Raw genomic sequence first — 112,406 nt, 5'->3', positions numbered from 1 at the left:
GGCGCAGACAGACAGGCAGACAGACAGACAGGCGCCAATCTAAACACTGTCAGATCATCAAAGTCTATCTGACAATGAGGACAATTTTATTTTCATGCGGCGGTGTGTGTGTGTGTGTGTGTGTGTGTGTGTGTGTGTGTGTGTGTGTGTGTGTGTGTGTCTACAATTAAGTCATTATCTTTTAATAACTGCATACAACAAAAGATTGGCTTAAAAAAACAACAACAAAAGCGTGGATGCGAATTGCCTCCAAAAATGTGCCAGACCCTTTCTGTCCGCTTACTCCACCTCTGTCAACACCCACCCATCCCACACACACGTACATCAAAACAAACACACCCCAGGTCATTTATCCACGCGAGTAACTCATGGCCTCTGTTTTTCCGTTGTCAGCAGGTGCTTCTGACACTCGCGCCGTGACTCATGAACAGAAAGGGGCGTCGCTGTTTTCATACTGAGTCACATCCTCTTTGTTTTCATCCGTCTTCGAGTGGCCCGGTTGAGAAAACATGAATTCCATCTATTCCTGCTTATTCTACATCAGTTAGTTTTTTTCGCGTTCTCTCCCTTAACGAGCCGCCATTTGCCCTCGCATGGGCCCCTCCAGGCCGCCTGGGAAACGATATGCTCATCCTTGACAGTGAGAGCGTTTGTCGTGTTCGGCACTGTTCCTTGATTGTGTCTAAATAAAGGTTGAGATCAGTCGACGCCAGTGGAGAAGAAAAAAAAAACAAGCTTGTACCCGCGGCCTTGGCTCCACGATGTAAAAAAAACAACAAACAAGTGACTGTTGAAGCACCTGTGTGGACGCGCAGTTTGACCTCCAATATCAGTGTCGCACCTGACGATAATACCCACTTCCTTTTCAGCAGCGCGCTTCATTGTTGAACAAATGGAAACGAGGTGGAAAGAAATCCCCATTGACAACTGCTTTCCAGTTCCCTTCCCGCTATATTTACAGTCACTTCCTCATTTTTGGACGGCTGCTGATAAACCCGTGTCACCACAACGCCTTCCCTGATGTGACGCACTTGGAACCATAAGTCTCTGTTTTGCTAATGGAATCTATTAGCAAAACAAAATACTTTCATGTAATGTGTGCGTGTGTGTGTGTGCGTGTGTGTGTGTGCGTGTGTGTGTGTAGGAACACACAGTGACACTTGATTGAAAACAACTACGAGTGTCATTGCAGGCGCCTGCATAGCTAGGTGTGTTATAAATATATAATGTGTGTACTTTTCACCCTGTCTCTCAGAAACTATCTACTCCCTCCCAAGTGACAAACAACCCTTAATATTTATTTGTCTCAGCTCCTCTGGCGCCTCCGAGGCACCGACATTCAAACGAATGCCATTAAAGTAATTGTTGTATAGCATCATCATTAATGGATACGTTGCACAAGTGACCTGATTCCCAAGTGGTTAAACGGGCTCAGCAGGGCTCCTGCAGCAGATCAGCGTGGAGGCATTGTGGTGTTAACTGTCCGTGGTCCTCCATTGTTGCGAAATGTCCGCAGTGACAATAGGCCGCATTCCAGTCACGCTGGGCCCCTGCAGCCCGACCAGCTACCGTATCTGCCAAGTCAGATGCGGAATGTGCACGCCCCCGAGCGTGCACGTGCAGGGTATAGGTACGGGTTTGCCTGTGCGTGGCCCCCCCCGCGCTGTCACTGGAGTGGCCTCGTCAGAGGTTCACGCGGGCAAACTCGATGACACCGTAACGGCTCGGTGCTGGGGAGCCCCTTCATCCGCCGCCATGCCGGTTGGCCTCCATCCAACGGCCACATTGAGAGGAGGGGACCGGCTACAGGAAACAAAACCATCCATCCATGTGGCTGCAGGGAAAAGGGAAAGTGTATTTCACAAACACACACCTCAGCTACATTGTATTATTCCACCAAAGAATACCAAGTCACGTAATTTGTATTTAATATAAAAAAGTGTGTTGTACTGGTTTAACGAACCTGCAAACGTATATCACATGGCAACAGTTCTATTATTCTGAAAAGTGAGCTCTTTAAAAAACATTCGGTCTATATCCTCATATCTTCTCTAAACAGGAAGCACATTTGCCTGTATGTGGTTGCTTATAATAAAACAATTACATGTTGCTGTCATTGCTGTCCTTGGGTAGCTGCCGCACTAGAGATGAGATGTTATGCTTTGCTCATTTACGGTTTCTTTGTGAACTTCACAATAGTGATGCAGAACAAAAATGTTTGTAGATAGGCATTATCTACAATAAAAGCGTGCCTCGTGCAGTAGCAGCATTGTAATGCAGAACTCCAACTGCACAACAGTTGCTAGTATAGACAACAAGGTCGGCAACGCCTGTAATCCGTGACCCACGTTGAATTAACTGGTTCCTTCCAAACTAAAACGCCAAACGTCGTTTTAAACGTGGCAAAAGTCACAAGGACACGTATTAGCGTGGGTGGAGCCTGAAAATGTAGTCTCTTTGCCCTGGGACCCTGGGATGCTCATTAAAACACATCACCATGAGGGGATCCCTCAGTAATAGGCCCCGCAACCTATTTAGAGTCCTGACCCACAGGAGGCCATCTGGAGGGAATCCTCCCCGGAGAAAAGCTTATTTTTCCACAAAGACAAACCCCCGCCCTCGTTTACTTTTTGTGATCTTCTATTGATCCCCCGAAGGGGGGAAACGTTCCCGTTCGCTCACCCGTCTTCACAGGGAGGTCAGAGGTCAGGGTATAGCGGCGGAGATAGAAGGCCTTCAGTATCTAGTGAAGGACACTTGGGCAGGTGCTCGCTGCCTCGGGGGCCTTGAAACCAGACAGACTGGGTGAAGGACGGGCGTCCTACGCACTCCTTTACTCCTGCACGTCCGCACCGAGGCTGCGACACGTGTTTTAGTGTCCTCACAGATTCATTACTCCAGAGGGGCACACAGATTCACAGGAGGAAAAAAACTTTTTTCTTTTCTTTTTTTTGGTGTTTTTGCAGCGAAGGTGGCGAAACATCGCCATGAATCCGTCCTGGAAGATCCTCCAACAACAATTCCCTCTATCAGCAGAACCGGACCGCCCAGGCCCCGCAGGCCGCACGCCGGCACAGAAATGCGTTCCCCTGTTTTACAACCGCCGAGTTCACTTCATTCAAACTATAATTATGGGCAAACAAATCGACGGCCTCAACGTGTTCCGCATTTTGTTTGCGCTACGATTATCGTAGGTAACCCATTTTATCATTCATTATTTTAAATGCATATCAAATTGGAGGCATGTACAGAATCTTTATTTACAGGATATTTTCATGTTCATTATATGGTAGGAAAAAAAAATTGTTTTTACCTTAAAAAAATATATATATATTACGGAAAAAGGATATTAGTGCTGCTAGGGTTGGATTTAAATAAAGAAATCCAGTCTTAATTTACCTTGTCAAGCCTCACACGCAAGGACAAAATCCACGTGTGCAGCCAGGCGGTTGTAGATCTCACCTGAAGCACATTCACCTCCTCTCTCTACCATCACACGGGCTTACTGGTGTGTACTTCTGCTTTTGTGGCTATTACTGTACATCAAATCAGACATTTTAATTGTACACACACTTTAGCTTGCGTTTGCATTACCTTGTATGCAACCTGTATAATATCAGGATTAAACCAGTAGCACTGACCTCGCCCTTCAGGTCACACAGACCCTCACACACGAGGCTGGATGTGAACTAGGCAAACATATTCTCAATAATATGAATAATAATAAGATTGACTCCTGTATTAAATCCAATACTCCTAAATACCTGTCTGGAACACTTTGCCCATTAGCAAGGAACTGTGTGTCTCTATTCCATTATCCCCACATGGACACGCTGTCCTGTAAGCTGTGTGAAGATGTTATGAGGAACAACTTGTTTCAGGAGGGAGTCTCCAGCAAGGTCAATGAAAGATGATCATGTTATATATATTATATCAAAATAAAGCGGGATTCATGCAGCCACCTGTCTGTGTAACTTTATGTAGAATCGGTTGCATATGTGTGAATATGAGGGGGAAACCCAAATGTTTTAGCGGAAAATGCAGGTTTGAATATGCAAATGAGGACATTCCCTTATGTGCTCATTTGCATACTAGAGTCGGTATTTGAAGACGGGGTCAAAATTCTTCTTTCATTATGTTGACGTATTCGCGTTCAATTCTTTTTACAAATGGAATTTCATATTTCTCTTTTTATCACAGAAAAAAGCCTTCTATTTTCTCCTTTTTAGTGATAACATGTTGCATAAATCAGGTTATGAATAATATATGAACAAACCCCTCGGTAACAACCTTCAGAATATAGAGAGGAATTAAACTGTAAAGTTTGTTGGATGTAAATGCTGCTGAAGAGGAGATTGTGAGGAAAGAAACGTAGTTAGAGAAAAATGCCTTTTATTGTAAAATTACATACATTTTTGAAAGACACGACAGATGACACACTCCCCCCCATGTTCTGGAAACTTTAATAGAAAGTAGTAAAATAAAGACCTCAATGTGTGTTTGGATGTTTTCTTTTCACTCGTCCGGAAGAAGACATGTTATGAAAACTAAACAGAGCAAATTCTCCAAATTGATCAGTGCTTCCCTTGTGTTTTGAATATCATATCAATGTCTCTACTGAGCCGAACGCAGCCCAGCAGAATGATTGGACCTTGGGATTGTTCCATGCGTCCGCTGCTCGGCCCGCGGCAGGAAGCTGTCGCACACACAGATCTTCCACTTCAACAGACAACTGGAGTTGCGTAACCGCGCAGGTGATCCGCTCCGAGGCCCGACGTTGTGAGCTCCAGCTCTCTTCCAACACACCTGCCTGCACAGGATTCCTCGTCCTTTTTCTTTCTCCACAGCATGACATGACATTGCGTGACTTGCGGCGCCAGGAACGGCGTGTACGGAATCTGAAGCTGATTGCACTGAGAAGCGGAGGGTTTGGGTGCGGCTCGTGGCTCGTGGCGCGTCCGCTCCAGTGCTCGCCGCCTTGTCGGAGTCGCAGGTGAGGCGGCGAGCGAAGGTGAGAACCGGGAGCTCCCACTCCCCTCGCTCCGCTGAGCCCTGGCCTCCCTGTCATTTATGTGTAGGGCAAAGGCATCAAAGTGTTGCATGTTTAAAATGGGCCTGCATTAGACAGGAGAATATGACGGAGATACAGAGCACACAGGCCAGAAGAAGGAACCCAAGGTGTGTGTGTGACCAATTTTCGAGATGGAAATCTCTCGTGGCAGCGCTTGACGTCTGCCGGCGTCTCGGGTTACGCGCTCTACGTGGCCTGACCGGGCCGCTCCGCTCCGGTGGCCTGTATTTGTTTAGCATGGCTCCTGCCCTCCATTGTCTCTACCTCCCTTTTTTTTCCTTTTCTCTTCATTTCTCCGCGCGTACGTACTTCTCTTTCCTCCGCCTATCGGCTTATCCCGCGCCGCCGCCCCCACGCGGCCTTTTGTGTTTCCCTCCTGTTTGCTAAAGATGCGGCGGAGTGACGCAGTCACCCTCCCAGGTAGGCAAACAGGACTCCCCCAACGGTCGGCGCTGACGTCAGGGCATGTAAACGGAACGGGCCGGGACTCCCGCGTTCCCCCTTTCGCATCGACGGCCGGTGTTTGCAGAGGGCTCGCGGCGTCGCTGGAGCGCGGGGAGGAAAGGTACACATCCGCGTATTGAATGTGATCATTGGACTCACCTGGGAACGAGAACGGACGTTTGGTAACCGCGGTTGCGTCTCGCCGTCTTTCGGAGGCGGCTAACCTAAACCTGAGAGGAAAAATAAAACTCCCAAAACTACGTTGGTCGCATTTCTTTTTCTCTACCCGTTTAGACGAGACAAGGGTATCTTTGATCCTCAATACCGTGTAACATTTAAGTTGTAATTAAACATATTAAATGTCATCTCTTGGTTCGAGCACTTGGCGAGTAAATGTTTGTAACGGACACAAAACGGCATCGATGTCCACTCCCCAAAAATTGGTTTGGCAGTCAATATGAAAGACTAAACGAAGTGGAAGTGAGGAGGAAGAGTGGGGTGTGGGGCCCGGATTTGAGTTGGGCCCTTGGGGTGGGCCCGGATTTGAGTTGGGCCCTCTTCTCACCCCAAGGTTTCTTTTCCTTGTTTGCGGCACACATCCACTCCCCTCACTACCCACTTTGCACATTCCTCCCATTCAGTCGTTTCTTATTTCAACTTAATTATTTTCTGAACAAATTTCTATATTTGCTCAGTGTACCCGTGTGTGTCCCCTCCGTTTTTCACACAGTTTTAGCTTAAACTCCCCAACAGTATTTAATGTAGTTTGCATACTATTAGCTACAAGAAATGAATATTTCTCCCATAATATATTACGATAATATATACCTCACCAATCCAGCAAAAAATGGGTGTCTTTAAATTGTTTCCAATTGCTTCCTTTCATTTCTTTCTCCTTAATCTCGGCTTTCCATTATGTAAACTATTATACGGTGGTTACGCGGGTTAGGATTTTTTAAACAACACTACGTTGCCACTTCCCTTATCGCTTTTATTTTGGCTGCACGATGAAAATAAAAGTGCAAAGCGGCAGCCGCCACTATCATCATCCCGCCAGCCAGCTGCTGTACACTCACTGGATTGCACCGGCAATGTGTGGCTCACCACGTGCTCCCTCTATCATGTCGGTAAAGCTCGTCCGCTGTGCACTCGGTGTCCTCCACGACGCCGTTACTTCAGAGATGAGAGCCTTCTTTTAAGAATCTTCACTTCCTCACTTTGTATACAGAATACCGGATGCTGTGATCTTTGAACATTTGCTGCACGGAGAGAGAAACAAAAAGAAGACAGGACGACATGTCCTTCGAGCCCGGGCACTCATTAGCCGGAGATGTTTATTTACAAGAGTGAAGTGGGTGGTATTTTCATTCATTTTTAACGCGGAGAGAACGGAAGGTATGCGCTATCTAGTGATGGCATGGAGACTGGGGGAGGGGGTGTAATCAGTGGACAGATAAGAGAAGGAAGGGGAGAAGAAAGGAATGGGACAAGGAGGTGAGGAGGAAAGGAATTTTTGCTCCGCATTCCTGCACCGTCCCTCCGGGGACAGCGCGAGCCAGACGATTCCTCCTGAAAGGCCACTTCTGCTCACACACACACACACACACACACACACACACACACACACACACAGACACACACACGCACACAGAGTGCAAAAGTCAGCAGAGAAAGGAGGCCATGGTGGGTGTTGCTGTGCATTCACATGTTAATGCACTCATCAGGGAACTCTAAAGGGAAACCGTAGGTACACGGCCTTAGCCTCTTTAATGTGAATGGGACTCCACACAATAGATTCATGATCTACTTTTTTTTTAAATACAATGCAATTGGAGGAGGGACACTGAATATTTAACATTCCTAACACGACTAATCATGAACACTGATAAGGTATTTGTTGGGGTTGAGTATCGGTGAGGTTTTTACTCTAAACTGCTAATCTCTAAGGAAGATAGTGAAAAGAAAATGTATTCACACATTTATTTCAACTCAAGGTCCACTTCCTGTGTTTTTTCTTCGAAAATCAAAACAAATGGTGGACTTATTTGGTCAAACTTGTACTCGCCAAAACAAAATCTATTTGTTTCGTTCTGCTGTTAGATGAGATCAGAGTTTTAGAGATGCTGGGAGGCGGAGTTTGTTAGCCGTTTCGAATCTTTATGCTAAGCTAGACGATATCTTCATACTTATTGTACAGACATGAGGGTAATATAAATCTACTCTTTCCCTGTCTCATTTCCAATCCATGAACATGTGTAGTGGTCTTTGGTTTTGGGTCTTTGCCGTTGCTTTCCTCTTAAAACGGGACCTTGGGCGTGAGGCTGTTTCTAAAACTCCACTTCCTCACTGCTAATTACTGCAAAACTGTATGCAGAAAAGTGCAAACATGGAATTCGCAAATATTCCATGCAGGTGCTCCATCCTCGTTGCAACACATTCTCACTCCCAGATTGTCAATATTGACGCTTAGTCAGTGACGGTACGCTTCAAACTATAGGCTCCAGGAAACCCCTCAAGTTTCAGGGACGGCGTGGGAGTTTCTGCTCGTTACACAAACACCGTCTTTCCTAAACAAACTTCCAATGTAGGTTTTCTTTATATTTGTTTACGTCAAATAACTGCATTTGTTTTGTAACTGCTGTTAGTAAAGTAGGGAAGTTACATAAATGAACTACGGTCTCCTGGGTGAAAGTCCCAACGGCCCCACTGGGACGTGGGCGGGTTTATACTGGAGGGACGTAACCGAGGGACATGGACCGAGCAAGTTGCCTTATTATAGTATTTGTTCAATACGATTGTTCAGCAAAAAAGAAAAAGAGATCCGTTTACTGTAAATAAAAAGGAATGAGAAGAGCAGATGAGTAGCTGAGCCCCGACTGTTTGGGTTCAGCAGGTTCAGGCTCAGTGTCTGGGAACCAAATCAGAAAACTCTCAGTCTCTTGCAAACTGCTCTGCTATAACAATCAAGGAGGGGGGGGGGGGAAACAAAAAAACAGTCTGAACTTCCTGATATGGGGTTTCCCAGGGAAGCAGCTTTGAGTAGTTTCTGGGCCATGACATCACCGGCAGCAACGCAGAGGTGTTTTGATTAGGCGGGGGTGGGGGGGGAGCTGCTGGGAAAACCCCTCCGCCACCACGACGACAACAATAACCGTCTACCCGGCTCTCTGGGCCACAATGCAAATGAACTGTAAAGACTGGGAGGGAGGGGGAGGGAGGGGCTGGGGGTCACGGGGAGCTAGTCATGGGGATTTTTGACATTTTTTTAAACGTTCCACAACTTAACCGAGGAGACGTATTGATTAGGAACAGGGCTATTTATAGGTGACATCGGCGTAGCCAGTTAGTCATCAATGGTCCCATTCACGCTGCCTCAGAAGGGAAACAGACCAGCTGATTGCCAAACGTAAAGAAAGGGTAAAAGGGGGAAAAGCACAACCTCTTCTGTTTCTGTGGGAAGTTTGAAGTAACCGCACCGCCAACATTCCTGCGTGACTGGCAACAGTGCGACCGGGCTGTTTGTGTGACAACACGGTTTCATGTGTCACTACTGTCTGTTTCCCACGTGGATAAATGCATGCAACCCCTTCCCCCGCTAAACAAACCCCCACCACCCCCCTCTCTCCTCTTAACCTCCGTGGGAAGGGGGACACCGGCGGCCTTCTTCCTGGTTCAGCACATTCCTCCACATCTCACGCTTTTACGCATTCCAGAGGCACATCCAGCTCAGAGAGCTCGTGATTAAGACTGCGCGTGTCAGACCTCATGTGAAACCTATTTAGCTGTTCTGCCAATTTAGTGGCCGAACACGACCAAGCGTCTCTATTTATTCCGCATTGCATCCAAAGAGTTGATCGATGTTCCGGGCGTCACACGCGTTGCCGTTTGACACTGCAGCGTCCGCTCGGTTCTTTTCTATTTAAAGCCAGCAAGACGGACTTTCATTTGGTTTTGCTTTTGGCGGTCCCTGTGGACGAACACGGTAGTGTTCTTTTTCGAACACCAGACTCCCTTTTAGAAAACCTTTCGTATTACCGCAGCGGGGGGTCTGACATTCGGCCCCGCACAGTCCTGGTTCTGGTTCTCCCGAGCCTCCCTTCTCTCCACAGTCCCCTTCACAGTCGGCCGGTCGACTGAAACTAAATTGAACTGCATCATGATCAGAGGTGCTTATAAGCTCTAGTGGTGGTCTCGTCCCAAAGGTCCAGCCCCTTTCCACGTCTAGTAAGACAGGTGACGCCCTGAAGGAAAGGTATGGACTCATCGCTATAACAAAGATTAAAATCCATCATGATAAAGTTACTTGTGCTCTGCACAGGCTCTAATGATGACGAAAGTCCACGTGGTGGAAAATGGACGACAAATGGTGAGAAAGCCATGATAAATAATTTATAGCTATACCTAAAAAAACAACTTTCGATTTCGAGATCGGAGTTGGACTCCACGTCTCAGTGAGGACAGATGCAGGCATTCCTCTACCAGGGTTTCCAGCTGACTTTGTAATGTTTCCGACTGACTCGTTTTAAAATGGGATTCCTGTGAAAGGGTCTCAAACACGCACCTGATACATGCTAAGAGGCCACAAGCTACACCTCCTCTAGCCCTTGTGTTGTAGTGCAGCATCTTTAGACACAACAAGAACATCCAGATGTTACATTGTTTGTGTTATTAAGTATGTTTCACGTTGACACGCGTAACGCTATCTAACGTGACCCGTTTGGTTTGGTGGCTTGAGTAAAAAAGTTCCCCATACTTCCTTCGTAATCCGGACACAGTCGCTGTCCTATTTTCTAAGTCCTGATTGGACCGCGGCTGTTTGGGGGAGGGATCTAGAGAGCACTCAACTGATATATCCAACGACATTCCAGACCTCGCCCGTGGTCAGTGTCATTATCTCCAGACATAATCACCGGGTTCACTGACTTATAGGATATCACGTTAATCACTCCTGTCAACGGTGTCATTCTCAACGGGATGAACTAGAAAGTGATATTTCCTGTGGTCTCAACCCCCCATATGGACAGGTCTAAAGCAGACAACGGGCCTATTATTGTAACCGTGGGCAACATTACAGGCATGCAGCCCTTTCTACACACAGATTAAACCCTCCTCCGAAAACAACTACAGCCATAAACAAACCTCACATGAACCCCTAATTGAGACAAGTGGGGATAATTTCCTGGAAGGGACGTCTGTGTGGCGCTGGACAGGTATGCCGGTAACCCCTGACCTCTGGGCCGAGCCTTTGCTGACATGAAGGTTGACCCGCCGTGACCTTTAGAGCACTCTGCGCGCCCACTGTGCGGCATTCCCACACAGGCCTGTCTTTGATGTCCACTGAAGCCTTTTCCCATGGCCCCGCCAGTCAAGACCCCCTCAGGACCCAAGTGCCGGAATGGGGGGGAGCGGCTACCTGAGGAGAGGTCAGACCACACTGGAGGTTACCCACCATGCAGCCATTCCTCCTTTAAGAAGATGCCTCTAAAAATAATTCAAGTCCCCCCCCCCCTCTCCACGCACACACTTTCCCACATGCTAATGCTTTCCTTCTTTGGGGAGGCTTTTGCCGGTTTATTTGTGTGTGTGTTTTTAAGAGTGTATTGGTGTGTGAGGGGTCAGCTGAGCCACTTCCAGGTCCCTTGTTCTGAGAGTGGGCAGCTGTCAAGCATAACTCTCTCCACGGACATTGGTACGCAGTAAGGTCAGCTCTGGATGAGGTAACAATCGGCGACCAGGGTGACCCCCTGGGGTCGTTTGAAAAGCGACACCTTTCTTTATAAGCCGCCGCTGATCAATGAATCCCATGAACATCGGGACTAAAGTCATTAAAGTGAGAAGAGGGGACCAGCCCTCAGGGGCCTCGCGGCCTAGCGGCCCAATCAACCGAACTTCTGTTTGTTTGTCCTTCCTGCTGAGCTGCAGGCCGGTCTTAAGACCTTAATATTTGTCAATCACAAGCACACGCAGCACCGCGAGGCTCCGGGCTTCACTCTGCTTCCTGCAGGCCGCTGAGCTCATCACACAGCCCGAGATGATGCCTCTCAGGGCGCTTCAGAAGACGTTTATTTACGTTTATTTACAGGCGTAAATATAAAAAACGGCAATCATCCTTCCGTTGGGAATATTTGCACAGCGGCAGAACTGAGTTGTATTTCCTTGTATGCGTTTCATTCGCTGCCGGAAACCGCGTCTTTCACAAAAGGCCCGTGTGCTTTTTTAATGAAGCTAAAGCAGTTGTTGACGAGTCTCATTTATGTCCAGATGGTCATCTCGTGATGCCAGGATGCTGCGTGAATATCTGTGTCTGTACATGACGTGTGACCACGGAGGCCATCTCCTATCCGTCGGGGGGGGGGGGGGGGGGGGGGGGGGGGGGGGGGGGGGCTCAGACACCCGCGCGGCAAGCCCACACTCGTCTCGTCCACCTCCATGATTACTTTTCCTCGCCACTTACACGGAGCGGCAGCTGGAGAGGTGATTGGCCGGCCGTCGTGATGGATGGACGGGCAAGTGTGGACACGTGCGGCGCGAGCCTTTTCCCACATCCAGGAAGACAGACAAGTGTGAAGGAGAACGGCGGTGTGAGTCTGAGGGGGTGGGGGGAGAGTCATCTCCTGAGAACACACCGTGTGCTTAAGGTGGTTAATGTGTTACACAGGAAGTGTTATAGGTTTGTGATGAAGGGTGGAGGTGGAGGGCCCATTCAAGAGTGTACCGAAGGGTCAGGTAGATAACCGAGTTTATGGGAAGCTTCCTTTTGCGACACCAATAAAAACACTATGTTGCACAAAATGGACATAGAGCAACACGGTGGGCAATGTGTTGCACAGTCCCCGTTGATTTAACTGTCAAATGTGTGTTCATTAAAATGAGCACAGACAGATGACTTGAGATTGTGCGACTTGCAGAACGACCCGGTGACACCTCTGGATTACGGTCTGATTCTACATGGAATATCATTTGGTGTTGTGAAAGCGTTCTGCGGGCAGAGTTTCTATTTATCTAGAAAGAGGAAGCAATTCATAGATGTATTACGTAAGAGCAATCTTCAGCCTTTTTGCGGCCTCCTGAAGTTCCGCTGTGCAGTGCCAGACCGACTGAAACTCACCAACAAAAGCCTGCACCCTGAATCTTTTTGGAGATCACTGATGTAAAAAAAAAATCTAAAAAACACACTGCGCTTTGCAGTAATGTTTCCCTTTTTGAAAAACGGAGACTTCCAAGAGATTGGACTGAGCAGCTGGCCCCCAAAGCAAGCGGTGCAGCGACTAATCTGTCCCCGTGACAGCCGGGTCGGATGGCTGTCACACGAGCCCTGCTGATCATGCACGCCGGGCTATCTGCAGCCCCCCAACAGAAGATGCGCTCACTGGAGGCGTTGGCATGAGCCACACTCTCTCCATTTTCCCACCCCTCTCCTGGAGCATGAACTCACTGCTCTCCGGACCTCTTCAGGACACGACACACTTGAAGCACTATTACTATCGCGTTACTACTGCGGCCAAAACGACAGCCTGGATGCCTCACTTATTGAGCAGCGAGCGAGCGCTATAAATAGACTAAATGGCCCCGCTCAACCTTTTCACACACAAGTGGTTAGTAATTAAGAAACTACACGGGCGGTGCTCTGGTTTTGGCGTGCAAGCCATACCATCGCTAACGTGTTCAAACGAGATGATTGGTTGACACCCGGGAGTTCCGCGGTTCAGCGGCTGATTTGCATGTTTGCTTCAAACATTCGGAGAGACATTACAGGAATTTGCCCCGCAGCAAATTGAGAAACGCTCCCATGCTATTGTTGTCATTCTCGGGCTGACCGGAAAAACAGATTATGAAACTTTTTGTTTTGTTTTTACTAAGCAGGATACTTTATGTCCGAGATGCCTTTATTGTTTGTTTGTTTGTTTGCTTAATGTGCTCACGTAGGCCCATGCGACACAGTTGCTGCTGCTTCTACATGCGTGGTTGATTTTTTATTTTTTATTTGATGAAATAATGCAATTCATCTTTATTATTATTTTTTTTTAAAGTGGAATTGCCAGAGGTCCATCAAACATGAATTAATGATGATTAACACACATATTGTTCTTTATGAATCTCTGTTTTCCTCCAGTGTGGCGGAGAGACATCGTCCCATTAAGACTCTGTGACGCGCGATATATATATATATATATATATATATATATATATATATATATATATATATCAGCATTATGAGGGTTCACTGTGAAATCTCAAAGGACTTAATTACAGGGGGAGGGGAGAGGGGGGGAGGGGGGGGGGGCTGGATGCCATTCAACTATAACATGGGCGGGAAAAAGGAGGGCGGAGAGAGAGAGAGAGAGAGAGAGAGAGAGAGAGAGAGAGAGAGAGAGAGAGAGAGAGGGGGGGGGGGGGGGTGAATGTGAGTCTTTTTATCTCTAGTTTCCCACATCCTGTGAGCGCCTGCAAACGCAGCCACCCAATTTGAAAGAATGAGAGGAATGCGCCCATTCTCCACGCCGCGCTTTGATGCGAGGCATTGTGGGTAACTCAAGACTTATAGATGGCGGACCTCACGTGGGCCAGTAAACCTCCGCGTTTAATGTGGAAATAATCAGGTAAATGACGGAGGGGGGGGTAGCCATTGATGAACTGCACTCGCATGTGGGTGCAAAAGAAACACAAGTCTGCATTAAGCCGCGTGGATGCCAACCAAAAGCAAAAAAAAAACTCAAATGCAGACACAACAAGTGAGCATTAAAAACAAAAATATAATAAATTACTTTAATATAGAATATGTCGAATAAGCATGTGGTGCAATAAAGAAGCCTAATAACACTAGCTGGTCTTCGGAGCCGGAGGGGGTCGCTTGGCTCCAACTTGAATACAGAATTAACTTTAGTCTCTTTTTGTTCTTTTTCTTTTTTCTTTTTAGCGCGTTTTTGATTCCCGCCACGTCTGTGTCTGGCCCAGCCGGTTCACGAGGCGGGCTTTATTTTTCATTCCGTGATTGACGTGCGCGTTGCGCGGTCCTATTGGTGCAGGGGAGCGGAAGGGGGCGGGGAAACGGGCCGCCCGGTGACGCCCTCTTACTACTGCCTTATAATCTTCCTACCCCCCTCCTTCTCGCCGTTTCCAAGAGCCGGTTTTCTGACGGAGGCATCAGCTCACGCGCCGCCCTCTCTGTTTAACTGTTTACAAAACACTGCGTACACCAGCCGTGGCTTCGCGTAAGCTTTTCTTTTGCGCTTAAGTCCGATATCCGTTCGCCGGGACCACGTTTTTGGGGCTATATTTCCCCCCCCCGGAGCGGCATCTGCTTTTTATCCGGATGAGAGGATCCTTACCGCAGTTCTGTTCCTGCAACGTGGACCTTAAGCTGCACGCGGGAGACGGGAGAGTCGGACTATCGGAATAAACCCACCGTTACGCGTCCAGAAAGAAGAAGAACTCGCCCGCAGTGGATACCCTTCAAGGAATGCTGCTGTCCAAGCTCAATTCTCTGGCCCACATCTCCCCCGGAGACATGCCGGTGAAAATCCAGCTCCAAGTTCATCAAGGTTAGACGCCCTTCTTTTCCCCTCTCTCTCTCTCTCTCTCTCTCTCTCTCTCTCTCCCTCCGCCGTGTTGTGGTGGAGGACGGGGCCGCAGCTATGGCTGGCAGCCCCGCTGTGCGTGGCTCCGTCCACACATGCCATTTTCAAGGACGGCAGTTCGTTTTGTGTGTGCGTTATTTTATTATTATTTGTGTTCTGGTATCGCTGCTCTGCTGAGTGAAGCAGCGCGCGGAGGAGGAGGAGGAGGAGGGGGGGTTCGCTTGGTTTCTCCCCCGGTGTTCACCGGCGGTGTGTTTGTGTTCTCAGGGAAGGAGAGAGAGCCCTTCGAGAAGCTCTACCAGGTCGGCGCGGTGCTGGGAAGCGGCGGCTTCGGCACCGTCTACTCCGGTACGAGGACAACCGACGGAGCTCCGGTTAGTACGCCTTATTATTAGTGTTTCTTATGTCATATTTCATGAATGTTTCGTAGCTGCTTTCGTAGGCTTGTTGTCTGACGCGGTGTCTTCTTGCCCCGTTAGGTCGCTGTCAAACATGTGGCCAAGGACAGAGTCTCCGAGTGGGGCGAGCTGGTAAGAACCCATTCGCATCCACGCGACAAGAATATGACACTGCGTTCAGAAAGGACATTAAAGGGAAATGTCAAACATATTCGGCCCGTGCTAATGTGTCCTCGTTTCGTCTCTCCAGCCCAATGGCTCCCGGGTCCCGATGGAGATCGTGCTGCTGAAGAAAGTCAGCACGGGCTTCCGCGGCGTCATCAAGATGCTGGACTGGTTCGAGCGGCCGGACAGCTTCATCATCGTGATGGAGCGGCCCGACAACGTCAAGGACCTGTTCGACTTCATCACGGAGAAGGGCGCCCTGCCGGAGGAGCTGGCGCGCAGCTTCTTCCGCCAGGTGCTGGAGGCCGTGCGCCACTGCCACAGCTGCGGCGTGGTGCACCGAGACATCAAGGACGAGAACATCCTCATCGACCTGCGCACCGGCGAGATGAAGCTCATCGACTTCGGGTCCGGCGCCCTGCTGAAGGACACCATCTACACGGACTTTGACGGTGAGTCGCCTGCTGCGCAACTTAGAAGGGGCAGACTTTTTGTTTAATTTTTTTAATTTTTAATTTATGTATTTGTGTATATATATATATATATAACGTCGTAGGTCATTTCAGTAGCCATGTTTAGTTTTGATGGTTTGCACTCTGGCAGGAATGTCCGAGGTTGTGTCATCTGAGACATCCTCTCTCTCCTCCACTAGAGACGGTTCATATTGGCTCAGCAGCGTAGCCTTTGCTTTGGCGCCCCCTATCGAGGGGAAGCTGTATTTTTTACAACTCAAAGTTTGTAAACAAAGTCACATGTCCACCCATCTACCCTGCCCCTCCCATACACAGGCATACTGCCAGTCACGCTCCCTGGCACCTGAGCCCAGATAATAAGACCCAGGAGCAGCTCAGCGTATAATTCTGCTCTTTGTTAATCTTTTAAACCTTTTTTTCGTTTTTATATTTTGACTCCATTTTTTTTTTTTCATGTTCGAAGATGTTGTGCATTACTAAAATATTTATATTTTTAAATTTCCTCCCACCTGACAGGCACAAGAGTGTACAGCCCACCAGAGTGGATCAAATATCACCGCTATCACGGCCGCTCCGCCACGGTTTGGTCCCTAGGCGTCCTGCTGTATGACATGGTGTGCGGAGACATTCCATTCGAGCACGACGAGGAGATCACAAGAGGGCAGGTCCTCTTCCGGAGGAGAGTCTCCACAGGTACATTGGCACAGCAGTGCACCGCCTAACTCTCCGGTGACAACCACGTGATATTTCACACTTTTTATTTTTAGTGCTCCAGACTTATTGGTTCTCCTCTTCCTCCTCCTCCAGAATGCCAGCAGCTAATCATGTGGTGTCTGTCCCTGCGGCCGGCCGACCGCCCGTCCTTCGAGGACATCGTCAACCACTCGTGGATGCAGAGCACGTCCTCCTCCGCGGTCCCATCCCCACTGCAGATAGAGAAGACGACCGCAGAGATCCGGCTGCACAGCATCGGCATCGAGACCACCGCCCCCCTGGCCGTGGCCCGGTGAGGGAGGCCGAATCGTGTCCGATTCTGAAACTGGACTCTCCACGACGCCAGAAGAGACCATTACAAAAAGAGACTTATGTAACGGACTCGAAGCAGAGAGGGAGGAGGGGCGCACAGGCCCACGGTACCCGGCACCGCGAGGTGTAACCGAGAAGAAACCGAGGTTGTGACATCACCGCTCGTTTTCACCCTGGCAGGCCCCAGGCCCTCTCACCGCCCCGACTACTTGATTTCCCCCCCGAGTCGCTCGGGTGGTCATCAGCCTGTAGCGGGGCGCGCTCCGCATCGCACAGACGCCTGCGTTGAGCAAAGACAAATGCGCGAGCTCGCCGCTGTGCCCGATCGGCAAGCGAGCAGCGTGCCCCCCACGACCTTTCAAGTGCCTTCTGTGACATTGTTGTGGGGGGGGGGGGGGGGGGGAAGACCCTGAAAATACTTGAATTTGTGAGAGCAGAACAGCTCCTCACTGTACAAGGCTTTATATTGTTTGTTGTCGTTTTGTTTCTTGGTTTCTCTCATGGGCCTAGATCAGTGAAGCCCATGTCCTTTACAACCACTGCTATCACTACTTTCATACTCCAATGTCATTAGCAACCAGGCGACCTCATAGCTCCTGTGCAAACAAGTCATAAAAGAAAACAAGGAAACACTGGACTTACCTCACTCTTTTTTTACTACACCGTGTGCAACCTCATGTTGTACTGTACACAACTAAGAGGGAGTGAGGCAACCGCCCGCTCACACCCTGAATGCACTTCACGATGCAATCCACACCGAAATACAACATCCTCTGCTCCCCTTTCCTTTGTTTGTGTTTAAACAGTGCCTCACACAGGTCTTAAAGTTCGGTGGGGACGAGAATTGTGAATACAGATATTTATTATTGCCGTGGCTTTTTCCTCAACACATCGACAAACGCAGAATATATTTATTTATTTATGAGATAATTTTTTCGGCTGCTTGTGCGCATCTCATTCCACAGTCACTGAAGGGTCCAACAAATTATTTAAAAATATTTTTTTTTTTTTTACCCCCTCCGACCATATTTATTTATGCCCGGAGACTTTATTCATATTTTTTTAAAGAGCAGATGCGTTTGTGTATGTCATGTAAATAGTCCCTAAAAGCACTTCCACTGCAATGTGTCAAAGCATTGAGCGTCTACTGACGGTAACTGGTTTCGTTACTGTTGTCTGCTGTGGGAGCGAGTGTTCTGAAGAGTGAGAGAGTGAGAGAGTGAGAGAGAGAGAGAGTGAGAGAGTGAGTGAGAGAGTGAGAGAGAGCTGAATGAGAAAACTCCTCTGGTTTCAAGATTGAAGATTGGATTGTTTTTTTTGTTTTTTTTCATCCATTCAAATTAGAATTGTAAATTATGTTTAGAAACTATTTTTATACGATTTCAATAAATATTTTTTTTAAACTATGACATGTGCCTCCTTTGTAGTGCTTCGCCTGACGTGGTGGGTAAGTTGTGACCTCAACATAGTCGTGTTAAAAATGACGCAACACACTTCAGATCAAGGTGCTACCAAATGTAAAAAAAAATGTTTCCAGGATAACTTTTTTTTTGATAAGCTAAAGATAAACAAAATCGGTACATACTTTTCTGTATTGCGACACATAAATAGAATTTACTAGTGTAGGTAGTTTTTCTCGCCGGGTTTCCTGTTCGACATCTTTTGTGTCAGACAGGAAACGGAGAACAGATGAAAAGATAGAAAAGGCAGATGGCAACAAGAACCTTCCCAGATCCCCGGTTCTACTAACCGAAGTACTCAAGGACGGCTCCGACTTTCATTGATGAGAAATGATCCATTCAAACTGAACGTAGATACTTGAATATTCACATAGGATGCTAATTTCTCCAAAAAACATTCATCCTCTACAACCAAACTATATGAGAAGTGGACGCAGTCATCGGGAAGTCCCTCGTTGGTTTGTGGACTGCTGCTTGGATGCCTCGAGGTCGGCGCCATCTTGGATTACGGCCGTCACCATGTTGTTTTTACCATATATACCATGGAAGGAGGTGGAGTGACGTAGAGATGCCGCATAGGTCTCCGGTAGCGGCAGCGACCTGTCAATCAAAGGTAGCCCCGCCTTAAAGCACACTCTGCTTTATGGTCTATTTGACTGAATGGACCATAATTTACTAAATGATCATCACGCTGTATTGAAGAAGACTTCAAACTACAGATTGAGACCATAAACTCATGTTTACAATGTTTACTGACGGAATAAATCAAGATAGAAGTAGAGTCATTTATATAGACTTCTATACAACCAGAGGAGTCGCCCCCTGGTGGACATTAGAGAGAATGACACTTTTAAGACACTTCCGCATCGGCTTCTCTCGGCAGAACCGGAGGTTGCCGCCTGGTTTAGCTCCACTTATAAGCCGCGGCTGCTCCAAACATTTGATTGGCTCTATCGCCCAGCAGGCAGCAGCCTATCACGGGTCTGCTCTCTTGGATACAGAAGAGTGGCAGCTTTAATCCATTGTGATGCCCCTGTGGGACTCCCTGACCGGCCCGCCTCAGGGATTTACACAACAGCAAATTACAATGGAGGATGGCTGCCGCTCCCATCAGCTCCTGTTAGTGGCTGTCAGGTGAACACTGTGTGTATAGCGGCCGTAATTTGATTGGAAAAGGCTGTGGGACCGAAGTAAAGGGACGTTTTGAGCCATAAATATACTCGCTGTGTGTATTTTTGTATCAGATAATAATAGACAGAGGAAAGGAAATGACAGTCTTCATCTTCAGCATGAATTCAAAGTGACGTGTCAGTCATCACTAATCCCTCTGATCTGATGCTGGCTTTCTTCTGCAGGTACTCAGACAACATGCAATTTCCCTGAAGAGATTACAGCGCCGCGGAGACCACAGGTAGTTTCCACGAATGACACCGCTGTTCATTTCCCTTCTCATTCTGAGAACCGCATGCCACATCAGACTCTGCACGTCCGCCGGTGTCGTCGTGAACGTCCCTAAAAGCCCCGAATTTCTGCAGTTCCTCAGTTTACAGGTACTTTAGCTAGAAAGGAGATAGAATACTTTTTTTTTTTAAATGGCTGTTAATCATAATTTAAAAAAATGTTTTAAACAAACGACCTATCCACATAGAAAACGTTAACTACACAATAAATTAACTAATCCAACAAAGGGGAGTTATGGGTCTTATAAATGTTCATTTGATTTGAAAATGTTTGTTTATTAACTGCCTAACAGAGAAAGAGCAAGTTGAGTATACCGGATTCAGCGTCGCCCAAATACATTATGGTGGCGCTCTAACTGCTGGATCTTTAACATATGTAACTGTAACTGGTCAAAAGAAAAGTTATTTAAAGCTATAAAGAAACGGTTTGACCGCAGCCAGTTAGTTTAGTTGAGCATAAAGACTGGAGAGGGGGGGGCAGCATGCAAAGGGAGCAAACATCTGCCTTTTAGCAACTGAAAGGCTCACTATCATCTTATTTGTTAATCTGTGGTGAAAGTGTAATAACAACAGTTTTTATGGGGAGGTTATGCGCCACACTAATTATTGATCTGTGCTTGTTGCCTGTCAACCTAAAGGTGGTCAATAAAAAAGACTCGTCGTAAAGCGAGCCAGGTTAGCTTTCTCTTTATCCTTTTATCAAGTCTTTATGCAAAGCTATGCTATCCGATTGGTCATATTCGTCTGGACACACAGCGAGTTAGGGATCCATCTTCTCGTCCAACTCTCGCTAAGATAGTGAACAAGCCTGTTTCCACAAAATGTCAAACCACTCCTTTTAATCGTAACAGTGATCTGTGTGGTCCTATGGTTCATACTGCCTTCATTTGTTTTCCCTTTGCACATGTGGAGGAACTTATCATGCAAGCTGTCTTCAGAGTCAAATACAGCCCCCCCCCCCCCCCCCCCCCCCAGAGTTCATTTGACTGTGATGACTCAGCGTTGAACTCAGACAGAGAGGACACAGATGCTGTCTTGTGTTGAGCTCTCACATTGACAACTCATTTGGGTCTCTTGAGAGGGCCCGATGTGCGATAATGAGTCACTGAGTGTCACTGGGCTTTTCTTTTCAATCACATGCTCCCTTCACTCACCGCAGGCCGTTATTGACCTGAGACGCATCGCCGCCCCGCCGCTGAGAGCTGATTGGCCAGCCTTCGTCTCGGTTCCCGTAAGTGGAGTGCCGCACCTTCTTATGAGAAAGAAGAAGAAAGCTTAGCTGTTGCGTAATACCCCCTCCTCCCTGTTCCAACTGCTACGCACTTACTCGGAGCTGTTGGGTAATGTTGTAAGGAAACACTGCCCCCCCCCTCCTCTCTACTCTCTACTCTCTCTTTCTTTCTTTCTCTCTCTCTCTCTCTCTCTCTCTCTCTCACACTCTCACTCTCTCTCACACTCTCACTCTCACTCACACTCTCACTCTCACTCTCTGTATGCCTGAGAAATACACAACATTCATAGAGGCAGGTGAATGGTTGAGTCTGTAGATGATAATGTTGAGATACACAAACACACCTGTGCACCAGTTGTGATGACCCAGATTTATTCCACGATACTTATGAGGGTCTTTAATTGACCTGCATTGCTCATTGCTGCAACCCTCAACTCCAATTCACATTACTCCCTGAGGTGGACTGTGTACTGTACTGATGTGCATTTGTTTGGCGCTACTTGTACTTCACTTGAGTATTTCTTCTTCTTCTTCTCTATTTTGTATAGCCCAATATCACAAATTACAAATTTGCCTCAGAGGGCTTTACAATCTGTACACATACGACATCCCTGACCTTTGACCTCACATCGGATCAGGAAAAACTCCCCAAAAATAACCTTTCACAGGGAAAAAAGGGAAGAAACCTTCAGGAGAGCAACAGAGGAGGATCCCTCTCCCTGGATGGACAGAAGCAATAGATGTCATGTGTACAGAATGAACAGCATTTACAAAGTTACATAAACACATTACATGAATATTTCCATCAGTACTTCTGTTTTGTCCCATCTCAAATGGAAAATGTTATAATTATTTTTAATAATGCATACAACCTTTAGGATATTTTGTTTGTTTCCGGTCACAGATACACATATTACACCTTTAAAACGTACGATATTGGTCTTAAAATGTGTAGCCTGTGTGACATCAGCGCTGCAGGGATGACGGTAAATTAGCATCGCACCGGTTCCCTCGACCAACAGCTGCTGGGGATTTGGGGATTACAGCAGAAAATAATCCCTGTCTCTGATACGTAAACATTTCAATCGGCAAGATAATCTCCACAAATGAACACCACTTTTATGATTCACGAGTGCAAACGGGAGAAGTAAAAAACGAACTACACCAGACGGACCAGCCGCAGTGACGATGTTTTGAGGTCTCGTTCTGACACTTTTTAGCACCTTCGCTTTTTAAGACATGACAGACAGCTTCAAAAGGAGGAGTAATTAGTGACTTGACTGAACATTAAAATCTCTGCAGCTTGTGTTGACTACAGACTTCATTTCTGGTGTCAAATCCAATAAAAACACGTTCAAGACGAGGGAACAAGAAGTGCGAAAACGCGGACTCATTTCCGGGTGTTAGCACTCATTCCTGCAGCACTGTGATACATGAACTGCATGCGCTCAATGGAATAGCACACACTAATGCAATTATATCTGTATTATTTTAGAAAAGGACTTCTATAGTATTACACGTGGACATGTTTTGCCGCCCCCGTCCTAGCAACTATAAATGTAGCCGTGCGACTGATTACCCTGAAACAGGCTGTGTGCCCAAACGTTGATCTTTACGAATGGATCTTTCATTAATTTAACACATTTAACTACCCAAAGTGCTCAGCCATTAATATATTTTTCTCATATATATACATATATATTTCTCATAATATATCTCTTCCTTTTTGATACCGTTAGTACATTCTTCTGGTAGCAACTTTTAGCAACGTAATAGTTCGGAGTGCAGAACCTATACCTACCTTTACTACAATCACTTTATGTTGGTAAGGAGAGAAACGTACTTTCAGATCTTCTGTATGTTTGCACAAATGGAAGAAGTGACAATAAAGCTAACTTTGAACTTTGAACTTTGAACCTTTCTAAAGGATCTAGATACTCATTTAAAGGGGTATTCCAGCATTTTTATGTTGCTGTTGCAAAAGGTTGAGGGACCAGAGAGACAGATCAAAGAGAGAACAGTCACACTAAAGCAGCGAGGGGCGATCCCCCAACTTTTCAAGCTCCAGAAAACCCTGGATCAAACACTAATTTAACTCAATACGGGTCTTTCATTGGATTCTTCTGCACTGACCCTTTTAACTTCACAATTTAAAAGCTAAACCGAATCTCAGTATCGCAGCTTCAGAAGATGTCCTCATGTTGGAGAAATTCCTTCATCTAGTCTGTCTTGAGGTCACGACAACCTTGTGAACACACACACACACACACACACAACGTGAGTAATGGCTGGTGGCCAGCCGGCGTCTGTGTCACTTCTTCCAGCCAAACTGAGGGTGCGATGCTCCAGCAGAAGGTCGAGCTGAACTATCTCTTCACGTGTGTGTGTGTGTGCGTGTGTGTGTGTGTGTGTGTGTGTGTGTGTGTGTGTGTGTGTGTGTGTGTGTGTGGTGGAAGACCAGACTGGCTGCTATGCTCAGTTACATTTAGCTTCTGTGGAGTTTTTTTTCTGTTGCCAGGTTGAAAAAGAGATTTTCCAGACATCGGCTCACAGTTTCCATCACTTCACAGTGGAATGAGTCACACGGTGATGTCGTGGTAAAAAGGTGGGCACATCTATGGCCACCAGCTGCCGATCATCACAGGCCACCAAGAACCTCAATATTCTCCTTTATTTGTTCGATCTGTAGGACATGGATTGTATCTTGGCATTTTATAATAATATATTTGCCTCTTTTCCAGACATAGTATGTCTGAGAATCATTTAAAAAAGGACAAAGCCAGAACCAGCTGGGTGTGCGTGCGTCCCACTCCTGCACTGCACAACGTTTATGCTGCTGTAATGCCGTTCCCCTAAACCACTGTGGCGCTATTGCTGTCGTTACCACTGTCCGCACTGCTATCACCGTTAGCTGCTAGCTGCTAGCCATCTCCGTGTTCAGAGCGTGTGCAGGCAGCTAAGTCTGGCTGCATGGGTCGTAGCCAGGCGGCAACCTTCGACTCTGAAGAGTGAAGCCGATGCCGAAGTGTCAAAATCTTGCAGTCTCTCTACTGACCAGCAGGGGGGCGACTCTTCTGGTTGCATAGAAGTGGGAGAAGTTATGCTCCCATTTAGAATAAACCATAAAGCGCTACGCGTTAGGGCGGGGCTACCTTGTGATTGACAGGCCGCGGTGATCGTAAAGCTTTGTAATACCAGATTACCACAGTTTAACATTATAGGCATGCGGCCAATAAATAAATTGCATTAGTAAGCTCTGAAAAAGTGGGTCAAGAAAATGCAGAGAACTAATGTTGATGTAAACAAATTATTTTCTTCAAAGAAATGCAAACAATCCCATCAGTTTGTCTCTCAACGGCAGGGTGTGAATAACAGCCTCTTCCAGATGTCACAACACAAAGAGAACAACACAATAATGGACTGAATTACAATGCAGTGTCAGTTAGCCCCACCCATCTCGTTTTTCAAGCACGATAGAACAAACGCACACAAAAAGAAACCAGTATGAGAACTAAAAGACAGTCAGTACTATCTATTGGAGGTATGTCCACCCTGTCATACTTTACTATATGTTTTTGTAATGAATATTGCATTATCCCTACGGTCTTCATTTACAATGTTCGCTTTTGCTGACGTCATCCTAACTAGAGCACAGAGCAATAAAGTATAAAGTAAGAAATTAATAAAGAGTGTCATTCTATCCATTAACTGAGGTTCCCATGGCGGTGTTGTCTATTGCTTCATTAGGGAGGAATGTGGTCCTCTGTATCTGCGTAAATTCCTCCCGTTCACCTTAATCTGCATGAGACGACACGCAGTCACTCTTGGTTCTCAACCTGTAGCCACATGAAGGCAGTTTCGCTGTTGACTTTGTTTGCACATTTTCATGAATGACTCAGACTTCATAATAAGAGAGGAGGAGAGCCGAGAGGGCGGACAGCTCTCTGTGCCCCACCTCAGCACCGCCTCAATATCTACGCTCCCACGGTCCCCGAGACACCTCCACGCATAACGAGCCTGGACACGCAGGGGCCGAGGAGGTCTGGGCTGAAGGTATGAGGAGGTTGGCCCCCGGGTAGGCTCCATACGCACACAGGTACCATCATATTGTGCAAGTGCTACTGTTGCAACCTTTTTTCATGTTCCCACCCACATCGTCCGTTGACATTTCTGGGGGAAAGCAAAAAAGGCCCAGAGAGCATGCGTTGATATTGACGTGAGGGAAACTGCAAGACAAAAGGTAGTTTTATCTGTTTCACATGAACACTACATTATTTTATTTCAGATAATAGTCTTGCTCCAGATGAGACACAGTTGGGTTTCAATATAAACATTTGCAAACCAGCACATCACTTGACTTAAAGGACACGTCTGGCCTATTACAACTTACTTTTTCTTCGGTTATGATAACATGGTGCTCATAACTTAAATCTTCCGTTCACATACTTCTCATTCCAGTCAACCGTCATCATTTGTGAAAAAAGTTGCCGCGTTTGATTGATGTGGTTTTTGAAAAGGAGTTGACGTGCGAAAGGGATTAGGGAAACGCCCTTGGCCGAATATGTTATGACGTAGCAAACACTTCACTCACGTGACCAATCAGATGCTTCTGCTTGAAATCAAACAAAACTAGCTGACATGAAAGAACAACTCAATCATGCATGAAATTGCAATCCAATTCCTGAAGCGCCATAGCGCCAACTTCTGACCCAACGACACTGGAGTCAAGTTTATCCCTCCAACCATTGTGCATCTAATTTGCACGTCTACTTTTGCGACAATTCAAAACATTAGCTTGAAATTAGCTTGACAATATAATGGAAACATCGCTACAGCAAAAAAAAACCCTGGGGCAAGAAACACGGACTGCAGTACGATCAGACACATTTCTTACATGTTCATATTGTAAGTGTGTCGTAAAACAAAAACAATATGTTTAAAGATGCTTTAAAGCTACAGAGGAAAGGTGCTATTACACCTGTAGTTTGTCTCATTTGGTTCAGACCAAGGGAAGAAAGTGTTGCATTTGAGCTCTGGTCTGGTTCCCGTTCACACTAACCTTTTCCAAACAAACCAAGAAGAGTAAACATGACATTTTACAGTAGAGAAAGGGAAGACCTTGGTCTCACTTCAGGCTTACATGCACCAAGACAATAGAGTATTTAAATGCCTTCATTAGTTTATTGCATATCAAAGCCGACCGGTATCGATCCACAGTGAGTGTGGGGAGTCGACCTGGGTGGAATGATGTTATACACACTAACAGGTAACTTATTGGTGATTGTCAACCTGCATCATCAGCGCCATATTAGCTTTGTAAACAGTGCTAGGTGAGACATTGATTTGGATCAGGGCCAAAAGAGTAAAAGACAATTATTTCAAGCATCAAGAGATGAGCTACACGTCTCCCCTCTGTCTACAAGCACAGAGGCAATTCAAGCTGAGGAAGAAATCCTGAGCTGAGACTAGTTAAAGCTTCTCACCGGACAGCCTGTTCTCCTTTATTTGCCTTAGTTTAAAATTCAGTGGGTATTTTTTTCCCAGGACTGACTGGAAACTGTGGGAGTCAAGGAACTCACTGTGGTAGTTCAGTGGCTCTGTGTTTGTCTCCAGGATGCCTGTTGGGTTTCCAGGGTAGTGGGAGTCTGAGCCAGGGGTGACCCTGACTTTCTCTTTAGCTAATTCCCTGAGCAGCTGATAGGCTGTGGGAGGGGGAGGCACCAGAGCCTTGAATCTGAAAGGTCATGGGAAGGGGAGGTTGCGGAAGCTCGGATGGAAGAATGAACTTGGGACAAAACCACAGAGAAGAAAGCTCCGCTCTGCATTCACGACGGTGTGTGTTCCAGCTCCTGCCATGACCTGCGGCGTGCCGTCCTCTTTCTTGTCCCAATAAATATCCACTGAGTGCTCACTGTCACCACCAAGAAATGTCATGAAACGCATTACATTTTGCACATCATACACCCCAGGGTCCAACACCTCTTCCTAACATACAGCGAGCAAACTAATGGAGTGCGAAAAGTTGTCTTGATATACACTATTGATTATAGCTATTGATTAACTGTAAGTTATTGTCAGCGTTTTGAAAAAAGGTTGGAGGTGGAGCAAGCGGCACGTTGCTTGGCATGCGGCAGGTTAGGACAACTTCATTGGGAAAAAACAAGAACTATCGGCTCACGTCTGTGCTGTTAGCTTAGCTTAGCACAAAGACTGGGAGCAGGAGGGGCAGGGTTAGCCTGGCCTCTCCAAAAATACATCAACCAGTACAATTAACAAATTGTTGTTTCGGAAATGTCTCCACAAACAACCAGCAGGGACCCAGGAAGTCACTGCGCCCTGCCGCTAGCTCGCCAGGAAGTGGTTACAACTCTCTTTAAAAGACATGTCACGTCTGTGCTGTTAGCTTAGCTGTTAGCTTATCTTAGCATAAGGACTGGGAGCAGGGTAAGAGGTCTAGCTTGGCCGTTCTGAAGACCCGCCGCTGCTTGCCGAGAACTGGTTCCATCACACAACTCCCTTTAAAACCACAACTTGTCATTTGTGCTTCTACAGACTAAACAAACACAGCTTATTGGTGAGCTTTAGATGTGATGGTTGGGAGACTTTTGAGTGAGTAATGCTAGCTGCTCCCAGTCTTTATTGTAAGTCAAGCTGATCGCGTTCTAGCCCTATACCAGTACCCACATGAGGGTGGTGTGGATCGTCTTATCTAACTCTTGGCAAGAAGGTGCATTAAAGTGTATTTACATAAACGTCCAATTATTATTTTAAGCAATACATAAATAAAAGCAGTACAACTTAGCAGCATGTGTGGCATCACTCGTACATTGTGCAGAACTGATTGCTTAAATAATCAGGACCGGATCTCTTCATTTGAGCTCCACTGAGTTTCAGCAGCATCATCAGAGCGGTTTTCCTCAACAGGAGTAAAAGTCTCGATTGGGAGTATTTAATTCCCAGCTTGCAGAATGAGGTTTGACCTGATGTTAAGGGAGTGGAATTGGCTGAGGGGGCCAAACAAGCAGGTCTTCGGCAAGCTCAACCAGGTCCATCAGGTTCAAATTTCTCGTCCGTTCGGGAGAATGTCGACAGGGCTAATGACAGTGATTATGTTAAGTGCCTGATGAGCATAGAGAAAGTAGACTGTGTTCATTCAAAAGAGTAGAGTATACAGAGTGTTTGCCAAAGGGGCCTCTTGGTATTGGCTGACTGCTAATCTTCTAAAAAGGAGCATTTTTCACCCCCCAAAAAAAGAAGCCATTTATAAGAAAGATTTTACAAGGTGAGACTAAATCAGATACGTATGAATTAGCAGCAACAGTTAGAAAGGGAAACTCTCTGTAAAAAAAATGCGTGAGGTTTAGATTAGATTTTAATGTATTCATCCCCAGGGGGAAATTACATGAAGCAGCAGCAAACATGTTTACAAATATACAATACAATACAATAAAGGCATAGCAGGGCATATTACATTTAATAATAATAAAGGAAATGAAAATGTAAAAAATAAAAATAAAAATGAAAGTGTATACAGTGTTATGCCGTGGGGGTGGAGTGCCGCATTCCTATTGGCCGACTCACCGGCTTGCACATGTTGCCGGCTGCTGCCACGTCCTTTCAGGGAAAAGGTAGGCCTGCTCTCCCTCTCTGTCAGCGAGTAATAAAACAGACACGGCAACGCCAGATATGGGCCCTAAAGATAACAATCACACACACACACACACACACACACACACACACACACAATCACACACAATCACACACACACACTGCAATGAAACGCTGGCTTCCTCCCATGTTACAGTAAACGCACACGCTGTTATCACGTGCACGTCACTGACCTGTGACCACACTCTGTATTATGTTTCTACACAGCTTACCGACTTGTTCACGCCCTTGTGAAAGGGAACACGGATGCAATAAATGAGCTCCTTCAATAATACGTCAGTTTGCCAAATCAGACTCTGGAGGGAAATTTCCTTTCACAACCGTCAGGTGTACCAAGAGGTTGCAAGTAGTAACAGAGCAGCAATGCTCATTCAGAGGCTGTGTGAGGACAACGAGTGAGGTGAGAAATGTGATTACCCAGCCTCAGAATGTAATTAAAGTGTTCCACCTTTGCACTTTGCCTTTCTTCTCATCCCTTCCTGTCTGTCTCAACACATATTTGTCATAACCTCCCTGCCCATATGTATTCCTATTAGCCCCTCCCTCCCACACTCGTTGCCTTCCCGTAAAGACGTTGCCTCACACACTTCCTCATTCCGGAAAAGCCAATAATGAACACGGATGGGGCAACGATCAAGCTCCGGCCTGCCGGTGCTACCTTTAATTTCAATTCAATTCAGTTTATTTTGTATAGCCCAATATCACAAATTACAAATTTGCCTCAGAGGGCTTTACAATCTGTACACATACAACATCTCTGTCCCAGGACCTCACATCGGATCAGGAAAAACTCCCCAAAAATAACCTTTGACAGGGAAAAAGGGGAAGAAACCTTCAGGACTTTAGGGGCTTTGACCCCCTACGGTGAGCGAGCGAGGACGAGACGCTGCATTTGTTGTCCGTCACTCGCTCTGCTTGAGATTCTGTGTTGTAAACAATGCAACAAGTGTGGAAGTGACACGGGAGGTTTAAGTGTCATAGTTCCTGTTTGGCCAAGTGGTGGAGGAAAAGGTCCAAAGAGGCCAGAGCATAATCTTCAGTTTGCTCTTTTCAACCAGACACAAACAATACAGTTCAAGTAGTTTTGGTGTGGTTGTGAAAACACAATGTGCAAGAAATAGTGTAACATATAAATGTATAAGAAAGAAATGCATTAGCACGACTGCAGGTGAAAATAATAAATACATAAAAAATAGCAAAAATGATTCTATTGTGAGCGAGTTAGCATGTGAAATATAATGTGCTTTTTAGAGAGCTAAAGTAAACGGGATGTCATGTGACATCAACAGCAGGAAGATAGCTTTTCTTTTGTTCAACAGCAGAAGTAGAACCACCTAATTTAAATAAGTGACTAATTACTAAGTCACAAAGCCAGGGGACTTTTTCCCTGCCTTTCCCATCATATTTGGTTCATTTGAAAATCTCGTATGTATATATTCAATATTATACTCATACACTGATGGCAGAGCGCTGTGTATTACATCTTTTTTTCAAACAAAAATGCTTTGTGCTGGTCAGGAAGTACATTGAAAAAAATTGAAAAAAAGGTTGAGAACCACTGGGTTAACACACTGGCCATTACCCTTCAACACAACCCTCTGCACACGGTCATACCCCCTAAACACATTCATAATCCTCAAATTTGAACAAATAATTTGCCGTGGTTTTTGGTTTTACCGGCTTCGTGTTTGTTACACTGACTCGACATATTGTACGCGCTCAACTATTTAATGAGCACTCCCGGTGATCGAGCTGCTTCATTGGCTCGTTTTCCAGCAACGAATAAAAGAACACAGTGAATTTCCCACTTTGGTCAGTGCCGGCGTCCCGGCTCCAGCCAGGCTGATAGTAACTGCTGAGTAGGGAGAGCCTGTCGGGAGCCGCTGACCATCAATTACATAAAGCTCCCCTGACTGCACTCCCTGAACTTTCCATTGGGCTGTTTGCTAATCAAGTCATTAATAGCGCAGGAAACTTGGGATTATTATTATTATGTCGTCTGCAGTTTATAGTAATGAAGAACTTCGAAAAGGTACAACAACAGGAACTGACCTTGGCTCTTCCTGCTGGCTGTTTGTGTTCTGCTTCCTCTGAGCCGAGTCAGGTGGACAACGCTGTGTGTGTGTGTGTGTGTGTGTGTGTGTGTGTGTGTGTGTGTGTGTGTGTGTGTGTGTTGGAATGTACATGGGAGTTTGTATGTGTCTCTGTCTTGACCGTTACTGGCTCCATTCACAGCAGCAGACAGGATGTTTTTATCACACGGCGGTGACAGAGCAGAAGCGGGTGATCATTAACTTAAAACCGTGCAAATAGGCTCAAATTAATTTCTACAAATATGAATGTCAAACACCAGTAACAGTGAGCAAAGACACACATGCAGCTCGTGCGGGGATAATGAGTCGGATTTCAAAGTGGTGTACTCAGACCGTTATCCTGATGGGAGGTTGAGCTGAACAGTATAACCAGCACTCAGTAGAGTCTGCTGGCACGCCGCTATCTAATCCGGCGGAGCACAAGCAGATTACGAAGGAAAAGCACTTGTTTTTCAGTGAATCAAACTCTTCCGTAATTATTTGCAAAAGCTTTCCACGCATCAGGGTCAAAGGCGAAAACCAGATAATGAACCAACAACCAGCATTTTGCAATGTGCTAACTAACACTTTGTATGTTTTCTTCCCTAAAACATGAACCAGAACTGACACGTGAGGTCGTCATCTTTTGCTTCACAGCCCACACAGAATGTGACCTAAGGTCAAGGTTTGAGAGAGAGTGTGTGTGTGTGTGTGTGTGTGTGTGCGTGAATAATGGTCCTTACAGGTCGACCACCATGCTAGCAACATGACGGCAATGCTAACGTGCTAATAATTAGCATGTCATTCTTGACCATATTCACCATCTTAGTTTGAGGTTGCTGATTTTTGACTATTAAATAAACACAAAGTGCAGCTGGGGCTGATGGGAATGTTCGTTTATGAGATGTATGGGGGCGCTAAGTCAAGGACAACTGGACTTATTTTAGGTTCTTGAATGTGTTTGGTCATAAACCAAAGTATTTTGGCCCCGATGGTGGTGAAAGCTGAAAAGTTCTGGCCTTTATCAAAGTTATTATCTGTACCAAATTCCATGGCAATCCATCCAACACTTTATCGAGGTATTTCACTATAAAAAACTAAACAAAAGGAAAGAAAAGTTGGAGGATCGACACAGTTGGTATCGGATTCATCCTCTGGAGATCATGACTGTCTGCACAATGGCAAACAATCCAGCGGGGGCTGAGATATTTCTGTCCGTACCAAAGTGGACTGAAGCGGCGGCCTCCCTGCAGCCACGCCCGCATGTCTGAAAACAAGTTTATTTCCGTGTCGGATTTCCTTTGTCGCATTCGTAATTTTGCCGTAAGATCCCTTTGTTTAGCGTTAGCTTTGAGACGGAGTCATCCTGCATGTTCCTGGACGGAAGCTAATAAAGATACGCTGATGTCTTTTGGAGCATTCGGGGAAGGAAAACCAACACCGATACCACAACAGGAAATTGACTGTTGTGGTCTCAGTGGAGGATGTTAAAAGCAGAGGCACAATGAGAGCCAAGGGGAACGTGTTTTTCGGCCACTGACAGTGGTGCTTTTACTTCCAGCTATTCTTGTTTATGGGATGTAGCGTATGTGGTGGGGAAAAACAATCTCTTGCATGTCCTTGTAAATCCAGAGGATACGTACACATACACACATCACAAGAAGCTGCTCTTGATGAACTTACACACCAATACACACACACATATCCAAATGTCTCCGTCGTCACTGCTCCCCAACCCTCGTCTCTGCGGAGCCGGAGCCGAGGGAGTGCAGGGTGACTCTGACCCATTTCCATCCTGCCGTAGCCCACTTCCTGACTCTCTTCCCGCGTCCTCTGCCTCTAATCCACACACTCTCACTCTCTACTTAGATTCACAAGAGAGAGAGAGAGAGAGAGAGGGAGAGAGAGAGAGGTCACTGGGTAAGTGCGTCAACGTCTTGCGTAACTGGCTTATTACACTGCCAATGTTTGACCTGGAGCTGGATTGTGAGCAGTTGGATTTGAAGAGAAAACACATGAGGGATTTGCTGCTTCCAGAGAATTGCTGCTGAACTGCCCGACACTGACCATGCAAATGTATTGAGATGTAAATTAAGGAGGAACTTAGTTCAGTTAGTTTTCACCACCACTATCCACACTGGCTGATGATTTGTATAATGCAAACTCATGGAGTCATGCAAACATATCAGTGTATTTTTACGAAGGGCCCCAGTGCACGCTATTATGATGGACCCTAGTAAACAGCTAGCAGTTGTGAAGCACACACACGCACACATTGCCTCGTCACTTGATCACATAGACTTGACATTGTATTATATCAAAATATATGTATATATGTAGTGAGTGAGGAGTCAGCAGGCGGTCAAAGGCCGTGTAAAACAGGCAATGAAATGGTATTTCGAGGAAGTCTGAGAGCTCCTTGAGCGCGTAGCCATAAATGGGCACCCAAAATATGATGCGGTTTGATTAGTTGTGGACAGACACAGAGATGCACAATCACTCACTGACGCACACACGACCGATCGGATGATCCTGCTGGCAAAGATGAAAATGTATTGGGAAAGATGTGCTGGGAACTCTACAATGGAATAAAGCTCATTTGGGTATTAAAAAGATATATATATATATATATATATATATATATATATATATATATATATATATATATATATATATATATATTTCCCCACATTTTGTGGGCCCGGAAAATATCCCATTCATTATTCTACACAAGTTTGAGACTTTTTTTGGTCATGTTCGCAAACATTGATTGAACCTTCCACGGCCATGGATATTACATATTGTCAGTCTTGATTTAGGTTAAAATGTGATGAGAGACACTCGAGCGGTTATTGGTTTGAACCCCGCATGATAAGCATGTGACTTCCCAAAGGAAAAAGATCGTATTTGACAAATGTAAACTAGGCTAATTGCCAAACTTCACATCCGTAACCTCACAGTCACCCTCTCCACGGGACGACAGCTTCAGGGAACAAAACACAGAGGTATTTGTCTTTGGCTGTTCTGGCAGAGTGTTTCCTGTGGGAGATGCTCTGGTGGCCGTCGCTGACAATGACCCCGGTCTCTGTTTGATGACCCGGGGGCCACTTACTGGATCCGACGTGTCAACTCTTGCAAGTCAGCACCAAAGATTTCTAATCGCGAAGGAGGAACAAAAACAGGAGGTGAACCCAAATAAGAGGAATGCTTTATTTCACATTGAATGGTGTCGTTTGATTGTGGATTGTACAGTATTAGACGTTATGTGACAGAGGTGTAAATGCCATGGGTGATCCCGATTGGCTAAAGGGCGTGGATTAAGTTTGAGTAACATGCAGCAAAAATAACGAAAGACTTTTATTGTGAACAATTTCCCGTAAAATGTGTTTATCGCCAAATTAGCAACGCTTTGTTCGCAACTATTCTTCAATAAAACCAGTTGACTAATACTGCAGGGGGAAAAGAGTGAGCAGCAAAACAACATAACGGGGACTTTTATTGTGAGCAATTTACAGAAAACTAAATGTTTTACAGCCGGTGCTTTGATCATAAAATATAATGCATATGTCATCAGTATCTGATCATGTAGGTCGCATTGAAGTGTAAAGTTACACATAGAAGGAATTTGGTGGTTCATACCAATAAACAGTGTAAAAATAATAAAATATGGTAAACAAACAAACAACGGTACATGGAAACAAGTATAATATTGAAGTGTCACGTGTATATTAATAGAGAAAATATGTGCAAGGCTGTGTGACAGTAAGAACGTGACCTGAGGTTGTGTAGGTCAGTAGGTCAGTGGGTCAGTTCGTGAGGTTTAAGGGGAACGAGGGCTCCGTGCCTTCTTCTCGCACTGTTGAATCTTACAATCTTGCCTTGGTTACCTTGGATGAACTCTGCAGAGCTGTGTTTTTAACTGTATGTGGGGGGGGGAAACATGCCTTTGGTTGTACTGCCACCCACTGCTTGGATTATGGAACTGCAAGCTGCTTCATTTTTGGATTAGAAAAAAAAAAGTGTAACTTGTACATGTGTCACATAAGTTACCTGTACATTACTTGAGTTATTATTATGTTATACATCTTTTCCACCACATTGAATAGCTATTCAAATATTGTATGCTTTACTCCACCCCAAATCTATTATCTTTATTCATTAAGTTGTTTATTATCTGACTGCTAGTTAGTGTTCGGATTCAGATTTGACATCAAACACAATGCATTGTCGAGGTTAAACCAGTGATTCTCATCCTTCGTAGCTTGTGAGCCTTCACAATAAAGCGGTGTCTACTCGGGGCCGCTGAAATCATGTTTCAGATGTCTGTGAGTTGTTAGCAGCTCCTATAAAGAGTCATTTCCTCTTAAGACTTCTCAGAAGGTTTTGTTTAAATATCTGTCTGAGGCTTAAAGGGGTCAAACTATTTCACCAAAAAGCAAAAAGTCCCAGAAATAAATACATTTGTGTTGCAGAATGTTGGATGTTTGGGTTTCTTCATTGGAAAGCACTGGATTAAACTACCTAACAGCATACTGTATAACGTAGTTAAAAGTAAGTACAACATTTAGATTGAGGAATTTATTACGGAAACGCTTGACATTAACACTATTTGCAAATTGTCTGCGGAACAATGCCGTTAAAGTCATAGAAACATCTTAAGGAAAGGTTGAACATCTTACTGCGTCGCTGATGTGTTAGTATGGGGAACTAAAAGTGTGTACACGAACACACGCTCACACGCACTGTAGCCTTGTTGACCTTTTATGAACTCTGGTGTGAGGCTCTGCTGCTGCGTTTACTGTATGTGGGAAAAAAGGCCTTTGGCTTTACTGCCACCCAGTGTTCGGCCAGTGGAACATTTTTTATTTAAATGAATGCAGCTTTAAAGTAACTCAAGACTATTGAACTCGTACCTGTCTGGTGTCGTGATGAGGCATATAGGCATATAGGCATATAGGCATATAGGCATAGCGGTAGCGTCCAGGTGGCCTGACTCGGACTGCGTGAGCTGCTACTGGCCATTTACGATTGACACTTTGCGGTCTTTTTGCTGGCATTTTCTTCAGCAATCGCCTTCAAATACTATAAATACTCTTGGAAAAGTGACTTTGATGAGGGAAAGCAGTAAAAACAGTCGGACAACGATCTTTACTTTGAAAGTATCTCTATATTTTCATCGTATCGTACTAATATGAGGAAGAGGTTCCCTCTATAACAGGAAAATCCCTGCTCAGAGAGAGAGCTTTGTCGTCTTCATAGCATCCATCCATCCATCCATCCATCCATCCATCCATCCATCCATCCATTATCAGCCCCTTTTTCGGGGTCGGGTCGCGGTGGCAGCAGGTTCAGCAGGCCGAAGCCAGCGTGCTGCCACTGTCCCGCTGACCGCTGGGATGAACCTCCAGGTGGTCCTCCGCCAGAGTGATGGTGGTCTCCAGCAACCTAGGGCGGTGACAGCGGACCCACGTCGACGTTATGGCCGGCAGCCAGCCCCCCCTAACTGCTCCAGGTTCTCAAGGTTTTTTATTTACTGTCTCCGACCACCTTACAGACGGTGACTCCAGTCTTGTCCCCGCCTTCGTCCATCCTGCCGCTTATATCAGGGAGACTCAATTATTTCCAGCTGAGGCCAATAAGGCCCCGCCACCACAGTCACATTGGGCTTTAATGGTAAACTTTTCGTATTAATAATTTTATTATTTTCACATGATTTTTTTGTTTACATTTGTTTTTAAATGCTTTAAATTGAAATATATTAGCTACATATTGAATAAGCTAAATTAACTGAGCAGATCATAATTATGTTTCTTGTGCATATGTCACATTTAGGTTTCTTGTCTTTTTAGGTTAACGTCCTGATGGGACGTATCTGTCACAACGATATTTATCTGATTTGTTTTATATCAGTTTGTTCAAGAAATGTGTTCACAGCAGGTTCAATATAATAAAGGAGATGTTATGTAACCATTATAATTCTTAAATGTGTGAATTTTATCTTGAGCAATGAAAAACAAGCTTTTTAAATGTAGCTACTTGTGTCAGATCTCTCACAACCGGGAGCAGACATCTTGGAAATGTTCTTATGGGAACACAACATCACATGACCTGTCACATGACCCACCAGGATGTTCATTAGGTGTCACTTAGGGACTTCATGAGTTAAAATAAAGCTAGGATAAAGCTGTATAAGGAACTTTCCAGAATATTTAAAGGACGTGTGTCACCGTGGGTCCTTTATGAGTTAAAATCGCCTACAATAATAAATTATCAGTTTTAAGGACTAAACTTGATCAAAACTCTGAAAATTCAGATAGAAATTCAGAATATACACCTGGTGCTGGTTCTAGAGGAACGTATGTAAAACATATATGTTTTTGTTGCCTTGAAGTAAAGCTTGAAACATCTACCGTTGTCACTGGAATTTATTCACACCCGGTGCACTATAACAAATGTAATTGGCTGTATTGTTTTCCAGGTTGGATGTGAAAGACTAAGAACAAGGCTTTCAAATGAGTTGTAGTTTAATTTAGTTTGGGGTTTATTAATAGGCTTGAGTCAAAGATGGCTGCTATATTTGCATGTCCCTTCTCTGAACTTCTAAACTGGGATTTTTGTTGGCTATCAACTGTAGAAATGTAAAGTCTTACAGGAATTTGCCAGAAATTGTGTTCTCAGAGCTGAACTGGCTCTCAGATTACTGAAACCGACAAAATACTTGAATATAGTAAATAATTATTTTGACCCTATTCAGCATTTTAAAAATGGCTACTCAACGCTCCTGGATTAGAAGCATTAATAATAACAATAATAATATAACATCACTACTGATGATGTGTTTCACATTTCTTTAATTTTGAAATTAGATTGAAATGTGGACAGGATGAACGTGGGGATCGAACCAACAACCCTGCGATTAGGGATTTTGCCCCTGGAGTCAGTGCAAGCCACTAAGTCTCCGTGCCGCTGTGAAGGAAATCATAGATGGGAATGTGTGAAGGTTTGTTGAAGTCGGCCGGGACTTGAGTCTACATTCTACTACTTCTTGGTCCAATTGGACTTTTTCTTTGGGCTTTGGATGGAAGCAGCCGGGGACTGATCTTTGTTCCCCAACACTGGAACTCACAGGGGAAGGGAGAGAGTGGGGAGAGCTCAAGAGTTGGGTCGAGGAGGGAGATTTGGGTGGGGCTGGGCGCCGACTGCAACGCGGGGCGAGCTTGAGGTGTGGACGGAGCTGGGCTCAGACTGGTTTGGATTCCTCGACACAGGAGCCTACTGGAGATGGTAGGGAGGGGGGCGACCTTGAACATCTCCTCGGGCTGAATGTTGGATTTCTTGAACAGCGGGAAGCGAGCGGGCCTCGCTCTGTACCCATTTTCAACCCTGAACTCCGGTGTGTCCTCAGAGGTGGATAACGGGGGCAAGGTGTTCCGCATTGATTGAAAATGCTTCAACATGAGCTTCCTGCATTTCTTTCTCTGCCGCTCGGCCTCCTCCTCCTCCTCCTCCTTCTCCTTCTCGTACTCCGCCTTTTCAGCCACGAGGATTTTCTGTGACGCCTTCAACTTCTCCTCTTGCGCTTTGTACTCCTCCAGCAATGCTTTGTGGCGCTGCAGCTCCTTCTCCAACTCCTCCGTCTCCGCCGCCATCTCCGCCATCTTCTTCTCGCCCAGCGCCCGCTCATCATCAGCGGAGGTCAAGCAGACATCCAAGGCCTTCCGGCTTTCCGCCAGCTGACACTTCACGCTCTTCAGCCGGTTACTCGCCACGCGATGCTGCTCCTTAACCGCGACCAGGTCGTCCATCATCACATTGGTCTCGCCAGCCTTTTGCCGGATTTTATTCTGCAGATCTTCAATCATTTTGCCCTCCAGATCCACTTTGGTCTCAGCGGTCTGCCAGTTTTGATGGTAGAGCTCTCTGTTAGCGACGGCTTCGGTGTTCTCTTCCTCCAACTCTGCGATCAGATTCTTGAGATTGATTATCTCCTGATCTTTGGAGTTATTAATATTCGTCAACTCGCTCTCCTTCTGTTCCAGTTTAGTTTTGACTTCACTGACATGAAGGAGGTCATTTTTCAGCAAGTTAATGATGTTTTGCTGACAACATGCCTGGTTTTTGTGACTGATTTGTTCCTCCACTATAACTTCCTCTAAGTTGTTTACCACGCCTTCTTGTTGCTGATGGACCTTTGAATACTCTTTATTGGTGTTTTTCAACGCGTTCACCTCCTTTTTCATGTCGCACACGGCTTTCCTGTGAATTTCACCGTCTTTTTTTTGTTTTTGAAGTTCAATCGTGAGTCTGTTCTTTTCAATCATCTGCTTTTCCATTTGTTGCTTGTAATTGCTGGCAACCTTTCTTTCCTTCTTCAACTCGCACTTGTGTGTCTTGCCGTGAAGCCCCATCTGTTTGTTTTTAAATTCTGCTTCTGCGATGGCAAAAGCCTTATACTCGCTCAGATCATGCACCTCCTTCTTCAAAGTCTTCACTCGCTCCTTCAGGTGTCTCTGCTCCTCGTTAGACTTTTCCACTTCCTTCTCTCCGTGTTCTCGCAACTCGTCCGCTTTGGCGCAGTTGACCTCCCACCTCCCGTTCTCCTTTCTTTGGAACCGAATTGCCTGTTCGAACGCCTTCTCGTTTCTGATCATCTGCTGCTCGAGCTGCTCTATCTTCCTGTTGGCGTTCCGAAGGTGTCGTTGAAGCCTGATGGCCAGTTTGTTTGTATTTTTCTCCTCTTTAACCAACATATAACGCCCATTGTCCATGGTCGTTCTTCTGACCAAATACATGAAAGACAGCTTTTGGGCCATCTCGTTGTTTTTGTCCGTCAGCAATTGTTCACGCTTCAGCAGGTGGTGCACCTGGGCCTTTAGTTCCACGCATCTGGCTCTGAAGTCGGGACTTTTCTGTGGCTTCATCATGACAAAAGTACAGAAACGTCAATGCCCAAGTCTGCTGCTTCCGAACTAACTACTAACTAGTGTGCAAAGTAAAAAAAAACACCCGTGTGTCTGAAATGGAATTGTGTCGCTAGGCAACAGCTCAGATCCATGTTGTACTTCCTGTCAGCTGACTCGCATACAGCCTTTATATTGTAACGTTGTGACATACAGATATTCCCAAGGGCTCGTTTAAAAAAGGCACAGTTTCTGAATACGGGCTTGTGTGTGTGTAGTTCTACATGGATTGAGCGTTTAAACAATTATTGTAGTTTTAAACCTTAAAACACAACACATTGGTGGATTAGAAAGTATTTATTGACACATTTTAACTGAGCCAGTCAAACAATTATTCCAGTCTAATCGCTGTCATTTCATCAGAAGGGAAGAGTCTTCGACAGCGGAACGCACCGGCAAACATGAAGACTGACATTTCCGTAGAGGTGTGAAAGGAGGAAAGAGGCACACATTGCCTTTTGTTTGTATTTTGGAGAGGAGACATTATTCCCCATTATATTATAAATCTACAATCTACAAAAGTTATTACTAGTCATTTGTTATTTAAGATATCCATAATGTAATTATGGTTATTACTATTAAAAAAATGGCACTTCAGATATTCACAATTGGCATTATGACTATTAAAAATGCATCTTCAGATATCTCCAATAAATTTTATTTCAAAAAGGTTCACTTAGTTTTGATATCTGAAATGGGAGTTTTGTTCCTAGTAAGACTATCATGAATGTAATTATTGAGATCTTAAAATATAAAGCCCAAAACACATAAATGGCAAAAGTTAGGTATTTTTATCAGCTTTTTATCGCTGCCTCTCCATCGATGTCCATCAGCAGCATATTTGTCTGAAGCTTTTGTGAATATATTCTGCTGCGATTGCAGTCTACCTTTTTAATTCTTGGACAATGTTATGTTTTTCTTGGAGGCTAAATTTAGCGCACTTGGCTCTGTGTTTGGTGTCAAAACGGCGACGTTGTGTTCTTCATCACCGACACTGCCTCACAACACAGAAGACTTACCGGTTTGTCTCCTTGAAGCACAAACATGTATCACTTTCCCATCTTTCCCATCTTCTTTAAATGGCCTTCCCTCTGCATCAATCTCTCTCTTCTTGGACAATTTGAGATTATTTGTCGATCTTGTTCAACTTAATCACTTGTCTTTAGTTAAACGCCGATGTAGAAACGCTGATAGTTTGGTAGGAAGCCGTTCATTCGCGGGTCACAAAATCGACAGGCATTGTGGGAGATGTAGTCGATACAGCAAGACAAGAAAAATAGCTCAAAAAATTTATTTCTCAGTCATAAATGTGGAGAGGAAATTAATTTACAGTAGAAAAAGAGAATAATTTGGCTAAATAGCAAAAATGTCGCAGAATTTGTATGCATGGTACAAATCTTTTACTGGTGTCTCGTCAAAAAGCACTCTGCTTGTTTTTTTTTTTACATCAAGTGATATAAACTATATAATAATAAAGGCAATCGGTTGATGGGGAACAGCAGAAAGTAAATCTCCCATTCACCCTCGTCTTCACCCTTCTACTTTTTGGTCAAGATCTGTGCATACAATATAAATGTAAGGGCAAACCTGATCAAAGTGAAGCAAATAAACTATTTACTTAACAATAAAAGAAAGATCCCATTTCCCTATTACATACAGTCAGAAATGTAACAGTATGTCGGGCTGCTGTCAATGCAAACTCTAAATAAAACAGTACATGAAAGAAAAGTCACCACGTCCCAAAAAGAATGACAGTGAGGATTAAAATTTAAAAATAATTTATATATATAATATCGTAAAACTGTCGTAAAAACCTTTTGGAACCACTGACCACACACACACACACACTTAGACGAGGAGAGGGTTGTCGAGCACGGCCACGCCCGCTGCCACGCCTCCGTCCGAGTGCTCAGAACTCTTGGTCCTCAGCAGATGGCCGGCGCACTCGTTCATCACCACGTCTTTACCGTGCCTGAGAGGAAACAACGAGAGGTGGCCCATCAGAAAGGGTTTTGAGTCGACTCTGCAGGATTGAAAGTGTACACTCTTGGGGTTGGTTATAAAAAAACTGCAACAGACGATTTCTTTTGGCCACTAGGGGGCAGCAGAAGGGAGCTTCAGTTTGACATAACAGAGACTAATTGCCCTTTATCTATGGTCTACAGTAAGAACGGAAGGACTGGATCTGAAAACTCCCATCTCATATTAATGGACTACTTTATTGCCTTTGTACAAGCCCTGTAAAAACACAAGGTAAGAATTACAATATATTAGAAAGGTTGAATATCCTGTAAACTATTTGATTTAGATATTTACTCAAATGAAAATATCTGAAGAAACCCTGTTTCTGAAGCACCTAGAAAACTAATTAGCCTTCTTTGTAGAATCAACATGTAAATAGTGCTTTTATCAGTCGACTATTTGTGACATTCACGTGATTGCACGCCACGCGTGACACAGAGGTGAACGACCAAGCGCCGCCACCACATGCGGACCCTCGGCGCACAACGGACTGGCCGTGATTGAGTCATGTCATGGCTCCAGAGCCTCCCTGCAGTTGTACACCAGAGTGTACGTTTGGAAAAATGTGCGTTTGGGGTGCAAAAAGGAAAACAATTAGGTCTTTTTTTTTGGCTGTGTGGTATCCGTGCTTTGTTTTAAAGTGCTAAAGGACAACAACAAAAAAACATAAATATATATATTGACTTGCAAATTAATTGCAAGAATACAAAAAGTACCAAAAAAAGTTTGCGATCCCATCTTTCCCAGGACACAAAAAGTGTCCCGTGTCAATGAAGTGGTGATCACACACACACACCTGACATATGTTCCAAACACTCCCAGCTCACTGAGACAGTTGCTGATTTTGAGAGGGCTGTCTCGTCTCAGCAGGTAGTTCTGTACTGCGGCGGGACGGATCTTGTCCATCAGAATGTAGGCCGCCCTGTCCGTGTTCCCGTTCGCTCCCTGCAGGACCCGGCAGATCTCCGATCCATAGATGTTGTTCCCTGGAAAGACGAGGGCGGGTGAGAAGCTGTTCGCATGCTGCCAACACAGCGGTGTCATTTCAAACTCCCCCGGTTCAAGTAATGGGGACCGATCTTTTTTTTTTTTTACACCGTACCTCCCCCTTCTCGCTGGGGCTTCAGGACGAACCGGTCCGGTGCTGCCAAAGCCATTGCTACCGTTTTGTCACCCTCTGGTCCCTAAAGACAACAACGACGAATGAAGTCATTCTCCCTCATGACAGAAAAGAAGCCAACAACATCCCGCCTCCCTGAACATGCGTGAATGAGTTCATTTTCTCACCACGTCTAGCGTGTAGAGGCCGGTGAACGTCGCTCTGATCTGCTCCACTACTCGAGGCTGGTCGGGGAAGAACCGCTCCAGGACTCCGGGTCTGGCGAGCACCTGCTGGACCTTCTTTGTTCCAGCCAGGTGAGTGCTGATATCTGGACACTTCACGGCCAGAGAGCGCTCCATCAGGAGACGAGCGTCCCAAGTCTACAATTAAAAAAAAACCCGAAATGTTTTACTCTCCTTACTGATCCACGCCGTGCACTTTGAGTGTACCACTGGACCTGCGATAGGAGGCCAGGTTCTACAACTCATTTCATTTCTACCTCACACACACACACACAACGTCCTTTTTGGAATCCAACGTATGTTGGTGCCATCGCAGGTAGAGGAGAGGGCTCCAGCAAAAATTAAGTCAGGGTCAAAAAAGTTTTACTTCAAAGTGACATCGTGCTGCCTCGGGCAATTCAGTATGTGCAAGTGCACATCGCTGTAAATCTTGTGATTGTTATGAGAAATGTGACCGCTGAACCAGCCGTCACAGCAACAGGCCCAAGGGAAGTTATCCGGCAGCAAAGACTGAGCTGCTGCAGCACCCCCCCCCCCCTAAATAGACTGGTCTGGGGAAGCGGACTCTACCATGTACCCCACAGCCAGAGGGGTGTCCACCTATACACTAAGGACAGAGGACTTGTCTCCCCTTCAATTAACTATGGACTTACCCACCCCTTTTATATCCTGCATTGTGAAGATGGATCGGGAGTGGCTCTTGACCCATAGAGCCCTCACCATGTTGTATGTCGTAATTTAAGTTCTAGCCAAATACATTTTTGTCGACTATAGCGCAATTATGTGGAACTTATTTATTTATTCTTATTTTGCACTTTGTCCTGATTTTATTCCCCATCTTAAATAAATAAATTTAAAATATAAATATATATATATATATCTATCTCACCAGGATGGGTGAATAAAATCCACATTTGTTCTACCTTTACCTGCTCTCCCAGTTCTATGTGTACCCTGCTCCTTCAATGCAATTATTGGCCCAAAGTGTGGCTACTTAAACAAAACTGGACACACACACACACACACACACACAGTACAACATGAAGCCACCACACTTGTCTGGATGCCTTAAGTGTGTTTGCTGTGTCTTGGTCAACATGTCCTGACTAATCAGAGCAGAGCATGGAGTAGTGTTCCTTCTGTAACTGGGGGGTGGAAGGAACATGTGACAAGGAAGTAGAGCATGAACACACAGTCACACTATAAGATTATGAAAGCTGCTATAAACACAAGGAAAAATACAAAAACAACACTTCAAGCAGTAGTTAACTACACTAAAGCATTGTATGTTATATTCAACTTCTGCCAATGTATCCCCGTAAAGAGTAAGTCAAACTAGTAATAAAGATTTAAAAGGGAGGACCTGTTCGGAGATGTAGTTCTGAGGCATGTAGCCATTCCTGAAGTACACCACTGCGACCTCGTGTCCATCACTGAAAAGAGAGTGATATGAATGCACAGTACAGTCCTAATTATATACAATAATGTATGAATAACACATCGTTTACTATTTATTCATTTAAACGGAACTGACAGAAACAGACTTACACGAATAGCTTCTTGTCCTGATCGAGGGACCCTGTTCTACTAACGTCGTCGAAGCGCTTTCTTATCGTGGGAATGTTCCTGAAACACGTTGACAAGAGCGTGCCGGTTACTGAAAAAGCACCGTGGAGCTACCTGAATCCACGTAGCCTGGAGCTGTCGGGGAACGGGTTCCTGCTTCGCGCTCACTCACACGTACCTCTTCCACAGCTCGCTCTCGACGCAGCGCTGATCAAAGATGTTCCTTTGGCTCTCCTCCACCAGGAACATGACGGCTGCTCTGTAATGACAAACGATTGTCCTCACTGCTTCCTGTACACATTGTTCTGGACATTTGGTTAGCCCCGAGTAGTCCACGAATCTCACTGGCATTTGTTTACTTTCTACCAATAGTGAACAGTACTGAATTTATAAATATATTGCCGTCTTAAATCAACTCAGAATCGATCCGATACCAGTGCGTTAAAAACAAAAGTTGATCAGGTGACAATTACCTCTGTAATATCTATTTCACAATGCTGTGAAAACTTCTCCTTCAAAGTTTCTCAGCAGAAACTACAGTTTACAAGATCACATTTTAACATATCGTGATAGTTGACCTTTGCCGATACGGTTTGGAGCTTGAACGCACCATCATGTAACTCAATGCAACCTCTGTCACTGTTAGCCGTTAGCTCCGGTATTTAGCCAATCAGGGCTGTGCTGCCAGCGAACGGTAAGTAGCTGGAGGATGCATCAGAGGCGTTCCTGATACTGGTATTGGAACAACTCTTGCACAGTGAGAGTAAAGTCAGGACATCCACACTGCAAGGACATGAAGTTTCCTAAGAGAGTCCAGTGTCTGGACTTCCTCTACCTCTCTGATCCATACAGCTCCCAGGCTTTGGCAACAGCCCGGGCCAGACCTTCGGCAGGGTTGTTGTCTAGGATCCGCTGGCTCTCCTCCAGCTTCCCAGCCACCTTAAGCACCTGTCTGTCGGGCAAGAGGAAGAATACTTATGGTAATGTAAATCACAGCTATTCCTTTCTTTATTTAACTGTCTGTCGGCTATTCCGTCATCTTATCTAAAGCATAGAACGTACAAAAAGCACATCCGGATTGAGCAGCACATCAATGGCAGCATGCAACACCAGTTTTGGCCTCTGGTTTATTTTACGTATCAGAATTTGAAGTGTAGTTAGCGTCTTTTGTTTGTTTATGCTGTTTGCTAGCTTGTTACTGGTGAGGGATGTCGTATGTGTACAGAGTGTAAAGCCCTCTGAGGCAAATGTGTCATTTGTGATTCTGGGCTAAACTAAATGAACTGAACCTCTCCCCCTTCAGTAGAGGAATGTGAACACGTTTTTTTCCACCACCAGCTATAAAGAAATATCTTATTGTCTTAATCACACTTAAAACTCACTCAATAAACAAAAGCACAGTCTATGTGAGATATGGTAATGACCGTCTTACCGGTGAACATCTGGCGTGCGTGATGCCAGACCTCCGAAACTGGCAGCGATGGTGTTGATTTCTATCTGCTTCAGAGACGACGACCCGTCCTCCTCCTGGTCCAGCATGTAGTCGGACCGATTGAGACCCAACGTGATGGACTGGAAGGAAGGCAAAGAGTCCCTGCTCAAACTACACAAACCACTAAAAGGCAACGACGAAGGCCCACTGGTGAACATTCAGCGCAGACTGCTCTGTGCGGGCTTACAACTTGAGCCATTTGGCCCGTCACAGTGTGCTCTCCGCCAGGGATTGACACAGGCCCGTTTTCTAAATGGCCGACATACCTGAGCCCTTCCTTCTTTCAGGATTTGTTGGTGGATCCTGAACAACCTCGCGGTGAAATCGTCAACTTCAATGGTGCTAAAAATAAAGAATGTATGTCACCCAAAAACCCACTTCACCAGAAACAGAAACAGAAACAGAAACAGAAACACACGCACACGCACACGCACACGCACACGCACACGCACACGCACGTCGCTACCTAGCCAGAGCCTCTTGCAGGAAGTCTGGATCCTGGCTGATCTTGTCCACCAGCGTGTTGTAGTGCGTTTGCACCGCCAGAGACTGGAGGAACACAGCCTTGGGCACAGGCGTGGGGAAGAGCGTGAACGGTGCGTACGTCACCAGCTGAAAATAGAAGACAAAAACAGAAGTTGTGAAGTGTGAGCGAAGAATACGGACACCAAATACCACTCATCAATGGACACAAGCAATGGAAGCAGCGTTGGCGTTTTAGAAATGAAAACAAGCACGTGGCCTAAAGATCCTTTTGGCCGCGATAAAGATCTGCCACAAATCCCGAGGGCCTGAGCCGGAGAAATTCCTGACATAACTTCCCATTGAACACGCCCGTTGTAACAGCAACGGCTTAACAGCCCGCTGGCTTGGAAGCATCAAGTGGCCCTGGAAATGCATGTTCATATATACTGGTTCTAGAAATAGATTTTTACTTTTTTAATTCAAGGTCTTACAAAGCCGACAGAAGTTTTTTAATGAGCAATGACCTCATACATAACTGCTCCAGTTGTGTATTTAAGAGTGCTATAAATTATTTGGCTGCATTATCAGCTAACTGGACAGTGCGTCTAACGCCCCTTGCTGGATATTGATAAAATAATCCATGCCAACGGCATGCTAGAAGTCATGTGAACAGAGTGGCGCTCTGATAACTATTGTGGTTGTACAAGTGAGTTTTTTTCCCTCCCATAAAAACCTATTATCGACGTATCTGATATCTGAATAACCGCTGCCAGTGGAATGCAGCTTCTTCACGATGGTTCTATTGGCTAATCTAATAGTTAGGCGTTAACAAATGATATCTACGGTGGCTGTGAATGATTTTCTAACCCTGACACAGGTCAGCTGCTCTCTGATTCACCTTCAGTGGGGGTTGAAAAGTAATCTGTGTTTTCAGATGAGGGACAAACCAATTAAAGATCATGTATATGCTCGTATCAGTGAACTTCTGTTTTTTTTTAACTCATATTACATGAAAGGTTTTTGCAAATGCACCGTAGACCCCAAGCTCTCAAACAAACAAGCAAAGTAAACGAGACACACCTCCACATGATTCAGGTGATTAGTTATAATTCTCTACTTCACTTATGGCAATCCACTGCCATCCAATTAAATTATGCAGATAAACTGGCAGATGCCAATGCCGGGCGCTGCTATTTTTTTATAACATTATGTTTAATATCACCATATTCTGTACAGGTCAACTCAAGAAAGGTCTCAATTTTTTACTCTTCCTACCTCCGACAAGTTGGAGGACTCTTGGGTCCTCATGAGGACGCCTTGCAGAAGGGCTGCATCTTTCGCCACATCCGCCAAGTCCTCGATCAGCACACCATCCATCATGATCTCGTCTGGTATCCCCTGGGCCATTCTGATTGGTGGACATGACATCGCAGCACATTAGGGACATACTTAGAAGTGCTGCTTGGCATGAGTCGGCGGATTTCAACACTCGCCACTCAGGGTGGGCATCGCACCAGGGTCCAACTCTGTGTTTGGAGTGTTGCTTGCGAGCTTACCCTTTTGTTTTAGATTACAGAATCTGTCAGTAAATTAACCTGTATACTACTATAGTTTAATATACGTGTTCAAAACTATATCGGCAATAGTACAACTACAACTGTAACTACAATAATAACAATATGCATATATATACATACACACACATATATATATATATGTATATATACACACATAGCTCAAAGAGCTTGAGTCTTTGTAGCAACACGCAGCTATATATATATATATATATATATATATATATATATATATATATATATATATATATATATATATATATACATACATACATACATATATACATATATACACACACACACATATATACACACACACACACACACATATATACACACACACACACACATATATATATATATATATATATATATACATATATATATATATATATACATATATATACATACACACATATATATACACACACACATATATATATATATACACATACATAAATACATATATATATATATATACATATATATATACACATACACATATATATATATATATATATACACACATATATATATACACATACACATATATATATATACATATATATACACATATACATACACATATACATATATATACATATGTAACGGAGTTAGAAATACACTCTGTTATTTCTTATTTTTAATGTATTATATCTTATTTTTGTTTATTATTCAACGATCCTGTTGAAGTGTGTGTTTGTGTGAATTTTATTTTGAAGAGTTAAATCTGTTTCCTGTGGAAATTGCGTTTCACCTCTTCTTTGCCTCCTAGGCTTCCGTAGTCCTGTCTTTCCTTCACAAAAGTTTTAATACTATTCGTGGTAAGTTGTGGAGGAAATGATGTCGCACTATTTTGTTATATTCTTTTAAAAATGTAACCGTTTGCTACACGCGGTAATGGTCGTTAGTACGATCATGGTGTTCAGCTGTTGTGTCATTATTTTAGACGGTAGAAGTTTATGTTTCATTTGTCGCCGTTTGTATGAGCTACATCCGGTCGCTCTGATGTATACTTTACCTTTTATAAATCCTGTTTTACGTGTCTAGGAAGCTGATGTGCAGCAAGACAGACCAGAAGGCAATGTGTGTGTTTTTATTGTCTTCTGCAGGTATGTGTTTTCTTTAGTTTAATGTAGTCCCGTCTTTCCTTCACAAAAGTTTTAATACTATTCGTGGAAGCTGATGTGCAGCAAGACAGACCAGAAGGCAATGTGTGTGTTTTTATTGTCTTCTGCAGAAATAAATACAAGAAAGATCAACTTCTGAGTCGACTTCTTCCATGCCCTGTTCACGTCCGTTACACATACATACATACATATATATACACACATACATACATATATACACATACATACATACATATATACATACACATACATATATACATATATACATACACATATACATACACACATATATATATATACATACATATATACACATATACATATATACACATACACATATATACATACACATATATACATATATACACATAAATATATAGCTGCGTGTTGCTACAAAGACTCGAGCTCCACGAGCCAGGAAGCGGAGTTACGGTCCAACACCCGGCACGCGGGCCGACACAGTCAACCATTTATCAGGTGTAGTCCTCGGCTAACGGTATCTACCTTCACGCGAGCAGCTGTCTCCAGTCCGTGTGTTCCGCTCGAAGGGTCTCGCGAGCTCAACGTGCACACGGTCCGTGTCCACCAGATAAAATCACCTTTCAAAGTGCACTGAGAAACTTAGCCACCTGTAATGTTGACCCAAATCTGTACCATCACCCCCGCTACGTATTTGTCAGGAAGCGAGCCTCCTATTGGCCAGTCGGACTTTGCTCAGCCAATCCGTGCGCATAACGTCACAGAACAAACCAACATGGTAGACGTCCGGTCCGCCCCCTGAAACTGAAAGTGGTGGGCTCAAAATGATGAATGAGGAAGCATTATTTTGGACTCACGTTCACCTGCGAAGAGACAAGGAAGCCGACAAGAGCCGTTTAAGTGTCAGGTAACGTGCTGAGGTGGTAAAGATAAATAATATAACATCGGGGTTGTTCTAAACTGTAGACATCGTAAACAAAAACACAGAAATACCCGTGAAAAATGATATGAGTAAATATATATGCTACCTGTCAAATGTTTACAAGAACTGTACACGCTCCAAACGAGTGTAGAATATATACGTACATATATGAACATGTATGAAGTAAATACATAAATTATTGTAAAAAGATTGATGCAATAGGCTAATATACTGCAAAAACAAGGAAAAGAGTTCCGTCCGGGGCAGGGATTCCCTCAGTTGTCAGCCACGCCAGCAGAGGGAGCTGTGGCTTTATTAAAGTCATGCTTCAGCCTTCCATAAGCTGTTATGCACACAGGCCCACAGTCAGGTCTGTTAACTCAGCATATGAGGGGGGGAATAAACAAAGAGATGAAGTGTCTCTAACCGGATGTCACATGAGCAGCACATGACACAGGGGGGCAGAGTGATCAGCAGGCACTGAACTTTGACTGTGGAACTTTGCACTGTTGTGTGTCCGCGTGCTCGTAGATGGCGAGCGGACAGCTGTCGAGGGCCGAGGCGTTGGCGTGCCCGGGCTGCAGGCACGCGTGCCATGTGATGCTCTACTGTGACACGGAAACTCAGCTGTTTGGGATCCACCCCATCCGGCATATCATACTGGTGAGGAAGAGTCTGTGGCCCAGTGCGAATGTCCCCCCTGAACCCTCATGTGTGTGTATGTATGTATGTATGTATGTATGTATATATATATATATATATATATATATATATATATATATATATATATATATATATATATATATATTTATATATATATATATATATATATATATACACACATCACAGATTTATTCATCAAACATTTTGTTTTGTTTTTTAAACTGTTTTGATCAAAACGAGTAAATAGATTATTTGAAATGACGTCTCATCTTGTGAGGAAAGAGCCTGGAAGACGTTCAAATCAGGGAATAAAAAGTATAAAATAAGTACCCACAATTGTACACAATATTTATTTATGTTGACGTTGTCTTGTGTACACTAATTATAGCCCTCACGGCCTCTCACACTCAACCATTTATCAGGTGACGTCAGTAAGACCCTAAGGGTTCAGGGTTTGAGAGCTTAGGGGGGACATTGGGATTGTGTGTGTCGTGTACGTGTGCTTGTCGTGTGTACTGTATGTGTGTGTGTGTGTGTGTGTGTGTGTGTAACAGCCTCTGTCACTTCCCACAGATGCAGATGCGCTTTGACGGTCTGCTGGGTTTCCCTGGAGGGTGAGTCTTTCCCGCTGTCGCTTTTTACATTTTTTTAAAATGATTTTGTTCTTTTTATGAGCACAGTTACAATTCAAGCGGGTTTCTTAGTCTCTTCCTTTCTTCTCAGATGAGCCCCGTCAAAAAGATCTAAACCTGCGCAGCGCAGATCAAACATTCACCCATTGCACTCGAACAACAAGGGGGAAGTGAACGTATGAGAAAATACGCTCGACAGGTTCTTCTGTAAGATGCCTTTATCGTGCTATTAAAGAATACACTCAAAAATAACCGTAACCAGACACGTACTGCTTTATTAGTATGCAGCTCCATATGAATCACTTGTGTCTTTTGTGTCTGCGATTTACAGTAGTCGCTGCCAGAAATTTGCCAACGCGGGAAAATTATGTAATGTGGCGAGAAGAGAAACAACGTCTGAAAAAAAACATGACATATGCAAAAAGAATAGTCAGAAGCAGCACACTGGTTCCCCTCCAGGATCAAAGCCATCACATTTTATATACTCACATTCCCATCAGCCTCAGCTGCACTGTGGTAACAGAGCAACACAGGGATGGGGTACCCATGATGTTCATTTAGTAAATGGATTACAGACTTCGCCATCTTGTTCTTTTGCAACTAATGAACGAAAGTTACCACATTTGGAAAGCGGAGGAGTGACATAGAGACGCCGTATACGTTGGCAGCAACCTGTCAATCACAGTAGCCCCACCCTAAAGCATACCCTGCTTTATGGTCTGTTTGACTCTAAATGGACCATAATGTACTAAACTAGAGATTGAGTCCATAAACTCATGTTTACAATGTTTACTGAGGGAATAAATCATGAGAGAAGTTGATGCACACCTCAGCCTACTCGTCGTGGGTTTTCAAATTGAAGGAGCTTTTGAATCAGCTTGAGGAGTCTCTGATTGTTTGTCAACTCTCATCTCTGGACCTGACCTTTGACCCCTGGACTCCCACGCCTCAGGTTCGTCGACCCGTCGGAGGAGTCCCTGGAGGCGGGGCTCAGCAGGGAACTGTCGGAGGAGCTGGGTGTGGCCCTTCCTATACTGGAGGAAGATCACTTGGACTCCTGCTACGGCCCTCCTTCATCCCCTTCCTCCTCTTCCTCCTCTTCCCGTCTCATCACCCACTTCTACGCGAAGAAGATGGAGGAGGAGCAGATTAGGGCGGTGGAGAGAGCTGCTGTGACCACGGCAACGGATCACGGACAGGAGGTAGTGTGCGCACTAGAATGACCGTTTGCAGCCATTAACCTGATCTCATGTTCCTCACCACCTGTTGTCCACCCCCGCCCCCCCCCCCCCCCCCCCCCCCCCCCAGGTCCTCGGGATGGTCCGAGTCCCTCTCTACACCATGGAAGGTGGGAAAGGCCTCGCGCCGTTCCTGTCGCACTCGTTCGCCGGCAGCGCCCGCTCCCAGCTGGCCGACTCCCTGCTGCGCCTCCACCTGGTCGCCCCGGAGGAGCTGCGCGACGCCTCCGCGCGCGCTCTGCAGATACGGGCGCGCGGCGCAGACGAGCTGCGGGCCGCTATGTTGGAGGCCAAGAGGAAGCCGCTTTGAAACGCCACCTGCACGTGCACCAGACACATCACAGCAATCTTTGCTCCACCATTAATGCAAATAAAACTCTCTGTGACTTCACATAATTTGAACTCCCGTGGCTGATTCGTGCGAGGTGAAAGCAACCGTCTCAACACTCCTTCTTTAATTGCGTTTTGATCATCCCAGTAGGGATTTCGAAATGTTGCAAATGCAAAATGGCAGGCAACAATAAAGAAGCGGAGCCATATGAGACCTTGTACGGTAATGTTCATACCCCTCGTGGTCGTCCACAGTGACCAAGATCAGAAGAGGCCGCCTCTGTGCCGCTCGGTTCCATTTCTGAAGCTGTATTGGCGGCGGCGGCGCCCCCGTACTATCCTATTAGTTCCGTCCGTGACATGGTTTACGGCCTGCGGACGAAGATTTCCGTTTTAAGTGCACCCTGGGTGCACGTGTACGCGCCTGCACCAGATGTTCCTAACCTCGTTCCAGGGCAATATCGCCCGGTAGAGAGCAGAGACACGACGCTGCCTAACGTTCAGCAGACATACTGTTAGTGCACCATGTACAAGCTTTAGCTTCAACCCTCATGTGTTGCATGGAATAAATGCACTAAATAAATGACACTTGCATTCACAGTGACGAATCAGATAAACGGGATGCAGAATGCACCTAATATCCAGCTTGTTATTATATAATAGCTTTATTATCGACTTAACAGGGACACGTACATCCGTTAGTTATCTCGGCAACAGCAGGCGTTGATAGAATGAGGAGGTGGGACTCAGTCGAGAAGGAGTGAAGGGAACGAGCGTCTCCCCATCAGAGTCTGTGTGTCTTCACAGCTGTCAAAAGGTAAAGGAGGCACCACATCCGGCTCAACAGACAGGAAGCCGATAGGAGACGGGGTATTGGTGAAATACACTTCCTTTGTTGTGCTTCAATTGCCCGTCTGTGGGTTGTGTTGCGCGTGCACCCGCGGCAACGGTTGCACCTCGCAGGATGCTGTGATGTGATGGCGAAGATTACAAGGTCATCAGAAAAAAACATTGCGGGAGGGAGGGAGGGATGGATGGAAGGCCGTAGTGAGGGAGGGAGGATGGGAGGGGGGAGAGCAGTAGCGAGGGATGCTGAGGGAGAAAAGGCGGTGTATTCATAGCAGCAGCGGTATTTATAGCCGCCCGAGGAGAGAGGAGAGCAGAGGGGGCGTGGCTTGGGCCGCGGCTCTCGCACTGATGCTCCAGGAGGCGGAGAGAGAGAGAGAGAGAGAGAGAGAGAGAGAGAGAGAGAGAGAGAGAGAGAGAGAGAGAGAGAGAGAGAGAGAGAGAGAGAGAGAGAGAGAGACGCTATTTGGCAGGAGAGAAGAAAGAAAGGAGGGAGGGCTGCTTTTGAGTGTGAGCGTGTGTGTGTGTGTGTGTGTGTGTGTGTGTGTGTGTGTGTGTGTGTTTGCCTGAGAAATGAGAGAGAGAGAGAGGGAGGGAGCAGGGTACTGAGCTGAAATCTGTCAGATTCAAACACACTGCTCTCTCTGTGCGTGTGTGTGGTGTGTGTGTGTGTGTGTGTGCGTGTGTGCGTGTGAGAGAGACAGACAGAGAGAGATAGAGAGCGAGGGATGAGAGGAGAGGAGGAACATATAGAAAGAGACAGCAGAGGACCACAAAGTGAGGTACGTACAGCTGCCACGCTGCTCGTGAATCCAATAACAACCTGTGTGTTCATATAGCCTGCTGTGTGTGTATATACATATACATGTGTGTGTACGTGTGTGTAAAAGTGTGTGCATGCTAGTGGGTACTAGTGTTTATATATAGTTTTACAGGCGCTGTTGTTGTGTTCACTTGTGTGTGTGTGTGGGGGCGGGGGGGGGGTATCTAAGTGGACAAATGGCTGTAGACTGTTATCAATTATGTAATATGTGTGCACCATTTCTGTCGTTGATGCTCTGTGTGTGTGTGTGTGTGTGTGTGCGTGTGTGTGTGTGTGTGTGTGTGTGTGTGTGTGTGTGTGTGTGTGTGTGTGTGTGTGTGTGTGTGTGTGTGTGTGTGTGTTTACACGCTGAGGTGTTTGCTTGGCCATTGTGTGGAGCTCCGCCACAGCGCCTTGACCATATGGGGTGGTTTACGGGGGGGGTTAGGGGGTTATAACCCCCCCCCCCCCCCCCCCCCCCCCCCACCGAACACCACTGACAGCTATTCACGTTCCCTTATTATATAATGCAGAGCAGCCTTCTTGGAGGCTTTTTCTGCAAAGTGTCTCCTTTGTGCCGCCGGTGTTAACGGCGCAACGAGCCGCGGTGGCAGGAGCCGCCGGTCTGAGGGACGGTCGTTTTTGTGCTTAGAAATGCAGCTCACAGATTAGAGATGGTGTACTTAAAAAAAAGAACATTTCCCCTTTTAGTAAAAGCAAGTCCCGTCCGAGGGTCCCCGATGCGGACCCCCCTGACCTCAAACAGCCCCCACGGCATCCACACAACAGAGAAACCAGCTGTTGGTTTTACAAAGTAGCCGACAAAAGGTGCAGCATCCTCTTTGTACCAGCGAGGAACACAAGTGTGTATTTCATGTGCATTTTGTATTTATTCTTTACCCTGGACATGCATTGAGTTGCATGAAGGGATGCAGAGTCTGATCCGGATCCAAGACTTGTTCACCCGGTGTCAAACACCTGCGTCGTCGCTATAAACTTCCAATAAACGTTTGACTTCGAGTTCGTAGGAGGCCTGTGATGAAAAAGCTTTTCTTCATAATTCAAGATGACGTGATATATAAAAGGTCATTTTGTTGTTGAAAGTTAAAACAAGATGAGCAGAGATATGAGATTTATTTTCATCCTGTAATGGGGGGGGGGGGGGGGGAGGGGGGGGGGGTGGTAGTACTCACTTCTCTTCAGTAAAAACCGAAATAACACTTTTCACTAAAATAAGAACCTACGTATTAGCAATGTGAAAGTAGTAGTTATGCACAATGGTCCATTTCAGAGTAATGCATACTATTGTTTTATAGTACTTTTATAGCACTTTAATCAGTACTTTTTATCAGTATCTGTCAAGTAACTGGCAACTAAAGCCATCAGATACGTGAAGCGGAGTGAAAGTATGAAGCAGCATCAGACTTCAGATTACAACAGTATTCACAGGGCAGGCCTCTGCTGAGCCTGGTCACGGGGGACGTGGTGGTGGAGAAGTGGAGCTTTCACCACCACGACGCACAGGTATGCATTCTGCAAACATTACCTGTAAATGATCCTCGACATCATTATTTATATATATTTTTTTTTTGCAGCCTGTGTAATAGAAAACTGCCCTCGGTGCTGTTGCAATTAGGTAGCATGCCAGAATCTATAAGGCACCTCATCCACCACGTTGCCAAATGCTATTAATTCCCATCCTTTTTTACTCTAAATGTCACTTCAGTGGTGACACTGAAGAGAACCGGGACTGAGAACTGAAAACCTTCTGGGAGATTTGGAGGTTCAGAGTAATTCTGGTACGCGGGTGAAAAAAAAAAGAAATCTGTGGCAGCGTGCAAACAATATGGTTTCCTGTTTTTCTATGCCAGCTGCTGAGAAGGGCGTCGAAGAGTGCAGAGAGACTTTGTCTGTGGTGTGACGAGTTTGGATTTGGCCGCTTTGCGTAGCTAATCTTGCATCGGCCTCAAATCTCATGACTGGTTCTCAATGAAAGCCGGGGCCAGAGCCCGTGTGAGGGCCGCTCTACCCGTTGCAGTAGCAGTTGGGTTGGCTGCGTGAAGCTGCGTTTTCAGATTGTCATTTCCCAGTTTCAAAGTGGATCAGAGTCAGTGTTTTGCAGTCTAGAATGTGATCGGTCGTGTGTATTCAACACGTTCTCGTTCCAACAGCATACTGAAGCGGAGTCAGGGAGAGCGTTGGGAATTCAAACATGGAACATTTGTTAGGTTAAGGGAAAATAACATGGTTGTCCTCGAAATAAGTACATACACTTTGGTTAAGGCAATAAAACCACTTAGTTAGGATTTAGCAGAAAAATCTTTTAGTTAGGAAAACCATCACGGTTGAGGTAGAGAAAATGTAAACACATTAGGGAAAATCCGTCAAAAAATAACCGGTCTAATTTAAAATGTCATTGCCCCCTTTCGCTGGGCTTAACATCAGGGTTATTCCTGCAAACACAAACTTTTTTTTCACAATCAGTGTGGTATTTCTCAAGACGGGTACTCTCCTGGATTTTTAAAATAGGTGGAGTGCACCTTTTTAAAGGGAACTTATTTTGGGTGGAGGGGGGGTATTTGGATTGCCTAACCCACACACTAACCCACTGGGCGGGGGCTGCTTAGTTCAGACAACGTGATTCAACAAGCCTATCAGACATATGCTGCACATTTTTTATCGCAAGCCATTCAGAGCATACTGGGCTTTGTTTTGGGATGAGAGCTGAAAGAGACAAGCGCTAAAACGCAGCATGTCAGACAAAGACTGAATACAGGTTTGTTCTGACAGACGAGATGAGAAAAAATACTTACATTAAAGCACGTAAACATGTTCTAGTAGAAAACCCCAAATACAAGTATGATCCTGAAAATAAGCATATTTCTCATTTAAGCTCTATCTTTCACTGGAGGGACCTACAACAGTGTTGACAGACACTGTATATCCATCCAGACAACATCATTACAAAAGAAAAGAAAAGACACAACAGATGCTGTTGTGATGAGTTCTGTAGATCACATGCAGCTGTGAACTGTGGCTTTTGACAGCACAAGTCCGCTTAATAATAAGTCTGCCGCTTATTATTTGAGCTTATTCCATTACACTCCATGTCCGTGCTACACCTACAGTAAACGCCCCAACAGGACAACAGTGCACATGCAGTATAAATCACTACGGCTGCCAAGGGGCTTGTGTTTTCAGTTCGGTTGGTTGGTTTGCCAGCAGGGTTTTTTCATGAGACTTGGTGGAATAGGAGTAACGGGGACATTCCCATTCAAATCAATGTTGCAGCGTGGTCAGAGCGGCGGACATTTTTATGTGTACCGTTGCCATTGCTACCTTCTTAGCGGGCTAACTTCTGTTTAACCTAAACATACTTATGGTGGGCGAGACGCGGACCCTCTGAGGTGGTGGCTAGAAACTAGCAGTAGTGACTGAGCCCGACTAAATGAGTAAAGATTAACAACGTAATGCTTCAACCTCGTCCCAGCGCAGAAAAACACGTCGCTATCGCCGGACGAGTGACAACTTTGTTCAGCTTATTTTCTCTAACCAGTGTAGCTAGCGGACAGCTGGCTAGTTAGCTAGCTTAATTCTGCCATGCCTTAATGCTGCTCACGGTTGGGGAAGATACTTCGGACAGCTCTCGGTCTAACGGGTCCCTTCACCTCCCATCGCTCCTGAGAGGGTCAAGCTACCCAGCTAACTGGCCAGCACTTGGTGGCCCCCACTGACGTGTGTCGTCACCATGTCAACCGATAACAAGCGCCATTTTCTTTTGTTTGTTCTGTCTAACGGCCGTGAGAAACAGTTCAATGTCCTGCTCCTTTTTATTTATTTTATTATTTCCACTTATGGAAACAGCCGAGAGCCCTTATAGTGCTTTCATTCATTTATTTCCTTGTCTAATCAATTGTTTAATTGTCCTATTTCATCGTATTCTTCCAACTGTTTATCTCCCTGCTTCCTCCTGCTGCATGACGCATCTTCTCCCAATCAAGTTTTTGCCTGAAGAAGCTTCTCCAGTCAGTCCGTCGGTCAGTTAAGCGTCACACATGACTCTACCTGACTCGTGTTCAGAGCAGTGAACACAGATCACGCTCAGCACTCTCGTGCTGTCAGCGCACAGTATTCCCCCCCTCACCTCCAAAAATACAACTTTTCAGGAAGTGAGATCATCTGGCTGAGAAGTCCCGTTGACACCCACATGTGATCAATATTTGGGCTTTGGCCCATGTGTCCGCGGGGAACGGGGACTGTTCTCTTCCCAGCTGCTCAGAAACAATGCAGCTGCAAGAATTTTAAAATAAAATGAACAGGCACATGATGCGAGATAACGTCCTGCACCGCGACCGACTCAAAGTAGCACAGCGCAGTTGGCTCTTTGGAAATCCCCACACGATATTGGTCATAACATCAAACACAATATCCCACTTGTGCTATACTGCGGCTTCATGATCCGTTTTTTTCCTTCATAGAACATTTGCAGAAAATCCCCTTAGCGCTTGTCGTCAATCTTCTACTTTATATTCAATATGTGCGCCACACGACCTCCTCTTTCTGTCAATGCCCTTGACTTTTAAGTATGAAACACAGTTCCCAGATAACCTCAATCTCTCTGCCCCCGTTGCCCTTTCTGCTCCCCCCCCCAATCAGCCTTTCCCCCTGTCTTCTGCTGAAGCTTTCCCAAACCCCCACATTCCGCTCCTCAGATCATTTACATTCGCTTTGTTCTGTGCAGATTAAGGTTGCACGCTGATGAAGTCGCGCGCTGATGGAGGCCTCCGGAGCCTCCGAGGGTCTCGCAGTCTCATTTTTCGGAAAACATCTCCACTGCACTTTCTCTATTTAGTCTTAGTGTGTCTGCACCACATCCAGCGCACAGTATTTGAAACTTTAGTTGTGACAAATGCAATAACGTCCTGACGGTGTAGACCTGTTAAACAATGCCCTCATCCACAATATGATGTTTTTCCCACCGCTCCGAGGCTTATACAGGGGACCCCTGTTAGGCCACATTCAATCTGGCTGGCGTTGGGGTGAGTGTGTTTTCGCTTCAGCTGCCGTTTGGGGTTTTATTACCTAGTTACTGCTTGAGGCTGATTGAGGAACAATGTTTTCTAGTGAAACACGTTGGTATTCTCTGTGTGCTGAAACCCGTTGAGAAACTGACACAGGATGTGGGACGTGTGTGTGTGTGTGTGTGTGTGTGTGTGTGTGTGAAGTCCCCTTCTCAGTACTGTTTACGCTGACTAATAAACAGCAATGTAATGCAATGTAAGTATTTAGTCATGTGTAGGAGTGATTTGCTAAACCTTCATAAAAGTAGGATGTCTGGGCTTTGAATATCTACTGCACTCACTCACGGTTCAGAAGTTTGTCTCACAAACCTGGCTTTCTCAATCAACAGCATCCAAACTGTTTAAGTCGTTTAAAAGAAGACATAATCTGCCATTCAAAGGGAAACTGGTTATTTATATTGAACTTCCATAAAGTTGGAAGCCTTGCGTTTTTTAAAAGAACAGTTCAAATCGACGTAGCAGAGGTTTCCTTATTAGTCCTTATTTTTCTCCTGCAAGTGCTTGAGACTACGCTTCCCAAAAAGCATCTCAATGCCTACTGTCATGACATCCTCCCTTCCTGGTGAACACCAATGTCTTTTAAATTTATTCTTAAAGTTTCTTCCACGCATGTTTTACATTTAAAGGATAAAAAGTCCCGTTCATTTGTTCCCCAGACAATGTTACACACCGACTCAGCAGATGCTAACGGTAAGCTAGCTAGCAGAGGCGTCGGCCGTGTCTGTGGGAGTGAACATAATCTGTTTGTTCTTCCCTCTTGCCTCTGTACTTTTATAAAGACCAGGGATACGTGCAAACTTTAACTTGCATGGATGTGTCTTCACACATTATGCAATTGCGCTGCCTCAAGATTTTCCATGCGCTCTTGTGTGAACACAGTCAGTGCAAAAGATGAACAAATATGTTACAAAATACCCAGTTGTTTCTATGTTGAGTAAGAAGATCATTGATGGAAAACATGCTTTGATTCTCTGCCCACCTGATTGAGCATGACCTGAGCTGTAACTTAAAAACTTCCCCAGGCTTGAATCCAGTTTCCCAGCATTGTTTTTTTTCCAGGAGCTGTGTGGACCACTTGGTAGAAGAAGGCTGTAGCGTGATAAATTCAACAACAACTAATCTTTGTTTAAATTGAAGTAGAGCTAATAACGTTAGCAGCACCGCTAACGGCTAACGAACAAAGGTTCCGTTACATTATGATGCGTTTAGCCTCTGACTATCGGGCGAAGGTAAATTATAACGTTATCATGATGTGTTTAAATGTAATCTCGTAAAGTGTAGTGTTGGTGGGAAACTTGAATAAATAAATAGATATTAGAGATGAATTATGAGCTGATCAACTTCCTAACACTAGCTCTAGCAGCGTATAATGCATCCTTAAAGCTACTTATGATAAGATTTGTTTTAATCCATCAAAATACAATCTTTTATTTCCTTATTTTAATTTGTTTTAAGTCTGTAGCCTTGTAGATCAGCTGCTATACTCAAACAAGGGGATCTGTATCTGCCAGTATGGATCAATATGACTCTGACATGTGATACGATCCAAACCGTCAGTTTTTCTCTCCGTTGCACCACGAGAACCCACAAGGCACCTGTGACAAACTGTTATTATGTGGAGAAAGTCAGGACCCAACGTTGAAGGCCAGTTTTAGGTGGCTCAGCCAAGAGGCCCATTGTGACTCTTTGACCTTGGAGCAGTTTGTGCAAAAAAACATAATTGGAGACATTGGCCTGCGTGTTTGACTATTACCTTTATGGATGTCGCAAACCCCCGACCCCTCCAAGCGTTGAATAGCCTTTGCCGCTGCTGTTACTCATCACCTCTCATCTTCCCATCCCCCATCCTTCCTCTCCTCCGGTCCACATCACTTTGGCCTCTCGCTGTCCATTCGGTGCTGTCCCTCCTGTTAAACCTCCCTTCTCTGGTGACACTTTCTGTCTTGTCGCCATGGCCTCATTCTTCCCCTGGCTCTCTCATTTTCCCACCCTGATCTCAATAAACCTTTTTTTACCCTCTGCTGTCCTCTCCTCATCCCCCGCCCCCCTTCGCCCTCTAACCCTCTGTCTGCTGCTCCAGGCCAGTCCACCTATGGATCAGCATCCTCACCAGAAAGCTAAGGGATTCATCGAGTGCATCGACCCGACCGACATCCCCACGGAGTTCAGCCGGGTGACGCCGATGCGCTGCACGCAGCTGTAGAGCATCGAAGGGCCGAGGCACGGGGGGTGGGGGGAGGGGGGTTCAGGGGTGAAAAAGGTCGCAGACGGACAGAGCCGGAGCGAGCGCCCTGAGGTCGAAAAGGTCTTTGCAGGGAGGGGGAGACGACGAGGGGAACCGGGCCATCGGGGAGGAAGCTCTCAGTGACAGGCGACCGTACGAGGGTCAAAGATGATGACGGCACATGTAAAGCTGAGGAGGGAGAAGGGCAGCCTGGCCGAGTACGAATCGCAGATGAAAGGTGAGTGAGTGTGTGTGTGTGTGTGTGTGTGTGTGTGTGTTTTTGTCTATGCCCTTTATTTATTGCACTCATCCACATGCATGAATGCATCGGAAATAGCATGCATGGGTGTTCGCGGCTGCTCCGCACGCTCATCGAGCCCTGGACTCCCTCCCAACGTATTTGTGCCCACCTTTGTGCGCTCGTATGCTAAAACACGTCGGGGCAAACCAAACGCTCCTCGTTCAGAGCTCGACGACGATCCACGCAGAGTCTCCTCAAGCCAACAGGGGAGAGCAGCGTCACTTAATCACAGCAAAGACACATGAGCGTGACCGAGGTTGGCGTTCCAAGATTTTTCACATGACAACAGCAGTGTGTGTGTGTTTTTGTAGGGTGCATGCCGTAGCTGGGCGGCTCGCTGTACTGTACTACAAGGGTGTATTTATAGCCAGTATTAGTGATGCTGTCTCCTCACATCCAGTCAGCCCCGGGCCGTGTGCTCACACAGAGACGGGAGAAGACGAGTAAATAGGGAGGAGGGAGGAGAGCGGGAGGAGAGCTGGGGGAGCGAGGAAAGAAAAGAACGAGAGAGCCCGAGAACAGGTAGCAGAAGAAGAAGAGAGAGAGAGAGAGAGAGAGAGAGAGAGAGAGAGAGAGAGAGAGAGAGAGAGAGAGAGAGAGAGAGAGCAAAGCGAAGCAAAACCGGGGTTATTTGAGAGAGCGATGTTTGTATTGGCCTTTTCAAAGAGAAGTGCAGCATGTGTGTACAATGCATGGCCTTGTATACTTGTGTTATTACAAGCCGTGTGTACTACCTATAGGTTGGTGTCTCAGTAAATCGGTAGCGAGAGATGGCACGAACTGTCGGCATTAGAAAAGACACTGTTGTATTTCCTTCTGTTCCCTCGTGGAGCCGTGGATGTGACGGGCATCATCGGGTTCACCACAGGTGTAGAAACACATGAGTTATAGACTGCACGTGTTACATTACATTACATTACATTACATGTCATTTAGCTGACGCTTTTATCCAAAGCGACTTACAATAAGTGCATTAAACCATGAGTCCAAACTCAGAACAACAAGAATCAAGCAAGTACAATTTCTTCAATAACGTTAAACTACAGAGTACTATCCGTAAGTGCCATTTAAGTGCTACTAAAGTGCTAAACAACAAAGTGCTATTGGTAAGGGACATTTAAGTGCTACTACGGCTCTACCCTCCCTATTCAAGGTATAGTCGAAAAAGATGTGATTTTAGTTGTAGTTGTTGTTGTTTAGTGTTGTATTTGTAGACTTTATGCAGACGCCTTATGTCCGACAGCAGAAGCAGGTGTGAAATGCATGCATCTTCTTTTTTTTCAATTTTTTTGTCATATTTGTTAACAAGCTAGACGGGAAATACACTCCCCGGATTAATACACACACTCCCAACTCAACAATAATTAATTAGGGAGATCTATTTGCAGAAATGTAATATTACATTCACAACTATGTTTTCATAATCACCCAAAACTATAGAGCATGGATTTAATTAGCAGAGGTATTTTGCTCCCGTTCATTATGGTTATACGTTTGTAGTCTTACAGTGGTGGAATACAGTCTGGTTCCATTCTACTCGGCTATCCACTCATGTTGACAGGGGAAGGGAAGAAGAGCATCCACGTAGCGTTGGCAGGCGTTGTCCAGCAGTGAAAAGTGCTGTGAGAGAAGTCGGGCCCGCTGAGCTCTGACGCTCCGCCCCTACTGCTGAACAGAGCGCTGTTTGCTTGTTTATCCAAGGTTTCTTGGTGTCCGTATTGCAGCAAATCCGCCACCGCACTCCCCTGGGTCCCCATCAGTACATCCGCCAAGTGTGAAGTAGATCAGATGAACAGTTCTCGTGACATGCGACGGACACACAGACAAAGACGAAGACGCCTTGCTTTTGCGTTAAATGCCTCCAGGCTTATAAACGGATTTACTCGAATAACTGTCCTCTTTCTCTCCATGTGTCCCTCTCTGTCGGTCCCTGTCTCTGTCAGACCTGCGGACCCAGCTGACAGACCAGATCAAGATTTTAGACTCTCAGGTGGAGGTGAAACAGCAGCAGCTCTCAGACCTCTCTGAGTTTCTCCGGCGCCGAGGCGACATCGAGGCTGAATACGCACGCGCCCTAGACAAACTCACCGAGCGGTTCACCCACAAGACTAAGAAGTGAGCGTGTGCACAGCACGTGTCTCTTCCATCAGGTGATTCTTCCAGTGATCCGTTAAGCTGTAATTCGGTACGGTTGTCTGTTTTTCTGCAGGAAGGAGCAGTGGGGTCAGTCTGTGTGTCAGGTCTGGTCTGTTTTGCTGACTCAGACTCGTCTGGAGAGCCGGGAACATGCAGCGCTGGGTGACACTTGCTGCAACACACTCACACAGCAGTTGGCTCACAGCACGGAGGATACACACCGTCTGCACAAACGGGTGAGTGGGTCTTTGGTGGAGGGTCCCCTGCTCGCAGAAACAGACGCACTAGACATGCAAGACCTATTTTGAAGGGCTGTTACTCCTATCCTTGGATGTCAACAGCCCGCCTTGGTGCCCCCAGGTTTCATATCTCCCGATGGTAGATACAACATGATGAAGTGCCCTCTGGGATGCCCGTTCAGTGGAAAAAACATGTTGCAGTGTCCTCTCGAGTGTCATTCCATTAGAGAAAACATGATGAAGTGGCCTATAGGTTTCCCTTCTATTAGAGAAAACATGATGGTGTGGTCTATATATTTCCCTTCCGGTAGAGAGAACATGATGAAGTGGCCTATAGGTTTCCCTTCTATTGGAGAAAACATGGTGAAGTGATCTTTAGGGTGCTATTCCAGTGGAGAAAACATGTTGAAGTGATCTTTAGGGTGCTATTCCAGTGGAGAAAACATGTTGAAGTGATCTTTAGGGTGCTATTCCAGTGGAGAAAACATGGTGAAGTGATCTTTAGGGTGCTATTCCAGTGGAGAAAACATGGTGAAGTGATCTTTAGGGTGCTATTCCAGTGGAGAAAACATGGTGAAGTGATCTTTAGGGTGCTATTCCAGAGGAGAAAACATGGTGAAGTGTCATCTGCCCTTCCAGTGGAGAAAACATGATGATGGGCCTTCTTGGATGCCCTTATGGCAGATACATCATGATGAAGTGCCCTCTAGGGTGCCTTTACAGAAGAAAAAACATGATAAAGTGCCCTTCCAGTGGAGAAAATAAGGTGCAGTAGCTGCCTGAATTCTATGACTATTGACTCCAAACTAATTTGACCCCAAAGTAACGAACAAAAGGCCTCCAAAGCCCAACTTACTGTGTACTTCTACCTCCGCAAGAAAGCTCCGATGTGTATATCCCAAAACGTCCGACGTTGATGACTGACTGGGGAGGGGGGTTTACTAGTTTTACCCAGAAGCTGAGTCGTGTATTAACTATTGAATGTGAAAGTATTGAAATGGGCCGTATACAATTTGAGTATGACGCATGCATTTCATGTCACGTTAGGGGGGCCTCACTAAATGTTTCGGACCGCCGCCGCTGCTCACACTTTGAACAACTGTTGCTTTAAATTAATAGCAATTTGCTGTCAAATGTATTTCTCAATTATTTTTTTTATTGCAGAGCAAAGAAGTTGGTATCCAGATGCAAGATGAGCTGCTGAAGGTCACCACTGAAATGCAGACGGTGAGCGTGTCGATATTGTCGTCTTGGCATGCAGTAATGCAAAAGAATAAAGACAATGCTGACGTGGAGTCTCCATTTTGTGACATGTGAAGGCCCTGAAGACGTACAACCAGTACCACACCGACTGCCTGATAGCCGAGGGGAAGCTGAAGGAAGCCGAGCGGTTGGAGGAGAGACACACCGGCAAGTCAGCCGAGCTCGGTCTCGGCCTATCGGGAGGGCAGAGGCGGAGCTCCGTCAAGAAGATGGAGAGATTGATGGAGAAAGTGAGTATGTGTATGTGTGTGTGTCACAGGAACTAGTTTTTTTTTAAAAGCATTTCCTGTTGTTTTCTGTGTTTTCTGTGAATACGGTTTGTGTGATCTTATCTTCTCTTTACTTTCCTCCTGTGTGTGCGTGTGTGTGTGTGTGTGTGTGTGTGTGTGTGTGTGTGTGTGTGTGTGTGTGCGTGCGTGTGCACAGAGGCACGGCAGGGTGCAGGAGAACCAGCTGAAGTGCACCAAGGCTCGTAACGACTACCTGCTGAATCTGGCCGCGGCCAACGCGGCCATGAACAAGTACTACCTGCAGGACATCAGCACGCTCATCGACGTGAGGGGAACATGCGTTGTGCGATTGTCTGTGTGTGCTAATGGGACCATTCGGAGGTTGAGAGTGACCCCTGTTTGTGCCACTCTCTCCTGACGTTATCTGAAGAAAAGAGATTTCTCTTACCATAACCATAACAAAAATCGTTCTCCCCTATGCCTTTTTTTCCACCTCTCTACCTCATTTCCTGTCTTGCAGTGCTGCGACCTGGGTTTCCATCTGTCCGTGGAGAGGGTGATGAATTGCTACCTGGCCAGCCGGGGGCGCATCCAGAAGACGGAGGAGGCGGGCCTTAAGCAGCTGGAGGCCACCGTGACCTCCCTGGACCAGGGTGGAGACAGAGATGGGTTGCTGCAGCAACACGACGCCGCCTTCTGTCTGCCGTTCAGATTCAGCTACCATCCGCACGAGGGAGACCAGGTGGAGAAATAAGAGTTCATGTGCAGCAATCACAGACTGGAGGGGGGGGGGGGGGGGGGGGTGGGGAACCACTGCAGCAAAACCACCGAAAGACTAAAAAACACAAACACCTTAAAGAGGAAAGCAATGTAAGCTGTATTTAGGACATGGCTTGCCGTCGGCCGTGGAACTGAAGCTGTTGTATCATCTATGCCGGACTTCATTGACAAAAACTGTGATTTTTACCTCGCAGAACACAGAGGTTGCTGGTCTACCGCTGCCCCGACCGGTTAGTCTGTCTTATTGTGTGACTTTGCAACTGCGAGGTAAAATTCTAGTTTTTGTCAAAGGAGTCTGGTGGCTTTGAAGAGAGCATGGATGATGACTTCAGTTCAGAGGGATGTCTGGCAGCAAGGTAAAGTGGTGAACATATTCTAAATATAGCGTACACTTAAACTGATATTTATTTTTGTACAACCACACACAAAAATAATTCGCCCTCAAACTCATTGGTGTTTCTAAAAGTTTTTTGAAGAATCCCATCCTCTGCCTCTCCCGTCTCTCTCAGAACAACATCCCAGTGGTTAGAACTTGGAAGAGTCGAGTCATTTTGTGTTTAATTTGTGTATTTCAGGTGTGCGAGGTGAGTGCGGAAAGCCAGGTGAGATACGAGCTGGAGACCAGGTTCCAGCAGCTTCAGTCTCGACTCGCTGCCGTTACCTTGGAAACAGAGGAGGTCAGCAGAAATATTCTCACTTTAAATCGGCCACTGAAATGAAAAATTGTAGCCAGGAAACAAACTAACTGAATGAACCAATCAACATTTCTCGTCCCTTTCTCAGGTCAGTAAAACGCTGAAAGCCACACTTGCGGCCCTGCTGGATAATATGTGTGAAAGCGACTGTAACCCCTCCCCCGACGTGCCCAGCAGCCTATCGAATGAACCGCCTGGAGGAAACGCCGCCCCAAAACTTACCCTCGCCAAGCGTCGAGCCAATCAGCAGGAGACAGAGACCTACTACTTTACAGTGAGTCATTGCAGTTGGATAAAGGTGGACATGTTGCACTACATGTATAACATGTTGAATTTCAGCATAGTTTCAGAAACTGTTGAAATAGTCGAGGGAAAGCTGTAATACTTTCTTTTTTTTTGGTCGCAGAAAGTGAAGGACTTCCTCATCAGCAGTTCTCTGACTTTCAAACTTCAAGCCAAACACGATCTTCTAAAAGATGCCATACAGAAAGGTACTATTATACCACAACGATAGATGAAGGGTGGGGCAAATGTCTTCTAATGGCGCTGCTGTTTGAATCTGTGATCGGTTCTCACAAATGAAGCCAGTGTACTAAAAATATCGTCAGACTCATCGGTTAAAAGGGAAAATATCAAAATCGATCCAGCACAACGAGAGAAAATGTCTTTTTAAATTGTGGGTCAGTGGTTAGCAGGTCCGTCTTTCAATCAGGGGGTTGGTGGTTCAATCCCCGCCCTAGTCGATGTGTCCTTGAGCAAGACACTTAACCCCGAATTGTTCCCTGTAGCTGTGTCTACAGTGTATGAATGTAACATGATTGTAAGTCGCTTTGGATAAGTGTCAGCTAAATGACATTGTAATAATGTAATGTAATGTTCTCGTCAAAAACTTACATTACCCACAATGCAACGTGCAGCCAACAGCTCAGAGATTTAGGTTTGTTGTGCTAGTAGCTTTTAGCCACGATGAGAGGTTACAAAAAGAAGTCTGGTTGTATAGAAGTCTATGAGAAAATGACTCTACTTCTCTCTTGATTTATTCCCTCAGTAAACATTGTAAACATGAGTTTATGGTCTCAATCTCTAGTTTCAAGTCTTCTTCAATACAGCATGATGTTCATTTAGTACATTATGGTCCATTAAGAGTCAAATACACCATAAAGCAGGGGATGCTTTAGGGAGGTATGATTGACAGGTCGCTGTCGCTACCAGAGACGTATACACCGTCTCTACGTCACTCATCCGCATATGGAAACTGTTCATTGGATGTGATAAAAACAAAATGGGATGGGATGAGACGGCGACGGACAAACTCGGGGCTTCATAACATCAGTCCACAAACCAATGGGTGGCGTCACGATGACTGCGTCCACTTCTTACTTACACTAGATGTTTCATTTTCAAACTAGTCAACACACGGCCGACGCCGACTCAAGTGACATCATCATCTCGAGGACATTCATCTCAACGTAGACAGACTTTGATGTTTCATATAGGTGGATATCGTTTGCACCAGGACCCTGAACCTCACTCCTGTTCTCTGTCTTTCTGTCTCTCTCTTCCAGCTGAGGCTGTCGACAGTGACCCCTCCAGGTAAACAGTGTCTTCTTGTAGCTTGGGAGAGAGCCAGTGTGACTGAGAGAGGCGTAGAGACATGGAGGCAGCAGAGAGGACAAGGAGGAGGGGAAAGAGATGAAACCAAATTTGAACCATGAATGCCATTTTGTCAAATGTGTCCTATTAAGTGTAGTGTACCTGATGATAAGCAAACGTCATTGCATGTCAGATGTCAAATGGCATTATGCATTTTATTATCATTATATTTCCCAGAATGCAATGTGCTCGGTCAGTGCGCGTTCGGAAGTCCAGACCTGTTTCCCAATTCTGCCACACACTCTTCACCACAGACATACTCTCCTACATACAGGTAACACACACTCTCACACACACACACACACATGCCAATAAGAACGCTAAATAAACATCCCTTGTCTCGAGCTCGTTTCTGATTGGCTTGCTGCGCTGCACTGCTGTTCAACCCCTCAGAAGGGAGTGATTTTATAAATCCTGTCACACCGAAGCAGAGGAATTGGCGGGGGCTTCTTGCAGCACATGCACGCCGTGTGCTTTCATGTGTATGGTGATGCTTATAGTTTATTGCTGGCTTTTCCCTCGTTTAAATCCCAGCCCCCCTTCCTCCTCCCCTCCCCTCTTCCTCCCTTTTATCTCTTCCTCTCTTGTGAAGGGGATTAAAATGCACTGGCCTCTTTGTTGCCTCCTCTCTCGGCTCCTCTTCTGAGAGCGTGTGTGCTTATTGTGCGCCTCTTCCCACTGCTTCTCAATCTTATTTCCTACCCTGCCTATTTTATGATCCGTGCTTCTTCTTTTTTCTCTCTCTCTCTCTTTCTCTCTCTCTCTGTCTCCTCTCTGCCGCGCTTGGCTCGGTTGCAGGAGAAGAAGGAGAATGTCTCGGACACAGGTAGCAAACCCCAACTGTGACTGTTTAGAGGCCCTGGGTGGTTTATTCTTGGAACATTGGGTTTAGCAACCCCAAGGGGGGTACAATAAATAAGCTGTTTAGCCTAGCTTAGCACAAATACTGGAAACAGCTAGCCTGGCTTTATATGTATATGTATGTGTGTATGTGTGTATATAAATATATATATATATATATATATATATATATATATATACACACATATACATACATACATACATACATATATATATATATATATGTATTTTTATATGTGTGTATATATATATATATATATATATATATATATATATTCATATGCTTTTCAGTTTTATAGAGACGCCACAGGTGAATAAAACCCTTTGATAACAGAAATCATCTTTTCATAAACATTCCCAGTACTTATATTGGCGCTAATGTTGTCTGAAGTGTTATGTTTCAATATGCAAATGAGGCATCAACTTATTAAATATGTGCTAATTTACATACATTCCCAGAACAGAAATCTGAACCGTTCAAAATTCTTTTGAATTTCTATCGGAGTAAAACAAATCTGAAAATATTGTCAACATCCATTAAAAAATTTTTTTTAAAGTTCTATAAATTAGGCTATGAATTATATATGAACAAACCCCTCTGTAAAAAGAACTGGAAAGTGTGGTGTATGTCAGGGTCTGAGAAAAAAATCATTTTGAAAATGACATACATTTTGCAAGGTAAGAAATTGGTCAAAAACTATTTAACGAATAGATATCACCAGGAAATCTCGCTTGTTGATTACTTTCATAATAAAAAAAATGCAAATGAGGTGCTATCTCATGGTACCTTTTGGGGTAATTTAGGAAACATCTACTGTACAGATGCAAATATACATAGTAGTAAAAAAAAAACCTAAATGTGTATTGCTAGAAATGTTTGTGGTGATTATCATGTCGACCTTGCCGTCGTCTTTATCACCATCTCCATCATCATCTCACCTCTCCTTCTCTCTCGTCTTCTGTCTCCAGAGCTCTGGGCAGCAGATTCCTGTGGTGGTTGAGAGCTGCATCCGTTTCATCAACCTTCACGGTGAGTCCGTCTTCATGGTGAAGCTCAGAGAGCTTTTGGACACGGAGAGTGAGGAGGTGGAAGCGCTTGTTTGTTCCGCCGCGCAGCCCTGTGTGCGGCGTCTCCTGTATGCAACCTACGAACATGCAATGTGTGTTGTGCCTCAGGCCTCCACCACGAAGGGATATTCCGAGTTCCTGGGTCACAGAGGGAGGTCAACCACATCAGAGATGCTTTTGAGAGAGGTGAGTGAGTTTTCCTCTGATGGAGAAAGAAAAATGTTGTCCTGCAATCCTTTTTCATGCACCATCAACATATTCAAATATCTGTTCCCCTCCCCGTAGGAGAGGATCCTCTGTCGGACAGTGAGTGTGACCTGGACTCTGTGGCCGGTGTGTTGAAGCTATACTTCAGGGGCCTTGAGCCTCCTCTCTTCCCTTACGACAGCTACTCTCAGCTGCTGGAGTGTGTCCGTACGTATTGTTTGTAATTTAATGAAACATGTGGGACAAACTAAGCTAACTAACAGCTTAGTGTTACATTAATTTAAGTAATTTGTGCAAACTCAATCTTAGCAAAGCTAGATAGCTTGCTAGCTTAACAAAGCTAGTAAACTATTCAACATCCGTTGATGCTTATAATGTAATAACATCCACACATAGCCTACACAAGTGTCATAACCTATGAAAAAAGCTCTAATTTCTGTTTGGGTTTTTTTACGATTAAGTACGTAGAGTAGGCCTCTGTTGATGAGACCTGAATCGGCGTTAGCTAGCTAGCCCACCCTTCGTCCATCCGCCATACCCGCTGTTGGAAACTCCCATTCTGGTACCCCAAGAGCCAATCAAAGCGGCCGCAAAATCTGTGATTTGTTTCTGGGCTTCTCCGGTCAATGTCAAAGTGTCCTCGGGCCAAGACACTTAACCCCCAAGGTCCTCCTGATGTGAAGGTGGCACCTTGCAATAGTAGTCTCTGACATCAGTGTATGAAATTGTGAATGGTTTGAGTGGTCAGAACACTAGTGAGTCCATTTACCATTCTATTTACATTCTTAAATGGGGACACCAATGAGACGTAATTATTTTTAACCTAAACCGCCATGTTTTCCTTAACCAAACCAAACAGGTTCTCGTGTTGCTGGACACTCGTAAGAGAACGCACAAATGCCCCCAAAGATATTTTCATAAGATATCGTGTCTGAGGATACGTCGCTCCAGTAGTAGTCCAACAAAGTGGTTGCTACTTTACGGATGCTGCAATTCTCCCGGACTGTTGATGCAAGATGGTGCAATGTCTACTCTGTCTACTGGTGCATCTCACTGTCTTGTTTGCACTGTCTCTGTTTCTCTCACTGTTATTCCTGTAGGCACAATTCTGTTTTCCAAAAACAGAGTCTGAGTCAGAATCAGCACAGCTAATCAGGGTTGTGAACCTGCCCGCTGGGTGTTTACTCCCCATAAATGTTTGTGTTTCCCGTCAGCTGCATAGTAAATCAACCTAGCCCTGGCAACCTCAGTAGTTTAGGTATTTGCTTTAAGTCTGAACTTTGAGGGGTTTATGCATACACAACAGTTTGGAACTGCTTGCGGGTTTGGAGAAACTGTGAAGTCTGCTACAAACACAGCTTGTGGTAGCAGCTGAATCTTTCCTCATCCCGCTCCTCTCCTCATGATCAGAAATCGAAGGGGTGTCGGAGAAAGACGCCCAGATTAAAGCGATCATCTCCACCTTCCCGCGGCCCCTCCTCATCGTGATGCGCTACCTGTTCGCTTTCCTCAATCAGTAAGCTACAACGTAACACGCACTTTCTGCCGTGGTTGTAACATTTTAAAAAAGATCAAATAAAAATAATGTATAATCCATTTTCCCCCAGTGTGTCTCAGTACAGCGACGAGAACATGATGCAGCCCTACAACCTGGCCGTTTGCTTCGGTCCGAGCCTGTTGAGGGGGTTGGACTCCGATGACGCTGTTGCCCAGCAGCCACAGGTCAACGATCTTGTCAAAACCATGATCCTCCAGCACGACATCATCTACCCCGGCCAATCGGAGCTGCCGGGCCCCGTCTACGAGAAGCACATGACTCTGGAGCAGGAGTACTGGTGAGCGATGCTCATTGACGTGGTATTCGTTGCGATGAAGATGCCAATGCAATATCGTTTGTTGCAAATATTTGGCCAAAAAGTACGGAACAACTTTTTTAATTATCCCAAAAATATAATTGAATACATCAATAATGAACATTTATTGTTAAATAAATAAAATGGCAGCCAACAAAAATGTAATAAAAAAAATTAAAAGCGTGCCTGCACGGTGTTGTAGTGGCTAACCCTGTGCGGTCTGGGCGGGCCTCCGTGGCAGTGTGGGTTCCCTGCAGTGTGGGTTCCCTCCGGGTTCTCCGGCTTCCTCCCACAGTCCAAAGACATGCAGCTCAGGTTAACTGGACTCTAAATTAACCGTATGTGTGAATGTGGGCGTGAATGGTTGTTTGTCTCTATATGTTCCCTGAGATGGGCTGGCGACCTGTCCAGGTGAACCCCGCCTTCTCCCAATGTCAGCTGGGATCGGCTCCAGCGCCCCGCGACCCTAAATAGGATAAGCAGTTCGGATGATGGAATGTAATTGAATAAAAAGCATAGCTACTAATTATTTAGGCTGGCAAGCAAAGGCTAAAAGTATTTTAATATTTATTCATTTAGCAACTGATAGTATCAAGAAAATTATTAAGAGCGTTTTGCTTTTGAACCAACAGATTGGAGGTTAAAGGAACATTCTAACGCTTTTTATTTCTTTATATTTTTGTAAAATCATTTTTTGTTTGTACAATTTTTTAATTGCTAACTAGCTACATTTAGTCAGTTTCGGGGTTTGGTACGAAAATGGTCTTGAACGTCATCTCCACTTATTATTATTATTTCTGTCCTCTTGTCGTGCACGACAGCCTCACGTTGCCCTGGGGATGTGTTGTTCATGTCATGAGTTTAAGACAAAGATGGTTCCAAGTGCGTAGAGCAGCTTCCCCCCCCCCATCCTCTTGAGCCAGGATTTCACACCAAGCCAAAGGCATTCTGTGCAGCTCGCAGTTCTTTGTGTAAAGACAGCTCAATACCATCAAGCTGATTGCTCAACGTTGAACGCCAACCTCCGGCCTGTCGACGGTGTCCATGGAAACCACTGACACGCCAAAAATCTGCTTTTGGATCTGTTTTGTTCACGGATATTTCTATATATAATAGGGATTTAAAGGTGTTACTTGTCATTTGTGAAATATCACACGTAATGTCACGTAATATGAAATTTTACATGACATTTCGCAAGCGGGTTGACAGGATGAACACAACAGGAACTGACCAGTGACCACAGACTTTCGATTTTCTGCTCACCTGCAGTGAACCAATCACAGAGGAGGGAGACGGAGAGACCGAGCATCTGCCCAGTGAGGACGGTGAGGACACACACACACACACACACACACACACACACAGCAGAGGCTGGCTTCCATTTGACATAGGCTATGCATCAGTCACTATATTTCACATAAACCATCAAAATCATGAAATTTCTGACGTTTTGAGATTATGATTCGTAATAAGACACGTCTACATTGTAACTGTGCATGTGTGTGCAGAATGGGAGGCGGTGGCTATGTTTGACTACACGGCGAGGTCTCCAGCGGAGCTGTCCTTCAAGCAAGGGGAGCTTCTCATCCTTCACAGCAAGGCCTCCTGTGATTGGTGGAGAGGCGAAGTGGGAGGGGTTAAGGGTCTCATCCCTCACAAGTACATCAGTGTGCTGGAAGGGTGAGTGACCTTTCCACTTCAGAACCTTTCAGGTAACCAGCGCAGATCCAAAGCCATCTTCCTTTAAGATGGGGAGCAGGTCTTGATGTGGGCCTCTTTACAAATTTGAGACACTACATTTCATTTGAGTCTTTGGCTCAGAGAGTTCACTGTGTTCGCCTCTCGGACCGGGGTCTGAATTTGAAATCGTACATAAAATTGGCTCGCATCTCGTTTCTTTGCTCCGTTTGCAGATAAACACGTCACAAAGACCTAATACGGACGTTATTAATTCATTCAAATGAACGCAGCGGGATGGTCAGAGGGGCGGCGGCCATTGTTTGTGTCCAAAGACTGTATAAAGGAAGGGGACGTAGTCATTCAATTTGACGCTTTTACAGTCGCCATGTTGTTTTCTTTGCATCAGGCAAACAGAAGTTAACATATTTTGTATGCAGAGGAGTTACTTAGAGACGCCTATATGGTTCTGGTAGCTGTCAATCACAGTAAGCCCGCCCTAAAGCATACCCTGCTTTATGGTCTGTTTAACTCTAAATGGACCATCATTTGCAAAATGAACATCATGCTGTATTGAAGAAGACTTGAAACTAGAGATTGAGACCATAAACGCATGTTCCCTTAGACTTCTATACAATTCTTTTGCAACCGGAAGATCTTCAATACAACAAGATATTCATTAGAGATTATGGCTTATTTAGAGTAAAATAGACTATAAAGCAGGGTATTTTATTTGGCATTATTTTGTCCACTCGCTATAGATTTCTGCATCATCTTCAAAATGTTCTTTCAAAAACAATCTGCTCACGTTTAATGTCCCTCCCGCTCCCTCCCACGGACATTTTGGCACTCAACCTTAATCCCATTTTTTCCGTAGTGAACTATATTCTGAATTTGTGTCTCCCTTCTCCTCCTCCCTCAGATCAGAGCGAGGGAAAAGAGAGGACGGGGGAGGCGGAGGCAGCACTGGAAACCTGACAGCAGATGATCCACAGACGGAGAACACAACCCGGTACACACACACACACACACACACACACACACACACACACACACACGCACATACTTGAATTTATTTAGGCACAATAGATGTATACAGGAAAAAAAAACACACGCACACAGATAGTAACTTTCTCACGGTCACACACGCGAGCATACTCACATGAATGCACGCGAGTATTTGCAAAGTTTCTGTGTGCGTCTCGACAGGATGCGGGTGAACAGCGACAGCGCTTCGTTGCCAGGGAGACAGAGAGGAAGCGAGGGGAGCACCGGTCAAAAGCCACCGACGTCTCCCGCCACGCGGCACGTGCCAGTGTAAGACTGCCACACACCTTGGAGGCAATGCATGTGCTGCATGACACTGTGCAATGAGGTTTATAGCCACTTACCTATAGGAATATATATAAACAGAGATATTGTTTATGTGGAAACATTCAACATGAAGTGAAATAACAGCACACAACATACCATTAACATACTTTGAAGCAGCTAATGAATGAACAATGGGTCATAATACTATACTATATGTGTGTTTGAAGGCAAACCCACGGACAATCATTTCAGCTCAGCTGTGTGATGCTTGTTGTTTAGTCTCTCAGCTCATTGTTTGTTTACATCCCGCAACTCTCACGCTCTGGTCCACCCTCACCGCTCTTGTTTTTTTCAATGTCGTTTTTTTTCCTTGTTATTTGTGGAAAGGCTCTGATAAACCCGCGTTAGGCTACCTAACCAACAGCAACCACGCAGCCGTCACACGAAGGTTAGGGCTCAGCTGGTGAACATAGCGTTTAGCAGCTAAAAGAGCCTGTGATTTCCCTCAGGAGCTGGTGGAGACCAAAACAGAGCTAAAAGAAAAACAGAAGAGGGACAGACCAACGACACCGAATAGACCAAAAAATATATTTTTGCAGGTTTAAAAAAAAATAAAAAAATGTATTCTGTTTGGCGTTTTTTCGGAGAATAATGCAGCGCACATGGGCGCGAGTATAAACGCCCCCGTTCGTGCGAGTGTAAACAGAGCTTTATTCTTGCCAAGTGCAAATTAAGTTGTTACAGAGGAGCACATATAGGAAAAGATCTTCTACATCCAAGTTGCCAAGATCTGATGCGACGCGAGATACCTTTTGTAGTGTGAGAAGACGGAAAAAAGCGCAAAGACGAGTTTCCTACGTCCATCTTCACTGGTGGTGTCGTCCAACCCGTGTCCCCTCTTGTCTTTTAGGTCTCAGGAGCGAAGACACACTTTGGACACTGTGAGACAGGGCGGCTTCAGACCCCCGGACAGACTTCCGTTTGGTCAGGCGGAGAAACCGGCAGTCGACAAGGTTGGTAGTTTGGGCCCCTGAGGCCCTCGGCTCTTGAGAAACTGTCAATTCCGTCGGCCCTAGGATGTACTTTAGTACTTTAGAGAGATCTCTCGGAACCTTTTCACTGAGGGTCCAGTAGCTTGGGAAATAGCAATATGGGGCGATGAAAAGTCACCTAGAATAAAAACCGGAATGCTTTTCACATGCTTGTTGTCCTATTACAACAACACACCCTTTTTAATTTATAAACACAGGAGAGAGAAAAACAGTTGGGATCAGACTTATTTGTATTACTTTTTTTCTCACTTGCTTCTCAGGGCCTCAGTGAAAAACGAGGGCATAAGTCATCTCAAACCATGTTTAATACCAGGCTGATAAATGGAGGGGGAAAAGTCTTGAGGCTCTGGCCATAACAGGTCCTTTAATTTGTTATTAAGCTGTTATAATTATAACTCTCTCCCTCTCTTTCTCTCACCCTCTCTCACTCTGTCCCTCTCTTTCTCTCTCTTTCTTTCACCCTCTCTTTCTTTCTCTCTCTCTCTCTCTCTCTCTCTCTCCCTCTCTCTCTCTGAGCGTGAGCACGGAGGTTGTGAGCTGAGGGCGTTGTTTCTTGTGTTAATGGTGGTTTTTGTCTGTTTTTTCTTGCTGAGAGTGGTAGACAGAGAGCAGTGTATGTGGTGGTGTTGTGTGGTGTTACTGTGTGCACGAGGGGGTTTGGTCCGCCGCCCGCATGAACAGTGAGGTTGTGATTTTTCTCGACAACGTGGAGAAGGTGAACACGGTGGCGGCGAAAGGCATCGTGGTGAAAGACACGGTGGTGCCGGTTCTGCGGCCAGGTTCTTGCCACCAACCAGCACCTGAAGGTACACGTCCCCTTGTCCCTAATAAACGTGCCTCCGTTTATTAGGGACAAGGTTCTCGTCAGAGAGCTCGTGGGACACGGGGAGGTGGTGTCGCAGGTGAGGAAGGTCTCCTCGGGGTGCAGGTCTCCCCTGCTGAAACACGTGGTGTCTCACAGGAGGCAGCTCCTCATGGTCCTGAACAACAGGAGTGAGGAGCTCAACCTTGTGATCAGGACCAGAGTGGAGGACTTTGACTGTGTGTTTTATGTGATCTCTGGAAACGGGAAATGTTTCAGGTGTAGACGAGAGGGGCAGAGAATGCCCGAATAAGAGGTCAGCTGACCAGAATGCTTCTAGCGAAGCAGCTGCTGAGGGGCAGAACCAGAAGGATCCTGAGGGGGTCGGAGGGGACCGTCAGGAGGGGCAGGAAGGACAGGGGGTGAGGGGTGGTGCCCATCAGGGTGATGAGGGGGAGCAGGAGGGGCAAGGGGAGACGTGTGGTGCCCAGCAGGGTGATGAGGGGGATCAGGGAGAGACAGGTGGGGTCCAGCTGGTGGATCAGGTCGACAAGGGAGGTCAGGGAGAGGTGGGCGTGGCTCGGCAGGGCGGTCGGGTGGGTGTTGGAGGGAAAGAAAATTGTGGGCAGGAAACGGTTGTTGTGTCGACAGACGATGAGGTTGACATGGAGGAGGGTGAGGAGAAGCTTCAGGTTCACCTTCTGAAGAGGAAGAACTCACAGGCGAGGAAAGGAGCTTCGAGCAAAGGGAGTCTGAGTCCAGTATGGAGGAGGACTCTGATTCTGAGAGTGGATCCTCTGATGACAGTGATTGCCCAAGAGAGTACAGTATTAGCAGAATGTAGTGTTTTCTCCATGATACTAAGAACAGGAAGTGTTCAATAGATAACCACTTCTCTAACATGCAGAAGCTCTCTAAATCTATTCGGCTCCGCATGGCCAATAAAACCAAGAAAGGCTTTACACCTCAGGAGGTCTTCAGACTGAAGAAGATAGTTCAGAAAATGAATAAAGAGCTAAAGGAGGATGGTGTACGTCAAGCACGCGAGGCCAGAGATCCAGAGGAGCGACCCTGAGTAGGTAGCCGGTCCTGGACTGGGAGGCGTGTCGGCGGTGGCTTCCTTGCTCCGGAGGACAAGAACGAGATGCTGCGGGAGGGTGATGGAAGAGGAAGCTCCCGACTCCACAGAGACTTTACCGAAGCTGTACAGCTGAATGGGGTCTCAGGACCACCACTCAGGGACATGAATGGTGTTAAAGTGCTCAAAAACGCCAGCGAGCCGACACTGTGAAGGCTAAAGCCTTTATTTGTTGTTTTTGTTTTTTATTTGTTGTTTGATTTGTTTGATGTGAATACAATGTTCTGTTTGTTTGTATTTTTTTATGTAAAATAAAGGTTTTCTAAAAATACAAAATAAATCTCTCTCTCTCTCTCAGGACATGATCAGCCGTCAGATGAACTCGGTGTTCAAGGAGCTCCTGTCTCGCCAGCCTGCCATGCCGCCTCCCACCCTCGCCGCCCCCCCCTGCTCCCTCTTCCTCCTCCTCCTCCTCCTCTCTTCCTCAAGCTGCCCCCGCTGCCAAAAAAGTGGGCTTCGGCCTCAGAGGACGGACCCTTTTCCGGCCGGTGGACTAAGAGAGAGAGGGAATGTTGTTTAACGTCGGTTTAATTATGATGATGCCGACGATACATTTGGTGAAGATCTTGATATATTTTTATTGACACGTGTATGATATTTGCGTCGCCGCCATCTCATAGTGCCACTCGTCTCGGTGCCGTGTTACTGTGCGTCCAGTGTGTCCGTTCTCCAGCTGCGTTTATGTTCCGTCGGTTTAGTTTGTTCTGCAAGCTTATGTGTTTTTTTTAATTTTTCACCAGACTGACTTTTTAAAGTGGTTGCCATAGAGCAGCAATGAAGTACGTAAACTGCCCCCTAGTGGCAGGTTGTGAGATCAGCTCTCCCCTTATAATGAATAAAAGAAATCTGATCCGGGGCCTGAGTGCCTTCACGTCTTCTGCTCCTCACAGTTGTTTCAATTGAAAAGATCCGGTAGGTTTGAGCTCTGCGTATTATGTTAAAAAAACAAGGTCTAGTGTTTAATATCCAATAGGACAATATGCAATGAATAGGCATATATGAATAAACTGTGTAAAATAAAGAAATGATCCAAAAGACATTTTTTAAACTGAAAACTAAAACTAAACAAAAGAAAACTGGATTTAATTAGATGTGATTTATAACGGACATATTTAAGTCAACATTTTAAAATGTTCCCGATGACACTCGTGCCATGTTCGGTGTCATTTCATAATGTCACGTTTAACAATGACAATTTTTCCCCACCTTTGGGGCTAATCACGTGCCCCCGAGCCACTGAAGCTAACAAGCTTGACTGCTGCCAAATTTAGAAACGTTAGCACCTGTTAGCTAACCCCTGTAGCTAATGAAGCCTCAGCTTAACAAGGCTGGGCATGCTAACCCACGTAGCCGGCTAACCAGCCTGTGAGCTCGGATTATTAAAGTGACAAAAATTGACATTAATAAAAAAGAAGACACGTGATATACAATTGTAATTGGGAAAACTGGCATTATGAAATAAAATAAACTTTAATGAAATTAAAAATGTCTACAATTTTATAATAATAATAATTTCTTAATCATGATATCACAGATGATTGTTTTATTTATATTGCTTACACAGTTTATTCGTGTGAATATTTATTTCACAATGATTCATTCATTTAATATAGAAGATTTTGGAGCCCCGTAGACGTTAGCTGGGGAGACCGTAAGCAGTACTTTATAGCAGCGTGCGGCGTTCGCACACACACACACACAGACAAAAAACACACACAGACAGAAAACACATTCTCCTTCATATGTGATACGCGGCCTGATACGCAGGCCAGAACTCAGGGCTTTTCTTGCAGAGTTAGCACCGGGCTAGCTCAGGTTTGGCTTCAAAAAGGAACAAGTAGGACTTACTACACTCAGGGCTTTGGTTGACTCGCTCCTCGACTGGAAACACGTGCCCGAGCCTCAAAAGCTAAAACAAAATGGCCCCCACACCAGAGAGGATTCAGCGACTTCCACTGGTATAAACTGTGAACGCTGTGGAAACTCTTGTCTCCTTCATCCGCACATGTTGGCCCCACTCTGCTCTCGATCTATAGCACCGGCCACAGGCCTCATTGTTTCAGGATTCTTGCTGTACTTATTCACTCTGACTCCAAAAGCATTTGAATTGTTCTCATGGCATCTCCCCCTCTGTCGTGTTTCAGTACTGGAAACATAGAAGTAGAATCTATTTTTATTTTATTTTCTGATTCTGCCTCTGTGATTAAAACACCCTGTTATTCTGGATCACTGTTTGATGATGTCACTAAATTTACTGTGTCCAATTGTATATGTGGTGGTAAAAAAAAAAAACTGAATTCAATAAAGATGATAAGTGATGAATGATGAATGATGAAAGGGTCGTTGGTGTATTTTCACGACTATATTCCAGGAGCGGGTTTGGCAGAAAGCCCTAAAGATTAAACTTCTCCAAGTTGTTTAGCTCCTAAAACTGTAATTATAACATAATGCAATATTCAGTAATCATCACATACCAAAAAAAAGAGTTTAGGACCTAGTAATGTTAGTTAGTTATTTTCTCATAAAAAAATGTTCTCAAGAAAAACAAAGTTTTGGTAGATGATTTTCTTTTTGTTTACTCATACTCATTTAGGCCACAAGCCTGCAGCACGACACATGTTTTAAACATTTAGTTTATGGTCTCAATCTCTAGTTTCAAGCTCTTTTCAATACAGCATGATGTTCATTTATTAAATTATGGTCCATTTAGAGTCAAACAGACCATAAAGCAGGGGATGGTTTAAGGCGGGGCTACAAGGTGACTGACAGGTCGCACCCGGCCTCGGAGTTGCTCGTGTTTTTGTTTTATATCTTTAACCCTTTGTTTTCAGTTCATGAAAGCTAATTGTAACATTGTGGTCCCCTAAAAAGGTCTTACTCAGTGTTCACTTCCACCCTCTCCTGTCACCTATGGTGGCAAAAAAATATATAATGGACGTGTGTAGCTCTTTTCTAGTCTTCCGACCACTCAAAGCACTTTAACACTACATGACATCATTCATACCCTGATGGGAGGGGCTAAGGTTCCACCTGCACATCAGCGGTAACTAACGTTCACACACAGTCACAGCTACGGGAGCACCTCGGGGTTAAGTGTCTTGCCCAAGGACACATCGACATGGGCTAGTGGAGTCGGGGATCGAACCGCCGATCCTCAGATTGAAGGACGACCCTGCTCACCACTGAGCCACAGTCGCCTCGGACTGATGTTTTGATGCCTCGACTTCTGAGTTTTGACCGCCGTCAAAACATCAGTCCACAAGCCAGTGGACAACGTCACGGTGACTAGTTCTACAGTCTATGGTCTGAAGTGATTATGCTCGGGGAAGTGGTTCCCAGTCTGCGGGGAACATCTGATGGTAAATCTGAGAGATCTCAAGATGATTATTAACATGTTTAAAAATAAGACAATCTAGATCTTTCTCAACTCTTTGCTTCTTTATTGCGAAATGCTGGAAAGTGTTGCCCACTTCAAAAGACACAAGAAGGATACATGCACTCTGATTTGAACTGCCCAGGAGCCATGCAGTGCAACCTCGGGCACGGCCGGGGTAGAGGACACTTTCAAAAGTTTATTATAAGTGAATGGATTTTGATAAAGATCTTGCCGAGTCAAAGCTGCACTGTAAGTGCAAGGAGAGCGATTATTTTCAGAAAAAAATAGATATTTAAGTAAATATACTTTCAAGTACCTGTTAATCCTTAAAAACATGGTGCAACATTATAACACACAGATTTAATTTTAGAGCAGCATGCAGCGTTAGCACACGCACACACACACACACACACACACACACACACACACACAAACACACAAACAAGTACAGTTACATAAGTCATGAGTCTGAATTCACACTTGTTTCCTGTATTGTTGATGCGTGTTTAATTGTTTTAAATTCCTGTATCGTGACGGCACCCGAGTGCTGTAACTTGATCTTTTCTGGCCCAACTGCTCCTCCTAAAATAAACCCTCCCACCCAACACGCACACGCACACACACACACACACACACACACACACACACAGAATAAGAAGCACTGAAACACATTCGTACTTCTGGTGTGTGTGCGTGTGTGTGTGTGTGCTTCTATATGAACTCTCATGAGCCAGCTCAGCTCTGAGGGACATTTGTGATTATGCGGTAGAACGGATCTCGTTGACACTTCAGATTAGCTCTCACTTCAGGGCTCCCCTTGTGTCTGTGCTCGGGCCTCCGTCTCTGATACAGGATTAGGATAGCAGGAAGGTAAGTCAGACACCATTCATCCGTTCTACTGTCGCAACTACAGTTTTACACCTCGGTCCATGCACATTTGGTATCAAATCGAATGCATGCGAGTGGATTCAAAGTCTCTCAAGACTTTGAATCACGTCTCAAGATATAAATAACCCCGTTTTGCTTTGAAAACGACCAGCAGCTATTTACAGATTTTGGTGCGGCTTCTTATTTTGGGGGGGCTAAAGAACAGGTGGCAGTGCTCGGCTCGCTGTTACACGCTACAGGCCTGCTGCAGGAGGATGTGTGTGTGTGTGTGTGTGTGTTGAACAGTCTGTGGCGCCGTCTCTCTGCACGTGGAAACAAACCTGTGCCTCTCTCTTCCCTCGGCGAGGATGATGATGGTGAGCGACGACTGCCTGGTGGAGTGCAAGATCGACGATGACAGCGACGAAGAGCAGATAAACACGCCTCCTCCTCCCCCGGAGTTTGCGTCCAAAGCCTCGACCCCAGCGCCCGAACTGCCGGCCCCTCCAATGGCCCCTCCAATGGCCCCTGCTCCGCCCACGCCCACACCCACCCGTCCCGTCGACAGGGACCCATATGGCATCAACCAGCACCTGAAGGTTCACGTCCCCTTTTTCCACCCTCTCTCTGTAGTGTTGGCAGCTGAGTTAATATATAATAATATAATAAATAATATACTTCGGCCGCTTTCTCATGCGTTCGAGCCTCAACACAAATAACGTCCAACAAGGTGTTGGTCGTCTCTACAAGCAGCTTATTGCAACTCGTGTTTACATTTTTTTGTTATGTGCGAGCTCTAGTAGGCGTAGGAACTAATAAAAGTTGTGTACTATTTAAGTACATTAATACGTAACTATGTCATGTAATAATAATTACGTCACCCCCTAACCTTCCCTAAATCTAACCCAGTATCCGTTTCACAATGTTGATGTCATATCTGTGTTGTTTTGGGAGGCGTTCAGGTATGAGGCCGTGTTGGGTGTAACCCAGGGTCCTACTTCAGGCCCGGTTTTATTTAGATTATATTTATGCTCCTTTTTGGAAAATACACCATCCCTTATCTTATCAAAGTTCATGACGAGCTGAGAACTAAGCAATTTTCTTGCACCTCCGTTTTCAGGTCTCTGCACACCTTGGAAATGAAAATGAAAAAAAAGCTAACTTAGGGCAACAAACGAGCTAACGGTCGTCAACTCTCCTAATAAACTGCCTTGACTGGACCCTCTCTCGTTCCCTCTCTTGCCTGCAGGTGGAGGTCAGCGACGTGCTGGCGGAGCCGGCCACGCTGCGCAGCATCGACCAGGTGTGGCTTCACAGCGTCGCCGGCTTCGAGACGACTCGTATCTGGACGTACCGCTGCCTCTCCCTGCTGCTCGCCGTGCCCTTCGCTCTCCTATGTGGGGTCTGCTTGGCTGTTGTCGCCTGTCTACACGTCTGGTACGATAAACGCTCCCTGATGCCGCGCACATTAATGTCTCTGAGATGGTCAGGTGCTCACTCAGCCATTAAATGCAGAATATAGCTCGTTGCTCAGTGCTTCCCAATGTCGCGTATGGCTGCAGGTTATGAGCGGGCCTGCAGTCAATGATTATGTTCATTGTTCGACTGATGAAGCTTTGTTGAAGTTTAGACATACAAAATGATGAATGATGAAGATTCACATCGACTTCACATTGAATCTCTACAAAAGTTGGTTGAAGTTGGAGTCTTGTTATCGCTGACCTACAGTCCAATGACCTACAGGCGCACTCCATGCGTTCGCTACTCCCTACCTGACCTTAGGTGACAAGGGCCTCACTATAGTTCACCTTCAAAATAATGAGTAATACATATTTCGATGTACGTCCTGACAGATTCCTTGCTCTCTTGCTCTGTAGGTTCGTGGTGCCTTTCCTCCAGCTCAGCAACACCTTCCTTCCCTGCGTGCGCTCCCTGGTCGCGTGCGCTGTGGATGCTTTCATCTCTCCCTTCTGTGCGTCTCTCGCTCTCTGCTGCAGTCAGATCGCCATTTCACTGTCGGACAAGGACGGGCATCAAACGAGAGACAAAGAGACTGTGTGAACGTGAGACATGACGAGGGATATCGAGTGAGGGAGTGCATGAGTGAGTGAGTGGATGAGTGGGTAAGTGAGTGAATGAGCGTGTGAAGTTATTGTGTCTTTTTTAGATGTTTAATTGGCATAGTTCTGCATAATGTGAATGCCATATGAAATGTCTTCTATATAAAGCCAATTCATACAAATTATTTGTATAATTATGATTATTATTATTACTGTTGTTGTTATTATTTTACTATTGTACTATTATGTGAATGGATTTTACAGATGCTTGCACAGATGGAAATAAAGTGTGTAAAAATGTGGTTTTCATTTATCAAGCAAAACAACATTACATTGTATAAAACATGGTTAACAGACTTTTAAGCTCTATGGCTGTCTTTCTGGTATGCGTATTTCATTGGTGATTTGAACAATCCAAATATACAAATTGTACATCAATACGTTTGGTTGTTGATGTTGGTCAGCACAATTCCGAGGTTTCTTGAGGTATCCTGAAGGCACCATATATATTTTCCCCATAACTACCCAGCATGCACTCGGTCGCCGCCATTTTTATTGTTGTGGTGTGCCGGGAGGTCTGTCTTTCACAGTTCTGGGAAGTAGGAGAAAACAAATCTACTACTAAATACTTCAGAATTTAGATTTTTTTCTTTGTTGTTTGTCGAATAAACTTCACAACAGCGCGCAGAGAAAGCAACATGGCGCAGTACAAAGGCGCTGCCAGCGAGGCTGGGAGAGCCATGCAGCTGATGAAAAAGAGAGAAAAGGAAAGAGAGCAGCTCGAACAGCTCAAGCTAAAGATTGCAGAGGTTTGTAACGTAATACTTGTAACCTGAATTGTAACTTATTAGCCCCGTGACTGTGGTCAATTAGCCGGTCGGCGACCTCCGTCCGTGAAGGAGACGCCGGTTGCTGTGTTATTGAACTACGTTAGCTACTAAAAAACTCAACAAGTCGACCATAATAACAGACTATCGGCCCGTTTCGTTAAATAAAGCTCATAATATTGCCGCACAGTCACTCTTACTGCGTTAAGGACATGGCGGGACAACAATAACCCACCTGCCTGCTCTCTGACCCTCCGCAGGACAACATGGTGAAGTCCAACATCGACAAGAAGTTCTCCGCTCACTACGACGCAGTCGAGGCCGAGCTCAAGTCCAGCACAGTCGGTGAGCTGCTTCTGTTGCTGCGCGTCACGTGGGCCCTTTACGTCATGTGACGTACAGTCACACGTGCAGGTGTACTCATATTTGTATTATTAATGTACACGATGCTCCTGTTAAGTTGCTGACTGTGTTCTGTCTCACACACGCACACACACAAGGATGTTTTGACTTAGTTGTGTGTCCCTCTGTCAGGTCTGGTGACGCTGAATGACATGAAGGCCAAGCAGGAGGCGCTGGTGAAGGAGAGGGAGAAACAGCTGGCCAAGAAGGAGCAGTCCAAGGAGCTCCAGCTGTGAGTCACCAAAAATAAAAAATGATGCTCCGCAAATCTTGCAGATTGTATTTTAAATGGATGGAAACTGTAGCCGGCACATGGGGACACGATTGTTTAGCCAATTGGGCAGCGTAACGTTGCGTTCAGGGAAAGTGGTTGTTGTCGTGGTTGTTGTGAAAGCTGAATATATATATCGAGCAGCAACAGGTCCCGCTCTTTATGGCATCCCTCCTCCGGGGTTCTCCGCCACCCACGGGAACACCACGGCCCAATCCCAGTCTCCTCACTCACGGACTCTTTGAGACGCGTTCCTGTGAAGTTCGTGAGGGTTGAGGTCTGTACTTCTGTCAAATCCTCGATTATTTGAGGGCTCTCTCGCAGACATTTTGAGCACTTTATTGACCCCACTTTGCCCAAGAGGACTACAAACAATTCATAGCAATGTGACGTTGAACACGGGGTTACCAGTGGAAGCATGGAGACGTAAACAAAGAGGACAGCACATAGGCCTGGAATATTACTCAGTCACAGCTTTAGAGATAGTGTATAAAAACACATGAAATCATAATGTTGTAATAACAATCTGAGCCTGTCGGAAGCAACAAAAACAAGCACTTTTTTGTGGATGTAAATGACTTTACATTGCAACTTCTATAGCGGCTGCCGTCGCCGCAGGGCTTTTGCTCAATACTGGACTAATTTCTACCCATTTTTTTTACGATTTTGGAGGGATTTAAAGTCTTTTTTTCTGTGGTACTTTATATTTTTGGTCGTCCATCACATTCTCGTGCTTTTTATGTGCGCAGCAAACTCGAGAAGCAGAAGGAGAAGAAGCGAAAGGAGGAGCAGAAGAGGAAGATCGCCAGTTTATCGTTCAACCCGGAGGACGAGGGAGAAGGGGGGGAGGAGGAGGAGGAAGAGGAGAACGATGATGACGACGAGGAGGAAGAGGAGGTGGACTGTGAGTATTGTGTGAGAGAATGTTAAAGCACGAAGTGATCGGGGAGCACAGAGGACCCGATTCAGCCGCATGCAGTGCCTCGCTCAAGCTTTTTTCTTTTGATTAGTGTCATTATGACAGACCCTAGATTTATCTTTTCTCAGAGCATTTGATTTATTGATTCGGAACGTAATGACAATATCAACAAATATAACATGAACGTTTCTGAAGATTTCCAACCTGAGCTTTTAAGCTCAGATGTGACTTTTTCATTTTAGCCATTTTGTTGCTTATTTATAGTGAGATGTTCTGAGCAGTGATAATAATACCCACAGTAACACCTACCCCCAAAACAACTGGTCGTATTCACACTGTTTTTTGTTACAGATGCTACATCGTCATGAAGAAGTTTGTCTCATAGATGTTTGACTTTGTCTCATAGACTGTCCAGCGAGGAAGAAGTATTTGGGGAAAAATCCAGACGTGGACACAAGTTTCCTTCCGGACCGAGACAGAGAGGTGAGGCGACCGTGAATTACTCTGCTGCTTAATTTTCTTTTATTTACTCGTTTATTCATTTTGAGAGGGGAAACCATCCTACTTGGCTCTAATGTCTTAGCTGTGAGCTGAAATAAGATTGGAGTGTTTTTATTCCTACGAGTGAGTCGTCTCATTGCAGATGGAACTGTGAAGGTCGGGAGGATTTAAAGGTCACTTTTTATCCGTCAAGCTGCGGGAACAAAAACAGCACGCACACAAACCAAGCCATGATTTTGGGCAAGAAGTAGGTCGCTAAAAAAACCTTACTCGGGATGCTCCGATCAGGACCATCGAGGGTTAACTCCAGCCGACTGCTTTTATTCCACTAGTATCGTAATGAACTTGATAACTGACAAACTGAAGAGAGACTGTGGAAGTTAATAGTTCCGCCTCTGACTTTGAGTCATACATTGAGGTAGTTTAATTAAGATTTGCCCCTAGGCAAAATAGTAACACACATGGCCACTATTTGTGTTATTGGTTGTCAGGTGTTAGCGTTGTTCAATATCGTCTGCATGGGAAGAGCCTTTGGATCAATTCAGCCAACAACTTCTCTCGTTCTGGTAGATTTATTTCTCTGATCACAAGCAAAACATAAGGGCTGAGATTGCAATACCAGGGGAGTCACAACAACTCTCCCCAGAACTGGAAAACCCGGCCTTTACATACACAGATTTCGTCACAGGTTATGCATCATCTTAATTTCTGATTGGTGCTGAGCGATCAAGGAGGCGGATGATTTCATCCCACAGGACTGCGCCATGCAAGGCCAGTCAGCATTCCGATGAGACTAGTCAATGACATTCGGGTGTGTTGTTTCCAAGACGAGACAGCCGCATATTCCCAGACACAAAATCTCATCTTCTATGTGTTATTCTGAATTTGAGTAGCCTGACAAAAGCATAACATTATAACAATATACAAGCATTTATATTATCACAGCCGGCAAAGACATTGGGTTATTAATTACTCAATGGCTGTGACTACAAGTACAAGTTAATGAAGAAGACTAAAACCAAACCCCTCGGGTGCCAATACAGTGGTAAAGTTTTCATTTTGAAATTTGTAGACATGCTCATTTGTTACGATTCCTCTCTCTAATATTCCATTAATGCTCATCTAATAAAACACACTAACGCTGCTTTTTAATCTGCGCTTTGTGTTCAGGAGGAGGAGAATCGTCTCAGAGAGGAACTCAGGCAGGAGTGGGAGCTCAAACAGGAGAAGATCAAGAGTGAGTTCACGTGTCGGCTGTGAGGCCGCTTCCCCGCCTTACACTCACAGACGTGCGCACAAATAACGCGGCGTTTCTTTGTTTTCTGCAGGTGAGGAGATTGAGATCACGTTCAGCTACTGGGACGGCTCTGGCCATCGTAAGACTGTCAAGGTAAAGCGCGTCGGGTTCACCCTTCAGTCTGTAAACAGCCACAGGAGGTGACGTTAAACCCCACGAAGGCCACTGATGACGAGGGGGGACGGCCCACTTTCCCCACCGCTCCCTTAGTCAAGCTATAAACTGAGTGGACTGTGTTCACTCTCCTCGTGTTCTCATCACGTCTTTGTTGTGTATTTTTCGCCCGCAGATGAAGAAGGGAAATACCATCCAGAACTTCCTGCAGAGGGCGCTGGAGGTCCTCAGAAAGGACTTCAGCGAGCTCAGGTGAGCAGATGAGAAAGACCACACACACACACACACACACACACGCGCGCACACACACACGTCTGCCGTATCCCGATGCCATGGTAACATCAAGCATTGCTGTCTGCCACACACGGAGGCTTTAAACCCGGGAAAATGCCGTCTGTTTTTTTCTTTTTTAATGAATGTGTGAATGAATGTGACTTCATCCCGGCTGTGTGCAGGTCTGCAGGAGTGGAGCAGCTGATGTACATCAAAGAGGATCTGATAATCCCACACGTAAGCTCTGACGGCTCAGCTGTTGCGTGACTTTGTTTGGTTTCACTTCATTTGTGTCAGTCGCTCATTTTACACCTTCACATTCCAAGAATCGCTCTCTAGTTGCGATGGGAGACTTTACATTCCAGACGTGTGTGTAGAGAGGTGTGTAGGTATTTATTTTATTTCTCTAAACGTTTTCCAAACACAGAACCCCCAAGACTCCACCTCGACCCAATGTCCACCTCCTTCTCCTCCACCCCATGCTTCTACTGGCACAGCATGTAAACAACATTAAAATGAGCAGAAAATAAATACATTTCTATAAAGAAATGATAGCGGAACAAATAATGAATTCATTCATCATTTCTTTAACTTATGGCTCCTTGCGTGCTCCCTAATAACGTATTTGGAGAGTTTGGTTTCCGGGGCCCGACACAAACAACGTTTGTCCTCTTCTGTGTGTGTGTGTGTGTGTGTGTGTGAAGTGCCAGTAGACCAAAAATGATTATCAGTTATTTTCCACCAACATTCAGATCACAATTTTATTTTTTTGACGGACAACATGTTTTTCTTGCGCTTCCACACCAAAGTGCTGCAGAGATGAAATATTATATTTGGAGGACAACCCAGGAAGTTGGCGTCTAACGTCTCCCCTCGACAAAAAGCCAATTGGATTATTGCAGGAAATGAGACGAGCTCCCAGTTCACAGTTCATCTCCATTTCATCCACAGAACTGTGCTCTCACCTCTCCGTTGTGCTCCCTTCCTGCTAGTGAACAGATCTTTGCATCAAAATAAGACTGAAAATACCAATCTTCTGGAAGTTCATACACACACAGTGCGTAATAATTCATGTTGGTGAGTCATGAAGGATATGGAGGTACTATTGCTTATGTCACGTGACATATCGGATATTTTTGGTAATAAATAGGCAGTATATATATATATATATATATATATATATATATATATATATATATATATATAAAAAATAAACAGCAACGGTTGAAGTTTTGAGGCATCGGGGTCCGCTTTCATTTCCACAAAACGGAGCTTAGGTGAACCCGACTTGTAATCTGGCGTGACGTATGAGCTCATTGTGTCATCAGTAGGACGTGACCAATACAACAATCAGACATTTTCTTTTTGAACAAGTCAAATGTCTTCAAGCGTCTCTCCGTCCGCTCTGCTCTTCCATCTCTACGGTCTCCACCCACAAGCCAAGCGGAGAGTTCCAGACCGACCGGTGAATACGAGCACTCTTTGATCCTTATGGCATCGTAAAAGTAAACATTTTATCATAGAGACCTAAAAACCAAGTATGAACCTTAAAAAACGAGCAAATGTCGGGCCAAAGGACCAAAAGCCAGACTTCCTTCCTGGCTGGAGGGTTTAGGCTGGAGGTGGTCAGGGCCTCCAGGACAACACGGAGCATTTGTAAATAGGAGGGCGACATACCTCAAGACATGCTCTGTGTGTTGTTGTTGTTGTTTATTCCAGATATATGAGGATATTCTAATGTAGAGAAGGGGTTTAATCTGTTTTTCACTCTTCTTCATTCAGCACCACAGTTTCTACGACTTCATCGTCACCAAAGCCAGAGGCAAATCTGGTAAGTGAACGACCGCTTTCAGCCCATTCACTGTTTTTGTTTTTATATATTACGTTTTGAAAGCAACAATAACGCATTGCACCACGAGTATCTGTTTCTGTACTATACATGGAGCACCGTGAGTTCAGCTTCATTCCCCCCCCCCCGCAGGGCCTCTCTTCAGCTTCGACGTCCACGATGACATCCGACTGGTGAACGACGCCACCGTTGAGAAAGACGAGGTGACCATTTAATTGTACATCGCCGTAGGAAATGAACCGAGTTCCGTGGTCGATCTGAACCCGCGCGAGAAGAAAGTGAAATGATCGTTACGCTTCGTCTTTTCAATGCGACCTTTGATGTCGTCCGATGCGCGCCACGCGGAACTGCGCGCTCCGAGATCCGATCTCAATTCAATTCAGTTTATTTTGTATAGCCCAATATCACAAATTACAAATTTGCCTCAGAGGGCTTTACAATCTGTACACATACGACATCCCTGTCCCAGAACCTCACATCGGATCAGGAAAAACTCCCCAAAAAAAACCTTTGACAGGGAAAAAAGGCCAACGTTGGGATCCGATCGGCCAGACCACGTGCCGAGGTGGCCTGGCTCGCATTGATTTAGGGTCTCGGTGAAGTGTGCACCGCATCTGGACACAATCTGGACAAAAGGAGGGGAGGAAGAAAGCTGGGTCTACCGGAGACCTGCTGTTTGAGTCCTGGTAATTTACCGCTGCTTCAAAATGAAAGCTATTATTATTGTTATATAAAAGTTTTTTGGAAACGTCAAAACAAGGAGCTTTTATCGCGTGAAAGATTTATGGGGCGAATGCGTTTATCACCAAACAATTCTTCGAAAAAGAGTCGACTAAATGCTGGAGGGAGGAGGCGTAAGCAGCCAAAATAACGGGGGGGGGGGGGTTCTAGGAAATAAAACGTTTTACAGCTGCTTCTATAACCACAAGATGTATTGGTGGTTGCATTGCGGGCTCGAGTGTAGACACGCGTATGAGTTATAATCACAACAGAGGCATTAAAACCACGGCCCGATACTGAGATCCTACAAATTACGAATGATGATTTATAATATATCTGCTTTTATTTATTGTTGGATGGATTTCTGGAATCGATTCAGGAATTTGTCCGTTTGTCTTTCCATTCATTTCCTGATCGACTGCTGCACCTGTTTCTTGATAATGTCGACATTCACGGCTCTGGTATGACTCTGAAGCTCAACCATTTTTATAGTCCATAGTTTTCTTTGTTGCCTTCTGTCGGTCAGTTCATTCTTCCAACGTGACTTGATATTCTTTTTTGAAAAGCTGACCCGGTCGTGTTTCTGAAGTCTCATGCAGGTAAAGTGGTGCTGAGGAGCTGGTATGAGAAGAACAAGCACATCTTCCCCGCGAGTCGCTGGGAGCCGTACGATCCTGAGAAGAAATGGGACAAATATACGGTGAGAGCCTGCTTCTGCATTCCTTCCCCAGTTTCCCCTCGAGGGTCATTCCATAATCTTAAATCTCACGCTGAAGTAGCGAGTCGAGGGCAGCCGGCCTCCTGCTGTGGAGCTCATCGCTGCTCCTCCGGCAGGCTACGACAGCTCCTCTGGAGCCGTCACGTCGTTCATCATCGGCGTAATCTCGCCGTCTAAAGGATTTAGAAACCGGGTGCCTTCTGTCTTCACTTAAGCCACTACGCGTGCTCTCTTTCATGCGGAACACGAGCCTCCCGCTGCCTCGCGCCTCCCGCTGCCTCGCGCCTCCCGCTGCCTCGAGCCTCCAGCTGCCTCGAGCCTCCCGCTGCCTCGCGACTCCCGCTGCCTCGCGCCTCCCATTGCCTCGAGCCTCCCGCTGCCTCGCGACTCCCGCTGCCTCGCGACTCCCGCTGCCTCGCGCCTCCCATTGCCTCGAGCCTCCCGCTGCCTCGCGCCTCCCTCTGCCTCGAGCCTCCCGCTGCCTCGCGACTCCCGCTGCCTCGCGCCTCCCATTGCCTCGAGCCTCCCGCTGCCTCGCGACTCCCGCTGCCTCGCGCCTCCCATTGCCTCGAGCCTCCCGCTGCCTCGCGACTCCCGCTGCCTCGCGCCTCCCATTGCCTCGAGCCTCCCGCTGCCTCGCGACTCCCGCTGCCTCGCGACTCCCGCTGCCTCGCGCCTCCCATTGCCTCGAGCCTCCCGCTGCCTCGCGCCTCCCATTGCCTCGAGCCTCCCGCTGCCTCGCGCCTCCCTCTGCCTCGAGCCTCCCGCTGCCTCGAGCCTCCCGCTGCCTCGCGGCTCCCGCTGCCTCGAGCCTCCCGCTGCCTCGAGCCTCCCGCTGCCTCGAGCCTCCCGCTGCCTCGAGCCTCCCGCTGCCTCGAGCCTCCCGCTGCCTCGCGACTCCCGCTGCCTCGCGACTCCCGCTGCCTCGCGACTCCCGCTGCCTCGCGCCTCCCGCTGCCTCGCGCCTCCACATATTTAAACTGATATAGATGGCTTTCTGAGGTGTGTAGGTATGACATTGCTCTGCTCCCATCTACCATCTACTGTTGGTAATAATCCACGGGATATGGAGAAGTACCTCATATAACCCAACTTCAAAACACCCCTAACTCCCCCTGGAGGCTCTATATTTAGATTTTCGTAAGCCGGAATAAAACAAATTGTCAGGCCCCGTGGCCAGAGGCATCATCTTTACTTGTCTCGTAACTTACAATATTGGAAAGAACTCTGAGAATATTTTTTTATAAAAACATATGGCTTTTATTTTGGCGCTGAAATAAATCCACACAAACCCGGGTATAAATTAATCAAAACAAATGCGTGTTTGTGTTCGGGGGGGAAAAAAAGAATATAATTGGGGAGGATAAACTTCAAAGATCCTGTCAGGCAAACTGGATGAACGGCTCTGTGTGGTTGGTACTCTGCGATTGATCCCCAGTGTGTTGGAACACACACACGCACACACACACACACACACACACACACGTAAAGAATTAAAGTTGCAAGTTTATCAGATCATTTCAAGGGGAGGGTGCAGTGGGTGGCAGGTATGTCGGGTTAATCACTGAGGGCGCCGTCGCTCTCTAGTTTCCGTGCCGATGGAGTGATTGGTTGTTGCGCTCAGGACATATGACCCCAATCAGATGGCGAAGGGCTGGGCTGTGATTTAAGGTCAACAACACTCAAGACCACATGACTAGATTTCCCAGCATTTCAAATAGTATTAATAATTTTTTTTGTCTCCATTTTTCCGTGGGTCTTTACTGGAACGAGCTTATTAAAGGCTTTGCCTTTTGAAGATTATTACTTAAACTCGTAGGATATGCGTCATTACAATGTTGAACCTAGCGTATAAAATAATTTTGAAATCGGCCTATCGGAGGGCGGCCCAGATGTATCTTGATTTATCATTAATTTCTGACCATGATATTTCAGCCCTGACATTGCGTTTTATTGTTTTTCTTTCAGATCCGGTGAAACAGCTGTCCTCTCCGGCCTCTGGAATCCCCTGATGCAAACGTGTTGTTGTTACCTTCCTTCTGATTTTACTCTGACATATTTCATCGATGCTTTATCAGGATTTGATCAAAGTATTGATCCTTTTTTTTATTTTTTTTTATTCTTTCTATTTGAAATACTAGTGTAACCCCCCCCCCCCCCCCCCCCCCAAAAAAAAGATGTATTTGAACAGCCACCGCAATGTTTCCTGTGAAAACAACCCCAGCGCTCACACGTGTACAGCGAGTCGCAGCATCAATGCTTAATAAACATGAACCTGGCTGAGGATTCTTGGCTCCCGTTGAAAAGGATGTTTGTCATTCCCGTATGCTTTTAGGCGGCGTAAGAGCCAAGACCCGCTCCCCGCAGCACAAACCCAACGAGTCTGGCAGCGTAACTGTTAAAAAAACAAAAGAAAACATGTGCCGTCTTAAAACCACCCATAGCCTGAAGACACCACTCCCCTCATCGACTCTTCGGCTTCCTCCCAGGTTTATGTCACTCACTCTCACGCTCCGGAGACGACACGCCGACTCCAGATTTCACCTTCTCTCCACCGGCTGTGTGGCTACCCGGTCCACTCGGTGTGTTTGTGGGTGGGTGGGTGGGTTAGGGCTTGGAGGGTTTCGCTGCTCCCGGTCGGACCATGTGGAAGACGACTCTCGTTTTGTACCAGCTCTTCGCTCTGAGTCCGCCGCTCCGGGCTCAGGATGACATCGACGCCGGCGTCATCACTCCCCAGGACTGCGGTCTGGACTGTGTGCGACAGGTAAACCGGATAATCCCTCCCCTCCCCACTGCCTGCTGTATACTTGCTCTTAAATGTAAGTTTTGCGTTACAGCGCTGACACACACACACACACACACACACACTTGCAGACTCGGTCTTCTCTTGCAGCCACAATCCGGGTGCATGTACATGCCAAACTTCAAAAACAACAACAGCCGATTGAAGGTGTATCCTCCTCATTGAGAACGCGCTGCTTCTCCTTGGGGCCTCTGGTCCGCCGGCCTTCTGCTCAGACAGCAAGTCCGGACTTGATGTTTGTGTTAATGGCTGAAACTCTTATCTCGACGCAGTGGACAACCGTCAGATTAATTTGTGGCGTTCCCGGCTAATTCGTGTTATAACTGCCTGGCACCCGGGGTCTTGCGCAATACATATAAATACATAAATGGGTAATTTGCTTGTGGTCCCAACGAACGCGCTCCAACTCGGCAGGTTTGCATATAAATTGTAACCAGAAATCTGCAAAAATAGCGCATCGTAATACAAATTATACATCTATTTATGTGACAATATACAGATCATAATGTATCTTTTTTTTCTTGAGATTGATGCATTTTAACAAAGTTCCATCCCAGAAGTAATACCCAAATGTATTTCAATACAATTTCAAAAGGATAAAATATATAATAATAAATTCAAATACATTATTATTGGGTGGGGTTGGGGGGGGGGGGCATCTCTTCTACCTGCCTTTTTTTCTTTCTGTGGTCAGATTATGCATAAAGCCTGTCCATAGTTTGACAGTTGGAGTGTTTTTTTTTTTCCATAGCAGTATATGTCTCGGAGCTCAGCTATCATGTATTTGGAGCATTTGGGGACGAAAGAGATAACAAAGAGGTTCTTTGGCTATTTTTTAGCATGTCAGAAGAAAATTTGAAATGTAAAGATTGCCAAAAGATCTGTTGATTTAGGGCAGAGCCCACATATGTGATGCAGTGGCTGGTATTAGATTTTGACTTCTTTTTTTATATATATATATATATATATATATATATATATATATATATATATACACGAAATTGAAGAGAAAGCTCTGAATCTAATTGTTTGCTGAGGGAGAACCAAAAATCACGTTTCTGCAGAAAACATATTTGCTCAGGACCGGAGTGTTATCGACATCGTACTCACACGCTGTCCCGTCTCTTCTGAACGTCTGAAAGATGTGTTTTCACTGAAGAGAGGTGCTTTGCAAGGTTACTTAATTGTTATTATAGATACTGCATCTTAGATACAGAACAATACTGTGTTTGTCGTTTTCTTATAGTCCTGGACACATCGTCTCCAATGGGTAGCTCCAGGTAACCGTCACGGGTTGCAGTTCTTTGGGTTCATGGGGGGGGAAAAGGGACGAAGAAAAGTGCATTTGAAATCTGATGTTGGTCGCACATCAAATTTCTTTCATCTTTGTACAAGTTTTATAATAAAAACCTTTTGCAGTCATTTTTTTTCTGTGTGTGTCTATAAATGTTTCCCCTTGTAGATGACACACGTGATGAGATTCCCTTTGGCTTCAGACCAAGTCATCCGTGCGTGTTACGTGGTAATTAAGAGTACACTGAGTACACGGTCTTGGGCCTCGTTTGTGTGCTGCACGCTAAGAATGTTTATCTTAGCCTTTGCATTAATTAGTTCAGGTTACAACATTTGTTCCAACACAGAAACCTCATAATGTGAATTGGAACCACAAAAGCTGTTGCGCATTACACAGAAATATTAAAAAAACAGACCCATTGTTATTTTATTGTATTGGTCAGAGAAATTAAAGACCCTTTTATTGGTCTATACATGGCTCATCACAGGACATTCCTGTGGGGTTCAACAGACAAAGTGAAATAATGAAACGATTTTTGGATAAACTGACCACATATTGGAAATCCTACCAGTTATGTTCTCGCTGGAAAACATCTGAAAACGTTACAAAGTAGTGACATATTAACAGCGTGGAGCCTGGCTTGAAATCTCACAAGAAGGCCGCTCTCGAGGCAACTAGACGCAATGCATTTTGGGGCATCTGAGGACGGGCAGTAAGCGCACGCCTAGCGTTCAGAAATTCTTGCTAATGTGATATAAATCAGGGCATTTCTCGTGAACACAAAATCCACAAACTATACGGAACATTCAACATTTTCCATCGTATCCTTAGCATAAATAGCATGTTAGCATGTGACGTCATATTATTAAGTACACCTGTTTACCCTGCAATGACATGTCAAAATGACTGCTGTGAAAAGGCTTACGGCATCAATGTGCTTCAGCCAGAGAGCTTGTCGTTTTTTGTTTGTCCAATACTACATATTTGGAATAAGGTCTGCAAAACCACGAGCCATTCCCATCAGCCTCAGCCCTAACCTGTTGATAATACACTTAGTAGATGTAAATGTTTCCTGCTCAAACGTTAGCATGTTAGCATAGCGAACAACAAACCGGACTCACTAGCTAGCATTAGCAGGTCGTTATCTCCTGAGGCTTCACCTCTATTAATCTCAAGGTCCTCCTGACGGATGTAAACCGAGAGCTCAGATCAGTGTCTGTCTGTCTCTCTCAGATGTTTGTTGAATTTACTTATTTATGAGACTGTCGTGAAACAAGACAGCTAATGTTTTTGGCATTCGATCAACATCTTAACAGCTTCATCCTAAATCGCAAAATACATATTTTCAAATTGACCTGTAATGCTATTTATCAATCCATATACAACTTACTCTTTTCTTTTTTTATAGTATATGGTTTAGTTTATGTCTTTTTTTTCTGCTGTGAATCTGTAATTTCCTCGCTGACTAAAGCAGTGTGTTTTCGTTCCACAAACTTGCCTCAGATCTCATCCTCCTTACTCTTGGCAGCTGAACAAGAATGTATTCAGTCCTACTGTGTTGACTGTGACTTTAATCCAAGATGATCTTATTTCTGCTGGTGCGTACAAACGATTATGTGCATATCTGTTCTTTGTTGTTGCTGTGTTTACATTACAGTATGGACTTTGGTTCCTCCGGGCTGTTCGCCTGGCGTGAAACTGGCACGATTTGCAAACAACAAACAATATGCACCGGTAAAAAATTAACTAATTATTGCTTTCTCATCTGCAGGGGGGACCTGGGTGTGAATACTGCAGAATAACCAGAGCTGATGTAAAGACGGCTCTGGGTTTGAACTCTGGGTTTGGAAGTAAGTGATTCCGACAGGCTGCACTGGAGCTCACAGCCTAAACATCTGCACTCTGTGTGACTGCAGAACAATGATTTTGAGGAGCTTTCTTGCGTGTCCTGAACCTGAAGTGACACTTCGCCGCATCATTATGAGCAGATGCCACGTTGTTTGCACAAGTTCATATAAGATTTGAACACTAGGCTAGCCTGAATAGCAAACACAGAAAGTGTGTGACCAGTTTTATTACTGAGTTTATATCAATGTGCTAAAAGTAAAAAGAAAAATGTATGCGATTCGGAGCGCAGCTTTGAGTTTGGCATTTTAACCGTCGCAGTTGTTTTGCAACCAGTAGTGTGAGAGGCGACCAAAAGGGTCACAATTCAATTTGATGAACTGAAAACACTCTGAAATGGTTAAAGTTGTACGAGGAAGACGCCTCCTAAATACAATTGGATACACTTGGCATTTTTATCACTTGGATACACTGTATACACTTTTCATTTTTATTATTTTTCTTTTCCTTTTCATTTCCTTTATTTAAAAAAAAAAAAAAAATGTAATATGCCCTGCTATTTTATTGTATTGTATATATTCTAAACATGCTTGCTGCTGCAACAAAGAAATGTCCCCCTAGGGATGAATAAAGTATATCTAATCTAATCTAAATCAGACACAGCCGCGGTAGCAACCTTTAAATCACAAGGTAGCCCCATAGAATACTCACACAACTTTATGGTCTATTTAACTCTAAATGGGCCATCATTTACTAAATGAATATAATGCTGTAATGAAGAAGACTTGCAACTAGAGATTGTAACCATAAACTCATGTTTACAATGTTTACTGAGGGAATAAATCAAGAGAGAAGTAGAGTCATTTTCTCAGACTTCTATACAACCAGACTTCTTTTTGCCACCGGAGGAATCACTCCTTGATGGCCAGTAGAAACAATGCAAGTTTAAGTCCCTTTTCAGACCAGGAGGTTGCTGCCTGCTGCTGGCATTGGCAACTAGTGTGCTGCTATTATTTTATTTTTAATGCAAAGATCAACAAAATTTGGTCTAATAAATTCACGTTAACCAACCCCACGCTTATCTTTAGCCAAGCTAGCGGTGTAGCTCTCGGGATGGCAATGTCCGTATGTGGTCGGTCGACCCCTGTGGTTCAGACTTTCATGTTCCGCGGGATGAATGGTTTATTCAAACGTGGGTGATTCGCAGACTTTTCAGCTAGCCACGCTGGCGAAGTCCAAGTATCCAAAGTAATTCAGCCTCAGCTGTAATTTGTGTTCAGTGCTAACTAGCTATTGTTAGGATGCTAACTCGCTATGCACACGTAAATGAACAAGGTAAATGTTAGCATTGTGATTGTGGGCCTAGCTACTAAGCATAGCCTCAAAGAGCAGCTGGCATGGTTGCAGATTATTCTTGCTTTTGATATACTGAGACATTGAATGTCTCCATTGGTTTGTTTTCCTCCTCAGGTTGCATTCCTTGGCCGTGTTTCGAGTTGCTTGGAAAAGAAGACCGAGGACTCTGTCAGCACTACGTCCAAGCGCCGAATGACGTCACGGTCGAGTTTGTAAATGAGCTCGAGCCAAAATCGGACACTGCTGTTGTCTCCTGGAAGCCCAGCTACTACGGTGTGTTGTTATGGCTCGACGAAGCCAATGTCTGCATGCTGTCGACACGCAGCATGTCTTTACACAGACGTCTCGATGTGGTTCAGTTGGTTTTAAACTCTCTCGGCCGTTTATCATGTCAGCGACGAGTTGCCTCCCCCGAAGTAATGTCTCATGTCAGGGTGAGACAAACAAGATTGATGTCAGATGAAACACGGCGAGTTATGACTGAAAGGGAACAAAAAGAGCTCTTTTGATTATCATAATGTCGAAAGCTCAATGGACCGCGACTTGAACTGTTTGAAACACATATTTTACATCATTGTTAGTGAATCTGCCACTTGGAAGTCTGATTTCACTCTATCCGTTTTGTGTGTTTGCGCAGGGATCGCCTTCCTGCGAGGCTTTCAGGTGTCCCTTCAGGCTCTGGGAGGGTCCGGTGTTGCCTGTCAGCTCTTTCTCTTCCACCGAAACCTCTCCCTCCCGGCATCACATGCTCAAAGGGTACATTGCTTGGCATGTTGTTTTGGACACACATAACAAGTTCCCACTGTCTTTACACACAGAAATGGTCACGGCTATTTTTAAACACTAAAATCTTACTTTTTTTTAAGAATACATTCCTACTCACAAGTTATGACCCGGTGATTGTGAAATGATGCTATATCGTAAAAATCATCGTAAAAGAATAGAGGAAACCGCTGTGTATTGGATGCTGAAGTTTACCCAGAAGCTGTTATCATCACAAGGGGATATGGATTTCACTATCGCCATTGTGGATTTAGAAGTTACCATATTTGGAATGACGTAGAGACGCATATACGTCTCTGGTAAAGGCAGCAACCTGTCAATCACAGTAAGCCCGCCCCGGTAGGAGCGCTTTCTCGACTCACGGGAGTTAGTCCGAGGTGCTCTTTGGATAACAGGAAAATCATGTAAGATCTAAAAACAAACCCCTGATGCTCGTCAGCGCCGAGCCTTCGTCAGGGAGTCAAAAGAGACATTTCTGAGTGTTTAAAAGGGAGCGCCTTGGATTTGGCACAAACGTCCACTTTCACTCAAGGATGAACTTGAGTTTGTGTTGAATACCTTGAAAACGACTAAATGACTTTAAAGAAACGCCGAATCAAACGACTGAGACCAAATTTACCGATTAGTCGAATAATAGACTACGAGGGGGGCGTCCCTAAAAGTCGAAGTTAGGGGACCTATCCTATGAAAGCCAGTCTCCTAAAACATTAATATAGCACGTGTCAATAACTCTTATCTCACCTTATCAGATAAAAGTGTGCGGCAGGTTTGAATGAAACCAAGGTAATGGTTGCCGCTGCATTCTGCAGGTGTACAAGTCGGACCCTTTCCCCGGCCTCTCCCTTGGGTCCGAGTATGCTGTTACCGTCATGGCTCTGCCAGTGCCTGAGGAGTGGGAGAAGTTCTACAGCAGCAAGATCTTCTCCACCCGCTGTAAGACAACTTCTAGCTCTAGAGACTATTGCCAGGACAATATTGGCTCTATAACAACGTGTCCTTTGTGGTTTCGCAGCGTGTGCCGAGAAGAATGGTCTTGAACAGTGCAAAAAGGGTGAGAGAACACATTTCTCATTGTTCTCAAATAAACTGGTACAACAATGTTGTGGTGCAACATCTTGTGATGATCAGCTTCACATCTGTCCTTATTTCACGGCCTGGCTGTTGTAGACTGGTACCCCAAACATATCGAGGTCCAGCAGGAAGGGGCCGCCATCAATGTGACCTTTAACCTGGCTCCCCCGAACCTGGACATCAGAGGCTACTTTTCCCTGTGTTACGCCAACGGCATGAAGAAATACACAGGCATCACACCTGTTAGTGGTTTAAGTTTGCCATTTTATCTCAATTTACCACATTAATACCTTGCTTCTGTTATTTGTATTGTAGAACTATTTGATTACCACGTGAACTTAATAATTGTCTTTGCTATGAATTTGATTTCCTTAGAATTCCATCAAAAACAAAACTCACCACAGCTATCAGATGAATGACCTCGAAGGAGGAACCAATTACACCTGCGAGGTAAAATTAATCATAACTTAATCAATACTGCTATGCCAATTCATGTGTTTATTCTTTTGTTTTCATTCTCATCGTTTAACAAAATTAACTCAAGGTTTTTTTCTGGAGCTTTCCACCACATCTAATGGCCTTCATCAGTGGATGGAGTTTCCTCAAGTGTCATGGTGATGGCCCGATTAACATAATTTCACCGTTTATGGGATATGATGGTTGACGGCGCCAGAAGTTAACCTTGAGTTAAAGCTGCACTAATGTTTGTGTTAACTATCCATGAAATGACGCGTGTAATGTCAAAAGACTAATGTTGCTTTGCGTCTGCACACTTCAGGTGATTCTAAAGTCAGTGTTGTGTTACAACCAAGTGGCCAAAGATAAGCAATTAAAGCAGGTTTAAGATCATGTTGTCAAACTACAGCGTCCAAGGTCAATAATAAAACAAATTCTGTGTCACAGATTGCAGCGGACGAAGTGGATGCAGTGAGGAAAACATTCAATGTTCGGGTCTTGCAAATTCAAAAAGGTAGGGGAGGTTGTTTGGGTTTCTGCGGATCCTCACGATGTAGCAATCTTTTTGTTGTGGAGATATAAAGCATGATTTTCGAAATGGTCACTGAATTGTCACGTAATCTCAAACCACATCCTCAGGAGGTTCCACGCCACTCTCGGTCACTCCCTCCTTGGCTCTGATTCTTCCACTATGCCTGACTGGGGTAGCCATATTTGTAGTCTTATTGGCCGCTCTCACCAGGTGGCGGCCCAAGCTCCGGATGAAGAAACTTGACATCAAACCAGGTGCCGAGACAAACCAAGTGCTTTGTGTAAAATCACCATTTGCATCTCATGAAAGCTCACAGAATAAATCATTGTTGTTTTTTTAAACCATTTTAACAGAGAACCTCCTGTGTTTTCCTCTTCACTCATCACTAAGCAACCAGATTTCTGTTTGTCATCCATTCAGAGGTTATCAACCAACATCAGGAGAGCGGGACTCAGGAGGAAGTGACGTCATTACCCAGAAAGGGGCTGGCCCCTAAGCGTCTTCTGATTTGCTACAGCAGCTACGATGGCCCGGCACACGTCAAAGCCGTCATGCAGCTGGGGGGCTTCATACAACAGCACATGGCCACTCAGGTAGTGGACACGACATTTCATGATGTATTGTGCTACATGTGTTCTGTCTTCAGTTGAAACGCGCAGACAGAGACAGATCTTACAAAGCTAAACACGATATTGTTAATGCCTTTTATTTTGTAATATGATGTTGTTGTGACCAGGTGGCAACCTCCAGTTCTGCTGAGTGAAGAGAACAGATTTGGAAGTGTCCTAAATCTCTCTACTGACCATCAGGGGGCGACTCCTCCGGTAGCAAAAAGAAGTCTGATTGTATAGAAGTCTATGAGAAAATGACTCTACTTCTCTCTTGATTTACTTCCTCAGTAAATATTGTAAACATGAATTTATGGTCTCAATCTCTAGTTTAAGTCTACTTTAATACAGCATGTTGTTCATTTAGTCAAACAGACCATAAAGCAGGGTATGCTTTAGGGCGGGCTATTATGATTGACAGGTCACAGGTAGCCGTATATGGTGTCTCTCCGCATTCCAAATATGGTAACTTCTGTTCATTGGCTACAAAAAACAACAATATTCATTCCATAGATTCCAAGATGGCGACGGCAAAATTGCCGGACTCTAGGCTTATAAACAGCAGTCCACAAACCAATGGGTGACGTCACGATGACTACGCCCACTTCTTACAGTCTATAGTTGTGACTCTTTACTTGATTTGGCTCCCTAGGTGTGCATGGACCTTTGGGACTCTCTGAGCGTGGCTGAGGAGGGAAGCATGGCCTGGCACTGCCGGCAGATCCGGGAGAGCGACTTCATCTTGGTGATCTGCTCTCGGGGCCTCAACCACAGGCCGAAGCCTCCAAATGGTGAAGACAGAGGCGCCGAAGACGAGCAGGCAGACGGAGGGCTTCACTTCAGGTCCAACGCCTTCAGCTCCGACGCAGCCGTCCAGCTTATCGGCGAGGAGGTGGGCCGAGCCAAAGCCTGGGGCCAGGACCTGTCCAAGTACATGGCGGCCATTTTTGATTACTCCGATGAAGAGGACATCCCCACTGAGCTGAGGCTGGTGTCTCACTACACTCTTACCAGGGACTTGCAACTGCTCTTCTCGCACCTCCATACAGTGGCTCTGCACGGGCCGGGGCACTACCTGAAAATCCACCATATCTCAAAGGAAGGGTATACCGAGTTGCCAGCCGGAGCAGCTCTCCAGTGGGCCGTCAGTCAGGCTCGGATGGCAATGGAGGCAAAGAGGCATCACTCTGTGGTCGGGCTGGGTGTCATTTAGAAAATGAAGACTCCTGTACCAATATACCCTTAAAGTGGTGCCCTTAGCAAGAATAAATCGAAAAGAACTTGCTGTGATTGTCTGTGAACAAAACCGTACAAATAGTCTCTTTTTTTCTAGATCCGGTGCACAAAAAGAATGGCTTGCAGGTGTGGGTGGACGAGAGAAGTTGCGATACTACTCGGTACTGGGTTATTTCGGTCAGCACTGATACCCTGCCCTACTCTGCGGAGGGACTAAGCGTGAAAAAAAAGGAACCCATTCACCGTTAATGAGAGGCGGTTCTCCACCGAGTGGAGGAGAAAGTTCACATGCCACATGTGTGCTGGAAGGATTTGTAAAAAAAAAAAGAATGTCCAGTTATGTGTGTAATGGTAAATTAAGCAATGCACTTTTTCCTCTTTGTTTTCTCACTATGTCATGTAAAAATAAGTATATTTGTAATATAAGCATTGTACATATATTCACTATATTTACTACTATTAACTATCTCATACTCCAGTTATTGAAGTTCTTCTGTGAGAATGTTTGCCTTGAAGTAACATTGATTAATACGTGCATATTTAAAGTCTCGCCTATGCATGTGCTCATCTCATATACTTAGGAATGGATTAATAAGTCATTTATTATTTCACTTTATACGGATGTGAGGATAAACATGTGAATAAAAATGAGCTGTTTTGCATTTTTCATGAATATGGATTTTCTATTGTTTATAGAGTAATACGCAAAGCAGGACGAAGCGGTGAAATCGGGCAGAAAATAAAACGGGGTCTGATCTACCCAGCGTAAAAGTAGTCGTAGCTTTGAGAAGCTTCAAGTTCCCCCAACACCACTGGGGCTGAAGCCTCTGTCCTGGCCCAGCATCCAAAACAAGTCAGGAATATTTAATACCGTATCATCAGCATACAGAATGTTACGCCATCTGTAGTTTATTGCAACTTTGTGTCCGCTGCTCTTGTAGTCCTAATTCAGAGCATATACTTACTTTGTTGACGCTCTCCATCTGGCTTCGTCTTCAGTTCTTCTTCTTCGTCCTCGTGGATGAGCCGCGGGGACGTTGAGTCTCGGTCTTCCACGTTGTCTTCTTTCTCCGGTGGGCCGTCTGCACCTGAGGACAAACATAACAAAGTGAGATAGAAAAGATAAATAAGAATTAATGCATTAGCTACTAATAATACAACTCGTTTGATTATGTTATTAATGATCTCAATACCTGTATCTCAAGATATCTTCACCTCCATAAAATAAACAAAGAAATCAAAGTACGAACGGGTGCGTGATCTTTCATTTATAAGCGCTTGTAAATGAATAAACGGGTATATCATGTGAGCTCTCGTTCTATTCAAGTCTTGTCTATTCAAGCCCTTTTTCCACAAATAATGTGGGATCAGCAGGAAGCCTCAGAACCTCAAAACAACATGTGGAGATATTTCAATCAAATAGCTAAAGTGGCTCCCATCAACCCCAAGGAGCAGTGATACAGGTGTAATCAGGTCTCCTCTAATGACCTGGCCTGAGAGGAGGGTCATATCCATCTGCTATATGTATAATTATATTATTGTCATTGGAGTCCCATTAATCCTTTGAAAAAGCTGTTTTAAGTTAGGAACAGATTACATTTTATGTGACCACGTCACCTCCTTCAGAAGGGGATTAGAACATGCAGAGAAAAACAAACTGCGCTTTTAAAAACAATAACTTCTTACCAACAAGAAAGCGTTCATAAAGAAGATCATTTGCAGGGACCAAAACATGACGCGTTACCAGAAAACATTACCAGGTGGCGCTCCGATTAAAAACCTGTGGGTCAAAGAAGGAGTCTATGCTACGCATCTGGAGCGCAGGTTCATTCTCAAGCCAGGAAATGACTCGTAACATTCAAAGGAAACATGTCAAGTCTCGCTGGTTCAAAGGATCTTCAGCTCTCCAAGTGAACACCAGAAGACCAAAAGTCACACGTTGCCAGATGGATTTTGTGGGACGAGATATCAGGAGGACGGTTTACACACAGCGACTCAAAGGGTCCGTTACGTTTGTCCATCACATCGGTGCATGAAAACACAGACGCAAGTGTGCAGTATAAACTTCTCCAAGAATACGTGATTAATATCACAGGCTGCTGTGCAGAGGAGTATATAGTATATTATATATAGGAGTAATATAACATGAATCAAACACATGTTACCTTATTATTAACAATAGCTACAACTGTCCGTTTTATCATCAGGTAAATATATTGATAGCCTGCACACTCTAATGGTTCGCAATGAGCCGTGTGAAATGAGAGGTGTAATTACAGGCTGAATGATTGATGTCTTGGCACCACGACTTGAAGTCATAAGCAACCGACGCCATGAGCTTCTTTTGCAAAACCGGATAAACGTCTGAGCCTTTGTGCACGTTTTAATAGCTTATTATTCTCACACTTTACAGGTTGCAAATGAGATGCGCCATGCTCCAGCCACAAACACAGTTACACAACAAACTACCAAATGGGACGAACAAGCCTTTCAGTGTTAAGTCGATGTCAAGCTCAAGAGTCCAGTCGCCATCTTTCTTTTCAAAACGTTTGACCCCCAAACTCGACAAAATCGATGCCTTCAAACCAGAAAAATGGGTTTTCAAATCGCTACACCGGTGTTTATGTATTCCACACATTTCACATTGTACTTTTTACACATTCAAACCCACAATTATTAATTTTATGTAATTGATATCTTCCAATTTGATATTTATTTATTTATTGTTATTTTTTTGTCACATTATCATCATATTTTGCATCTTGTTTTCTTGTGTTATTGTTGTTGAGGAAAGCTTATTCCAGTAAAAATGAACCGTGTTTTTACACAGTGTGACTGCATGACATTTTAATCTCTATCACTATTATCATCCATAAATAATACATCATAAATATATAGCAATAGTATTCCGATTACATACATTGTATTGAATATAATAGCATTATGTCAATAATCATAGACACCTCATTTAAGCCTTCACGTGGGACTGCAGGACTTCATTCACCTTTTATGTTTGCAGCCATTGGCTCACTGAAGCTCAGAGTTACAGACTCAATGTAAAGCAAACCTTTCTTTCTGGGGAACAATTTATAATAACAACAAAACAAAAAAATCACACATCATCTCAACTCAGTCCTTATTTATAATAGTGCCCTAGTTTGCCCTGGTCGAGCCCCTTGATATGCTGCTATAGGCTTATATGCTGCTGGGGGATGTTTTAGGATACACTGAGCACCTATCTCCTCTTCTCTCTCTCCTTATGGATGAATTTACATCTCTCCATTGCACCTTATTAACTCTGCTTCCTCCCCGGAGTCGTTGTGACTTCACGTCTCATAGGGTCCATTGGACCTGGAGGTGTCTGATGCCTGGTGAGCCGGCCTCCCGCGTTGGCCCTGTTGATGCCCCGCCCCCCCTCCTCTCTACCTCCTTCTGTTTCATGGATTGGAGTTCCATTCATACATTGTCATATTCATGTAATGTGTTTATGTAACTTTGTAAATGCTGTTCATTCTGTACACATGACATCTATTGCTTCTGTCCATCCGGGGAGAGGGATCCTCCTCTGTTGCTCTCCTGAAGGTTTCTTCCCTTTTTTCCCTGTGAAAGGTTATTTTTGGGGAGTTTTTCCTGATTCGATGTGAGGTCAAAGGTCAGGGATGTCGTATGTGTACAGATTGTAAAGCCCTCTGAGGCAAATTTGTAATTTGTGATATTGGGCTATACAAAATAAACTGAATTGAATTGAAACTGACCTCAGCATTTAACCCATAGGAGCAGTGTCGTAAAGCGCCCGGGAGCCACTTGGGGTTCAGCCATAGACTGTAGATAAGAAGTGGACGTAGTCATAGTGACATCACCTGTTGGTTTGTCGACGGATGTTTTGAAGCCTCGCGTTCTACAATTTTGCCGTCGCCATGTTGGGTTTTTCACAACCAAAGAACGGAAGTTACAATGTTTGGAATGTGGAGGAGTGATGCAGACACGGCGTATACGTCTCTGGTAGCAACAACCTGTCAATCACAGAAAGCCCTAAAGCATACCCTGTTTTATGGTCTGTTTGACTCCAATTGGACCATCATTTACTAAGTGAAGCTATACCGCAAGTTCAGTCGGGAGAACATACCCTCGCAAGCCCACCATTTATTCCTCATATGTCTGCCAATCATTCCTCGCACATGCTCGCTCACTGTTTACTTGCTGTCATCATTCGGTGCAGTCAATCATGACACCAGCTGCACTGATCAGCTGGTCCCCTCTATCCAATAAGCACAGGGAAACAATGATATGGGCCTATCATCTTGCTGCTGTCTCATTACCTTCAGTTCCTTCATGCCGCTGTTATCCGTGTTCTCCATCAACACGAGAAAGCATCTCCTCCCAATCGTTTCACTGCGGGGAAACTCACCGGGTACTCCGGGCAGGTAACAACCTGATCGGCACCATGCAGCGTCCGGCAAACTCCAGCAACCATCCATGCATGCGTTAGGGACGGATAAAACCCGTAATGGCGGCGAGCCTCAAATAAACTCTATAAAGAGATAACTCTCTATACTATAAAGGCCTCTACAAGGCTGATCCTGGAACAGGGATATTAGAGTCACAGTTGGAACATATTGAATCCCTCTGGTCCCCAAGGGTATTCAATATCAAGCGTTTGTAGTGTTTAGACTCACTTGGGCAAAACCATAGTATCACGGTAAAGAATTTACAATTGGCAATGTACCTTCTATTATTGCATCTCCATCCTATTTCGTTTAGTTAGTAAATGTTCAATGACGGAGACTGGAGCACACCGGGAAGTTTTATTATGTTTTCGGTAATACTTCAATCACGCAAAGGGAGTACTTGATGACAAATGTACGGCCATTCATGAAATGCTCAGAGGTTATCCATATCAGTGCAGCCCAAGGAGCAAACCTCCTTTGCCTCACTGTCTTTTTCTTCAGTGGGGCTATCGAGTCTAGTGTCATTCTCAGTGAGCCTGTAGCACTATCGACAATATGATCAATCTGGGACGGACTAAAGTTAGTACAGGAGTCCTCCGTCACATTGAGACGTGGTATTGAATCAAATGCAGAAGGAATCGCTTCTTTAAATTTAGCTACAGCACTGTCAGTTAGACATCTGGTGTAGAAACTTTTGACTAACGGTGTATACTCCGGGAGTATGAACTCAAAAGTTATGAGGTAATGGTCTGACAGAAGAGGGTTCTGTGGGAAGACCTCCAAATGCTCAATGTCAATGCCATATGTAAGAACAAGGTGGAGGGTGTGGCCAAAGCAGTGAGTGGGTTTCTGTACTCTCTGACAGAAGCCAATCGAGTCCAACAATGAGATAAATGCAGTACTAAGGCAATCATTATCAATATCCACATGAATATTAAAATCTCCAACAATAATAACCTTATCAGTTTTAAAGACTAAACTGGATAAACACTCTTAAAATTCTGATATAAATTCTGAATATGGACCTGGTGGCCGGTACAGTATAACAAATAGGATTGGCTGTAATGTTTTCCAGGTTGGATGTGAAAGACTAAGAACAAGGCTTTCAAATGAGTTGTAGTTTAGTTTAGGTTTAGGATTCATTAATAGGCTTGAGTCAAAGATGGCTGCTACTCCACCTCCTCGGCCGGTGCCTTGAGGAATGTTTTTTTATTAATATGACTTGGAGGAGTTGATTCATTTAGGCTGATATATTCTTCATGACTCAGTAAGACATAATAAATCAATGTGATTGTCTGATATTAAATCATTTACAAATACAGCTTTAGATGACAGAGATCTAATGTTTAGGAGTCCACATTTAATTATCCTGTTTTGTTGTACTGTTGCAGTAGTGGTGTTAACCTTTTTATGAGGTTATTTTGTATGACTCCTCTTCTGGTTACTTTTGATTTAATTAATTTAAGTGGCCGTGGGACAGACACAGTCTCTATAGAGTTAAGGTTAAGGGTGGGTAACTGCTCAGATGGAAGTGCAGAGAAGGGTGGAAGACTACAACTCTGTTTCTGCTTCCTGATCTGAACACTGGGTCATGGATTAAGTCCGTTAATCAACTTGGCCATGTTTGCAGAAATGAGACGCGCTCCATCCCAAGTGGGATGAATGCCGTCTGGACTCATCAGATCAGGCTTTCCCCAGAAAGTCTTCCAGTTATCTATGTAGCCCACATTGTTTGCTGGGCACCACCTGGACAACCAGCGGTTGAATGACGACATGCGGCTATACATGTCATCATTGATCAGATTGGGGAGAGGGCCAGAGAAAACTACAGTGTCCGACATTGTCTTGGCATAAGTACACACCGATTCCACATTAATTTTAGTGACCTCCGACCGCCGCAGTCGGGAGTCATTACCGCCGGCGTGTATTATAATCTTACTGTAACTACGCTCATCTTTAGCCAGCAGTTTTAAACAAGATTCAATGTTGCCCGCTCTGGTGAATCTAGAGTAGACCTCTTATCAGTATAGCCTCCCACACCCAAACATCTGCAACATCTGAGCCCACCATGCAGTTGTCACACCAAAATCATAATTGTATTCTGTTCAGTTGTGCCGATGACCAGTTTACAAGGTTAACACACATTGTGTTTTGCTAGCTGGAGTTAACAGAGCCAGTCAGAAGGATTGTGT

General features: G+C 45.1%; 7 protein-coding genes and 1 long non-coding RNA gene across 10 annotated transcripts; 6 read left to right on the top strand and 2 right to left on the bottom strand.

Moving 5' to 3' along the window:
• Nucleotides 1-14,613: 14,613 nt before the first annotated feature.
• pim1 (Pim-1 proto-oncogene, serine/threonine kinase) lies at nt 14,614-17,790 on the top strand. The gene is made up of 6 exons (XM_034537302.1): nt 14,614-15,057; nt 15,361-15,467; nt 15,573-15,623; nt 15,742-16,108; nt 16,646-16,822; nt 16,937-17,790. The coding sequence occupies exons 1-6, from the start codon at nt 14,976-14,978 to the stop codon at nt 17,137-17,139; spliced, it is 987 nt and encodes a 328-aa protein (XP_034393193.1). The 5' UTR covers nt 14,614-14,975; the 3' UTR covers nt 17,140-17,790.
• Nucleotides 17,791-25,293: 7,503 nt separating this feature from the next.
• On the bottom strand, nt 25,294-29,387 carry LOC117733793. The gene is made up of 3 exons (XR_004609769.1): nt 29,187-29,387; nt 28,888-28,999; nt 25,294-25,476 (listed from the first exon to the last, which is right to left on the bottom strand). It is a non-coding gene; the product is annotated as an uncharacterized LOC117733793 (long non-coding RNA).
• A 12,174-nt stretch (nt 29,388-41,561) lies between these two features.
• gss (glutathione synthetase) lies at nt 41,562-50,266 on the bottom strand. Its single transcript, XM_034537503.1, has 13 exons — nt 50,104-50,266; nt 48,171-48,303; nt 46,897-47,042; nt 46,697-46,772; nt 46,371-46,510; nt 45,774-45,890; nt 45,117-45,197; nt 44,921-44,998; nt 44,736-44,805; nt 43,316-43,510; nt 43,131-43,212; nt 42,825-43,014; nt 41,562-41,978 (listed from the first exon to the last, which is right to left on the bottom strand). The coding sequence occupies exons 2-13, from the start codon at nt 48,300-48,302 to the stop codon at nt 41,855-41,857; spliced, it is 1,431 nt and encodes a 476-aa protein (XP_034393394.1). The 5' UTR covers nt 48,303; nt 50,104-50,266; the 3' UTR covers nt 41,562-41,854.
• Nucleotides 50,267-50,280: 14 nt separating this feature from the next.
• zgc:103759 (U8 snoRNA-decapping enzyme) lies at nt 50,281-53,424 on the top strand. Of its 2 annotated transcripts, none has more exons than XM_034537505.1 (5): nt 50,281-50,498; nt 51,032-51,163; nt 51,737-51,777; nt 52,748-52,997; nt 53,104-53,424. In XM_034537505.1, the coding sequence occupies exons 2-5, from the start codon at nt 51,032-51,034 to the stop codon at nt 53,341-53,343; spliced, it is 663 nt and encodes a 220-aa protein (XP_034393396.1). In that variant the 5' UTR covers nt 50,281-50,498; the 3' UTR covers nt 53,344-53,424. The 2 variants fall into 2 exon arrangements, with proteins under 2 accessions (XP_034393396.1, XP_034393395.1); XM_034537504.1 differs by having other exon boundaries at nt 50,281-50,485; nt 53,104-53,422.
• A 1,290-nt stretch (nt 53,425-54,714) lies between these two features.
• On the top strand, nt 54,715-81,914 carry arhgap4b (Rho GTPase activating protein 4b). Its single transcript, XM_034537747.1, is given in 25 exon segments — nt 54,715-54,991; nt 62,173-62,554; nt 64,561-64,732; nt 64,827-64,989; nt 66,157-66,219; nt 66,312-66,485; nt 66,682-66,810; nt 67,006-67,227; nt 67,841-67,942; nt 68,049-68,234; nt 68,367-68,451; nt 69,526-69,553; nt 69,791-69,887; nt 71,444-71,504; nt 71,651-71,728; nt 71,828-71,956; nt 73,160-73,265; nt 73,357-73,584; nt 74,872-74,927; nt 75,111-75,282; nt 76,202-76,291; nt 76,489-76,596; nt 77,504-77,606; nt 79,884-79,969; nt 79,971-81,914. Coding segments are annotated over 24 exon segments (2,820 nt in total). The 5' UTR covers nt 54,715-54,991; nt 62,173-62,484; the 3' UTR covers nt 80,083-81,914.
• Nucleotides 81,915-84,187: 2,273 nt separating this feature from the next.
• On the top strand, nt 84,188-86,104 carry zgc:158296 (uncharacterized protein LOC791212 homolog). Its single transcript, XM_034537737.1, has 3 exons — nt 84,188-84,427; nt 85,078-85,265; nt 85,706-86,104. The coding sequence occupies exons 1-3, from the start codon at nt 84,197-84,199 to the stop codon at nt 85,887-85,889; spliced, it is 603 nt and encodes a 200-aa protein (XP_034393628.1). The 5' UTR covers nt 84,188-84,196; the 3' UTR covers nt 85,890-86,104.
• Nucleotides 86,105-86,422: 318 nt separating this feature from the next.
• On the top strand, nt 86,423-96,085 carry fam50a (family with sequence similarity 50 member A). 2 transcript variants are annotated; one of them, XM_034537735.1, is made up of 13 exons: nt 86,423-86,697; nt 86,976-87,060; nt 87,250-87,349; nt 88,138-88,292; nt 88,714-88,790; nt 89,979-90,045; nt 90,137-90,198; nt 90,395-90,471; nt 90,675-90,729; nt 92,275-92,323; nt 92,474-92,544; nt 93,651-93,761; nt 95,748-96,085. In XM_034537735.1, the coding sequence occupies exons 1-13, from the start codon at nt 86,587-86,589 to the stop codon at nt 95,754-95,756; spliced, it is 1,029 nt and encodes a 342-aa protein (XP_034393626.1). In that variant the 5' UTR covers nt 86,423-86,586; the 3' UTR covers nt 95,757-96,085. The 2 variants fall into 2 exon arrangements, with proteins under 2 accessions (XP_034393626.1, XP_034393627.1); XM_034537736.1 differs by lacking the exons at nt 92,275-92,323; nt 92,474-92,544; nt 93,651-93,761; nt 95,748-96,085 and adding an exon at nt 91,444-91,684.
• Nucleotides 96,086-96,401: 316 nt separating this feature from the next.
• si:ch211-207e14.4 (interleukin-17 receptor D) lies at nt 96,402-106,428 on the top strand. Its single transcript, XM_034538229.1, has 12 exons — nt 96,402-96,546; nt 99,651-99,729; nt 101,195-101,353; nt 101,718-101,836; nt 102,673-102,796; nt 102,876-102,914; nt 103,031-103,176; nt 103,310-103,384; nt 103,838-103,904; nt 104,030-104,176; nt 104,343-104,515; nt 105,183-106,428. Exons 1-12 carry the CDS (start codon nt 96,424-96,426, stop codon nt 105,741-105,743), a joined length of 1,812 nt encoding a protein of 603 aa, XP_034394120.1. The 5' UTR covers nt 96,402-96,423; the 3' UTR covers nt 105,744-106,428.
• Nucleotides 106,429-112,406: the final 5,978 nt, after the last annotated feature.

Source organism: Cyclopterus lumpus, chromosome 7 (genome assembly GCF_009769545.1).
Source record: "Cyclopterus lumpus isolate fCycLum1 chromosome 7, fCycLum1.pri, whole genome shotgun sequence".
NCBI classification, from domain to species: Eukaryota; Metazoa; Chordata; class Actinopteri; order Perciformes; family Cyclopteridae; genus Cyclopterus; species Cyclopterus lumpus.
Note: the sequence above shows the minus strand (reverse complement) of the source record. Positions and strands in the feature narration are given on the sequence as shown.

Excerpts from the sequence above, each read along its gene's own strand:
- pim1 (XM_034537302.1), top strand. The coding sequence starts at position 14,976 with ATGCTGCTGTCCAAGCTCAATTCTCTGGCCCACATCTCCCCCGGAGAC. Across the intron at positions 15,058-15,360 it reads CCAGCTCCAAGTTCATCAAG|GGAAGGAGAGAGAGCCCTTC; the intron begins GTTAGACGCCCT and ends TTGTGTTCTCAG. Across the intron at positions 16,823-16,936 it reads CCGGAGGAGAGTCTCCACAG|AATGCCAGCAGCTAATCATG; the intron begins GTACATTGGCAC and ends CTCCTCCTCCAG.
- gss (XM_034537503.1), bottom strand. The coding sequence starts at position 48,302 with ATGGCCCAGGGGATACCAGACGAGATCATGATGGATGGTGTGCTGATC. Across the intron at positions 43,213-43,315 it reads GCCTCTACACGCTAGACGTG|GGACCAGAGGGTGACAAAAC; the intron begins GTGAGAAAATGA and ends TGTTGTCTTTAG. Across the intron at positions 41,979-42,824 it reads GTGTTTGGAACATATGTCAG|GCACGGTAAAGACGTGGTGA; the intron begins GTGTGTGTGTGT and ends GTTTCCTCTCAG.
- zgc:103759 (XM_034537505.1), top strand. The coding sequence starts at position 51,032 with ATGGCGAGCGGACAGCTGTCGAGGGCCGAGGCGTTGGCGTGCCCGGGC. Across the intron at positions 51,164-51,736 it reads CCATCCGGCATATCATACTG|ATGCAGATGCGCTTTGACGG; the intron begins GTGAGGAAGAGT and ends CACTTCCCACAG. Across the intron at positions 52,998-53,103 it reads CAACGGATCACGGACAGGAG|GTCCTCGGGATGGTCCGAGT; the intron begins GTAGTGTGCGCA and ends CCCCCCCCCCAG.
- zgc:158296 (XM_034537737.1), top strand. The coding sequence starts at position 84,197 with ATGATGATGGTGAGCGACGACTGCCTGGTGGAGTGCAAGATCGACGAT. Across the intron at positions 84,428-85,077 it reads GCATCAACCAGCACCTGAAG|GTGGAGGTCAGCGACGTGCT; the intron begins GTTCACGTCCCC and ends TCTTGCCTGCAG. Across the intron at positions 85,266-85,705 it reads GTCGCCTGTCTACACGTCTG|GTTCGTGGTGCCTTTCCTCC; the intron begins GTACGATAAACG and ends CTTGCTCTGTAG.
- fam50a (XM_034537735.1), top strand. The coding sequence starts at position 86,587 with ATGGCGCAGTACAAAGGCGCTGCCAGCGAGGCTGGGAGAGCCATGCAG. Across the intron at positions 87,061-87,249 it reads GCTCAAGTCCAGCACAGTCG|GTCTGGTGACGCTGAATGAC; the intron begins GTGAGCTGCTTC and ends TCCCTCTGTCAG. Across the intron at positions 92,324-92,473 it reads CAAAGCCAGAGGCAAATCTG|GGCCTCTCTTCAGCTTCGAC; the intron begins GTAAGTGAACGA and ends CCCCCCCCGCAG.
- si:ch211-207e14.4 (XM_034538229.1), top strand. The coding sequence starts at position 96,424 with ATGTGGAAGACGACTCTCGTTTTGTACCAGCTCTTCGCTCTGAGTCCG. Across the intron at positions 96,547-99,650 it reads GTCTGGACTGTGTGCGACAG|GGGGGACCTGGGTGTGAATA; the intron begins GTAAACCGGATA and ends TCTCATCTGCAG. Across the intron at positions 103,905-104,029 it reads GGTCTTGCAAATTCAAAAAG|GAGGTTCCACGCCACTCTCG; the intron begins GTAGGGGAGGTT and ends CCACATCCTCAG.